This window comes from Canis lupus, chromosome Y (assembly GCF_048164855.1).
Source record: "Canis lupus baileyi chromosome Y, mCanLup2.hap1, whole genome shotgun sequence".
NCBI lineage: Eukaryota > Metazoa > Chordata > Mammalia > Carnivora > Canidae > Canis > Canis lupus.
The window spans coordinates 11,338,888-11,483,066 of NC_132877.1; positions in this window are offsets into that span (position 1 = coordinate 11,338,888).

A 144,179-nucleotide genomic window follows, 5' to 3' on the forward strand; every position below is an offset into this window, starting at 1 on the left:
ATTCACTAAAAAGTAAAGGGCTCAATTTTTCTAAGATTTAACAACAAACCAATTCTCAAATGATGGCTGCAAAATATCTATCATGAAATGAGATCAAATATGAGTTGGAAGTTAAATGTACTAGTGTGGTTATAAACTAACGAATCATCAGAAAATTAAAATGTACACATATGAAACAAAAATAAGATGCCTTGTTCTGTTGCTCTTAAGTATGTCATACTGAGTAAACTAGGATAATAATTCATTTTATTATGTTTAAGACAGGAAGAGAGAGCAGGAGGAGAGGAAGGGCAGAAGGGAAAAGAGAACATCTTAGCAGCTGCCATAGCCAATACAGAGTCCGACATAGGACCGGATTTCAAGACCGGTAGATCATGACCTGAATAAAAATCAATAAATACTTAACTAACAAAGCCATCCAGGTACCCCTTGAATAATTAATCTTGAATCAAGTAAATGAATGAATCGCCACGGTATCTTCAATTGAATCATTTGTATAGTATGTCCTTTGTTATCACAAGATACAGAATTCCTTGGCCCACATCCCCAAGGAGATAACAGATCTATTTGAACTTTAGGAATGTTGTCCCCAAAAGTGGAGTTTCACTTACAATCTGTCAAGTATCCTGTGGGGTCTTAAGTAGCTAAACTGGGAACAGAGCATGATGCATCCTAAGTGGTCTTTTTTGACCCTTTCAACTTGCAGTTGTCACCATATTTCAAACATCTCTGGTAAATATTGTGTTTTACATACACAGTCTGGAAAATTTGGGACTGACCAGATCGCTTCTCTGTCTCATCCACACTAGGAACCTAAATATCAAAAATGATGTTTGACCTTCTTATCATCCATCTCTTGCTCTCCTTCCCTCTCCTTCCACCACTCACCCCAATTCCAACTCGTCTTTTTTCTTAATGCCTCATCTTTTCAGTTCCTCTCCCCTGTATCATGGGAGTATGGTGCCACTTCTCAGCTCCCCAGTGTAAAGATTATTGTCCACCCTTTCTTCAGGGAATCCCATGCCATAGTTTGGGCTGTTTTAATGGTGGTTGTTTGTTGCTAAGATAGAACAATCAAGGACTCTCTCAGGGACAAATAATGCTCTGACTAGGAACATAATGAGAGGAGTTATTGGTTGCCTCTCTGGGATGTTTGCTCAAGATACTGTTGTGAATTCCTACAAGTAGGAAACTCTAGATTATCTGCTGGTATCCTTGGAGGGTTGCTGATAACTTCACAACAGAGTCCAAGTTTATCTGTAGTCAGTCCATTGCCAATTTGTGACTTCCATTCACAGTCCCTGATGGTCCTTTTCTCACTTGCAAGGGGTTGACATATTCAGAGAAAACAAGAGATCCCATGTTTTGCTGCTGCACATGGTCTAGTCATCTTCATATTCAACTGAAGTATAAGATCTTCTTGACCATTCATGTCATGTGAGAACATCTCTATCAAAACTGTTAAGTCTCCATATAGAAGACAAAGGATCAGGGCTATGACCATTATGAAAGTAAACAAACAAAAAGAAAGGTTAAGAATGAAGAAAATTTACCTCATACTGGGGAACTGCATTTTCTCAACCTAGACCAGTATATTTGTTCCTGGAAGCCATGAAAATCAGCCTGAAAAAAAATCAACCTGAAAGTAGACAGGTTATTCCTATGGCACTGCACATCCTGTTCTGCCCTGTGATTTTATTGGTCCCAGAAGAGAAGGTGTTAACAATGATAGATATGACACTACGCACCCATTGAGAAATCTAGGGCAATGTGACAGTCTGTCACTATTCATGACAATAGGATTTGATGAATCCATATTCCATGTTGGACATACATTGTATCATCAGTAACATGCGACCAATTACCAAAATTGGAGGTCGCTGGTATACAGGCTTTCTGATTTGTGCAATCTCCACCCATGGGAATATTTTTCTAATCTTTGGCATAATGGGTAATTCCCCTGAGTACTGTGCCTTAAAGACAAATGTGGTCTTATTTGGGAACTCACATATAAGTTGGAAATTCCAGCGTTGGTGATTCATTTCATTAGATGAAATCCACACTTCCCCGAGCAATTTACTACGAGCTTCATAGGTGGATGACATGTCCAGCAGTCCGAAAGACAGGGAGTCATGGCATCTATTTGGCTATGTTCTGACCTAACAAATTATAATTAGCATAAAAAGTATAAGAAGAAGATAAGGGGTGAAAGGGGTGATCTGGGTGAAGGGCCTAAAGGTATCTGTGGAAAGAGAAGAATTATTTTTACTGAGTGGATAGAAAATGTAGAAAGATTTAGATAAGAATCTTGGTCCATTATCTTGGGTAGAAGCTGCCCACTATCTATCATCATTTGCCTATCTTAGAAGTCTTGTATCAACTGCTTTTCCAAAGACTGACTGTTTCAAAAGATCTCTGAGGAGGTTGTTTGAGAACCTTATTATTTTCTCCAATTCTGAATTTTTTAAAAATGTAATTAAAGGTGGAATTTCCAAGAATTTTATTGCTTTGTTTTAAATAGGCATGACAAGTTCCCTTTCAGTGATGTGCCAGGGTAGTTTTTGATATTTGCCTCTTCCTTCAGAAACATCTGTTGAAAAGCAGGAAGAGGCTGCTAGGACTATTTGCAGGACATTTGCCTACACTTGGTGGTGAAAAACGTGGGTAATATCCTAAGAGTTCTTTAAAATGATACCATATTTGCATGTAGTAAGGTAGTGTCCTCAAGTCTGGGTGCTGAAATATCTAGACTTATGTACCTTCCAACTCCTAATTTACAATAAAAGAACCACCATGGGACAGCCCAGATGGTTCAGTGGGTTAGTGCCACCTTCAGTCCAGGGTGCAATCCTGGACACCTGGGATACCTGAGTCTTGCATTGGGTTCCTGGCATGAAGCCCACTACTCCCACTGCCTGTGTTTCTGACTCTCTCTCTCTATCTCACCCTGTGACTGTCATAATAAAAAATAAACTCTTTTAGAAAAAGAACCAGTATGTACTGAAGTGAATGTACTGGATAGCTGTCCTTGCTACTGTCAGTTTGCACGAAGGGAACTCACAGGTTTCTGAAATTTTGCCTATTTTAATGGGTGGATAAAAATAATTTCCTCTCTTTAAATAAGCTATGTCATGAATAATGAATTATATAGCAAAACTGTAATTTCCTTTGAATGTCTATATTTCTTTCTGTGTTGTTTGGGAGCAAATATGTGGATCCTTATTACTTTTTTTTCTTGTTCTCTGGACAAAGCAGGTGAAGGTCCACTTATTGTATAAGAAAAGAATTACAGGAATGCCTGGGTGGCTTAGTAGTTCACTGGTTGAGTATCTGCCTTTAGCTTAGTTTATGATCACGGGGTCCCACATTAGGCTCCCTAGAGGGACCCAGCCTCTCCTTTTGCCTATGTCGATGTCTTTGTCTCTCTCATGGATAAATAAATAAGATATTTAAACATGAAAAGAACTGAATTACAAGAGAACCTTAAATTATTTTAAGTCTTGACTAGGCCCAGGGGAAAACCAAAGGGGCCTTTGGTAAACTCCTAGGCCATGATTGTCCAGGAACACCTTTGTGCTGTTCTGGAGAGAGGGAAATGGATTAACCGTCTGATCCAAAGACAATGGAGAAAGGAGACCAAATATTCAGTATAGTAAAGCAAGTAGCTTTGGAAGAATTGATAACAGTTCAGCATCCTGGTGAGGACCTACCAGGAAAAATAAATAAATTGTTGATGACCCTGAGGTCTTGAACAAACCAGTATGTTTCTCCATTTGGTGCCTTTGCTGACAATACAAAATGGTACTAGCACAAGTAGAAGGTATATGAAACCTTATTTAAAAGGCTTTTAATTACAAGTCTGATCCTTATTTTCCACCTCATAAGTTATTGGGGAAGTTTAGGTAATTTTTATGCTGGATGGCTTTTATCATTACTAGGGTGTGCTTTGTGCTCTGATTCCTTTACCTATGTCGATGAGATTTGTAGCCTGGGAATGTCAGGTACACTGCCAAATCCTTGTGAAAGTTATGTGTTCCCTTCAATGGAGGAGGCAAAATCATATGCAGAGCAGATACATATCAGTTATGAATAGACCCATGGGACCTCAAGTCGTTGTCCTCATGGTGTACATTCAATAATACAATTAAATTTGCAAAGTCTCTCTAAAGTAAATCTGCAGGGCAGGGGACACACAGAAGCATAGAATAGTTGTTTCAGTCCAGGGGTCAGAGGTTGTGGTGACCCTTAGGGGGGATTCAAGGAAAATCTGTGTGCTATTTGATACCCACTACTTACAGGATATATCTACTCCAAAGATGAGCATGAGAAACATGGATAGCATTCAGAAACAACTAGGAGTACCAGGATTTACCAGAAATTGGATGAGAATGACTGTTTATTTCTAGATAAGTAATTTTAAATCCATAAGACAACAGAAGAATCTGAGTGCTTCCTCTTTCCTTGTAACACCTTCATTTCTTTGAAATGGAGGATTTTTCTAAGTGGTGTTCTTTTGCCAGGAAGACATATCTTTTCTTCAGTATTTATTTTGTTTTCACTGTTACAGATGACCTGGATACTTCAATTGGGGTGTGGTACACCAAGATGTGTCACCTGCAGGCCCTTCCAATGCTCTTCTTGTCTCCTTTTTGTAATAAAGACCTTTGCAAATGTTCTATGAGTGTCTTGTGGCCTACGTAAGGGCTCCATTTCCATTTTTATGTATGTTTATGAGTAAGGTCTGCAGTTTTGGGTTTAGCTCAGTTGACTGCAGGAGATGAAAGAATTGCTATTTCAAGAGCACCTCTCTTTACTCATGAATGAAATGGAAAGCCATTTCCTAGTCTGCCTAGAACTTTTATGCCTGATTAATTAGTTTGCTTTGTATTTATTTAATTTTGCATGACTGTAGTAAGATACTGCCTTTCTGGAAGTAGTGCATTTTCATGATATATCCACGTATAAATTAAAAAGGTGGTTTTATAATCTAATGGAGTTTATAAGAAATTCTGACCCCTTCCTCTATGTCTTCTTCTTTCTTTATATAAGAACCTAATTTTGTTTTAGGAAAGCAATGTGGTCACATGAAATACAAACCAACACATGAGTACATTTACTAAGTGGCATGGTTTATTTGGTCTTTAGATGATGGCAAGAGGGAATTCTTTGCTTGGGTTTGCGATCTGCTTAAACATGGCCCAATATGAGTGGGCACTTCTATTCCTAATCATGTGTGGGTCCAATACAGGACTGGATTCCAGAACCCGAGTTGATGTGCTGAGACAGGGTCAGATGTTAAATTTCCTGAGACACCCAGGCCTCCAGGAAGGGTCCTGTTCAAAGAATTGGACTTAGAACCCTGACACAGTAGGGTCTAAAGAAGAATGAGAAGTCTGTAGAGACTGGAATAGGAGAGAAAAGGAAGGAACAGGAAAGGGGCCTACTCAGAGTAAGCGCAGCCAATGGCCACTGCCTGGAAGTCCTTATACCTAACTGCTTACAAAGATACTGAGACCCACAGTCAGTGGAACCTTGTGTGGCTTATATTTGATCCATTAAACCACCCAAACTACAGCCAAGTAACCACTTTCCTAATTAATTTATGGTAAGTGCTCATCAAGCATTCATCATTTGAAGGGAAGCCAACTGCAGGCAGAGCTGCCATGTGACAAATCGTTTGGAATGTCATGGATTCTGAAGCAGGCTGGAAGATGGGAAGACCACTCACTGGTCTTGGTCACTGAGAGGGGTCAGCTGGTCCCCAGGAGAACTCTATGGGAGAAAGCTGGTAGTGTGAATGCTGGGGAGGCTGGCAACTGTTGGGCTTGTCTGGTTATTCTAAGAGGCTTTAATTGGGTAGGTGCATGGTGGTTGTGATCAGCATGAGAGGTGGAGCCTGAGTTAGATTTCGCTTTCTTTTTTGCTCAGGGACTCCCCCAGGATATTGATATTTCCCACAGTGAACCTAGTGCAGGAGGATTTGATGGAGAGACTGACAGAGATCAAGGCTCAGGGATATTTGGTGTGAACTCAGGTGCCTTTGAGACATGTCAGGTGTTACAAGAACCTTCTCCAAACTGAAACACTTCCATTCTTCCTCTGGACCCACCAGCCATCAGTTTGTTAACACTTGGTAAGTCACCCACATCATGATCTTAATGAATCTGTTTTCACATCATTCTCTATTGTATCAGCTAATAGACGGTTTTGCTCACACAGTATCTGCTAGAGCTGCTATTCTTCTTCAATTTAGGCACCACACCTTTGGAAATATTATCCCAATGACTTTCAGAAATACTGTGAGCCCTTGTTTAATCAAGAGATCTATGTGGTAAAGAGGCCTTCCTGAACATGTTTAATTTCCAACTTTTTCTCTATATTTCGTTCCCCCAGAGACTGTTTGAAATTCTCCTTCTTTGTCTTTGAGTATTTGAGATTCCAAATTCCAAATTTGATGTCCAAATGTGACATCATGCAGTATTTGTCATACAATTCCAAATACACGTGACATCACGTAGTAGTTGTCATACAATTTGTGATACAGTTTTATTTGTCATACAACTCCAGTATTTTATTTAATTTAACAATGTGGCTTCCAGGGCCATCCATGTTGTCCACAATGTTAAGATTTCCTTCCATGAAGCAGAATAATATCCCACTGGATGCATAGACTCCACTTTCTTTATCCATATGATCATCAGTAGACATGAGTTTCTTTCTCTAATATTAGCTTTGTGATTAGCATAGAGGAACATGCACAGATATTTGTCTTTTGTTCAGATTTCAATTTTGGGACGTGTTTACCAAAAGTCATTATATTGATGTATATTGAAGTTGATTTTTTAACTTTTTTTGAGGGAATTCCATATTTTATGTCCTAGTAACATCAATTTACATTCTCACTTGGATATTTTAGGTATAGTGCAATTCTGTGTCCTATGTAAAGTCCCAGGGAATCAGATTCCCTGAATCAGGTGGCTCTGCTTGGCAAACAATTAGGAATGGGATCAAACTTTGGAGCTCAGTAAGGTTATAACTCCTTCTTTTGGTGTTCTGACATTAAGATGTCAACATATCATTCTATTTCAGTCCATTTCAATGAATCTATATTCAAGAGCCTCCAAAAGAAACACATGATAAGCGCTGTAAATCTGTGTACCTACTCAGGTGACCCAGAACATTCCATCTGGTGAAAGCACAAAGACATTGAATAAATGACCCAATTGAAGGTATTATGGAAACTCAATCATGGATTCAAATATCTCTCTTCTAGGGACACCTGGTTGAGTCAGTCATGTAAGTGTCCAACTATTTATTTTGCACTAGATCATATTCCCATGTCCATGAGAAGTAGCTTTGGCCATAGATTTGTGTTGCATATGGAATCTGTTAAGATTATCTTCACCCTTTCCTCTCCTCCTCCAGTTATCACACTCTCTCTTTCTCTGTGGCTCAAAAAAAGCATTATTCAAGTTTACTCAGTTTCTCATTCTTAGGAGAAAATTATTAAGCCATATTCATTTTGTTTTATATGAGAATAATTCAAATTAACTACTGAGACGTTGTCTAAAACAAGAATAGTCATTTTGCCTTCTCAAATCAAGGTAGGTAAATTTTGTAAAGAATTTAATATTAATTTATTTATCTATTTATTTAAGGGAGAGAAAAGAAAAGGGATGGAAAGAGAGAGAGCATGAGTGCAGAGAAGGTTAGAAGTAGAAATAGGCTACCCATGAGAAAGGAGTAAAACAGGACGAATCCTAAACATGCCTTGTCTCCATGGTGTACAATTAAGTGACTGTCTCCAGTAATACTTTACAATGTGATTCATCATATCAGCAGAGAAAAAAAACAAGAAACCTCTGAATAGATGCAGAGAAAGAATTTGACAAAATACAGCATCCATTCCTGATCAAAATTGTTCACAGTGTAGGAATACAGGGAACATTCCTCAACATATTAAAAGCCATCTACAAAAAGCCCACAGCAAATATCATTCTCAATGGGGAAGCACTGGGAGCTGGTCCCCTAAGATCAGGAACAAGACAGGATGGTCAACTCTCACCACTGCTATTCAACTTAGTAATAGAAGTCCCAGCCTCAGCAATCAGACAACAAAAATAAATAAAAGGCATTCAAATTGTCAAAGAAGAAGTCAAACTCTCCCTCTTCGCTGATGACATGATATTGTACTTAAAAAACCGAAAAGACTCCACCCCAAGATTCCTAGAACTCATACAGCAATTTGGCAGTGTGGCAATATACAAAATCAAGGTCCAGAAGTCAGTGGCATTTCTATGCACTAACATTGAGACAGAAGAAAGAGAAATTAAAGAGTCAATCCCATTTACAACTGCACCCAAAAGCATAAGATACCTAGAAATAAACCTAACCAAAGAGGTAAATGATCTATACCCTCAACTACAGAACACTTCTGAAAGAAATTGAGGAAGACACAAAGAGATGGAAAAGTATTCCATGCTCATGGATTGACAGAATTAATATTGTGAAAATGTCACTGTTGCCCATGTCAATTTATGGGTTTAATGCAATCCGTATCAAAATACCATGGACTTTCTTCAGAGAGTTGGAACAAATTATTTTAAGATTTGTGTGGAATCGGAAAAGACACCAAATAGCCAAGGGAATATTCAAAAAGAAAACCATAGCTGGGGACATCACAATGCCAGATTTCAGGTTGTACTACTGTGGTCATCAATACAGTGTAGTATTGGCACAAAAACAGACACATAGATCAATGGTACAGAATAGAGAATCCATAAGAGGACCCTCAACTTTATGGTCAACTAATATTCGACAAAGGAGGAAACACTATCGAGTGGAAAAAAGTCTCTTCAACAAATGGTTGCGGGAAAATTGGACATCCACATGCAAAGGAATGAAACTAGACCACTCTCTTGCACCATACACAAAGATAAACTCAAAATGGATGAAAGATCTAAATGTGAGACAAGAGTCCATCAAAATCCTAGAGAAGAACACTGGCAACACCCTTTTTGACCTCAGCCACAGTAACTTCTTGCAAGATACATCCACAAAAGCAACAGAATCAAAAGCAAAAATGAACTATTGGGATTTCATCAAGATAAAAAGTTTTTGCACAGTAAAGGATACAGTTAACAAAACTGGAAGACAACCTACAGAATGGGAGGAAATATTTGCAAATGATGTATCAGATAAAGGGCTAGTTTCCAAGATCTATAAAGAACTTATTAAACTCAATAGCAAGGAAACAAACAGTCCAGTCATTAAATGGGCAAAAGAAATGAACAGAAATCTCACAAAAGAAGACATAGACATGGTGAACAAGCACATGAGGAAATGCTCCACATCACTTGCCATCAGGGAAATACAAATCAAATCACAATGAGATACCAACTCACACCGGTGAGAATAAGGAAAATTAACAAAGCAGAAAACCACAAATGTTGGAGAAGATGTGGAGAAAGCGGAACCCTCCTGCACTCTTGGTGGGTATGTGAACTGGTGCCGCCACTCTGGAAAACTGTGTGGGGTTCCCCAAAGAATTAAAAATAGATCTTCCCTACCACCCAGCAATTGCACTGCTGGGTATTTGTCCCAAAGATAAAGATGCAATGAAACACCTGGACACCTGCACCCCGATGTTTATAGCAGCAATGTCCACAATAGGGAAACTGTGGAAGGACCCTCGGTGTCCACTGAAAGATGAATGGATAAAGAAGATGTGGTTTATGTATACAAAGGAATATTACTCAGCCATTAGAAATGACAAATACCCACACATTTGCTTCAACGTGGATGGAACTGGAGGCTATTATGCTGAGTGAGATAAGTCAATCAGAGAAGGACAAACATTATAAGGTCTCATTCATTTGGGGAATATTAAAAATAGTGAAAGGAAATATAGGGGAAATGAGAAAGAATGAGTGGGAACTATCAGGGAGGGAGACAGAACATGAGAGACTCCTAACTGGGAAATGAACTAGGGGTGGTGAAAGGGGAGGTGGTCGGGGGTTGGGGGTGACTGGGTGTCAGACGCTGAGGGGAGCACTTGATGGGATAAGCACTGGGTTTTATTCTATATGTTGGCAAATTGAGCACCAGTAAAAAGTAAATTTATAATAAAAATACCTTACAAATGAAATGTGATCATTAAAAATAGTTATTTTGAAACTAATATTTGGATGTTAATCTAGTGTAAAACACTAGCATATATGTCTCTTATTGTTTTTAATCAATAGACAGTATTACCTAGAATAGAAGTGATCTTTACTACTCTGAATGACTTTATTTTTTTTATTTATTTTATTTTTTTTATTTATTTATGATAGTCACAGAGAGAGAGAGAGAGAGGCAGAGACATAGGCAGAGGGAGAAGCAGGCTCCATGCACCGGGAGCCCGACGTGGGACTCGATCCCGGGTCTCCAGGATCGCGCCCTGGGCCAAAGTCAGGCGCCAAACCGCTGCGCCACCCAGGGATCCCTTTTTTAAAATTTTTATTTATTTATGATATCCACAGAGAGAGAAAGAGGCAGAGACACAGGCAGAGGGAGAAGCAGGCTCCATGCACTGGGAGCCCAACGTGGGATTCGATCCTGGGTCTCCAGGATCACACCCTGGGCCAAAGGGAGGCGCCAAACCGCTGTGCCACCCAGGGATCCCTCTGAATGACTTTAAGAAGCCAGATGGAACACAATGTTTGAGATAATGATGCCAAAGTAAGTGAAAGGATATCTCAACAATAATTAATCTCATAACACAGGATGTTTTATAGCCTTAACACCATGAGTGACCCAACAGTGCAGTTCATCCCATGCTTGGTAACAAAATACCGTCATGTTCAGTAGCCCTCTATTCATAGTGATGCACGGTCCCAGAATTATTTTATTTTATTAAAATTCTTCTTTATGTATTTGGGAGAGAGTGAGTAGGAGAGGTGAGTGGGAGACTTAGAGGAAAAAAAACCCTCACTGATAAAAGATAACCCATGCTAGGCTTGATTTCAGGTCTCAGAAAGTCTGACCCGAAACAAAGGCAATTTGATCAATTAATTAATTATTAATCAATTAATTAATAATTGATTATATAATTATTTATGATAATGATCATACATTAATTAATTGTTAATTAATAATTAATTGGCTGAGCAACTCAGACACCCTACTTGAGTTATTACTGCGTAACATGACCAGCATGCTGATGGGTACTCTGTGTCCTTCTAGAAGCACCATATGATCCCTTCTGAATAAAAGTGTTCATCAAGTACCTCACAGAAGAATATCAAATAAATATTGTCAAAGTGAGCTTCAGTATCTTTGACTGAGGTACAAATGTCGCTTTCTTGATTGCTTTCCACAGAAATTCTGATGAAATTCAGACAGTGTCCATTTGACATGAAATACATCATCTTCCTGCTATGAGGAGGGCTGAGTGGTTGCCTCTTGCCAACCATTTACCTTATTTGAGAGGTTGCTAAAATTGGCAACACCGAAGCTGGTTATAAAGAATGTGATGGAGTACTTTCCTTCAACAACAGTTTCTCCTGCTTGGTTGAGAAATGTTGTAGTCACTATCCTGAGTGGACCAGAGAGACACATCCTTCGGGACCATCAACTTCCTCCAGGTGTTCTTTCACTTTCTTTGGCACATTATCTCAAACACTATGTTCCACCTGGCTTCCTAAAGTCATTCATAGTAGTAAAGATCAGATTTATTATTACATATAATAAATGTAAATGTAAATAAATGGTATTACATATACCATCTACTGATTAAAAACAATAAGAGACTTACCTTTGCTGTTTTTCATTAGAATAACATCCAAATACTAGTTTCAAAATAACTACTATTTTTGATTATCGCTTTGGATTTGTAAGGTACTAGTGGAAACAGTCACTTAATTGCTGTGGGGACAAGGCATGATCCCATGTTTGAGATTTGCTCCATGTTGTGCTCCCTTCTCAAGGGTAGTCTATTACTCCTTCTAATCATCTCCCAGATCTTGTTCTCTCTTTCCATACCTTTCCCTTTCTCTTAAATAATAAATAAATAAAAATAAATAATAAATAAATAAATAAATAAATAAATAAATAAATAAATAAATAAACAAAACAAATAAAGAAAATCCTTACTAAAATGAACTGAAGTAGTTTGGAAAATGCAAATTAACTATTTTGGTTATAGAACCATGTTTCACCAGTTAATTTGAATCATTCACATGTAAAACAAAAAGAATATGGCTCAGTACTTTTCTCCTAAGAAAGAGATACTGAGTAAAATAGAATAATACTTCTTTTTTTTTTTTGAGTGACAGAGAGAAAGAGAGTGAATTCTGGAAGAGAGGAAAAGGCAAAGAGAAACTTAAGAGATTACATATGCAACACAAAGCTATGCCCAAAGCTACCTCTCATGAACATTAGAATATGACCTAGGGCAAAATCAAGAGTTGGACACTTACATGAGTGAGTCAACCAGGTGTCCCTAGAATAGTGATATTTATATCCATGAATGAATTTCCATAGTACCTTCAATAGGGCCATTTATATGAGGTCTTTGTACTTTCACCAGATGAAATATTCTGGCTCATTTTAACAAGTACACAGATTTACAGCCCTTGCTATGTGTTTCTTTTGGAGGCTGTTGAATATAGACTCTTCAAAATGCACTGAAATAGAATGATATGTTGACACCTTACTGAGAGAACATGAAAAGTATGACTGATAACTTTCCAGAGCTCAAAATTTTGATCCCATTCCTAATTGTTTGCCTAGCAGAGCCACATGATTCAGGGTATCTGATTCACTGAGGCTTTACATAGGACATGGAATTGCTCTGTACATAAAAGACCCAAGAGAGAATGTAAAATAAGGTAGTCACTAAGACACAATATGGAATTCCCTCAAAAATTTTAAAAAAATCAAACTTCAAAAAAATAAAAAATAATCAAACTTCAATATATATCAATATAATGACTTTTGGTAAACACTTTGAGACCAAAACAGAACCAAAAAACTTTGAGACCAAAGTTTGAAATCTGAAATTCATACAGATATCTGTGCTTGTTCTGCACTAATCACAAAATACAAGATTATAGAAACAAACTCATGTCTACTCAAGATAAAATGGATAAAGAAAATGGAGCCTATTCATGGGATATTATTTTGCTTCCAGAAGAAAATCATAACATTGTTGACAAAATGGGTGGCCCAGGAAGCTATTATGTTAAGTGAAATAAACCAGTAGTTGTAAGACAAATACTTCATGATGTCACATATATTTGGAATCTCAAATAGCCAAAGACAAAGAAGGAGAAAGTCAAACAGTCCCTGAGGGACAGATATAGAGAAAATTTGGTGATAGGAAATTAAATATGTTCAGGAAGGCCTCTTTAAAACATAGAGCCCTTGATTAAGCAAGGGCTTGATTAAACTTTTGAAAGTCATGGGATATTTTTTCCAAGATGTGGTGTCTAAATTGAAGAAGAAGAGGAGCTCTAGCAGACACTGTGGGCATATCCTTCTATTAGGTGACACAATAGAGAATGATGGAACAACACATTCATCAAGAGCATGATGTTGGTGACTTACGAAGAGTTAACAAACTGCTGAGTGGTGGGTTCAGAGGAAGAATGGAAGTGTCTTGGTTTGGAGAAGTACTCATAACAGCTGAGATGTCCCTAAGAACCTGAGTTCACATGAAATACCCCTGAGTTTGAGTTGTCAGTCTCTCCCTCAAATCCTCCTGCAGTAGGTTCACATCGGGGCACTTTCAATACCCTGTGGGAGGTCCCTGAGCAAAAACGAAGGGCAAATCTAACTCAGCTTCCCACCTCCCATGCTGAACCCAATCACAATGCATTTCCCCAAGTAAAGCCTCTTAGAATGGCCAGAGATGTCCAAATGTGGCCATCATCCCAGTATTCACACTACCAGCTGTCTCCCATAGTGTCCTCCCCAGGACCAGCTGACCACTCTCAGTGACCAGTGAGCACGACTCAGAATCCATGACCTTCCAAACCATCTGTCAAATGACAACTTTGCCTGCAGTTGGCTTCCTTTCAACTGAACAATGCTTGATGAGCACTTACTATGAATTAACTAGGAAAGTGGTTATTTGGGCTGTAGATTGGGTGGCTTAATGGATGAAATCTAAGACACACAAGGTTCCGCTGACTGTGTGTCTCAGTATCAGCTTGGAATAAGGTCTTCCAGGCAATGGCCATTCGCTGCACTTGCTCTGCGTGGACCCCCCCATTCCTGCTCCTTTGAGTTTCTTGAGGTCTCTACAGATGTCTCATCCTTCTTTAGACCATACTGTGGCAGGGTTCTCAGTCCCATTTCTTTGCATAGGACCCTTCCTGGAGGCCTGGGTGTCTCAGGAAATTAAGCATCTGACCCTGACTCAGTACATCAACTCAGGTTCTGGGATCCAGTCCTGTATTGGAGCCACACACAATTAGGAATAGAAGTGCCCAGTCATATTGGGACATGTTTAAGCAGAGGGCAAATCCAACTAGAGAATTCTCTCTTGCCATCATCTAAAGACTAAATTAACCCTGGCACTTAGTAAATATACTCATGTGTCAGTCTGTATTTTAGGTGACCACATTGCTTTCCTAAAACAAAATTAGGATCTTATATACAGGAATAAGAAGACATAGAGGAAGGAGTAAGAATTGGTTATAAACTCCACCATTAGATTATAAAACACTTTTTTTATTTACATGTGGATATATCCTGAAAATGCACTACTTAGCGAAACACAGTATCATAATACAGTCATGAATAATGAAATAAGTACAAAGCAAACTAATTAAATAACCAGGCATAAAAGTTCGAGGCAGACTAGGATGACTCTCCATTTCATTCATAAGTAAAGAAGGGTGCTTTTGAAATAGTAATTTTTTCATCTCCTGCAGCAAACCGAGCTAAACCCAAAACTGCAGACCTTACTCATCAACATACATGAAAACAGAAATGAAGACCTCACGTGGACCACAACACTTTTAAAACATAAAATATATGACTTTATTTATTCATAGAGATGCAGAGAGAGAGAGAGACAGAGGCACAGGCAGAGGGAGAAGCAGACTCCATGCAGAGAGCCTGACATGGGACTCAATCCCGCGACTCCAGGATCATTCCCTGGGCTGCAGGTGGCACTAAACCGCTGCACCACCGGGGCTGGCCTCTTTCCAGTTTTTGGATGGATGCTTGTATTGCGAGGTATTTCCCCCTCAAGCCTGCTTTTGCTGTATCCCAAAGATTTTGAACAATTGTATCTTCATTCTCATTAGTTCCATGAATCTTTTTAATTCTTCCTTCATTTCCTGGTTGACCCTTTCATCTTTTAGCAGGATGGTCCTTAACCTCCACGTGTTTGAAGTCCTTCCAAACTTGTGATTTAGTTCTAATTTCAAGGCATTATGGTCTGAGAATATGCGTTGTGATTTAGTTCTAATTTCAAGGCATTATGGTCTGAGAATATGCAGGGGACTATCCCAATTTTTTGGTATCAGTTCAGACGTAATATGTGGCCCAGTATGTGGTCTATTCTGGAGAAAGTTCTATGTGCACTTGAAAAGAATGTGTAGTCAGTTGATTTTGGACATAAAGTTCTGTAGATCTGTGAAATCCATCTTGTCCAGTGTATCATTTAAAGCTGTGTCTTTGGACATGTTGTGCTTAGAAGACCTATCAAGTGTAGAAAGCACTAGATTCAAGTCACCAAGTATAAGTGTGTTATTATGTAAGTATGATTTTAACTTTTCTTATTACTTGATTAATATATTTGGTAGCTCCCAGATTCAGGGCATATATATTGAGGATTGTTAAGTCCTCTTGTTTGATAGATCCTTTATGTATGTTATAGTGTCCCTCTACATCTCTCACTACAGTCTTCGTGGTAAATTTTAGTGTATCTGATATAAGTATGGCTACCCCTGCTTTCTTTTGAGGACCATTTGAATGGTAAATGGTTCTCCAATCTTCTATTTTCAGGCTGTTAGTGTCTTTATGTCTAAAATCTGTCTCTTGTAGATAGCAAATAGATGGGTATTTCTTTTTTATCGAATCTAAATCCCTGCGCCTTTTGATGAGGTCATTAAGCCCGTTCATGTTCAGATAACTCTTGAAAGATATGAGTTTAGTGTCATCATGATACCTATTCAGTCCCTATTTTTGTGGTTTGTTCCATTGGATTTCTTCTGAAAGAGGAGTTTTAAGGGTCCCCCTTATAATTTCTTGCAGAGACAGTTTGGTGGTCACATATTCTTTCTATTCCTGCTTATCTTGCAAGCTCTTTATCTCTCCTTCTATTCTGAATGAGAGCCTTGTTGGATAAAGTATTCTTGGCTATAGGTTCTTCTCATCTAGGACCCTGAATATATCCTGCCAGTCCTTTCTGGCCTGCCAGATCTGTGGAGCGGTCTGCTCTTAATCTAATATTTCTCCCCATAAAAGTTAGAGATTTTTTTCTCTTGCTGTCTTAAGTATCTTCTCTTTATCTTTGGAGTTTGCAAGCTCACTATTAATTGTTGAAGTGTTGAGCGGTTTTTATTGATTTTAGGGGGGGAATCTCTCTATTTCCTTGATCTGAATGCCTGTTTCCCTTCCCAGATTAGGAAAGTTTTCAGCTACGTATTCTTGACCTCTGTCCCTTTTGGCGCCCTCGGGAAACCCAATTAAATGTAGATTTTTCTTCTTCAGGCTTTCATTTATTTCCCTTAATCTATCCTCATGATATTTTAATTGTTTGTCTCCTTTTACTCAGTTTCCCTCTTTGCCATCAACTAGTCTTCTAGGTCACTCACTCGTTCATCCATCTCATTAACCCTTATCATTAGGACCTCTAGTTTGGATTGCATCTCATTTAATTTATAATTAACTTCTGCCTGATTAGATCTAAATTCTGCAGTCTTGAAGTCTCTTGAGTCCTTTATGCTTTTTTCTAGAGCCACCAGTAGCTTTTTAATCATGTTTCTTTTTTTTAATTTTATTTATTTATTTACGATAGTCACAGAGAGAGAGAGAGAGGCAGAGACACAGGCAGAGAGAGAAGCAGACCCCATGCACCGGGAGCCCGACGTGGGACTCGACCCGGGTCTCCAGGATCGCGCCCTGAGCCAAAGGCAGGCGCCAAACCGCTGCGCCACCCAGAGATCCCTTAATCATGTTTCTTAATTGGCCTTCTGACATACAATTGTAATCCAGATTTTGTAACTCTGTGGGAGACAGGACTGCTTTTGATTCTTTCTTTTGAGGTGAGGTTTTCCTTCTATTCATTTTGTTCAGTGCAGAACAAGAAAAAAAATGTAAAAAGGATCCACATATTTGCTCTCAAATATCGCAGAGTGTCCAAAAACAAGTTTTATTGGGAAAAGTAGAAAAATAGAAAAGAGAAAGAAGAAAAGAAAAAGAAAAAAAGAAAAAAGAAAAAAAGATTTAAAAAAGAGAGAAGAAATGAAAAAAGGAAAAAAAGAAAAAAAAGGGGGGAAGTAAACAGAAATCAAAAAAACAAAAACAAGGGGGAGTATACTCTGATTCTGTATACTGTAAATCCCTCGACTTTCCCTGGAACTTTCTAGTGCTGCTTGGTCAATAATTTGTTTTTCCCTGTTTGTCTAGCTGGTCTTGGGAGAGGATGCTGTGCTGATTTTCAGGTGTTAGCACTTGGGGGGAGCTGCTAAGCCCCCTGTCTGGTGCAGGGCTCAGTGAAAGATGATTATCCTGTTTATCAAGCGAGGCCACTGTGAGGCTCAGTCGGGGTTGTTTATTCTGTGAGGCTCCAGGAGGAACAACAGTGGCTGTGGCCAGCTCCGGAACCCTGGATTATCTCCTGCAGTAACTACAGAGCTCTCAGTCTGCAGGGGCCCAGATCCTCCGGGGTCGTGGGCCACTGATCTGCTCAGCTCAGGCCACCTGGAGGCTGGAGCGCCTTTGCTATCCTGTGCCCTCCCAGCCTCTGCCTGTCCCAGGGGGAGCATTGGATCCTGGGCTGTGTCCCCAGCCTGCACTGTTGGAATCATGCTCCAGGCTGCACAGCTCCCTCTGTGTGGAGAGTCTGCCAGAGATGCTTCTGAGCTGCTCCCGGGTCCAACCGTGAGTTCACTGCAGCCCTTTAGGGAACTCAGCCATGGGGTTTAGTGTGCTCTCCCCAGGGAACAGGTGCTCTGTTGTATCCCAGGGAGCCTGAGGTCATCCCTGCCTCTCCTAGGATCCTGCTCCAACACCCTGGGAGCATCTTTCCATCTGGGAAGATTGGTGATGCCCCTGCTTCTCCAGGCGGGGCTCTCCTGTCCTGGGGACACCGGCCAATGCCTTAGTCCGGCTCCTCTCAGGGGCCCTCCCCCTTGGATGCCTTTTGTTTCTTTATTCCTTTTTCCCCCATCCTCCAATCTTGATATAAGCATGAACTCTTCTCACTGTAGAATTCCAGCTGTTCTCTCTTTGAATCTCAGGCTGAATTCTTAGATTTTCAGGATGATTTGAAGGTTATCTAGGTAATTTGGTGGGGACAGGTGACTTGGGGACCCTACTCTTCTGCCATCTTGCCCCACCCTCCTTTAAAATCCATTTAAATAACACTTCATATACCTTACACTTGTGGTAGTACCATCCTTGTACTGTAAGGAAAGGCTCAAAATGAAGAAATATACTGATTTGTTGAAGACCTCTGGGTCATCAACAAAATTGTTTTTTGTTCTACTTCATGGGAAGACCTTGCCTGGATGCAAGATTTGAACTGTTGTCAAATCTTCCAAAGCTACTTCCTAAGCTATACTGAATATTTAGTCTCCTTTTTCAGGGTGCCTCTGGATCAGAGGGTTAAACAATTTCCCTCTCTCCAGAACAGTACAAAGGTATTCTTCAACAATCATGACATGGGAGTTCACCAAAGGCCCCTTTGGTTTTTCCCTGTGCCTAACCAAGACTTAAATAATCTAAGATTCCTTTGTAATTCAGTTCTTTTCATTTTTCATAGATTTTATTTATTTATCCATAAGAGAGACAGACACATAGACATAGGCAAAAGGAGAGGCTGGGTCCCTGTAGGGAGCCTGATGTGGGACCACGTGATCATGAACTGAGACAAAGGCAGATGCTCAACCAGTGAGGTACTGAACCACCCAGGTGTTCCTATAATTCTTTCTTATATAATAAGTGGACGATCATCAGCGTTGTCCAGAGAACAAGAAAAAAATGTAAAAAGGATCCACATATTTGCTCTCATATATTGCAGAAAGAAATATAGACATTGAAAGGAAATTACAGTTTTGCTCAAGAATTCTTTATTCATGATATAACTTATTTAAGGAGGGGAAATTATTTTCATTTGCCCATTAAAATAGGCAAAACTTTCAGAAACCTGAGATTCCCTCGATGAAATAGACACTAGCAAGAATGGCTATCCATTCCATTCCCTTTGGTACATTCTGGTACTTTTTTTAAAAAAAGATTTTATTTTTTTATTAATCAGTGTCAAAGAACAATAGAGAGAGGGAGAGATACAGGCAGAGGGAGAAGCAGACTCCATGCCAACAGCCCAATGCGAGACTCCATCCCAGGTCTTTGATCACACCGTGGTCTGAAGGTGGCGCTAAACTGCTAAGCCACCTGGACTGCCCTGTAATGGTTCTTTCACTGTAAATTAGGAGGAGGATGATACGTAAGTTTAAGAATTTCAGCACCCAGACAAAAAGGCACTACCTTAATACATGCAGATATGGTATCACCTTAAAGAACTCTTAGAATATTACCCATGTTCTTCACCAACAAGTTAAGGCAAAAGTTCCACAAATATTCCTAGAAGTTTCTTCCTGAACTTCAACAGGAGATGTTTTTGAAGGAAGAGGCAAATGTGAAAAACTACCCTGACACATCACTGAAAGGGAACTTATCATGCCTATTTAAAACAAAGCAATGAAATTCTAGGAAATTCAACACTTATATTTTTTAAATTTTTTAAAAATTCAGAATTTGACCAAATAAGAAGGCTCTCATAAAGCCTCCTCAGAGACCTTCTGGAAGCAATCAGTCTTAGGAAAAGGTAGTTGACCCAAGACTTTTCAAACTGGTAAATGATGATAGATAGTGGAAGTGGAAAATGGCAAGCATTTGCATTTGGAAGGTCATTGGAAAACAGGAGAAGACTTCATTAGAGTGGTTTTCATATAATGTATTAGTTCTCCATAACTGCCCTCCAGAACTCTGTTCAAACCAATGCTATGGATTATTCTAGGACATGCCAAGGTCTCAGGCACAGTTTTGAAGGAAGTATATATATGTGAGGAATAAATAATGCACAATGACATTGTTTCACACGTTTTGAAACATGACTTGATACTAGTGAGTCTACTTTCCTGCAATTACTATTCATCACATTTGATGTGCTGATCATGACTCAAGCATTGGAACGCTGTAGAGGACAGTCATGTATCTTTTTGATCAAGGGTCCCAACAGTATATCCGGGGAAGTAGCAAACAGTTTTCTTTTCTCTTTTTTTTCCTTTCCTTTTCTTCCTTTTTTTTTTTTTTGGAGACCCTTAATTTTGTCAGTAATACATTGTTTAAGGTAAAACACTTGTATTTAGGCAAAGCCAGTTCACATAAAAGACAGTAGTCTGGGAAGTCATATTCAGACCTGGAACTTGTGAAATGTGCGATCTCAGACACGATATTTATCTTCTACTTAAACTCCCTGATCATTATCCATACATTTATTCATTTAATGCTCATCAAACACATATGTGATGTTATATTGACTCTCCGTCCTCCTTCAGTGGAGAGATAGAGGCACAGAGATGAGGTTCATGAACTCTGAATTCAGGAACTAGGATATGAATCCAAGCTTATAGTTCAAAATCTCATACTCTTATTATTGAATTACACTGCAGTGATTCCTCAGGCATGAGATCATTGGTTACTGTGTAAAGGAGCTTTAGCTTCTGTGTGTGTGTCAGGAATGACCTGTGCCTAGGGAAATACCCATATTGTCTACCATTATGAGGTCACCTCAGTGGTTAAATACCCTGGGAAGCTCTTGAGCCATACTGGAAATATCTTGCCATAGTCACTAATAGGAACACAGAAGCCTGTTCCGTCCTAAGTCATAGATTGGGTCAGTTCAAAGCGTGATTATGGCCAACTTAAAGCTATGATAGTGGTCAACTCAAGCCATGGTTGTGGTCAGTTTGCAGATTCTAAGGGTTTTGAGGCACCATTAGCCAACGTGATCGAATTCTATCAGTGTCAAACTGTTCCTCAGCACGTGACCTCAATCTGCCCATAATCGAGGAATTTCTTTCATGATGGGTTTGTCTGGATGGTGAGCGCTAATAATGCTGAAGTCCTGTGAACCTAATCCTGGGACACTCAAATATCAGACTCAAGGACCGGTTTATGATTAGCTTGGTATCCATGCCCCATTTTTATTCACTTGTAAAGCTGAGATACAGAGCTGTTCAATGTCTGTATCAGTGTCATGATGTACATCACCACAGCTGTACACTGATGCAAATCAGTGTCATGGCATGGTCTGACCTCAGAACATGGCACAAATACATGGCACAAGAATTGGAAGCAGAGTGACGAGTGCCTAGATGACTCATTGATGAAGAATGCCACTCTTGATCTAGAGTCATGTACCCTCATCTATGCTGGGCATGAAGCCTTCTAAAAAAATAGTATCAGACATGTGGTAATATGTCTGATAACACATTAACCCTGAGACCTAAAACATGCTTGAGTGTCATGAATTCACAATAACTTCATCATGGTTGGCTAGTTGAAAAGAAGCTACTTCTTGCCAGAGAAGTATTCAAGGCACAGTATTCTTGGGAGGTCCTGGGTTATAAATCAGGTTGGGAGCAGTCCACTTGTAATTTATGGTGGTCCACTGGTGCCCTGGATATCTCTGTGTGAGACTGCTGGCAGTGTGAATGCTGAGGGAGGTTAACCACAGTTAGGGTTCCCATTGTCATTACAGAGCTTGACTTAGTGGCAACTGTTTTGTGTTTCAGTCAGGGATTGAAACCAGGATTGGATGGTTTAGATAGGATGTATACTATTTGCTCAGACATTCTCCATGTTATGAAATGTCATGCACAGGGAACTTAGGGCAGGAGGATTTGAGAAAGAGACTGAGGCAGCCCTTGTTTCAGGGGTGCAGAGCATGATCTTTGGGACCTTAGGCAATTCACAGGTGTTCAGGGACCTCTCTCCACTGGGATCCAACTCAGATCATGTCTCAGTCTCCTTCCTCATCAGTTTTCTAACTCTTGGCAAGTCACCAACACCATGTCTTGTGCTCTCAATGACTGTGTTGTTCTGTGTTTCTATATTGTCTCCCCTAAAGAAAGGTATGCCCCACACAATGTCTGCTAGCTATTTCCTTGTTCTCTGACAGTAAGTGAATTTGATACCATCTAATCTTTTCATGATTTAAAAACATATAATACATTGTTGCTTATCACAGGCCCTAGGCTGCACATAGAATTCCAGAGCAGATTGAAGCTTTGTGCCCAGAGCAGATTGAAGCTTTGTACCCAACATTTCCCCCTTTGTCCCTCCTTCTGGCTCCTATTCTATCCTCTGATGCTGTGTATTGACTATTCTAGGTTCCACACATAAGTATCATCATGCAGTATTTGTCTTACACTACCTGCTTATTTCTTAACATAATGGCCTCCTGGACCATGCATGTCATCACAATTGTTGTGATTACCTTCCTCTTAAAGTGGGATAATGTTTCATTCAAAGATAGACTATATTTTTATTCTTTTTCTCATCAATGGATGTAAAGTCCTTTTTTTTTCCCTTGGGTCTTGTGAGTGATGCTGCAGATCAGGCACAGATAACTCTGTGAGATTCAGAATTCAAATCTTTTTTTTATCTATTTCCCAAAACTATGATTGCCAGATTATGTGACAGATTTTTTAAATATTGCAGGGGACTCCATGTTTTCTTCATGACTTTGTTTAGATTCTTATTTGGGTACTTTAAGAATATAGCTTCTCCAAGGCCTTTCTGCACCCCACTCTGACTCAGGTTTGTCTGCAAGGCAAATGACCAGTAACTAAATCAAATTTTGAGCTCTGATAACCTTATCACTCATTTTGAATCATCTTCTAACATAAAGAGATCCACAGCTCTTTCTATAGTCATCCACTTCTCAGGATTTATAGTCACCCCCCCAAAAAAAAAACTATTTATGCAACCAGCTGGGTACACCTAAACTGAGAAGTGAGCGAAAATATTTCAAATTTTCAGAAACAGAAAAAGTCACCCATCGAAGGAGTCAAAGGAAGGTACAATGAAAATTCATTCATTAGATTAACTCAAGAAATATTATTGTAGGGACACCTGGGTGTTTCTGTCAGTTAAGTTTCCTCCTCCCGGTTTTCAGCTCTGGTCATGATCTCAAGGCCATCAGATTCACCCATACTTAGCATTGATCCTGCTTACTATTCTCTCTTCCTTTCCCACTGCCCCTCTCCTAACAATTTCTGTTTTGCTTTCTCTACCAAATAAGAGCCATTATTCAATTTTGCTCAGGGTGCCATTCTAAAGACAAATATTCTAAGCCATACCCTTTATATTTCATGCTTGAAAATCTTAATTTAAATGGTCAGTCCTAATTTTATGCCCAAAATAAGAAAATGGCATTCAGAACTCTAACTTATTGTAGGAATTTTGAAGCTAACATTTAGACATATTAGTCCATGTTAAATATCAGCAAATAAAATTCATATTATGTTTTAATAAATAGACCATGTTACTGAAATTGGGGTTACACTGATGTCATAATGCATCATATAATACAAAAATTTCCCTTTCACCCTATCCCTTGGCACTCAATGTCCACAATTATTCACACCTACATCAATGTGTAACATTTATAACAAGAAAAAACTTGTGTAAAGTTATTATCAACATTGACGTTGACTACTTATGTTAAGGACTGCTCCACATTAGGGAGTGTTTTCATATATCCATAATATTATGTAAACCAGGACCCTGGGACTGTGACCTGAGGCAAAGGGAGTTGCTGATCCAAAGTAGCCACCCTGGTGACCACATTTTACTGATTTTAATTCAGGCCCAAAGGACCCACAAGGTTACATTAAGTTGCAGGTTTACCACCTATGATTGTCACTTATGTTTATTGAAACTGCACTCACCCCAAACATAGATACCATGTGTCCCCATAGACCACTATTACAATTCCATTGATCATATTCCCTATGCCATAAATTTCACTCTCTGACTTTTAATGGATATGTGGAAGCCTGTCTCCTCTGCTCTTCTTCACAACTGTGGCTATTTGTAAATGGTATACATTCAGTTATTAAATCTCTCCTATACTGGATGACTTTGTAACAACAGTTGAGACTAAATATAATAGAGTAATAGACTAAATAGAACAGAAGATAACAATTGTCCAATGTTGGACTCAATACCAGGACTCCAGAATCACACCCTGAGTCAAAGAGAGATGCTCACAGCTGAGCAACCCAGGCATCCTTTGCTCTGTATTTTTATTTATAGTTTTATAAAGCTTATATCTGAGGCTACAGTGTAGATAAGTACCGCCTTACTATTTCAACACAGCAGTCCTTTCTAGCTTTCCTGTCTGGGCCCTCAGTTTTCCAGTTTTGTACACACTCACTGATGTGATACAAGATGTGGAAATCTACCAACTACTCTCACAGTGATCACTTGTGCCTCACATGGACCTTGTGAGGTAAACATGACCATCAGCATGTTTCCCATTCTGCACACAAGGAAACTGAGGTCCATGAAATGGAGTAAGAACAGACTCTTCTGAGGTCACAAGGCAGGGAGGACACAAAAGCATGAGGAAGAACACATGAGGGGCTCAGAGGACACCACCAGCAAGATGCATTTGGGGAACTGCATGTTATTGAGGAAAGACTTGAATACTGGGATGTGGGGTACTGGGGTAGCTTAGGGAGATGAGGGGTCCACAAAGAAAGGCAGCACCATGTGGTGGTTAAGACCACAGTCTCTGGTCTAACATACAAATACCTGAATGTCATCCCTGCTACTTCTTCACTGTATAGCCTTCATCTCAAACTTTAAACTTCCTGGCCTTGTTTTTCATCTATAAAATGGGGACAAGAATGATCAATCTAAACTGCTGTGAGCAGCAAGTTACTTGGCATCATTCCAAAAACTTAGGAAATTCTCTGGAAATAAGAGCCTCTAGGTTTCAGATGTCACAATTCTGAATGGCTTAGCCTGGCCAACGAGTTGAGGCTGCTCTGGGCTACATGACCACATCTGCTCCAATCACCTGCAGCCAGAGGGCAGAAGTTACCTGCTTCTGTGGTCATTGCTTTTTCTAGGACTGATGGAGGTACCCCCAAGAGTGAGTCCAGATCTCTGGGGGTGTGCTTACACGGAGGCCAAGAGAGCATGGAAAAACATATTTTCATTATTATAAAATAATAATAATCTGTGTGAGCCCCAGGTGTCCTTGCTGATATGTCCTGCTTTCTGTTCCATTGTCATGGCCTTCTGAACAGAACAGCCTTCCTTACCTAACTCCATGCCTGATTTTTGCATCTGCAAAATGGAAGGGATGGTAATTCTCCTGATCTGTCATCTAGTGCACCTGTTAGGATGGGGATCTAGTGGCATCGTGTGTAGGAGGATTCCCAGTGTAAACACCATCTGAGTGGGTAGGATTGTTCTTTGACTGAAGAAGTGATGAAACTTCAATCGGACAGCTACACACGGATCATAATCTAGTCTGCAGGGATATAAAAGTCATTACCTCTGAATCTATAACTCGATGCCAAAATATGGGAAGATCTGATAGAAAAAAAACAGGTCAGACAGCATCCTGCTGCTTCTCTCTGGGCTGCGTGAGGGCAGTTTATGTTTTCTCTAGCTGTACACATATTGCTTTTTTCCACTTTGTCAGTAGGTCTAGTGAGTGGGAGGGAGACTTAACTACAAACTCTTCAGTAGCATTTTTTACACTTGTTTGAAAACTATTTGTTCTCTAAGGAGAACACAAGTAGGGGGATGGGCAGAGGGTGATGGAGAAGCAGTCTCACCACTGGGCAGGGAGCACAATATAGGGCTCAATCTCAGGACTCTGGGATCATGACCTGAGCAAAGGCAGATGCTTAACCAACTAAGCTTCCCAGGCATCACTGGTAGTTTGCTTTTTTTTTTTAGTTTGCTTTTTTAATGTTATAAAGACTGTGACCTTTTCTCAAAATATAAAGAAGTAATGATAATACAGATTATTCATGGGGTATCAGAAGGAGTTTATGTACTGACTTGTTTTTTGGTCTTGTCTCCTTGTGAAACATTGGTTTCTTGGGAAGCCCTTGTTTCTTATTTTGGAAAGTGATTTCAGAAACCATACCTGGGCATTAGGTGCAGTTGTGCTGCTGGGGCGTTGTTGTCTCTAGGTAGGGTCAGCAATAAGTGTGTGTATGTTCACCTGTGTATCTTCATTAAACTAAATATGAGTTCACCCTGGCATTTCTAATCCTTCACCACATGGATCAATCCAGCCTCTTCCCTTTGCTCAAACCTTAGCTTCAAAGAACCTTGTTACACCCTTCTGATGCACATTTACTTGATAGGAGTGGATACTCTCTCCACACTGGATTATATGCAAGGACATTCTTGTGGAATATGGGAAGGAAAAAGAACAGAGGCTTTGTTTATGAGACATGTAGAAGACAGACGAAGGTTACAGGAGGAAAACAGGGGCAAGCAGAAGAACCATAGGTGGAAGGGGGCATTCACCATCTCCAAGTCTGCAGGGAAATGGGCCCAGGGCCTCCTTCTCTTGTTACATTAGATCACTCAGATCTCAAAGTAGCCAAACATAAGGCAAAACCTCAGGGAAGGCAGTCTGAATGGAATGCTGTGCTCTGACTCTACGTGGTGGGAGGAGTGGGGCTGTAGGAGGAGCACCCTTGGCTCCCCAAGGAGTGTCCTCAGGGCTACACTGTACATTGAGCATCTTCCCTGATGTTCCACCAATGACCTGGTGAGGAATATACACCTGAAACTGAGGAACCGGGGGTGGGGGTGGGGCTCAAAGGATGGAGACCTTCTCTATATGAGGTAAATCTATGCAGAAATTTAGAGAGATTCACTCCAGAGCTGGCCACTGCCACTGTGGTTGTCCTCCTGGGACCTCACAGGATAAAAAACCCCCACTGAGCCTCACAGTTGCCTCACCAGATAAGCTTAAACATCACTCACTGAGCCCTGCACCGGAAAGGGGGCTGAGCAACTCCCCCAAGTAATAACACCTGAAAATCAGCACAACAGGCTCCTTTACCAGAAGACCAGATAGACGGACATGGGAAAAACAAATTATTAACAAAGCAGCACTGGAAAGTTTCAGGGGAAGTAAGGGACTTACATTATACAGTATCACAGGATACACCCTCTTTTTTTTTTTTTTTTTTGCTTTTTGTTTTCTCTTTGTTGCCCACCCATTCTTCTTTTTTCTTTTCATTTTCTTTCTTTTTTCACTTTTGTTCTTCTTCTTTTTTTTCTTTCCTCTTTCTCTTCCCTCTTTTTCTCCTTTAAGCAATACAATATATTTTTGGTCACTCTGCACTGAGCAAGATGACTAGAAGGAAAACCTCACCTCACAAGAAAGAATTAGAAACAGTACTCTCTCCCACAGAGTTACAAAATCTGGATTAGCAATGTCAGAAAACCAATTCAGAAGCAATATTATAAAGGTACTGGTGGCTCTTGAAAAAGCATAAAAGACTCAAGAGACTTCACGACTGCAGAATTTAGATCTAATTAGGCAGAAATTAAAAATCAATTGAATGAGATGCAATCCAAACAAGAAGTCCTAAGGATGAGGTTAACAAGGTGGAAGAACAAGTGAGTGACATAGAATACAAGTTGATGGCAAAGAGGGAAACTGAGAAAAAAGGAGACAGACATTTAAAATATCATGAGGATAGATTAAGGGAAAAAAAGTGACAGCATGAGGAAGAAAAACCTATGTGTAATTGGGGTCCTGATAGTGTGGATAGGAACAGAGATCCAGAATATGTATTTGAACAAATCATAGCTGAAAACTTTCCTAATCTGGGAAGCAAAACAGGCATTCAGATCCAGGAAATAGAGAGATCCCCCCTAAAATCAATGAAAACCATTCAACACCTCGACATTTAATAGTTAAGCTTGCAAATTCCGTGATAAAGAGAAGATCCTTAAATCAGCAAGAGACAAGAAATCCCTAACTTTTATGGGGAACATATTAGGGTAACAGCAGACTTCTGCACAGAGATCAGGCAGACCAGGAAGTGCTGGCAGGATGTATTCAAGGTCCGAAATGAGAAAAACATGCAACCAAGAATAATTTATCCAGCAAAGCTCTCATTCAGTATAGAAGGAAAGATAAAGAGCTTCCAAGACAGGCAGGAACTGAAAGAATATGTGACCTCTGAACCAGCTTTGCAAGAAATTTTAAGGGGGACTCTTAAAATTCCCCTTTAAGAAGAACTCCAGTGGAACAATCCACAAAAAAAGGGACTGAATAGGTACCATGATGACACTAAAGTCATATCTTTCAATAGTAACTCTGAACATGAATGGGCTTAATTACCCCCATCAAAAGGCTCAGCGTGTCAGACTGGATAAAAAAGCAGGACCCATCTATTTGCTGTCTATAAGAGACTCATCTTAGACATAACGACACTTACAGCCTGAAAATAAAACGTTTGAGTACCATTTACCATTCAAATGGTCCTCAAAAGAAAGCAGAGGTAGCCATCTTTATGTCAGATAAACTAAAGTTTATCCCGAAGACTGTAGTGAGAGATGAAGAGGGACACTATATCATACTTAAAGGATCTATCCAACAAGAGGACTTAACAATCCTCAATATATATGCCCCAAATGGGGGAGTAGGACCAGATGGCTTCCCTGGGAATTTGATCAAATATAAAGAAGAAACCATACCTATTTTACTAAAGCTGTTTGGAAAAATAGAAAGAGATGGAGTACTTCCAAATTCCTTCTGTGAGGCCAGCATCACCTTAATTCCAAAACCAGACAAAGACCCCTCCAAAAAGGAGAATTATAGACCAATATCCCTGATGAAAATTCTCAACAATATACTAGCCAATTGGATCCAACAGTACAATAAGAAAATTATTCACCATGACCAAGTAGAATTTATTCCCAGGATACAAGGCTGGTTCAACAGTTGTAAAACAATCAATGTGATTCTCATATCAGCAAGTGAAAAACCAAGAAACATATGAACCTCTCAATAGATGCAGAGAAAGCATTTGACAAAATACAGCATCCATTCCTGATCAAAACTCTTCAGAGTGTAGGGATAGAGGGAACATTCCTCAACATCTTAAAAGCCATCTACGGAAAGCCCACAGCAAATATAATTCTCAATACGGAAGCACTGGGAGCCTTTCCCCTAAGATCAGGAATAAGACAGGGATGTCCACTCTCACCACTGCTATTCAACATAGCATGAAATCCATCTTGTCCAGTGTATCATTTAAACATAGACATATGGATGTCAGATATCTGACTAGGATTTCCTAGTCTCAGCAATGAGACAACAAAAAGACATTAAAGGCATTGAAATCGGCAAAGAAGAAGTCAAACCCTCCCTCTTTGCTGATGACATGATACTCTACATGGAACCCAAAAGACTCCACCCCAAGATTGCTAGAACTCATACAGCAATTTGGCAGTGTGGCAGTATAAAATTCAATGCCCAGAAATCAGTGGCGTTTCTATACACTAACAATGATACTGAAGAAAGATAAATTAAGGAGTCAATCCCATTTACAATTGCACCCAAAAGCATAAGATACCTAGGAATAAACCTAACCAAAGATGTAAAAGATCTATACCCTAAAAACTATAGAATGCTTCTGAAAGAAATTGAGGAAGACACAAAGAGATGGAAAAATATTCCATGCCCATGGATTGGCAGAATTAATATTGTGAAAATGTCAATCTTACCCAGGGCAATTTATACGTTTAATGCAATCCTTATCAAAATACCATGGAGTATTTTCAGAGTTAGAACAAATTATTTTAAGATTTGAATGGAAACAGAAAAGACCCCGAGAAGCCAGGGGAATTTTAAACATCAATACTATAGCTGGGGGCATCACAATGCCAGATTTGAGGTTGGACTACAAAGCTGTGGTCATCCAGACAGTGTGGTGCTGACACAAAAACAGATACATAGATCAATGAAACAGAATAAGAATCCAGAATCGGACCCTCAACTTTATGGTCAACTAATATTTGACAAAGTAGGAAAGACTATCCACTGGGAAAAAGAAAGTCTCTTCAATCAATGGTGCCGGAAAAATTGGACATCCACATGTATAAGAATGAAACTAGACCACTGTCTTGCACCATTCACAAAGATAAACTCAAAATGGATGAAATATCTAAATGTGAGACAAGATTCCATCAAAATCCTAGAGGAGAACACAGGCAACACCGTTTTTGAACTCGGCCTCAATAACTTCTTGCAAGATACATCCATGAAATCAAAAGAAACAAAAGCAAAAATGAACTATTGAGACTCCATCTAGGTAAGAAGCTTTTGCACAGCAAAGGATACAGTCAACAAAACTAAAAGACAACAGAATGGGAGAAGATATTTGCAAATGACGTATCTGATAAAGGGCTAGTTTCCAAGATCTATAAAGAACTTAATAAAATCACCAGCAAAGAAACAAACAATCCAATCATGAAATGGGTAAAAGACATGAACCTAAATCTCATAGAGGAAGACATAGACATGGCCAACATGCACATGAGAAAATGCTCTGCATCATTTGCCTTCAGGGAAATACAAATCAAAACCACAATGAGATACCATCTCACACCAGTGAGAGTGGGGAAAATTAACAAGGCAGGAAACCACAAACGTTGGATAGGATGTGGAGAAAAGGGAACTCTCTTGTACTGTTGGGAATATGAAGTGGTACAGCCACTCTGGAAAACTGTGTGCAGGTTCCTCAAAGAGTTAAAAATAGACCTGCCCTATGACCCAGCATGGAAGACTCCTAACTCTGGGAAACAACTAAGAGTGGTGGAAGCAGAGGAGGGCGGGGTGGAGGTGACTGGGTGGTGGGCACTGAGGGCGGTACTTGAGGGGATGAGCACTGCATGTTGTTCTGTATGTTGGCAAATTGAACACCAATAAAAAATAAATTTATTATTAAAAAAATAGAGAGATTTATGCCCTCATTACAATGATGCAAGGCAAACAATGTTCTCCCTCCTGTTCTATGAACAGGACGGCCTTGAAGGACGACCAGGAAACGATGCTCTGGCTGGTTCCCATGGAAGTTAGGATAATCCTGGCAGGATAACCGGGGTGACAATACAGACTGGTCGCTCGGCAGACTGCATGGTGCAATTCAAAATTCAAAGGGTGGACATCTATCCGGCTCATTTGCCTACCCCTCCTCCCTCTCCCTCAGGGGGCTTGGGTGTCCAGTATTCTGGAGAAATGTAGACCTGAGAGATGAGTTGTGCTAGGAACCTATACAAAGCATAAATGCAGTACAGCTTGCAGAAAACTGGACAAAAGCTACTTTTCAAACAATCTGCCCTTTTCTTTGTTTTATTAATTTCTTAATTTACTCATAAGAGACACAGAGAGAGGTGGAGACATAAGCAGAGGGAGAAGTTCTAAGTAAAAGGCATTATGGTTTGAGGATACGTAGGAGATGATCCCAATATTTTGGTATCATTTCAGACCCGATTTGTGACCCAGCATGTGGTCTGTTCTGGAGAAAGTTCCATGTGCACTTGAGAAGAATGTGTATTCAGTTGACTTTGATATGAAGTTCTGTAGATATCTGTGAAATCCATCTTGTCCAGTGTATCATTTAAAGCTCTTGTTTCTCTGGAGATGTTGTGTTTAGAAGACTTATCAAGTGTAGAAAGCACTAGATTGAACTCACCATGTATAAGAGTATTATTATCTAAGTATGTCTTAACTTTGGTTATTAATTAATATATTTGGCAGCTCCCACATTCGGGGCATATATATTGAGGATTGTTAAGTCCTCTTGTTGGATAGATCCTTTAAGTATGATATAGTGTCCCTCTTCATCTCTCACTACAGTGTTCAGGATAAATTTTAGGTTATCAGATATAAGGATGGCTACCCCTGCTTTCTTTTGAGGACCATTTAAATGGTAAATGGTTCTCCAACCTTTTATTTTCGGGATGTAGGTGTCCTTCTGTCTAAATGAGTCTCTTGTAGACAGCAAATATATGGGTCCTGCTTTTTTATCCAGTCTGACACCCTGTGCCTTTTGATGGGGTTATTAAGCCCCTTCACATTCAGAGTTACTATTGAAAGATTTGAGTTTAGTGTCATCATGATACCTATTCAGTCCTTGTTTTTGTAGATTGTTCCACTGGACTTCTTAAAGAGGAATTTTAAGATTCCCCTTAAAATTTCTTGCAGAGCTGGTTTGGAGGTCACATATTCTTTCAGTTCCTGCCTGTCTTGGAAGCTCTTTATCTCTCCTTCCATTTTTAGTGAGAGCCTTGCTGGATAAAGTATTCTTGGTTGCCTGTTCTTCTCATTTACGACCCTGAATATATCCTGCCAGCCCTTTCTGGCCTGCCAGGTCTCTGTGGAGAGGTCAGCTGTTACCCTAATATTTTCCCCATAAAAGTCAGGGATTTCTTGTCTCTTGCTCCCTTAAGGATCTTCTCTTTATCTTTGGAATTTGCAAGCTTCACTATTAAATGTCAAGGTGTTGAATGGTTTTTATTGATTTTAGGGGGGGATCTCTCTATTTCCTGGATCTGAATGCCTGTTTTGCTTCCCAGATTAGGAAAGTTTTCAGCTATGATTTGTTCAAATACATATTCTGTACCTCTGTCCGTATTGGCGCCCCTGGGAACTCCAATTAAATGTAGGTTTTTATTCCTCAGGCTGTCACTTAATTCCCTTAATCTATCCTCATGGTATTTTAATTGTCTCTTTTTTCCTCAGTTTCCATCCTTGCCATCAACTTGTCTTCTATGTCACTCACTTGTTCTTCCACCTCATTAAGCCTTGTCCTTAGGACTTCTTGTTTGGATTGCATCTCTTTCAATTGATTTTTAATTTCTGCTTGATTAGATTTATTTTTATTTTTTTTTAAAGATTTTATTTATTTATTCATAGACACAGAGAGAGAAAGGCAGAGACACAGGCAGAGGGAGAAGCAGGCTCCATGCAGGGAGCCTGAAGTGGGACTCGATCCCGGGTCTCCAGGATCACGCCCCAGGCTGCAGGCGGCGCCAAACCGCTGTGCCACCAGGGCTGCCCATCTGCTTGATTAGATTTAAATTCTGCAGTCATGAAGTCTCTTGAGTCCTTTATGCTTTTTTTCTAGAGTCACTAGTAGCTGTATAATAGTGCTTCTGAATTGGCTTTCTGACATTGAATTTTAATCCAGATTTGTAACTGTGGGAGAGAGGACTATTTCTGATTCTTTCTTTCGAGGTGAGGTTTTCCTTTTAGTCATTTTGCTCAGTGCAGAGTGGCCAAAAACAAGTTGTGTTGGGAAAAGGAGAAAAAGAGAGGAGAGAAAGAAGGAAAGAAAAGAGAAAAAGAAAAAAAGGAAGAAAAAAGAGAAGATAAAGTGAAAGAAAAAGAAAGAAAGGAAAAAAGGGTGGGGGAAGCAAACAGAAATCAAAAAGAAAAAATCATGGGAGAGTATCTTCTGATTCTGTATACTTTAAGTCCCTCGACTTCCCTTGGAACTTCTCCGTCTAGCTGTTCTTCTGGTGGAGCAGACTGTTGTGCTGATTTTCAGGTGTTAGCACTTGGGGGAACTGCTCTGCCCCCTGCTTAGTTCAGGGCTCAGTAGGTGTTGTTTACCCCGTGAGGCCCCAGGAGGAACAACCGCAGTGGTGGTGACCAGCTCTGCAGCCTTGAATTCAGCTTCCGCTCTAACTACAGTGCTCTCCCTCTGCAGGGGCCTGGATTCCCTGGAGGCGGGGCCACTCATCTGCTCAGCTAGGGTCAGGAGTGTTCTTGCTGTCCAGCGCCCTCCTGGCCTCTGTCTGTCCCACCCAGAGGTCGGATCCTGGGCTGCCTCCCTGGCGCCCTTTGCTCCCAGGGCCTGCGCTGTTGGATTCACGCTCCTGGCTGGGCAGCCCCCTCTCTGTGTATCTGCCCTCTGAACCCCTCAGAGTTGCTCCCAGGGCCACGCAGCCCCCTCTCTGCAGAGACACCACCCGAGCCCCTCTGAGCTGCTCCCGGGTCCAGCTGTGTGCACGCTGTAGCCCTTTAGGAAGCTCCGGGCACTCTCCCTGGGGTTCAGGTGTCTGTTAGTGTCCCAGGGAGCCTGAGGGTATCCCCGCCTCTCCTGGGGTCCTGCTCTAAGTCCCTACAAATGCCTTTCCACCCGGGGAGATTGGTGAAGTTCCTGCTTCTCATGGACGGTGCTTTCCTGTCCTGGGAGCACTCACCCCAGCCTTATCCCGGCTCCTTGTGGGGCCTTTCCCCCTTGGATTCCTTTTATTTCTTTATTTCTTTTTCCCCCATCTTTGTATCTTGATAGAAGCATGAACTTAAAAAAAAAAAAAGAAGCATGAACTCTTCTCACTGTAGCATTCCAGCTATTCTCTCTTTAAATCTCAGGCCAAATTCGTAGATTTTCAGGGTGATTTGAAGTTTATCTAGATAATTTGGTGGGAACAGGTGACTTGGGGGCACTACTCTTCCACCATCTTGCCCCCCCATTTCTTTTTTAAAAGACTTTACTTATTTATTTCATGGAGAGAACACTGAGTGCACAATTGCAGCCTGTGGGGGTATGGTAGGGGCAGAGTTGGAGGGAAGAGGAGTGGGAAAGAATTTCCAGCTGACTTCTTGCTGTGCAGGGAGCCTGACTCAGGGTACAATTTCAGGACCCTGATATTCTGACCTGAGCTGAAAGCTAGAGTCCAACACTCAACCAGCAGAGCCACCCAGGATCTCCTTAGCCGGTTAGTTTCTTAACCACCCCAAGGACCCTTGAAGTTAGTTCTCACCTGACTTGCTGGGAAATTGAATATCAGGGAGATGATGTGACCTATTCAGAGTCACAGAGCCCATAGGGAGAAAAGTTATGATTCTAGTGAGGTCCCCAGATTCCAAATGCCACAGTCTTAACAATGCTTCTGTCCCGTTGCCTAAGGCAGTTGCTAATTATTGAGTTTATAGGATGTGCTGGAGAATACAGAGATAAATAAGACAGACTCACTCTCTAAATGGTTTGCCCTGTGTCCACTCTCCTGGGAAACCTGTCCCCATTTCTCTCTAGTATCTAGCACACAGCTTGGCACAGAGTAATGCCTCAGTTATTATGGAATAAATCAATTGCACTTATGTCAGAGACTTTCCTCTTTTTTTATAAGATTTTATTTATTTTTTCATGCAAGACACACAGAAAGAGACATACGGAGAAACAGTCTTCCTGGGGGAAGACTGATGTGGGACTGGACCACAGGACTCCCAGGATCATGACCATAACTGAAGGCAAATGTTCAATCAGTGAGCCACTCAGGTGTCTCTGGCAGAAGATTTTCTGTGGTCCATTCCAGGGACGGTAGATCACAGATGATGTCCTGGAACATCATATTTGTCCTCTCCAGGCATCTTTTTGAGTCCTTTACTTTGGGTTTGTTGACTCAATACCACAAGGCCATCCCAAGAGTCACTTCGGGTCCTGGATTACTGCTCTTTAAAAAAACCCTGGTTTAGGGTGATTTTTCCAGTGGTACATGCTTCTTCATTTTCTCCATGTTCTTAGGTTTCTTTGGAACCTTCATCCCTGTGCAGAATATAGTAAGTTCTCTAGGTGCCTTCCCCTGAAATACATATTTAAACCTACTTTTTGCCTCCAGTTTCCAGGCCTTCTTAGACCTGAATATAAGTGTCTCTGCTGCAGAGGATTCTTGGAGGCCACAGATATCTTAAGCCAACAGATTCACTTCTTAAAGGGAGGAAAAGGGTTATTCAATCAGCAAATTCTTATTAATTACCGCCATGTGCTCTGCTTCCTGCTAGGTGCTGGTAACCACAGGGGACAGCTGCAGCATCCAGGTGGGTCAGAAGGCCACTCGGGGAAGCAGGGCTCAGCAGTCCCTGGGTTCTCAGCCCACAGACTCAGACTGGGCTCTCGGGCGTCTGTAGATTTTCACCTCTCCGTGGTGCCTGGGCTTTTCTTCTCCTGGCCTCTCATATTAGTCTTCTGGAGCAGGCTTATCCAAGATAAGCATGGATGAGTGCTAGTCAGGTTCCTTAGTGCTTCTGCTCTAGAGTATATCCTACAGGCATGCAAAAAATTCAGCTGCTGTTAATGTTACAAGTTCAAAGCAACCCTCATCCTAACTTCCTCAGCAGAATGTCAGAAACCTCTTCCTCTCCTTTTTGTTGCTAATAATAATAATAACCAATACTAACAAAAGGTTTAGTCATTCATTGAGCACATATGTATGGAGCACTGTGGGGACCCTGGGGCTGTCGGGTGAACAAGACCACATGTTTGGCTGAGACATGGTGAGCATGGATGACATGATGCTTGGCTGTGAAGTGCCAATCCTCATTTTGCAGGGTCTGAATCTTCCCCATAATTTTAGACTACTTTATGGAAAAAATGAAAACTTCAAAAACAAGTTTTGGTTCCAAAGTGGCAATCTGCAGATTTAAGAAAACTTTGAAATAATGATGGCACCATAAAACCCAGGAAATAACATATTCGTGTATTTATTATCATATGTACCACTTTTTCTGATTTATTCATTTACATATTTTGCTGGCATGGTCTTTGATCAGTTCTCCATAGGACATAAATGTTTTATTTATTTAACAGAGAACAGTGTCTGGGTAGGTGTGCTAGGGAGCAGAAGAGGGGAAGGGAGGGGGACAACTACACTCCCCCCTGACAGAAAGCCTATCAAAGAGCTTGAACCCATGATCCTGAGATTATGACCTGAGCATAAATCAAGAGTCAGATGCTTAACCTATCCAAGCACCCCAGGGTAGTGCTTTTTCTAATATAATCCTTTTTTAAAAAAATGATATTTATTTATTCATGGAGACACAGAGAGAGAGAGGCAGAGACACAGGCAGAGGGAGAAGCAGTATCCTCCCAGGGCCTCTGATGCAGAATATGATCCTGGATCCTGGGCTTATGTGTTAACCTGAAGGCAGAAGCCCAACCACCGAGCGCCCCCCAGGCGTCCCTCTAAAAAGTTCTATAGAACAAGAAAAATGATAGTCTTCCTTCTAACACAGAAGAGAGAAATTAATGCTTTCTTAGCCATAGTTTAGAAAGGGATGTGTCATTTGTCATCAGTGGTGAGACTATCTAAATTTTTGAGATTGTTGTCATATGTGAGACACACTTTACTGAACTATCAGCATGTGAGAATACCCATAATATGTGTATTTTGAGTTTTCTTTGTGAACTGATTAAATTTTAATACTCTGTAGGAAGATCAGTCATTAAGTAGTTTTTCAATGTAAAGAGATCTGTAAAGAGTTTTCCATTTTCTTGATTTCATGATAAACCAGTGAGAAACTTTATCTATTCTTCAATATGCTTAAAACTTACCACTCTTTTTAAATTTAATTTTCAAATAACCTGAATGCCCAATCTTTGATTTTATTTGCAATTTAACTCTTCCTCTTCATGTATGATTGCTTTTACTAAGAAAAAAAACCTTTTTGTTATAATTGTCATTGTTTGGTGCATTTATAACTATATAATTGTCATTGTTTTGTGCATTTATAACTATATAACTATAACTATAATGTATTATTGAGTGTATTCCTGTAGGAATGGATTAATAGCATAATTCTCTTGGCCTGAAGCTGAATGTCCTGAGTACTCCAGTTTGTTAATTAATGGAAGGGGCCCTAGATCTTGCATATTTATGGCCTGAAAATTAGAGGAAAAAAGTATTGGACACCAAATGTTTTCTTTGGGGATTAAGGATGCAATGTACTCCCACAAAAGCACTATATATCAATTTTCTTCATAAGTTCTAAAAGGAAGACCATCTTATCATGTAAAGAGTTGGAAAGATGTAACTTCAGAGAATAATAACCATAGCCTTTTCCAGGCAGGGTCAAGTGGTAACTTCTGTCACTAGTTTATAGATTTGAGTCTTGTCCATTACCTCCCAGCTATGTGATCCTAGGTAAGCCACCTGTCCTCTCTGTGCCTCCCTCCTCCTTATCAGGTTGGTTGGGAATATTAGGCCATCTAACTTGTCCAAAGCCCTCCCTTGGCTGGCTCCAGCAGCTGGCAAAGCAATCTTTCATTATTCATGAGGCAACAGTGCCAGAAAAAGGCTCTCATTCCAGGTACAGACAAGCTGCTGCTGTGCAGCAAGGAGGAATGGAGGATCTGAAGACTGGCAGTGGGTGGGCACCTGGTGAGCTGGCCAATGTGGGGCAAAACCAGGGAGAAAAGCCATAAATATTCATGGCATCACGACTTAATTGTACCCTTACCTGACACTATATGCGAAAGTTAATTCAAAATTGACTAAATGCCAAAACATAAGGCAAACCCATAAAACAGAACAAAAGCTGCATGACCTTGGATTTGGCAATGATTTCTGTATATGACAACAAAAGTCCAGGCAACAGAATAAAAACAGATAAATATAGGATGTCAAGGTGGCTCAGCAATTTAGACTGCCTTGGGCCCAGAGTGTGATCCTGGAGTCCTGTGATCAAGTCCCACATCTGGCCCCCTGTATGGACCCTGCTTCTCCCTTTGCCTGTGTCTCTGCCTCTCTCTCTGTTCCTCTCATGAATAAATACATAAAACCTTTTAAAGAAATAGATAAATGGAGGCATCAAGGTTCTTCTTCTGGATCCAAAGACCAATCTGAGTTTTCCTTGATATTTTACACTTTTAAGGATGTTTTTTTTATTCTTTTTTTTAAATTTATGATAGTCACAGAGAGAGAGAGAGAGAGGCGCAGAGACACAGGCAGAGGGAGAAGCAGGCTCCACGCACCAGGAGCCCGATGTGGGATTCGATCCCGGATCTCCAGGATCGCGCCCTGGGCCAAAGGCAGGCGCCAAACCGCTGCGCCACCCAGGGATCCCCAAGGATGTTTTTTAAATTCTTGGAGAGAGGGAAAGATAATAAGCAGGGGGGTGGAGGGGCAAGATGGTGGAAGAGTAGGATCCTCAATTCACCTATCCCTTCCAAATTACCTAGATAACTTTCAAATCAGTCTGAAAACCTAGGAATTTGGTCTGAGATTTAAAGAGAGAACAGCCAGAATGATACAGTGAGAAGAGTTTGTGCTTCTATCATGGTAGGAAGACAGAAAAATATATAAAGAAATAAAAAAGCATCCAAGGTCGAGGGGCCCAATGAGGAGCCAGGCTAAGGCCATGTGGCAAGTACCCCCAGGACAAGGAACTCCAGCCTCAGAGTAACAGGAGCTTCACCAATCATTCCGGATGGAAAGGTGCCTTCAGGGAGTTGGAACAAGATCCCAGGAGGGGCGGGGATGCTCTCAGCCTCCCAGGGACACTAACAGAGGACCTGCACCTCAGGGACGAGCGCAACACACACTGTGGGTCAAGCTCCTTAAAGGGCTGCAGCGTGCCCTGCTGAGGCCCAGAAGCAGCTCAGCAGCATCTCAGGCGGCCGCTACACAGAGGGGCTCCTCAGCCCCAGGAGCACAATTACAGTGGCGCAGTCCCCAGAGCCCAGGGTGCTCAGGGACACAGCCCACAATCCTGCACTCCCCCCAGGACAGGCAGAGGGCAGAAGTGCTCAAGACAGCAAGGATGCTCCTGCCACTGAGCAGCCCCCATGCTGTGCAGATCTGTGGCCCCGACCCCTGGAGTACCCAGGTCCCTGTGGACTGAAAGCTGACATAGTTACTGCAGGAGCTGAATCCAGATTTGGAGAGTGGGCCACTGCCACTATTGCTGTTACTCCTGGGGCCTCACAGGATAAACAACCCCACTGAGCTTCACAGTGGCCTCACTGTGAGAGCTTAGAACTTACAGGTTATTCACAATAATGTCATATTAGTCTGTTATCGGGAAAAAAAGATGTTTCATAAAAGTGAATTTTCTGGATAATGGAATTTTTAAAAATATAACTACCAAACTATTAGCACTGTTATGAAATCTTTCTAAAACACTACATATTTTTATGATTTTTTAAAAAAGTACCATGAAAATGCAAAAGAAACAGGATAAACAACTCCCAGTGTACCCTGCTCCAGTAAGGGGGATGAGCAGCTCCCCCATGTGCTCACACCTGAGAATCATCAAAGCAGGCCCCTCCCCAAGAAGTCCAGCTTGAAGGACAAGGGAAAAAAAGTTATTGACCAAGCAGCACTGGTAAGTTCCAAGGAAGTCCAGATATTTAGAGTATATAGATTCAAAGTCTACTCCCCCCCCTTTTTTTTGTTTTCTATTTGCTTCCCCCACATTTTTCCCTTTTTTTCTTCTTTTTTTTCCTGTTTTCTCTCCTCTCTTTTTCTCGTTTTCCCAGTACAGCTGTTTTTGGCTACTCTGCACTGAACAAAATGACTAGAAGGAAAAACTCACCTCAAAAAAAAAAAAAAGAAAGAATCAGAAACAGTCCTCTCTCCCACAGAGTTACAGTGTTTGGATTACTATGCAATGTCTGAAAGCCAATTCAGAAGCACAATTATAAAGCTACTGGTGGATCAAGAAAAAAGCATCAAGGACTCAAGAGATGTCATGACTGCAGAATTTAGATCTAATCAGGTAGAAATTAGAAATCAATTAAAGGAGATGCAATCCAAACTAGAGTTCCTAACGATGAAGTTTAACGAGGTAGAAGAATGAGTGACAGAGAAGACAAGTTGATGGCAAGAAGGAAACTGAGGAAAAAAGAGAAAAACAAAAGATCATGAGGATAGGTTAACGGAAAGAAATGACAGACTGACAGACTCAGAAGGAAAACTCTATGTTTAATTGGGGTTGTTGAGGGCACTGAAAGGGACAGAGGTCCAAAATATGTATTTGAACAAATCATAGCTGAGAACTTTCCTAAAGTGGGAAAGGAAACAGACATTCGGATCCAGGAAATACACAGATTCCCATCTGTAATCAATAAAAACCACTTAGCAACTTAACATTTAATAGTGAGGGCAACCGTGGTGGTGCAGCAGTTTGTAGCCAGCCTGCAGCACAGGGCATGATCCTTGAGGACACTAGAGTGTGTCCCATGTCAGGCACTCTGCGTGGAGCCTGCTTCTCAGTCAGCCTGTGTCTCTGCCTCTCTCTCACTCTCTGTGTCTCTATGAATAAATAAACTCTTTTAAATAATAATAAATAAATAATAAATACATTTAATAGTGAAACTTGTAAATTCCAAAGATAAAGAGAAGATACTTAGAACAGCAAGAGACAAGGAAGAAATATTAACAGTAGACCTCTCCACAGAGACCTGGCAGGCCAAAAAGGGCTGGCAGGATATATAAAGCGTCCTAAATGAGAAGAACGTGCAGCTGAGAATACTTTATCCAGCAAGGCTCTCATTCAGAATAGATTGAGAGATAAACAGCTTCCAAGACATATAGAAACTGAAAGAATATGTGACCACCAAGCCGGCTCTACAAGAAATACTAAGGGGGACTCTGCAATAGAAAGAGGAAGTCCAAGGAAACAATCCATCAAAAGATGGTTGAATAGATATCTTGATGACACTAAATTCATATCTTTCAATAGCATCTCTGAACGTCAATGGGCTTAATGACCCCATCAAAACGCACATGGTTTCAGGCTGGATAAAAAAGCAAGACCCATCTATTTGCTGTCTATAAGAGAGTCATTTTAGACATAAGGACACATACAACCTGAAAATAAAAGGTTGGAGGACCATGTACCATTCAAATGGTCCTCAATAGAAAGCAGGAGTAGCCATTCTGATATCAGATAAATTAAAGTATATCCCAAAGACTGTAGTGAGAGATGAATGAGACACTATATCATATTTAAATGATCTATCCAACAAGAGGACCTAACACTCATGAATATTTATGCCCCAAATATGGGAATGTCAAGTATATCAATCAATTATTAACGAAGTTAAGATATACATAGATAATAATATACTAATATTTCGTGACTTGAATGTAGCACTTTCTACAACTGACAAAACTTCTAAGCGCAATATCTCAAAAGAAATGAGAACTTTAAATGACACACTGGACCAGATGGATTTCACAGATATTTACAGAACTTTATGTCCAAACGCAATTAAATACATATTCTTCTCAAGTGCACATGGTACTTTATCCAGAATAGACCTCATACTGGGTCACAAATCAGTTCTTAACCAATACCAAAAGATTGGGATGGTCCCCTGCATATTCTCAGACCATAATGCCGTGAAATTAGAATTAAATCAGAATTAAATTAGAAGAAGTTTGGAAGGGTTTCAAACATGTGGAGGTTAGGGACCATCCTGCTAAAAGATGAAAGGGTCAACCAGGAAATTAGAGATGAATTTAAAAGATACATGGAAACTAATGAGAATGAAGTTACAACCTTTAAAAATCTTTGGGATACAGCAAAAGCAGTCCTGAGGGGGAAATACATCACTATACAAGACATCCACTCAAAAACAGGAATGAAGTAAAAAAAAAAAAAAAGCTAACTTTGCACCCCAAGGAGCAGAAGAAAGAATATCAAATAGATCCTACACCCAGCAGAAGAAGAGAGTTGATAAAGATTCGACCAGAACTCAATGAAATGGAGACCAGAAATGTGGAACAGATCCACAAAACCAGGAGTTGGTTCTTGGAAAGAATTAACAAGATAGATAATCAATTAACCAGCCTTATTAAAAAGAAAAGAGAAAAGACTCAAATTAATGAAATCATGAATGAAAAAGGAGAGATCACCAACAATACCAAGGAAATACTAATGATCTTAAAAACATATTATGAGCAATTTACACCAATAAATTAGTCAATATAGAAGAAATGGATGCATTTCTGGAAAACCACAAACTACCATAACTGGATTAGGAAGATAGAAAACCTGAACAGGCCAATAACCAGGGAGGAAACTGAAGCAGTCATTGAAAACCTCCCAAGACACAAAAGCCCAGGGTCAGATGGCTTCCCTGAGGAACTGTACCAAACGTTTAAAGAAGAAACCATACCTATTCTACTAAAGCTGTTCAGAAAGATAGAAAGAGATGGAATACTTCCAAACTCGTTCTATGCATACTGGTTGTATGATCTTATTTGGATAAGATTTTAAACTAAGTCGTGAGTATAGATCACAAGGAGTCATGAGGCAAAACGTCTGGGATGATGAAATTTATACCTTAATTAGGTACTGATTACACTAAGGATGTCTTTGCCAAGAGTCATCACATTTTATAAGTAAGAACTGTGCATTTTTTTGTAGGGTAATCTTAATTCAATAAGAACTAAACTAAGCAAACAAAATTTGTTAGGGAAGGAAATGAGATATTAAGGATATAGAATTAGAAATTTGCGGTTTTAGATTCCATAATTTGGACATCTATTCTATAAATTCAGTCCATTCCTCCTAATTTACAAACCTTGAGAACTAGGCTAATGATTTTTTCTTTTTTTGTAAAATCACTAGGGAGTGTCAGGAATTCTTAAAAGGTTGTGAGATAAGGCACTGATCTTGAAAAAAATGTACTTGGAATTAATGTAAACCTTGCATGCTAGGGGACATGACACACTACTATAAGTAGAAATGAAGCTCATTATCTTTGCTATTAATTTCCTTTAAAATATGAATGCCTTTGCTCTATTGGACTTATTTTTTCTATACCCATCCTATTTTTAAATGACTTTAGTACTCAATCAGAGAATGACAGTTATCATATGGTTTCACTCAGGTGGAAATAGTACTGATGATCATAGGGGTAGGGGAGAGAACAAAAACATACTACTTCTAAATGCAAAAGTCTATAAAAATCAAGATAAAATCAGACCAAGTTTGATATTTTCCATGAAATCATAAAAGGGGCTACTTTCTGATCCATCCTATGAGAACTCTGTGATCATAATACCAAAATCAGACAATTGCTGATATAAAATATGAAAAGGAGGAAAAGGCATTGACTCTCTTTAAATCAAATAAGCCAACCCAACCCAACCTAATCCAAACAAGTTAGCATAAAAGACTTTGAAAATATTAGATAGGGTGCCTGGGTGTCTCAGTGGTGGCTATTCTGTCATTGGCTCAGCAAGTGATCCTGGGCTCCTGGGATGGAGTCCTGCATTGGGCTCCTGCATGGAGCCAGTTTCTCCCTCTATCTGTCTCTGACTCTTTCTCAGTGTTTCTCATGAATAAATAAATAAAATCTCTGAGAATAAAATTAACATTAAAATATTAGATAAATGGGATGCTGTTGGAAAATTTGTCATGAAGGAAGTGAACTGAAAAGTAAATGTTTTAGAAATAACTCCCCTTTTCTGGCTATAAGTAAAGACTTATTTCTAAAGCATAAGGGAAGCAGGGGAATCTGGGGGAAAATCAGAGATGAAGACAAACCATGAATGACCCTTTATGTTTTTTTTAATTTTATTTATTTATGATAGGCACACAGTGAGAGAGAGAGAGAGAGAGAGAGAGAGACATAGGCAGAGGGAGAAGCAGGCTCCATGCATCGGGAGCCTGACGTGGGATTCGAACCCGGGTCTCCAGGATCGCGCCCTGGGCCAAAGGCAGGCGCTAAACCACTGCACCACCCAGGGATCCCATGAATGACCCTTTAAGTCAAGGAAGAAACTGATGGTTGTTGGAGGGGTGTTGGGTGGGGGGAAGAGTAACTGGGTGATGGGCATTAAGGAGGGTACGTCATGTCATGAGTGTCAGGTTTAATCTGATCGGTAGTAAAATGAAATAGAGAGGCCAGGCGAAAGTTGGTTTAAACAGGCTTCTAATGGGATGGATTCTGGGACCAGGTTGTGGCCTGCAGGGGAGGGAGAGAGTGGGGAAGTAATGGGCCAGGAAGTTGTTTAGAGAGGAGTGCAAGCGGGCTTTTTAAGAGGGGATGGGTAAGGGGTGGTGTGTGTCTACTGAGTGATAGGTGTTAGGCACATTACTGGTGAAGTCAGTGTGGGGCAATAACTGCCCATGCCCTTATATGGGGTCTGCATAAAATATGGTTTTATATGACAAGTTGCCATGATGGCAACAAAGTCATGAGTCTGCCGCCATTTTGTTGGTGCCTCCCCATCACCCTGTATAGAACATCCAGGGCTCATTGTTGGGCAAGGATGAGGTACAGTTGTATGTATGTCTGACCAGAGACTGTGTTTTTAACTGCAACATGGTGATGCCTTTCTTAGTGGACCCCACATAACCCTAGGCCACCCCAGTAGCCCACACCCCTATATTCAACTCTTTCCTCAACAACATGCATTCCCGAAATGCATGATGTGATGGTCACCGCTGAGTGCCTCATGTGTTCTTCCTCCTGCTTTCGTGTCCTCCCTGGCTCTGTGGCCTCAGAGTAGTCTGTCCTTACTCCATGTCCTGGACCTCAGTTTCCTTGTGTACAGAATGAGAAAACAGCTGATTGTCATGCTTACCTCACTAGGTCCACGTGAAGTGCAAGTGATGACTGTAAGAGCAATTTGTAGACTTTTAGGTCCAGTGGCACATCAGTGAGTGCAGCATGAAACAGTGGACAACTGAGGGCCCAGACAGGATAGATAGAAAGGCCTCAGTGTTGAACAATTAGGGCAGAACTGATCTATAGTGTAGCCTCAGAAATAATCTTTATAAAATTACAAATAAAAATACAGAGCAAGGGATGCCTGGTTGCACAGTGCTTGAGCGTCTGTATTTGACTTGGGGTGTTATCCCAGAGTCCCGATATTGAGTCCCACATTGGACTTTCTGCATGGAGCCTGCTTCTCCCTCTACCAATGTTTCTGCCTCTGTGTGTATAACTAAGGAATAAATAAATAAATTAAATAAACAAATAAATAAAATCTTTAAAAAAAAACAAATATAGAACAAAATAAGGATAGGGACTGTGAAAGAAGCAACATGGGAAGAAGAGGCCCAGATAGGGCTGATCCTCTGTACTCCAGGGTGAGAAAAGAGATCCATAGGTGTAAGAACTGACCCTATGTGTTTCAATGTGGGGAAGAAGAAAGGAAACTCACTTTTCTTCAAGAGTTTATTTATTTATGTATTCATGAGACAGACAGAGAAAGAGAGAGAGAAAGAGAGAGAGGCAGAGTCATAGGCAAAGAGAGAAGCCGACTCCCTGATGGAAGCTTGATGTGGGACTTGATCCCAGTATCACCGGGATTACACAATTGGCAGAAGCTCATCCACTGAGCCACTCAGGCTTCTTGGAAACTCACTTTAGTAGGTGGTTGTGGTGGTCCCAGCAAGTGACTAGAGAGTGCAAGGAGTTTAAAAGAGGATAGAGAGTGGACAGATTCAAGGACCCCGAGGATTACAGAATAATGATCAATGATGGGCTGAAGGCTTTCCCTTAAGGTCAAGAACACGACAAAGATGCCTCTTTTCACCACTTCTGTTTTGCAATGACCTGGAAGTTTTAGTTCACCCATACTAAATACTAGTTTTGGGACTGTTGCTTACTATGAATGGAGCGCTACAGAGTATGGAGACACTTGGTTACCAGCATGGGTTGAACTGCTCTGTTGACTACCCATGGTCTTAGGACTCTAAAATGTACTGTGTGAGGACTTTTTTTAGTTGTTTTTGTTCTTTTGAGAATGTTGACTGAGTCCATCTTGTGGTGTCAGTGGGACATATCTCCTGGGGAGTCTACCTCACTCTATCTCGTTCTCACTTTCTCTGTATTTCTATGTTCCTCTGTCTCTACTCCCTCTCTCTGTCTCTCTGTCTTGCTTTCCCTCTGTTTTTCTGTATCACACACTGCAGAGTCAACTAGTAACCTCCCCCAAGCCTGTTGCATTCATACTCACTTCATGCACAGAGAATATGTTGGTCTCCTAGGAATGTAATAACATGGACCTATTTTCTTACCTGGGAGAGCTACCTATCTCATACACTTCAAAGCTTCAGGAACATGGAATCTGGGTGTCTATTCAGACTGAGGACAACATGCTGCCCCATTTGCCTTACAATTAATAGATTTTCCTAAGTAAGACACTGATTTCAGAATACATACCAGTTTCAGTGCTTCCTTAGATGACCTGCATTCACACAAAAGAGGATAAGATGGGGGTCAGTTCATGTGTGTACTTTGTCATTGGTTCTCCTGGTGACTATTTAACACCAAAGGGGCAAAAATAGTAGTGTCAAAGACCACAAGAGGAAGCACAGATTGCACGGATGGAGAAAGCCTGAGCATTTCCTGGGGGATAGATATCTCTATTTGATTGAAACTGTCAATTCTAAATTTAGATTCAAGGCAAGAAACTGCTTCGTAGTAAATGTCCCCACTGCAGTTAATATCCTCCCCTTCCAACACACCAACAAAATGGTCCTTGCACCGAAAAAATACCCTTTCATTATCTTACATGTATTCAATTCAAAAAGAAGAAAACCAAGAGACCAGCATTTCAAATTCACGCAAAACTGGGCAGGCTTATCGAAGAAGTGCATGGAAAGTCATTGATATTTGGTGGACAAAATCTGGCATCACAGCCTTGGCAACATGTAGGACACAGAATTTACTGCATTGGTGGTGCTGCTCAGGTATTAGTGATATCAGTGTTTATATGGATCCAGGGGATGACTGCATGGTAATGACTGGGTAATAAGCATAAAGGGAGCTACTGCTAGGCCATCCTCATTGGTGGATGAGGAAAGACTTTCAGCTCAGGCCAAGATCCCAGGTCCTGGAATCCATCTTCTCTTTGGGCACCCTGCTCAGCAGGGTTGTGGTCCTCACCTTTCCTCTGGTCTTCTCCAGTGTGTATGGTCTCTCTTGCTGTATCTCTGTCTTGAATAAAGAAATAAAACTTTTTTTAAAAAGGCAATGAAAGGGATCCTTGGGTGGCTCAGCAGTTTCATGCCTGCCTTTGGCCCAGGACGTGATCCTGGAGTCCTGGGATCAAGTCCCGCATCAGGCTCCTAGCATGGAGCCTGCTTCTCCCTCTGCCTGTGTCTCTCCCATGCTCTCTCTCTCTCTCTCTTTATGTCTATCAGAAATAATTAAAAATAAACCTATAAAAAATGCAATCACAACTTTAAGTAACATGAAATAACTAATGTAAAATAGAACTGATGTACACATCAATTGTAATGATGAGGTCCCTTTGCTCACAGAGCTTACTGTGAAGCACAGCTAAATGTTCCTACCTTCTTGACATCTTTGAAAACCATTTATGCCTCTGTAGATTGACATATGTTGTCATCTCTTTTGTCCCATTTTGCACTTGATTTTAAACATCTTTTGGTGATCTTGAGCAATGTTTGGCAATCGTTCAATCTGTTCTATTTAGTCTATTCTCTTTTATTTATTCTCTAACCTGTTGTTATAAAAATCATCCATTATGGGAGAGATTTAAAGATTTAATATATACCATTTACAAATATCCATAGTTGTGAAAAGGAGGGGAGAGGGTCAGCTTCCACATATCCATTAAAAAAGTCATAGGGTGAAAAGTAAAGCAGAGGGAAAGTGATCAATGTAATGGTAATAGTACTCTATGGAGACACATGGTATCTAACTTGGGGTGAGTGCAATTTCAATAAACAAGTGTCAATCATAGATGATACACCTTAAATAATGTAGCTTTGTGGGTCATCTTACCACGAATTAAAAGCAGTAATAATCTAGTCACCAGGGTGGCTCTTTTGGTTGAACATCACCCTTTGGCTTAGGTCATGTTCCCAGGTTCCTGGGTTACATAATATTATGTAAATGTCAAAACAATCCCTAATGCAGAACAGTACTTAATATAAGTGGTCAATATCAATGATAATAATATTTCTACACCAGTTTGTTCTTTGTGATAACTGTTCCAAACTGATGTAGGTGTGAATAAGTGTGGACATTGTGTGCCAAAGGATAGTGTGATAGGGTAATTTTTATATTATATGCTGCATTTTTATTTTTATTTTTTTTATTTTTTTTTCCCAAAGATTTTTATTTATTCATGTATGCTGCATTTTTAGATCAACCTGACCCGAATGTCAGTAATATGGTCTATTTATTAAAACATTATAAGAGTTTATTTGCTAATATTTAACAAGGACTAATATGTCCAAATGATAGCAATATCTACCATTAAGTCAGACCAAATAAGAGTTCTGAATGCCATTTTACTATTTTGGCTATAAATAAATGACTGAAGTTTTCCTTATTTTTTTATGGCAGACCATTTAAATTAAGATTTTCTTTTTTAAAATTTTTTATAATAAATTTATTTTTTATTGGTGTTCAATTTACCAACATACAGAATAACACCCAGTGCTCATCCCATCACGTGCCCCACTCAGTACCCATCACCCATTCACCCCCACCCCCCACCCTCCACCCCTTCCACCACCCCTAGTTCATTTCCCAGAGTTAGGAGTCTTTATGTTCTGTCTCCCTTTCTGATATTTCTCACACATTTCTTCTCCCTTCCCTTATATTCCCTTTCACTATTATTTATATTCCCCAAATGAATATATAATCTTAGTCCTTCTCCAATTGACTCACTTCACTCAGCATAATACCCTCCAGTTCCATCCATATTGAAGCAAATGGTGGGTATTTGTCATTTCTAATGGCTGAGTAATATTCCATTGTATACATAAACCACATCTTCTTTATCCATTCATCTTTCGATGGACACTGAGGCTCCTTCCACAGTTTGGCTATTGTGGACATTGCTGCTAAAAAAATCAGGGTGCAGGTGTCCCGGCATTTCATTGCATCTGTATCTTTGGGGTAAATTCCCAACAGTGCAATTGCTGGTTTATACGGCAGGTCTATTTTTAACTCTTTGAGGAACCTTCACACAGTTTTCCAGAGTGGCTGTACCATTTCACATTCCCACCAACAGTGTAAGAGGGTTCCCTTTTCTCCACATCCTCTCGAACATTTGTGGTTTCCTGCCTTGCTAATTTTCCTCATTCTCACTGGTGTGAGTTGATATCTCAATGTGGTTTTGATTTGTATTCCCCTGATGGCAAGTGATGCAGAGCATTTTCTCATGTGCATGTTGGCCATGTCTATGTCTTCCTCTGTGAGATTTCTGTTCATGTCTTTTGCTCATTTCATGATTGGATTATTTTCATACATGAAACATAAAGAATGTGGCTTATTATACATGCCTTAGTATATTTGTCTTCAGTATGGCACCCTGAGAAAAATTGAATAATGGTTATTTTTTTTTTTGTAGAGAGGGCAAAAGAGAAAGTGTAAGGAAGAGGCAGAGGGAAAGGAAGAGAATACTAAACAGGTTCCATGTTGAATATTGGTGGATCTGATGATTTTTAGATCATGACCAGAGCTGAAAACCAGGAAGTAGAAACTTAGATGACAGAGACACCCAGGTGCCCCTACAAAAATATTTCTTGAGTCAATTTAATGGATGAATTTTCATGTTACCTTCCATTGGCTCCTTTGATTGGTGACTTTCTGTTTCTACAAACTTGAAAATTTTTGCTCACTTTTCAGGCCAGGTGTAAGCAGGAGGTTTCATCAATCTTTTTTGTTTTGAGTTTTGACAGTGGAATCTGGGAAATGAGTGACCATAAAAAGAACTGCTGATATCTTTATCTTATAAGGCCATCTAAAATGAATAATCACATTATCAGAGTTCCAAATTTGATCCCATTACTGGTCATTTGCCTTGCAGAGAAACCTTAATCAGAGTGGAGTGCTGAAAGGCTTTGGAGAAGCCACATTCTTAAAGTACCCAACAGAGAATATAAACTGATAAAGACACGATGAAAAACAACATGGACTCCCCACCAATATTTCAAAAGATCTGTCATATAAATTACCAATCTGAAATTTGGAAAATTGGTTGCAAAGTGTTGAAATATTAACTTCACAAAGATATCTGTGCATGATATGCAGCATCATGCACAACACATAAGAAAAAAGGAAAGGGTGTCACATCCATTGATGAACAAAAGGATAGTAAAATTAGTCAACCTGTACAATGAAATATTGTGCCACATTAAGAGTAAGGACATCACAACGGTGTTGTGACATGATGACCAGGGAGGCCAGTAGGTTCAGAGAAATAAGGAAGCAGTGTAGACAAATAGTGCATAATGGAACTTATATGTGGAACCTAGAATATTAAATACACAGCATCAGAAAATAGAAGAGGAGCCAAAAGGAGGAACAAAGGGGCAAATGATGCAGTTAGGGTACAAAGCTTCAATAATACAAATTCAATGTGTTCTGGAATTCTATCTGCACCCAAGGGACTATGATAAGCAACACTCTATTATATGCTTGAAAATCATGACGAGATTAGATGATATCAAATGCACTTAATGTCAAAGAACAACAAGAAAATTGCTAGCAGACACTGTGTGGAGACATACCTTTCTTTACATGAGACAATATACAAAGACAGGATAACAAAGTCATTGGAGAGCACAATGTATGGTATTGATGATTATTTTTAAAATTGTTCTTATTGGAGTTCAATTGGCCAACATATATCATAACAGCCAATGCACATCACGCCAAGTGTCACCCTCATTGCCCAACACACAGATACCCCAAACCCCTGCTGAATTCCCCTTCCACTACCCATTGTTTATTTTCCACAGTTAGGTGTCTCTCATGTTTTGTCAACCTCACTGAGATTTTCACTTATTTTCTCTCCTTTCCCTTTCACCAATTTTTATATTCCACAAATGAATGAGACTATATAATGTTTGTCTTTTTCAGATTGACTTATTTCACTCAGCATAATACCCTCCAGATCCCTCCATGTTGAAACAAATAGTGGGTATTTGTAGTTTCTAAAGGCTGAGCAATATTCCATTTTATACATATACCACATCTTCTTTATCCATTCATCTTTCAATGGACACTGAGGCTCCTTCCACACTTTGGCTACTGTGGACATTGCTGCTATAAACATTGGGTTGCAGGTGTCTCAGGGTTTCATTGCATCATATCCTTGGGGTAAATACCCAGCCGGGCAAATACTGGGTTTAGGGCAGATCTCTTTATAACTCTTTGAGGAACCTCCACACAGTTTTCTGCAGTGGCTGTAGCAGTCCACATTCCCACCAAAAATGCAATAGTGTTCCCTTTTGTCCACATCCTCTCCAACATTTGTTGTTTCTTGCCTTGTTAATTTTCCCCCATTCTCACTGGTGTGAGGTGGTGTCTCAAATGGGTTTTGGTTTGTATTTCCCTAATGGCCAGTGATGTGGAGCATTTACTCATGCCCTTTTTGGCCATGTCTATATCTTCCTCTCTGAAATGTCTGTTCATGTCTTTTGCCCAATTCATGATTGGATTATTTGTTTCTTTGCTGTTGAGTTTAATAAGTTCTTTATAGATCTTGGATACTACCCTTTATCTGATACGTCATTTGGAAATATCTTCTCTCATTCTATAGATTGTCTTTGAGTTTTGTTAACTGTTTCTTTTGTGGTACAGAAACTTCTTATGTTGACAAAGTCCCAATAATTCATTTTTGCTTTTGTTTCCTTTGCCTTCATGGATGTATCTTGCAAGAATTTACTGTGGCCAAGTTCAAAAAGGGTATTGCCTGGGTTATCCTCTAGGATTTTGATGGAATCTTGTCTCACATTTAGAAATTTCATCCATTTTGAGTTTATATTTGTGTACAGAGTAAGAGAATGGTCTAGGTTCATTCTTCTGCACGTGGCTATCCAATTTTCCCAGCACCATTTATTGAAGAGACAGAGGATAGTCTTTCCTGCTTTGTGGAATATTAGTTTACCATAAAGTTGAGCGTCCATTTCTGGATTCTATATTCTGTTCCATTGATCTATGTGTTTCTGTGTCAGTACCACACTACCTTGATGACCACAGTTTTGTAGTACAACCTGAAATCTGGCATTGTGATGCCCCCAGCTATGGTTTTCTTTCTTTTTTCTTTTTCTTTTTCTTTTTTATTTATTTATGATAGGCACACAGTGAGAGAGAGAGAGGCAGAGACATAGGCAGAGTGAGAAGCAGGCTCCATGCACCGGGAGCCTGATGTGGGACTCGATCCCGGGTCTCCAGGATCGCGCCCTGGGCCAAAGGCAGGCACTAAACCGCTGTGCCACCCAGCGATCCCGGTTTTCTTTTTTAACATTCCCTGTCTACTCAGTATTTTCTGATTCCACAAAAATCTTAGCACGGTTTGTTCTAGTGCTCTGAAGAAAGTCCATGATATTTTGAAAGGGATTGCATTAAATGTGTAAATTGTCCTGGTAGCACGAACATTTTCACAATATTAATTCTTCTGATCCACAAGCAGGGAATATCTTTCCATCTTATTGTGTCTTCCTCAATTTCTTTTAGAAGTGTTCTGTAGTTTTAGTATAGATCCTTTGGTTAGGTTTATTCCTAGGTATCTTATGCTTTGGGGTGCAATTGTAAATGGGATTTACACCTTAATTTCTCTTTCTTCAGTCTCATTGCTAGTGTATAGAAATGCACTGATTTCTTAGCATTGATTTTCTATCCTACGACACTTCTCAATTGCTGTATGAGTTCTAGTAATCTTGGGTAGAGCCTTTTGTGTTTTTTACATACAGTGTCATGTCATCTGCAAACAGGGAGAGTTTGACTTCTTCTTTGACTGTTCCAATGAATTTTATGTCTTTTTATTGTCTGATTGCTGAGACTAGGACTTCTAGTACTCTGTTGAATAGCAGTGGTGTCTTTGGACATCCCTGTCTTGTTTCTGATCCTAGGAGAAAGAGTCCCAGTGTTTCCTCTTTGAAAATGATATTTGCTGTGGGTTTTTCATAGACGGCTTTTAAGATGCTGAGGAATGTTCCCTTTATTCCTACAATCTGAGGAGTTTTTTTTTTAATTTTTTTTATTTATTTATGATAGTCACACAGAGAGAAAGAGAGGCAGAGACACAGGCAGAGAGAAGCAGGCTCCATGCACCGGGAGCCCGACGTGGGAATCGATCCTGGGTCTCCAGGATCGCGCCCTGGGCCAAAGGCAGGCGCCAAATTGCTGCACCACCCAGGGATCCCAATCTGAGGAGTTTTGATCAGGAGTGGATACTATATATTGTCAAAGGCTTGATCTGCATATATTGAGAGGATCATATGGGTTTTTTTTTTTTTTTTGCTCTTGCTGACATGATCAAACACATTGATTGTTTTGAGTATTGAACCAGCTTTGGCTATTATCGTCTTAAGAATTTTTGCAACTGTGTTCATCAGGGATATTGGTCTATAATTATCCTTTATGATGGGGTCTTTGTCTGCCTTTGGAATTAAGGTGATGCTGGTCTCATAGAAAGAGATTGGAAGTACTCCATTACTTTCTATGTTTCCAAACAGCTTTAGTAGAATAGGTATGGTTTCCTCTTTAAACCTTTGATAGAATTCCCCTTGGAAGCCATCAGGTCCTGGACTTTTGTGTCTTGGGAGGTTTTGGATGACCGCTTCAATTTCCTTCCTGGTTATCGCCCAGTTCAGGTTTTCTATTTCTTCCTGTTCTAGTTTTGGTTGTTTGTGGTTTTCCAGTAATGCATCCATTTCTTCTAGATTGCCTAATTTATTAGCATTACCTGCTCATAATAAATTTTTAAAATCATTTGTATTTCCTTGATGTTGGTGGTGATCTCTTCTTTCTCTTTCATGATTTTATTAATTTGACTTTTCTATCTTCTTTTAATAAGGCTCGATAATGGCTTATCTATCTTATTAATTCTTTCAAAGAACCAAATCCTGGTTTTGTTTATCTGTTCCACACTCCTTCTGGTATCTATTTCACTGTTTTCTGGTTGAATCTTTATTAATTCTCTTCTCCAGGGTGTAGAATGTATTTGCTGTTTTTTATCCATCTCCTTTAGGTCCAAGGTTAGCTTTTGTATTCAGGTTCCTTCCAGGTTTTGGATGAATGTTTTCGTTGCAATGTATTTTCCCCTCAGGACTGCTTTTGCTGTATTACAAAGATTTTGAACAGTTGTATCTTCATTCTCATTAGTTTCCATGAAACTTTTAATTCTTCCCTTATTTCCTAGTTGACTCTTTCATGTTTCAACAGGATGGTCCTTAACCTCCACATGTTTGAAATCCTTCCAAACTTCTTCTTGTGTTATGTTCTAGGTTCAAAGCATTATGGTCTGAAAATATGCAGGGCACAATCCCAATCTTTTGGATTTGGTGAAGACCTGATTTGTGACCCAGTATATGGTCTGTTCTGGAGAAAGTTCCATGTGCACTTAAGAAGAATGTCTTCAGTTGCGTTTGGACGTAAAGACCTATAGATATCTGAAATCCATGTGGTCCAGTTTCTTTGGAGATGTTGGGCTTAGAAGACATGTTGATTGCAAAAAAAGTTGTATTCAAGTCACCAAGTATAAGTGTATTATTATTATCTAAGTATGTCTTAACTTTGATATTATTTTATTGATACACTTGGCAGCTCCCACATTCAGGACATAAATATTGATGATTGTTAGTTCCTCTTGTTGCATGGATCTTTAAATTATGATATCATGTCTGGAGGAGGAGGGGCAAGATGGCAGAAGAGTAGGGTCTCTAAATCACCTGTCCCCACCAAATTACCTAGATAACGTTCAAATTATCCTGAAAATCTATGAATTCAGCCTGAGATTTAAAGAGAGAACAGCTGGAATGCTACAGTGAGAAGAGTTCACACATCTATCAAGGTAGGAAGACAGGGAAAAAGAAATAAAGAAAAGGCCTCCAAGGGGAGGAGCCCCGTGAGGAGCTGGGCTAAGGCCAGGGTGAGTTTCCCCAGGACAGGAGAGCTCCGTCCCAGAGAAGCAGGAGCTTCACCAATCTTCCTGGGCGAAACGGTGCTTGCAGGAGATGGAGCAGGACCCCAGGAGGGTGCGGATGCCCTCAGGCTCCCTGGGACACTAACAGAGCAACTGCACCCCGGGGAGAGTGTGCCAAGCTCCCTGAAGGGCTGTAGCGTGCACTCAGCTGGACCTGGGAGCAGCTCAGCGGGGCTCAGTCGGTGGCTCCGCAGAGAGGGGGCTGTGCAGCCCGGGAGCATCTCAGAGGAGATCGGGCAGAGGAAGAGGCTCCATGTGGAGGGGGCTGCATGGCTCGGGGAGCAGCTCTGAGAGGCTTGGGCGCGGCTCTGTAGAGGGGGCTGCGCGGCCTTAGGGCGAATCCAACAGTGCAGGCCCGGGAGCACTGGGCACCAGGACACAGCCCAGGATCCAACCTCCCCCCCCAGGACAGGCAGATGCCAGGAGGGCCCAGGATAGCAAGGAGGCTCCTGACCCGAGCTAAACAGATCAGCAACCCCGCCCCAGAGACTCCAGGCCCTGCAGACTGAAGCTCTGGAGTTATTGTGAGAATTGAATCCAGGGCTCCAGAGCTGTCCCCAACACTGGGGTTTTTCATCATGGGGCCTCACGGGGTAAACAACTGTCACTGAGCCCTACACCAGGCAGAAGGCAGAGCAGCACACCCAAGTGCTAACACCTGAAAATCAGCACAACAGGCCCCTCCCACCAAAGGCCAGCTAGAGGGACAAGTTCCAGGGGAAGTCAAGGGACTTAAAGTATACAGAATCAGAAGATACTCCCCCGTGTTTTTTCTTTCTTTTTTTTTTTTTTTTGCTTTTTGATTTGTTTGCTTCCCCAACTCCTTTTTTCCCTTTCTTTCTTTTTCTTTCTCTTTTTCTTCTCTTTTTTCCTTTTTTTCTTCCTTTTTTCATTTTTCCTTTTCTCTTTTCTTTCCTTTTTCCTCTCTCTCTTTTTCTCCTTTTCCCAATGCAACTTGTTTTTGGCCACTATGCACTGAGAAGAATGACTAGAAGGAAAACCTCACCTCAAAAGAAAGAATCAGAAACAGTTTTCTCTCCCACAGAGTTACAAAATATGGATTACAATTCAATGACAGAAAGCCAATTCAGAAGCACTATTATACAGCTACTGGTGGCTCTAGAAAAAAAGCATAAAGGACTCAAGGGACTTCATGACTGCAGAATTTAGATCCAATCAGGCAGAAAGTAAAAATCAATTGAATGAGATGCAATCCATAATAGAAGCCCTAATGATGAGGGTTAATGAGGTGGAAGAATGAATGAGTGACATAGAAGACAAGTTGATGGCAAAGAGGGAAACTGAGGACAAAAGAGACAAACAATTAAAAGACCATTAAGATAGATTATGGGAAATAAACGACAGCCTGAGGAAGAAAAACCTACCTTTAATTGGGGTTCCCAAGGGCGCCGAAAGGGCCAGAGGGCCAGAATATGTATTTGAACAAATCCTAGCTGAAAACTTTCCTAATCTGGGAAGGGAAACAGGCATTCAGATCCAGGAAATAGAGAGATCCCTCCTAAAATCAATAAAAACCATCCACACCTTGACATTTAATAGTGAAGTTTGCATATTCCAAAGATATAGAGAAGATCCTTAAAGCAGCAGGAGACAAGAAATCCCTGACTTTTATGGGGAGGAGTATTAGGGTAACAGCCGACCTCTCCACAGAGGCCTGGCAAGCCAGAAAGGGCTGGCAGGATATATTCAGGGTCTGAAATGAGAAAAACATGCAACAAAGAATACTTTATCCAGCACGGCTTTCATTCAAAATGGAAGGAGAAATAAAGAGTTTCCAAGACAGGCAGGAACTGAAAGAATATGTGACCTCCAAACCAGCTCTGTAAGAAATTTTAAGAGGGACTCTTAAAATTCCCCATTAAGAAGTTCATTGGATCAATCCACAAAAACAAGGACTGAAGAGATATCATGATGACACTAAACTCATATCTGTCATTAGTAACTCTGAACGTGAATGGGCTTAATAACCCCATCAAAAGGCGCAGGGTTTCAGACTGAATAAAAAAGCAGGACCCATCTTTTTGCTGTCTACAAGAGACTCATTTTAGACTGAAGGACACCTACAGAATGAAAATAAAAGGTTGGAAAACCGTTTACCATTCAAATGGTCCTCAAAAGAAAGCAGGGGTAGCCATCCTTATATCATATAAACTAAAATTTACCTCAAAGACTGTATGAGAGATGAAGAGGAACACTATATCATACTTAAAGGGTCTATCCAACAGGAGGACTTAACAATCCTCAATATATATGCCCTGAATGTGGGAGCTGCCAAATATATCAATTAATTAATAACCAAAGTTAAGATATAGTTAGATAATAATACGCTTACCCTTGGTGACTTCAATCTAGCACTTTCTACACTTGATAGGTCTTCTAAACATAACATCCCCAAAGAGCTTTAAATGATACACTGGACCAGATGGATGTCACAGATATTTACAGAGCTTTATATCCAAATTCACCTGAATACACATTCTTCTCAAGTGCACATGGAAATTTCTCCAGAATAGACCACATCCTGGGTCACAAATTGGGTCGGAACTGATGCCAAAAGTTGGGATCATCCCCTGCATATTCTCAGACCATAATGCCTTGAAATTAGAACCAAAACACAACAAGTTTGGAAGTACTTCAAACACGTGGAGGTTAAGGATCATCCTGCCAAAAGATGAAAGCGTCAACCAGGAAATTAAGGAAGAATTCAAAGATTATGGGAAACTAATGAGAATGAAGATACAACCGTTCAAAATCTTTGGGATGCAGCAAAAGCAGTCCTAAGGGGGAAATACATCGCAACATGCATCCATCCAAAAACTGGAAAGAACTCAAATACAAAGGCTAACCTTACACATAAAGGAGCTAGAGAAAAAACAGCAAATAGATCCTACACCCAGCAGAAGAAGAGAGTTAATAAAGATTTGAGCAGAACTCAATTAAATCAAGACCAGAAGAACTGTGGAACAGATCACCAAAACCAGGATTTGGTTTTTTGAAAGAATTAAGATAGATAAACTGTTAGCCAGCCTTATTAAAAAGAAGAGACAGACTCAAATTAATAAAAAGAATTAATAAGATAGATAAACTGTTAGCCAGCCTTATTAAAAAGAAGAGACAGACTCAAATTAATAAAATCATGAATGAGAAAGGAGAGATCACTACCAACACCAAGGAAACACAAATGATTTAAAAAACATATTATGAACACTTTTACGCTAGTAAATTAGGCAATCTAGAAGAAATGGATGCATTTCTGTAAAGCCACAAGCCACCAAAACTGGAACAAAAAGAAAGAGAAAACCTGAACAGGCCAATAACCAGGGAGGAAATTGAATCAGTCCTCAAAAATCTTCCAAGACACAAATGTCCAGGACCAGATGGCTTCCCTGGGAAATTCAATCAAACGTTTAAAGAAGAAACCATACCTATTCTAATAAAGCTGTTTGGAAAGATAGAAAGAGATGGCGTACTTCCAAATTCGTTCTATGAGGCCATCATCACCTTAATTCCAAAACCAAAGACCTCACCAAAAAGAATTACAGACCAATTTCCCTGATGAACATGGATGCAAAAATTCTCAACAAGATACTGGCCAATAGGATCCAACAGTACATTATGAAAATTACTCACCATACCAAGTAGGATTTATTCCTGGGACACAAGGCTTGTTCAACACTCGTAAAACAAACAATGTGATTCATCATATCAGCAAGAGAAAAACCAAGAACCATATGATCCTCTCATTAGATGCTGAGAAAGCATTTGACAAAATACAGCATCCATTCCTGATCAAAACTCTTCAGAGTGTATGGATACAGCGAACATTTCTCAACAGCTTAAAAGCCATCTACGAAAAAAGCACACAGCAAATATAATTCTCAATGGGGAAGTACTGGGAGCCTTCCCCCTACAATCAGGAATAAGACAGGGATGTCCACTCTCACCACTGTTATTCAACATAGTACTGGAAGTCCTAGCCTCAGCAATCAGACAACAAAAAGATATTAATATCATTCAAATTGGGAAAGAAGAAGTCAACCTCTCCGTCTTCGCTGATGACATGATACTCTACATAGAAAACACAAAAGCCTCCACCCCAAGATTGCTAGAACTCATACATGAATTTGGCAGTGTGGCAGGATACAAAATCAATGCCCAGAAATCAGTGGCATTTCTATACATTAACAATGATATTGACGACAGAGAAATTAAGGAGTCAATCCCATTCACATGCACCTAAAAGCATAAGATACCTAGGAATCAACCTAACCAAAGACGTAAAGAGCTATACCCTAAAAACTACAGAACACTTCTGAAAGAAATTGAGGAAGACACAAAGAGTTGGAAAAAATATTCAGTGCTCATTGATTGTAGGAAATAATATTGTGTCATTGTCAACATTACCCAGGGTAATTTACACATTTAATGCAATCCCTATCAAAATACCATGGACTCTCTTCAGATAGTTGGAACAAATTATTTTAATATTTGCGTGGAATCAGAAAAGACCCTGAATATCCAGCCTAATATTAAAAAAGAAAACTATAGCTGGGGGCATCACAATGCCAGATTTCAGGTTGTACTACAAAGCTGTGTCCATGAAAACTGTTACTGGCACAAAAACAAACACGTTGATCAATGGAACAGAATAGAAAATCCAGAAGTGGACCCTCAACTTATGGTCAACTAATATTTGACAAAGGAGAAAAGACTACCCACCGGAAAAAAAGTCTATTCAATAAATGGTGCTGGAAAAATTGAACATCCACATGCAGAAAATGAACGTAAACTACTCTCTTTCACCATACACAAAGATAAACTCAAAATGGATGAAAGATCTAAATGTGAGACAAGATTCCATCAAAATCCTTGAAAAGGACACAGGAAACAACGTTTTTGAACTTAGCCACAGTAACTTCTTGCAAGAATCATCCACGGAGGCAAACGAAACAAAAGCAAAAATGAACTATTGGGACTTCATCAATATAAGAAGCTTTTGAACAGCAAAAGATACCATAAAAAAAAGACAACCTACAGAATGGGAGAAGATATTTGCAATGACGTATCAGGTAAAGACTTAATTTCCAAGATCTATTACACCATGTCTGAGGTCTTGTGAGGGCTTAAGTAGCTATTCTAGAAACAGAGCATGATACATGATAAGTGCTAATCTTTTGACTTACTGTTGACACCACATATCACAGATCTCTGGTAAATATTCTGTACTATAGTGCTTGGAAAATGTGGGACTGGCCAGATTGCCTCTCTGTCTCATCCACACCAGGAACCTCAATAGGAAAAAATGGTGGTTGACCTTCTTATCCTCCATCTTTTGCTTTCACTCCCTCTCCTTCCACCTTGCTCTTCAATACCAACTCCTCTCTCCTCTCACTGTCTCATCTCAACTCCCCTCCCATGTGTCATGGGAAGAAACTGTCAGATGCCCAGTGTAAAAATTCTTTCCACCCTTCCTGCAGGGCATTCCATATCATGGTTTGGACTCTTTCATCTAATGGTGGTTTGTTGCCAAGGTAGAACAATCAGGGACCATATCAGCAGCAAATCAGTCCCAACTATTTGGGATCAATTAGAACAGGGGTTATTGGTAGGTCCTTGAGCTACTTTCCCATGATACTGTTCTGACTTCCTACAAGCAGGAAAGCCTAGATAATGATTAGCATCCTTGGTATGTTCCTGATGACTTCACGCCAGAGTCCAAGTTTATCTATGGTCACGCCATGGCTCATTTGTGTTTTCCATTCACAATCCTTCATTTTGATCCTTATCTCACTTGTGAGAGGTTGAGCTGCTCAAGGAAACGGAGATCCCATGCTGTGCTGCTGCACATGGTCTAGTCATCTTCGTATTCAACTGAATTGGAACATCTTCTTGACCATCCATGTCATACAAGAACATCTCTATAGAAGTACTTAAGATTCCAGATGGGTGATCCCTGGGTGGCTCAGCGGTTGAGTGCCTGCCTTCAGCCCAGGATTTGATGCTGGAGTCCCAGGATCAAATCCCACATCAGGCTCCCTGCATGGACGCTGTTTCTCCCTCTGCCTGTGTCTCTGCCTCTCTCTCTCTCTGTGTGTCTCTGTCTATCATGAATAAATAAATAAAATCTTAAAAAAGACTTCAGATGGAAAGCAATGGAACAGGACTATGAGCACTATGAAACCAAACAAGAAAAGAACAAGTTAAGAGTCCATAAAAAGTACCACAAAATGGAGAACTCCATTTGCCCAACCCAGATGAAGAAATCAAATCCTGGAAGCAATGAAAATCCACCTGAATGCCAGACAGGTTATTCCTTCAGGCACCTCACAGCTAGTTTGCCCTACATGACTTTATTGATTCAAGGACAGAAGGTCTTAACAATAACACAAATGCCTCCACACCTAGCCAACAAGAGAAGTAAGGCAATGTGACAGTCCATCACTATTCAAGCCAATAGAATTTCACTGATCCGTATTCCATCTAGGACATACATTGTATCAATAACATTTGCCAAAATTAGAGGTCACTGTTTTTCCAGCTTTTTGATTTGTGCATTTTCCACCCGTGGGAATAGTTTTCTAATATTTGGCATAAAGATAAATTCCTCCTCCTACTGTGCCTGAATAAACAAAAGTGGTCTTATTTAGGAACTCACATATAATTTGGAATACCAGCCTTGGTGATTCATTTAATTGGATTAAATTTCGCAGTGGGATTTACCATGAGCTTCAGTGATGGATGGCATATCCAGTAGTCAGAGAGACAGAATCATGGCATATTTTTTACTATATTCTGACCTAACGATTACAATTACTATAACAAGCATAAGGAGAAAGGGGTCATTCTGTGTGAAGGGCCACAAGGGGTCTCAGGAAAGTGAGAAGACATTTAACTGAGTGAATTGAAAGAGAAAATTAATTAGATGAAAATCTTGGCCCATTATCTTGGGTGGAAGCTGCCCATCTATCATCATTTGCCTGTTCTGAAAGTCCTGGTTCAATGCCCTATTCCAATGACTGCCTGCTTCCAGATGATGTCTGAGGAGCCATTTTGAGTAGCCTTCTTATTTTGTCCAATACTGAATTTTTTCAGTTAGTTAAATGTTGAACTTCCTAGAGTTTCATTGATGTTTTTTACATAGACCTGACAAGTTTCCTTTCGGTGATTTTTCAGGGCAGTTTTTCACATTTGTCCTTCCTTCAGAAACATCTCCAGTTAAATATCATGAAAAGGCTGCTCCAAAAATTTGAGGAACAGTTGCCTTAACTTGATGGTGAAAACTTGGATAATATCGATGAGTTCTTTAACATGTTATCATATCTGCAGGTAGTGCCCTCTAGTCAGCAGGCTGAAATACTTAGACTTATGGATATTCCAGGTCCTAATTTTCAGTAGAAGAAATGTATGTACCAAAGGGAATGGACTGGAGAAAGTTTTTCTTAGTTTAGTGATCAGATAAAAATATTTCCCCCACTTTAAATAAGTTATAAGTTAAATAATGAACAGGGTTCTAGCAAAATTTGATTTATTGTGAACTGTATATTACTTTTTGTGAAGTTTGAGAGCAAATACATGGATCCCTTTTACATTCCACCCTTTTTATTAAATTTCGTCGTTTGGAATCATGAACCATTTTGGTTTTTCAGACTCACTTCTTACACTTTGATGAATACACATACCATTCACTGAGGTTTTTTGGATGGCATGAAAGCTCCATTATTTTTATTGTATTCTTCTTGACAGGCGGAATGTGTGTAAGTATGGATGGGGTGGGGGTAGATGAGGAGAAAGAGAGAATCTTTATCTTAAAATATTTTATTTATTTATTTATTAATGATAGGCACAGAGAGAGCAGGGGAGAGAGAGGCAGAGACACGAATCAAGTGAAAAAACAGCCTCCATGCAGGGAGCCCAATGTGGGACAAAATCCCAGGTCTCCATTATCAGCCCCTCAGCTGAAGCTGGCACTAAATGGCTGAGCCAACAAGGCTGCCCTTCCTGTATGTTTCTTGACTGTTCATTTACTGTAGAAAAGGGGCTATTGTAGGTGTCTTTCCAGATCAGTCCAATCAGCTTTGCTAGTCAAAATTGATCATCTGAGTGTTCAAACCATGTGTGTGTATAAACTGATATTAGTCTGTTAACACCGGGTCATATGTGCACCTAAAAGAATTCTAAATGGTGTAGAAATACATCTTGGCATGCTTTGGGTTGGGAAAAATATTAAGTGCATCTCTTCATTAAGCTCAGGCTCAAGGGATGTGTCACACTTTGATACGGGAGGCATGGATTTTTAGAGGCAAGTGGCTCTTTGTTGCCTCAGGTGAATTGTTGGGGGGGAAATGAGGTATCTGGAGAAGAGGAGGAATAGGAAGCTAGTGAAGGATGGAGAAACACCAGGACTCTAAGAATAGAAGTGGAGACAGACAAACAGCTGGAGAAACAGGAGAGAGAACATTTACTAAAGATGTGTGTGTAGTTTATCCTTGCCTAGTGTTATCAAATTGTTCATTAACTTGATCCAAAGAACTTGTTAATGAAACAGATCTCTATGCTGATTTCCTTTGGGAGGACTCAGTGTGTCAACCAGCGGTGCTGCCCATTCATCTTCCTTTTTCTTCGGTAGGCATATACGTCAAAATTTGTTGAGTTGTAAACCTTAATTAAGTGCTCTATTCTGTCTACCAGGTCCACCCAGTAATCCAAGGAAGAGAACACTGTCACATCTTAGGAATATGTTCACTGAGTTATAAATGGGTGAGGTTGAGTCTCACAATCCCTTATCAGAAACGGAAATAGAAGAGCTGGTTATTTTACAATGAAAAGGGGTAGAATCAGAACTAGTAGAGGAATTGCAGCTAGGAACAGGGACGCAATGACAGATTATGGACAAGCAGAGAGAAAGGAGAAGAAGATCTCTCCCTTATGAAGTGGGGGCATGGGCTAGGCAGGCTGTTGGAAACAAAAACCCACTGGAATGACCTGGGGGTGTCAAGTGCAGTGGCCTTTCATTGACTCAGTCGTGACAGTGCCCAAATTGCTGCTCTACTGCCATGGTAGGAAAACATGTATCTTCATAGTGCTAGACTTCCTTCTCTTCTTCCTGGGTCTGTAAAATGGTGCAAGGAGAGCTTCCTCCTCTGACCCACCAATTCCATCTCAAGTGAGGATTCCTTTTGTCACATACTCATGTTCTTACTGTGTCAGTAAGCACTTCATTGGATAATAAAACTCAAGGCTGAATCAGCCCTTATAGTCACCATGGGACATTTTGTTTAATTACATTACAACAAAAACATAGGCTTTATTTATAGGATTTATGAGAAAAGTAGGCTTGCGAATGGTGGGGAATCATGCAGAGGTGCTCGACCAGCAGATGAGAAGTAAGTCTCTGGGATGAGGGTATTTAACCACAATCCAATGCACATTGTCCACATCTCCACTTTCTGTGTGGGAGACTCTAAATTTCTACATTATGTTTGGTATCAGTAATACTTTTAGGCCTTGTTCCTGATCCTCCACATGTGGGACTCTGCACACTGGAGACTACACTGGTCCCAAAATCTTTGCTTCATCAGTTCCTTCAGGATGAAAGGGATATTTCCCCTCTGATACTTCCCTCTTGCCCCTCCTCTTGTTCCCATAACTTTTTGATTAAAGGATCCTGAGAAAGAAGCCTCTCCCTTAGCCAGAAGGCTGTTGCACGTGTAGCCCCAGGTGCAGCTACATACCATAGCTATCTCTGGCATGATCCAAAGAGAAGGAAGGATATCCAGATGGAGTTGTTGCAATTTCTGTCTATATTTCACCCACTATGGTCCAATATTTTGCTTCAGAAAATGGTGCCAAACATCAGAAATGGCTTTCCCCATGGAAAAACTGCCTGTCTTCACCAAGCCAGTTGTGGTTTCTGGGTGATGGGACAAGAAACACTCTGTCAGATGAAGCAAAGCACAAGGTCTTGTCCATGGTCTGAGTTTCAGTGTAGAGAGTTGGGTCCCCGCCTTGGAGGACAGATGGAAGGCAGTATGTTGCAAGCCCAAAGACACTCAATACATGATGGCAGAATAGCCATTCACATCCCTGGAAGACCTACGGAATGAATCGGATTCTTGGTTTGTCCAGGAGACCATTACAGGGAAACAACTCAGGATAGTTGTTTTAGGAATCATTACAATCAAGTAATAATGATTAATAATAATATCAATTAAGTGTGATTCGAGGATCCTTTTGTAATTTGACTCCCGCAGGAAAAACACATACTCTTCAAATTGAACTGAATTGCACTACAGATGTTGATATTTCCACCATGGAGAAAGAGATGGGCTCCTTCATTGAAAATGGCAATTATTTTCCTTGGAATCATATTTCTTCTCAACAGAGATCCTTAATATCTATGGCTCAGTTCCCCAATGGTGCTTTCTGGAGATCTAGGCTCCATGTGACTGTTAAAATGAGTGATACAAGAGGGAGAGTTCTAAGGATCCAGAGATAGCTGCCCCATGGATTCCATAGGAGATCAAAGAGTTCAGAGTCATGAGCTGAAGCTTAAGAGGAAAAAGACAGAGAGGGTCAAAAGGAGGCCAAAGAGAGCAAGCAGGGCACATGAGTATAGAGGGTGAGCAATTCCAAAGTTTTAAGGTCAAGAGGACAGCATTCTCACTCAAGGCCAGCCATGGTGGTCTGTAGAAGGATACAGGCACATGTCTAAGAGAGGGTAGGTTCTGTAGAGACTAACATAATAAATAAAATGTACCCATACAGTGAATCAAATGAGTTTTTGGTTTGTTTTCAGTGCATACAAGAGTTATATTTGCACAACACTATCGGCTTTTAAGTATATGGTAGTTTTACATCTTTCTACACAGACCCAATTGTAGCCTCTCATGGTCCTTCATGGCCTGAGAATTCCACAGGCCAGTGTGACCCTGTTCCTATGGCCATAAACACTCTCTCTTATGTTCCCACAAAACTGGTCTCCTAGGATCCAACATTGAGAACTGAGGCTCTTGGGCAAAGGGCCAGGTTCTCTGATTCCCTGTGATTCTTCTAGTCTAGCTACTGAGTGACAGGTCTGTTCCCAACATCAGGATGATGGCCGACCCTGCGACCTTCCCTTCAGCCTGCTAGTGTCTCTCCAATCCTTTCAATGCCCAGGCCAAAAGCTGGTATGCCTCCCAGGGGTAGGAGAAAATTCTTTGCATTTCCTTCACTTCACCTATAGACTGGGGGTCTTTGAACAAGATATATTACTTCTAATATCGTATTCATCTTTCTATATGGCCATAGGTGCCATGGGGAAAAAGGGGTTGGGAGAAGCTCTCTTGCTTCCCGAGATACTGAGTGTAGAGAAGGTACATGCTACTAAGAAGTTCTCCAAGGAGACTTGCAAATCATGAAAGTGCCCCTGGATTTGGCAGGATTCATTCATTAATCGATTGTTTGGTAAGGGAGTGTGATAACATACCCATGAGCACTCCTCTGCTCTTCTGATATTGAAGAGAAACATAAAGGCATAGGCCAACTCGGAGAAGAGAAATGGGCATGAAACACATGACAGGAATTTGTTTGTGGAGGGTGGGGGTTGAATATGGAAGCAGTTGACAGGACCAAATTAATGTCATGGGGATAGTGACTATTCTTGGAGGGACAAGTTGACTCAGGTCCTGTTGGCTGACCTCAGTTTTACAATCTGAGAGAGAAAAGGATCCTGACATATGGATCCCCTCCTCCCCTCCCCCTCCCCCTTGGGAGAACAGATCCTGGTCCCTGAAAGAATGTAGTGCCAAGGACAGAATGGTGCACCAGTGTCAGGGCCACAATCTCAGGAGTAGTGATCCAAGTTATCTCACCATCTGTGACTCCATTCTCTATTTTCCAAGGTCTTGACACAGCCCCAATGTACATAGAAGCCTGTCTTACAAATCCTGAGTACTAGGACACAGGACACAGCCATATACATGACGCATCTCTATTCTAGCAATACTTTCTTCTCTTTCTTGCTTAACCATTAGTTCCCTCTCTGCCTCTAGTGCCTAGTGCAAGGACTAGGGATCAAGTCCTACATCGGCCTACTTTCACAGAGTATGCTTCTCCCTCTTCCTGTATCTATGCCTCTCTCTGTGTGTTTCTCATGGATAGTTACCATTCTGGAGAACACAGCCCCAACCTGGCGCTGGTGCACCTTGCATCTCCAGTTTCTATAGTATATCTGACACTGCTCATCTCACCCAATGTACTGGAGTCACCCTGACTCCTGATCTCGCTTTGGACAACTGAAAATCATTGATCAGCCATGAGCACATAGCAGTAATCAGGCTTGGAATCTGGAGGGCCTGAGCACCACCACCCCCACACATACATGGCCAGTCCTCCAAAGTCAGGCTCTGTCCGGCTCTCTCCAGTGGAGGGCTTTCTTTCCCTTGTGGGGTCTGGAATGTCTCATTCTTCATTTCTTTCTTGGTATCAAGAATTCCCCTAGTACACTATTCAAGAGAAGGATCAGAAAATTCAGATTGAAGCAAAAACTACCTAGAAGAGGAAATGTGAAGAGTTTGGGATGAAAGGGTAAGGCAACCAAGGGTACATGTGGGAGGATTTATACAGTCCACAGATGGATGGAAGATGGTGGACTAGAGGTCTTCATGTCAGCTAGTTCCCTAAATTTAGCCAAATAACTCTCAAGCCATTCTGAACACCAGTAAATTCAGGCTGAAATAAGCAAGAATGGCTGGCTCTACAAATAGAAAAGTGAAAAACTTTTGCCCGGTGGATATGGAAATACAAAATGGAAGCTATTTATCAAAGGATAATTGGTGAGGTGGAGGAGGTAGCATGTGTAAGCCAGTTACTTGAAAGTTAAAGATCTCTGAATTTCAAAATTGGGATATTTAGAAATGTGCTTCTCCAGAAAATTCCCTGCCCTGCATAGGTGAAAGGGTGCAGAACCACAGGTAGGTGAGTGGGGTCTCAAAATTTATAAAGACCAGAAACAAATTAGTGCCTGAGCCAGCAGAGTTCCCATGTATTGGTTCAGGAAAATGGGTTTAGATCAGCAAGACTAGGAGAATGTTCAGCTTGAGATACCATCATTCATGGTCTCAGGCTTGGCCAGGAGTACATGGTCCATTTTGGGTCCACACAAGGGAATGGAACACATCCTTCCCCTTCCTCTGGTAGGCAGATTGTGTGACCATTGGACAGGTTGAACATTCTCCTTGTGGGGGACCAGCCACCACAGAAAGGAACAAACTTCCCTTTTCTTTTTTCTTTTTTTTTAAGTGTTTTTTTTTTATTTTTATTTATTTATGATAGTCACACAGAGAGAGAGAGAGGCAGAGACATAGAGGGAGAAGCAGGCTCCATGCTCTGGGAGCCTGATGTGGGATTTGATCCTGGGTCCCCAGGATCGTGTCCTGGGCCAAAGGCAGGTGCTAAACCGCTGCGTCACCCAGGGATCCCAAACTTCCCTTTTCTACAGGAAGATTGGGTGAGAGCAAGAGCAGCAAAGACTCTCCCTGAGGAAACCTAAACACTGCACATTTGAGTGTCCTCCCACATCTTCTAGGGGAGAATTGCAGGAGGCAGGCACCACTGGAGTCTGCAGATTTGTCAATCACCACTTTACTCATCTCCAGGGCTGGAGATCAAGGCGTGGTCTCATTTTTCTCTCACCCCAAAAAGGGGTATGAAAGGTTTCATGGAACAAAACGCTCACAGAGCAAACAGTTTACTGTGGGCCTGACCCCCTGACAATATCAGTGCAACACTACCCAGGCAGAGCCTCCTGAGAATCTGTGCAGCAGGCAATTCCTGGGAGGATTACTTGGAAGAACAGGTGACCAGTACATTTCCTGACCAAACAGAATTGGAACCTCCAGCACTGGGGGAAAGTAAAGCAATTCATGGTTTTCCTTTTATGATTTTTCTTTCAAGATAAAATTGTCCTCTTTTTTGTTTATTCTTATCTAACCCAGTTCCTTGTTTTATCGCCTCTTCTTTTTGAAATCATTTGTTTTTTAATTATTATAATTTAAAGCCATATTTTAATAGCTCTTGAAAATGTGCACAACATTGGAGAAGAAATTTCTCTAAAGAGGACCTACACATGCCCAAAAGGCAAAAGACACATGAAAGAATGCTCCATATTACTTATGAATAAAAAATACAAATAAAAACCACAATGAGATACCAAATTACACTGGTGTGAATGGCTAAATTTAAAAACTATCATTGGTGAGGATGTTGAGAAAAGGGGAACCCTCTGACACTGATGGTGGGAATGAAACTTGGAATAGTCACTATGGAAAATGGTGTGGAGAGTCCTCAGAAAGCTCAACACAGTTTCTGATACAAAGTGTTTCCTCTCAAATACTACCCTTGAATCCCCAGATACATCCCCATATAGACAGCAGAAGTTGGTTGCTGTGCATTTTCATTCACTTTGAAAGCACTATGATGTCACATGTTGCCATGGTGATGAGAAATGTACCTCTGCCTCTCTTCACAACTGTCATTCTTTGAGGGGAGCAGTCCAAAGTTGATATTGCCTGAGATTTCAGCTCTCTACCTAGCGTCTTTGAAGTTGGGCAATCTCAATTGATGCTGCTGCGATTGTATGTTCCTAAATATCTACTGAATGCTCTTTTCTACCAACTGGATAGCTAACTCTTTCTCAAACTATTTTTCTCATTGTTTAAAACTTCCTTTTCCAAAATTCTCATGCGGAGTTATACCAACATGTTTTCATTTCTTCTAGTCTTCCAGTTCTATTTTTCGTTATTCTACCAAAATAGCTGCCTTGGATATTGTGCATCTATTCAGAAAAATGTATATCTTGCACCCTCATTTGTCACCACAAATGTCCTCATAGGGGGAAGTATGACCACGTTTGTTTTCAGGTTTTTTTTTTAAACTTTTATTTATTTATGATAGGCACACAGTGAGAGAGAGAGAGAGAGAGAGGCAGAGACACAGGCAGAGGGAGAAGCAGGGTCCATGCACCGGGAGCCTGACGTGGGATTCGATCCCGGCTATCCAGGACCGCGCCCTGGGTCAAAGGCAGGCACCAAACCGCTGCGCCACCCAGGGATCCCTGTTTTCAGGTTTTTTAGGGTCCAAAATATATATTCAAATTATTCATTTCAGAAATTGTGAATCCAGAAAGTATGATATGGGGGATAATTGTCATTGTTTTATCAATGCTTAATATGTTTCCTCATTGTTTTTCCCAAAATGGGTATGGAGTTCTGTATTTGTGGGGGACATGTTACTATCCTCATCTTTTTTTTAATTTTTTTTTTATTTATGATAGTCACAGAGAGAGAGAGAGAGGCAGAGACACAGGCAGAGGGAGAAGCAGGCTCCATGCACCGGGAGCCCAACGTGGGATTCGATCCCGGGTCTCCAGGATCGCGCCCTGGGCCAAAGGCAGGCGCCAAACCGCTGCGCCACCCAGGGATCCCACTATCCTCATCTTAATGTTTGCCCAAACTCACCCTGTGAATATGAGTGTCTATGTTTCAATTTATGTCCGAAACACACATTTCCTTTGACACATCAGGCATTTTCCCAAAACTACACTTTATAGAGAGATCAATTTTATACTATCCCTCATCCAATTCCTCCTCATGTAAGGTGTAAGCAAGGTGAAATATGATTATATTTGGTCTCAGGCACTATTTTGAGGGAAGTGTATTTGTGTGAGGAATAAGTAATACCCAATTACATTGTTTCACACTTTTTAAAACACAAGACTTGATACTAATGACTCTACTTTCCTGTACACTACTATTCATCTCATTTGATATATTGATCATAATTCAGGGAATGGAAAGTTGTAGAGGACAGTCATGTATAATTTTGTTTAAGGGTCTCAAGACTATATTCAGGGTGGGAGCAATTAGCTTTTTTTTTTCCAATGCCCTTTATTCTGTCAATGCTAAACTGTGTAAAGATAAAATACTTGTATTTAGGCAAAGCTGCTTTGTGTTACTGAGTAATGGTCTGGGAACTCAGACTGCCCAGTTTCTTTTTTTCTTTTTTTTTTAATAAATTTTTATTTATTTATGATAGTCACAGAGAGAGAGAGAGAGAGGGGGGGGGCAGAGACACAGGCAGAGGGAGAAGCAGGCTCCATGCACCGGGAGCCCGACGTGGGATTCGATCCCGGGTCTCCAGAATCGTGCCCTGGGCCAAAGGCAGGCGCCAAACCTCTGCACCACCCAGGGATCCTGACTGCCCAGTTTCAATTCAGCTCTGGAACTTGTGAAAATGTGAGATCTCAGACAGGATATTTAGCTTCTATTTAAACTTCCTGATCACTATCCATACATTTATTCATTCAATGCTCAACAAACACATATGTGATGATTTGTTGATTCTCCCTCCTCCACAGGTGTACAAACAGAGGCAGTGATAACTTTAAGAACTCCGAATTAAGGAGCCAGGATATGAATTGAAGCTTGTAGTCCCAAATCTCAGACTCTAAGTATTGAACTAAACTTCAGTGATTACTCAGGCATGGGATCATTGGTTAATGTATAAAGGAGCTTTAGCATCTGTGTGTATATCAGGAACCACCTGTGCTGAGGGAAATCCCAACACTGTATATCATTATGAGGTCATCTCAGTGGTTACATACCCAAGGATACTCTTGAGCCATACTGGTACAGATCTTGCTGTAGTTACTAACAGGAAAAGGACAAAGAGGCCTGGTCAATCCCAAGTCATAAATCTGGTCAGTTCAAAGCAATATTACCATCATCTTAAAGCTATGATAGTGGTCAATTTAAGCCATGATTGTTGTCGGTTTGCAGATTCTGAGAGTTTGGGGGCACAATTAGATTACCTGGTCTAAGTCTGTCAGTGCTAAGCTGTTCCTCAGCACGTGATTTGATCTTCTCAGTATTGTGCAGATTCTTTCATGGTAATTGAGGACATTGTCTGTATGATAAGCGCTAGTAATGCTGATCCTGTGACCAACCCCTGGGACAAGGAAAGATCAGGCTCAAGGGCCAGTTTGTGTTTAGCTTGGTATCCACCACCTCCTTATTGCTATTTGTTTGTACAGCTGAGATACAGAGATGATCAGTGTCTGATCAATCAGTATCAAGACATGGTCTGACTTCAGGACATGGTGCAAATATACTAAGAATTTATAGCAGAGCGGAGAGTGCCTGCCTGGCTCATTGGTGAAGAATATGACTCTTGATCTAGGGTCATGTGTCTAGTCTATGTTGGGTATGGAGCCTTCTTATGGAAAAAAATTATGAGACACACGTGGTAATATGTCTGATAACACATTCACCCTGAGGTCTAAAACATGCTTGAACGTCGCTAATTCACAAGAACTATTCATCATATTTGATCAGTTGAAGGGAAGCTCCTTCTTCACAGAGCCCTCATGGAACACTAAACTTGGAAGGACCTGGGTTCTGAGTCAGCTTGGGAGCAGTGCACTTGTAATTGAGGGTGGTCCACTGGTTCCCAAGATGGCTCCGATTGATATAGCTGACAGTGTGAACACTGGAGGAGGATGACCAGTCTGTGGATCTACAGAGGCAGAAATGATTTTGGAAGATGTCACGAAGGTTGGAACATTTATCTGGGCTTCACAACAGCACTTTGAGTAAAGGGAACCTGTCTTTGGATTCGATGCACACATTAGTTCTATTTTAGATTATTTCATGTTACATAAAGTTGCCAATGCCTTTTTTAAAAAGTTTTTATTTATTTGAGAGTGAGAGACAGAGAGACAGAAAGAGAGACCATGTGCAAGGAGAAGTCAGAGGGAAGGGGAGAAACATCCCCACTGAGCTGGGTGCCCAAAGAGGATATGATCCCAGGCCCTTGGCCTTTGGCCTAAGCTGAAGGTTTCCTCATCCACCAATGAGGATGGCCTAGAAGTAGAGCTCACTTCATGCTTATTACCTAGTTATTACCAACCAGTCTTCTCCTGTATCTATATAAACAATAATTTCACAAATACCTGAGCACCACCACAAATGCACTGAAATTCTGTGTTCTCCTAGATGTCCAAAGGCTGTGGTGCTGGATATTGTGTACCAAACTCCATGAATGACTCTCCACCCACGTCTTGGTAAGTCTGCCTCATTTGCCTGATATAGAAATGCTGCTCAGTAGTTTTCTAATTTTTGAAGTGAATACACATATGATAAGGAACAGTGTATTTTTTTGGAGTATGGACCACGTTGGTGGGGTGTTGGAAGGGGAAGATGTTAAATGTACAGTAGGGGGTATTTGATCAGCTTTCTTTGCCTGGAATACTGAATTTGGAATTGCTGCTTTAGTCAATTTGAGAGATCTATATGAGTACATTTCTATACAATGTGTTAACGCTCCAGGTAGAAGGCAAAGAACCAGAACTATGACAATGAAAGCAAACAAAGCAAACAAAGAGCAAGTTAAAAGCCCAGAAAAAGTGCCTCAAACTTAGCAACCCCATTTGCCCAACCCAGACCAAGAAACCAAATCCTGAAAGCTATGAGAATCAACCTGAAAGCCAGAGAAGTTTTTCATTATGACACCTCACATCCTGTTGTGCCCTCATGATTTTATTGGTCCTAGGGAAGAAGGTGCTAATAATGACACACATGGTACTACAACCACCAGTTAAGAAATCTAGGGCAATGTGACTGTCCATCACTATTCATGCCAATAGGATTTGATGGAGTCCATATTCCATGTAGGACATACATTTTATCATCAGTGATATGTGACCAGTTACCAAAAATGAAAGTTGTGTTATACTGGCTTTCTGATTTGCTCAATTTCCACTCATTGGAAGAGTTTTCTAATATTTGGAGTAAATTGTAAATACTCTGAGTGCTGTGTCTGAACAACGGAAGTGGTCCTATGTGGGAACTCACATATAAGTTGGAAATTCCAGCCTTGGTGTTTCATTTCATTGGATGCAATCCACTTTTCCCAGAGGGATTTACCACGAGCTACAGTGATGGATGGCATATTCAGCAATCAGAAAGAAAGGGAGCCATGGAACCTGCTTGGCTATCTTCTGACCTAATAATGATTATATTTAGTATAAAAAGTATAGAAAAAAAGAGGTTAAAAGGGATTATTCTGGGTGAAGAGCTATGGAGGTCTGTGGAAAGTAAGAAAAATTATTTTAGCTGAGTGGATAAAAAAACAAGAAAGATTTAGATGAAAATCTTGTCCCATTATCTTGGGGGGAAGTTGCCCACTATCTATCATCATTTGCCTATTCTGAAAGGATTAGTCAACTGACTTTTCCTAAGACTGACTGCTTCCAGAAGATCTCTGAGGAGACTGAGAGCCTTTTTATTTTGTCCAATTCTGAATTTTTTAAAAATGTAACTAAAGGTTGAACTTCCTAGAGATTCACTGTTTTGTTTTTAAATAGGCCAATAGGTTCCCTTTCCATGATGTGTCAGGGCAGCTTTTCATATTTGGTCTTCCTTCAGAAATATCTCCTGTTGAAGAGCAGGAAAAGGCTGCTAGGAAAATTTGAGGAACATTTGCCTTTACTTGGTGCTGAAAATTTTGAGCAATATCCTAAGCGTTCTTTAAGATTTTACCATATCTGCATATAGTACAGTAGTGTCCTCTAGTCAAGGTGCTGAAATTCCTAGACCTGTGAAACTCCCAGCTCCTAATTTACATGAAAGAATCAGTATGTACTGAAGGGAATGGACTGGATAGCCCTCCTTGCTGGTGTCTATTTGCACCAAGGGTACTGACAGGATTTTGAAAGTTCTGCCTATCTTAATGGACAGATGAAAATAATTTCCCCTCTTTAAATGGGTTATATATAGAATAATGAAATTATTTAGTAAAACTGTAATTTCCTCTGAATCTTTATAATTCTTACATGTTTGGGAGCAAATATGTGGAACATTTTATTTTATTTTATTATTTTATTTTATTTTATTTTATTTATTTATGATAGTCACACAGAGAGAGAGAGAGAGAGGCAGAGACACAGGCAGAGGGAGAAGCAGGCTCCATGCACCAGGAGCCCGATGTGGGATTAGATCCTGGGTCTCCAGGATCGCACCCTGGGCCAAAGGCAGGCGCCAAACCACTGCGCCATCCAGGGATCCCATGTGGAACATTTTTACTTGTATTTTGTTGTTGTTGTTCTCTGTACAAAGTGGAATATAGTCCACTCATTGTATAAGAAAGGAATTACAAGAACACCTGGGTGACTCAATAATTACTCAATAATTAAACATCTGCCTTTGGCTCAGTTAATGATCATGGAGTCCCCACATCAGGCTCTCTAAGGGACCCAGTCCTTCCTTTTACCTTTGTCTCTGCCTCTCTCTTTCTCTCTCTCTCTTATGGATAAATAAAATCTTCAAAAAATTAAAAGAACTGAATGACAAGGGAATCTGATTAATTAAGTCTTGATTAGGCACAAAACTTTAGTTTTCCAAAGGGGCCTTTGGTGAACTCTTAGGCCATGAGTGTCCAGGAATACCATTGTACTGTTCTGCAGAGATGGAAATGGGTTAACTCTCTGATCTAGAGGCACACTGAGAAATGAGACCAAATATTCAGTAGAACACCGCAGGTAACTTTGGAAGAATTGATAACAGTTCAGCATTTGGGCGAGGTCCTACCAGAAAGAAGAAAAATCAACTTTGTTGATTTTGTGGTCTTGAACAAATCAGTATCTTTCTTTTTTTGGTGCCTTTCCTGGCAGTACAATGATGGTACTAGCACAAATGGAGGGTATATGAAGTCTTATGTAAAAGGCTTTCAATCAGGAGTGTGATCCTTACTTTCCACTTCCTAATTTATTGGGGAAGTTTAGGTTATGGTTTTGTTGGCTCCCTCTTCTGATTTATAAGTTGTGCTGTGATTATTTTATCTGTGTCAATGGGATTTGTAGCCTGGGAATGTCACATACACAATCAAATTCCTTGTGGAAAGTTGTTTCCCTCCAATGGAGGAGGTAAAATAATATCCAGAGCAGATATATCTCAGATATAAATAGACCTATGGGACCTCAAGTCATTGTCATTGTGGTATACATTCAACATTACAGTTAAATTTGCAAAGTCTCTCCCAAGTAAATCCGCAATGCTGGAATCACACAGAAGCAAACACAGAAGTGTTTTCAGATAAGGGGTCACAGGTTGTGATGACCCTTAAGTGGGGGGTCAAGGAAAATTTGTATGCTACTTGAGACCTACAGCATACAGGATATATCTCCTCCAAGGATGAGCAGGACCTACATGGGTAGCCATTATGAAACAAGTAGGAGCACCAGGATGTACCAGGAGTTCATGAGGATGAATGTGTATATTTCTAGATAATTCACCTTAAATCCATAAGCTTACAGAGGTATCTGAGTGCTTTCTCTTTCCTTATAACACCTTCCGTTTTTTTAACTGAGAATTTTTTAAGTGTTTGTCATTTTTTGCAATGTAAATGTATCTTTTCTGCTGTTTTTATTTGTTCTACTGTTTACAGATGTCCTAGGTACTTCATTACGGTACATTACACCAAAGTGTGTCTCTACAGGCCCTTCCATTGCTCCTCTCATCTATTTTTTTGTATTAAAGCCCTTTGCAAAACACCTACCAGTATATTGTAGTACACATAAGGGGTTCATGTCCCTTTTCATGTATGTTTTTTGAGTGAGGTCTCCAGTTTTGAGTTTAGCTCAGTTGACAGCAGTAGATGAAAGAGTTACTATTCCAACAGCACCCCTTTCAACTAATGAGTGAAATGGAAAGGTACTTCTTATTCTGCCTGGAACTTTTAGTTTCCTGATTATTTAATTACTTTGCTGTGTAGTTATTTCATTAATGATAGTGGATTTGCAGGATATCCCCATGTATTGGGGAAAAAAGTTGGTTTTAGAATATAATGGTGGAGTTCAAAACAAATTTTGATCACTTCCTTTATGTCTTCTTCTTCCTTTATATAAGATCCTAATTTTGTGTTAAGGAAGCCATGTGGTCACCTAAAATAATGACCGATACAAGAGAACATTTTCTAAGTGCCATGGTTAATTTAGTCTTTTGATGATGCCAAGAGTGAATACTTTCCTTGGGTTCAACCTCTGCTTAAACCTGTCCCAATATGAAGGGGCACATCTATTCCTAATTGTGTGTGGGCCCAACTGAGTATCCCATATCCCGAATTAATGTACTGAAACAGAGTCAGATGCTTGATTTCCTTAGATACCCAAGCCTCCAGGAAGGGCCCTGCACAAAGGAATGGGACATAGTACACTTCTATTATAGGGGCTACAGAAGGATGAGTAGTCTGTGTAGAGTGGATCTGAGGGATCATGGAAGGAGCAGGAAAGGGGCCCACTAATATCTAGGGCAGCCAAAGCCCACTGCCTGCCAGACATTATCCCCAACTGCTCACACTGTTACTGAGACCCACAGTCAGTGGAACCTTGTGTGGCTTCTATGTCATCGATTAAGCCACCTGTCTATAGCCTAAGTAACCACTTTCCTTGTGAATTCATTAATAGGTGTTCCTCAAGGTTTGGTCGATTGATGGAAATCCAACTTCTGTCAGAGCTATTTGACTTTGTTTTGGAATGTCATGGATTCTGAGTGAGTTTGGCAGATGGGCAGACCACTCACTGGTCACTGAGGGTGGTCAGCTAGTACCTGGGAGACCTCTATGTGGTACAGCTGGTAGTGTCAATGCTGGGGATGATGGCCACATTTGGTCTTCTCTGGCCATTTAAGAGACTTAAGTGCATTGTGGTGGGGGCAGGGTGGGAGGAGGAGGCTGGTTTAGTATTTGCACCTTTCTCTTTGCTCAGGAACCTCCCCAAGGGTATGTAGTATCACCTGCAGTAAACCTAGTGTAGGAGAAATTGAAGATGAGACTAATAAAGATCCAGGTTTAAGGGTATTTTCTGTGAACTCAAGTAAATCAGGGACATTTCAGGTGTTAAGAAAAACTTCTTCAAACCGAAGCAACTCCATTCTTCTTCTGGACTCATGACTATTCAGTTTGGTAGTTCTTGGTAAGTCACCAACATTATGCTCCCAATTAATGTGTTGTTCCATCATTCTCTATTGTATCACAGAATAGAAGGATTTGCCCACACAGTACCTGCTAGAGCTCATATTTTTCATTACTTTAGGCCCTGCCTTTAGAAATATCCCAGTGACTTTCAGAAATATAATACAACTTATTAATCAAGGGTTCTATGTTGTAAAGAGCCCTTCCCAAATATATTTATTTCCTATCACCTCCTTTTTCCTCATTTGTCCTTTCCCCCAGCCACTATTTTACTTTCGTAAATTGTCTTTGACTATTTGAGATTCAAAATATGTGACATCATTCGGTGTTTGTCTTAAAAATTCTGACTCATTCCGCTTACCATAATGGCTTCCAGCGCTATCCATGTTGTCAACAATGTTAAGGTTTCCTTCCATAAAGGCGGGATAATATCCTATTTCCTGTATAGACTCCATTTTCTTTATCCATTTGCTCATCAGTAGACACAAATTTGTTTCTATAATCTTATCTGTTGTGTTTAGTGCAGAACATTCAAAAATATCTCTCTGAAGCTCAGTTTTCAATCTTTGAGATGTGTTTCTGAAAGTAATTATGCTGCTGTATATTGTAGTTTTTAAACTTTTTTGAGGAATTTCCATATTGTTTGTCATAGTGACTGCATCATTTTACATTCTCTCTTGGGTCTTTTAAGTATAGAGCAATTATATATCCTATTTAAAACCCCAATGAATCAAAACCTCTGATTCAGGTGGCTCCTCTAAACAAACAATGAAGAATGGGGCCAAAGTTTTGAACTCTAGAAAGTTTATCAGTCACTCCTTATGATCTTCTGAAAACAAGATATTAACATGTCATTCTATTTCATTAAATTTAGAAGGGTCTAAGTTCAAGAGCCTCTAAAATAATATATAGCAAACGTTGTAAACCTGTGTGCCTCTTCAAGTGAGTCAGAACATTCTTTCTGTTGAGAAAACAAAGGACATCATATAAATGACTCATTTGAAGTTACCATGGAAATTCAATCATGGATTTAAATATAAGTATGCTAGTGACACCTGGTTGTCTCATTCATGTAAGTGTCCAACTTTTGATTTTCCCTAGATCATATTCTCATGTTCATGAGAGGTAGCTTTGGGAATAGCTTTGTGCTGCATATGGAATCTGTTAAGATTCCCTTGGTCTTTTCCTCTCTCTCTCCAGTGCTCACACTAGTTGTATCACTCTGTCACTCCAAAAAAAAAAAAGAATCATTATTTTAGTTGTCCATTGTCCCATTATTAGGAGAGAAGTACTGATCCACATTTTTATTGTTTTACATGTAAATGAATCAACTTAACTGGTGAGACATTAATCTATAACCAGAATAGTCAATATTCATTTTCAAATCAGGTTTAGTCATTTTTACTTAGGATTTATAAATTAATTAATTTATTGGAGAGAAAGACAAAGGGATGGAAATAGAGAGAGAATATGAGTCGGGACATGTTTAGAAGGAGAATTTGGCTACCCACAAGGGGGAGGCACAACATGGAGCTGAATCCTGAATATGGGATCATGTACTGTTCCCAGGGTGAACAATCAAGTGACTGCTTCAACTAGGACCCTACAACTCAAATGTGATCATCATTTATGTTACTTATTTTGAATCTAGTATTTGGATATTAATCTGTAAAACATTAGCAAATATGTCTCTTTTTGTTTTTAATCAATAGGTGATATTGCATAGAATAAAACTTATCTTTACTACTCCGAATGAATTTAGGAAGCCAGATGGAATAGAGTGTTTAAGATAATGGCACCAAAGTAAGTGAAAGGACACCTGGAGGATGTTGTTTGTTCTGAAGGATATGTCTCTCCAGTCCACTCAGCATGGTGACTACATTTCTCAATGAGGCAGGAGAAACTGTTGTTGAGGGAAAATACCCCATCACACAATATATAACAGCTTCAGTGTCGCCAATGGTAAGCATCCTCTCAAATAAGGTAATGCTTGGCAAGAGACAACGACTCAGCACTCTTTCCACCAGGAAGATTATGTATTTCATCTCATATGGAAAATGTCTGATTTTCATCAGAATTTCTGTGGAAAGCAGCAAGAATGCGACATTAGATCCTCGTTCAAAGATACTGAGGCTCATTTTGACAATATTTATTTGATCTTCTATGAAGTTTGAGATGAACACTCTCATTCAGATAATAGGGTGCTTCTAGCAGGACACATAGTACCCATGAGCATGTTGGTTATCATACTCAGGAATAACTCAGGTAGGGGTGGCTTAGTCAGCCAGCTAAGAGTCTTCCTTTGATTCAGATCAGGTTGTCTTAGATCTGAAATCAGCCTAGCGTGGGTCTCCTTTATCAGTAACGGGTTTGCCTTTCTGTCCAACTACCCCTCTCACTTCTCCTCCTCGCTCTTTCTCTCAGATACATAACGAAGAATTTTACTAAGCTAAAAGAATAATTCTTGGACAGTGGATCACTATGATTAGATGGCTACTGAACATGATGGCTTTGTTTACGAAGCTTAGGATGAACTACCACTGTTGGGGCACTAATGGTGTTAGGGCTGTAAAATATGCTGTGTTATGGGATTTTTTATTTTTTAGAATGATGAGAGAGGCCATCGTGCAGTGTCAGTGGGACATACATCCTGGAGAACTCTCTTATTCTTTATCTCTCCTTCTCTTTCTCTGGATTTCTGTGTCTATATCTGTGTCTCATTCTGTGAATTAAGTGTCTCTGTGTCACACACACACACTCATACACAACTCTGTTGCACTGCACAGTGTTAAAGAAGTCAGTCAAACCTAAGCTTCATGCAATCACAACCACACCCACCAAAGAGTGAATATAGTAGCTTCCAAGAATGGTAGAATTATGGATATATTTTCTAACCTAGAAAAGTTGCCTATCTCTCTGCCAAGCCCTGGGAAGATGGAACAAGGTGGCTGTCCTGAGAACAGTAAGGTTACCCCATCTGGTATATTATTTAGAGGTTTTCTTCAGCAAGAGACTGATTCCAGAATACAAACCACTTTCGCTGGTTTCTGAGATGACCTGAACTTACACCAAACAGGATACCATGTGAAACAGGTCATGTGTGTATTTGTAACTGGTTCTCCTGGAGACTATTCAACAGCACATGAGCAACAGTTGTAAAGCAAAAGACTTCCAAAGGAAGCCTATTTTGCACCTATAAAAAAGAACAAGTTATTCCTGGGGGGATATATCTCTCCAGTTCACTGAAGGAGCAACATGAAATTCTTAACTCAAGAAGGAAAAACTCTATGTGAGAAACAGGTCCCCTCCTACACTGTTTATAACCTCCCCTTCTGTCACCCGATGGAAATGGTCCTTACAACCAAAAAGATACACTGTTCCTGGTCATATCCGAATTAATTCCAAAGAAAGAAAAAAGTCCCATTTCTAATTCAGAATAGACAAGAATTCCATAGAAGAAACTGGAGACTCCTTCATTGACTTCCTGTGGAAAAATTCCTGCACTACACACTGTGGTATTTAGAAGGACAAAGAGTAACTGCCAATGCATTGGGTGTGGTTCTCAGGAATTACTGAGAGATCACTGTTTATATGGATACAGGGCAAGACTGTATTGTAGCTAGTGATTAATAAGCATCATATTAGGTTCTGGTGGGGGGGCATCCTCCTTGGGGAATAGGGAAAAAGGCTTCAGCTCAGGCCAAGTTCCCAGTGTCCTGGAATCCATACACTATTTGGGTCCTTGCTCAGTTCAAAATGTTATTCTCCCCTTCCCTCTGTCCTTCTCTTTTCTTATAGTCTCTCAAATAAATAATAAATAAATAAAAAATAAAAAATAAATAATAAATAAATAAAATCTTCAAAAAAAAGTCAATGGCAACCTCAAATAGCCTGACATACTCAATGCATGAACAGAACTGATCTGCACATCGATTCCAATGATAAGTCCCCATGGCTCATCTAGCTTGTTGTGAAACCCAGCTAAAATCTCCTACCTTCTGGTCTTCTGGAAATATCATTTCTGTCCTTGTTGATCCACATGCTCTCTCTTTTGTAAGTTTTCTCACTTGATTTTACCCATAATCTTCATAGGTTTGATTTAGTGGTACCAATTATTCTCTTTTTTCCTATTTAGCATAGTTGTCTCTTGTATTTTTTGCTAATCAGGTTTTTTTAAAAATATTTTTTCATTTATTTATGATAGACAAGAAGAGATAGATAGATAGATGATAGATGATAGATAGATAGATAGATAGATAGATAGATAGATAGATAGATAGAGGCAGAGACACAGGCAGAGGGATAAGCAGGCTACATGCCAGGAACCCGATGCGTAACTTGATCCTGGGACTCCAGAATTGCACCATGGGCCAAAGGAAGACACTAAACTGCTGAGCCACCCAGGGTTTCCCCTAGTCAGTTTTTTTTAAGTTTTTATTATTATTTATTTATTTATTTATTTATTATTTATTTATTTATTTATTTAATTTATTCATGAGCGACACACAGAGAAAGGCGGAGACATAGGCAGAGGGTGAAGCAATGTAACCGTGGAGAGTTTGATGTGGGACTTGATCGCACACCCATGAGACCATGACATGAGCCAAAGGAAGACAATCAACCATTGAACCACCCAAGTGTACCGCTATTCAGATTTGATGAAAATATTCCATCCTGGAGAGATTTAAATACTGGAAATATATCATTTACCAAGAGCGATAGCAGTGAAACAGAGTGGGAGGTACAGGCTCTCCATTATCCATTAAAGATGTCACAGAGATCAAAAGTACAGCATGGGAATATGATCAATGGAAATGTAATAGTGCTCTATGGTGACACATATATCTACACTCGTGGTGAGCACAGTATTAACCTATATAAGTTTCAAATCTTTGTTTAGTACACCTGATACAAATATATCCTTGTGTGCCATCTCGACTTCAATTAAAATAACAGTAATAATGTGGGCACCAGGCTGGTTCCTTGGGTTGGGTGTCTACTTTGGGCTCATATCATGATCCCATGGCCCTTGGATACATAATATTATACATTTGTCAAAACACACATGAATTCACAACACGGAGGAGTCCTTAATATCTGTAGTCAACTTAATTGATAATGTCTCCATACTTGTTTGCTTTTTGTGATAAAATTTCCACACTAAAGTAAGCATGTATGATCATGGGAATTGTGTTCCAAGGGATAAGGTAATATGGAAATTTATAAATTATATGCTGCATTATGACACCATTTTAACCCTAATCTCAGTAATAAAGTCTGTTTTTAAAAACATAATCAGAGATTTTATGTTGTTAATATTTTACAGACACTAGTGTCCAAATATTAGCTTCAAAACACCGACCTTTTAATCTGACCAAATTTGAGTGCTAAAAGCAGTTTTACCCTTTTGGCTATAAACTAGTGACTGTCCATTTAAATTACAAATTTCACATGTGAAACATAAATAATATCGCTTAGTATTTTTTGTCTTCTTTATGGTATTTTCAGTCCAGTAGAAGAATGATTCTTCTTCTTCTTCTTCTTCTTCTTCTTCTTCGAGAGAGAGAGAGAGAGAGAGAGAGAGACAGACAGAGAGACAGAGACAGAGACAGAGAGAGTAAAAGAGAAAGTGTAAGGAGTAGAGGAGTACAGGAAAAAGGAAATTGAATATTACGGAGGCTCCACCCTCAACATGTAGAAGAAACTAGGATAATCGGATGACCTAGGTCATGACTTTAGATGAATTAAGGAGGCAGACACATATGTGAATAAACAAACTTAATGCCCTGGAACACCTTTCCTTGAATCACCTTAGGAAATTAATATCCTAGTTACTTTCAATTTTTTCATTTATGGGTTGTATTTTGGTTTTCCCCAACCATGAAGTACTATGGTCCAGGTTTGTATCCACAGAGACCCAATCAGTTTCATAAACATTTGTTGCCTTAGCATTTGGATTGTAGACCATGGGAAATTCGTTACAATAGAAAGAACTATGGATATCTTCTTGTCAGAAGACCAGGTGGAAATTGTAAAACCTGACATGCACTATCCAGTTTGAAAATTCACTGGATTAGGCACAGGAATATGACAAAGAAACAAAGTAGACAGTAAACATTGAAACAGATCAGGAGATATTGTATTATCTCAAGAGGAATAGGAAAACAAAAGATGAACAAAAATTGATAGCAACTTGAAAGTGCATGCCTCGTATACCTTAAAAATGTTAAGTTCCACAGCATGGAGTTCCTACAGGAATAAGAAGGTAGTGTTACTGAAGGTATGGGGGCAAAATTGTTGAAAATCTCACATTATGTGGCAGCAGATGGGGAGGAAGTCTCTGGGACAAGGCCATTTAAACAAAATCCAATGCACATTGTCCACATCTCTACATTGTGTGGGGGACTCTAAACTTATATATTATGTTTGGTATCAGTAATACATTTAAGCCTTGCTCCTGATCCTCCATATGTGGGACTCTCTGCACACTGGAAACTACTCTGATCCCAGGATCCTTGCTTCACCAGTTCCTTCAGAATGAAAGCGACATTTCCCCACTGATACTTCCCTCCTGCTCTTCCTGTTGTTCCCAAACTCTTTGATTAAAGTATCCTGAGAAAAAATCCTCTCCCTCACCCAGAGTGCTGCTGGGTGCAGCCCCAGTTGCAGTTACATTCTAATCCCATCTCTGGAAGGATCTGAAGAGGAGGAAGACTATCTAGACAGATTAGGAGCAATTTTGTCCACATTTCACCCAGTAAGGTCTAATATTTAGCTTCAGAAAAGGCTACCAAATTTCATAAATGGCTTCCCTTGAGGAAAGGCTGCCCGATAGCCAGTCGTGGTTTGTGGGTGATGCGAGAAGGGAGTGTTTGGCATATGGGATTCCATATGCCATTATTTAATATATTATGAACCCAAATATGACAAGGGTTTTTTGTTAGCTCCTTTGGCTGCTTACTCAAGATACTGTTCTGACTTACTCTAGGTAGGAAAGCCTAGAGAATAGGTTGATTTTCTTGGTGGATTGCTGATGAGTTCACGCCAGTATCCAATATTATCTATGGTCATGCCACCGCCCATTTTTGTCTTCTTTTTGCAGTCCCCCAGTTTGGAGGTGCAGGAGGGAGAGTGACAAGGACAATAAGAACAGAATTGGAGATAGAAAAACAGCTGGAGGAATGGGGGAGGGTGGTTCTAGTTTATTCTAGCCTTGCCTTGTCAAACTGTTCTTTAGCTTTGGCCAAAAAATGGTTAATAAAACAACTTTTGATACATAAATCCTTTGTGAGGCCTCAGTGTATCAACTGATGGTTCTGCCCATCTATCTTACTTCTTTTCTAAGAGATTTCTTTAGAGAAATTTCGATCAGTTCCAGTGATCCAGAGTTAGCCCTGAAGACCCAAAACATCATTGGTGAAGTTGTGAGGATCAAGGAGTAGGATATGAGAAGCAGATACAGCTTCTCAATGTCTTCCTTACTGTTTCTTCCAAATTGGGTATCGAATTCTGTATTTGTGGGGACATGTTGCTACCTTCATCTGAATGGTTGCCCAAAGTCACCCTGTGATTATGACTATCTATTTCAATGTATGTTCCCAAATACACAATTCCTTTTACACTTTGGGCATTATCCAAAATTACACTTTATAGAGATATCAATTTTATGCTAACCCTCATCTAATTCCTATCCTGTTAAGGTGTAAGCATGTAAGTATGATGATAGTTTTCTCAATTATGTGAGAAATTATGTTCTACTTACATTGAAGCATGGATAACTGGCTAATAAATTAATCAGTGAGTGAGAGATAAGCATGTAAACACTTATTAGTCATACTCAAAGAAAGTAGGTGATGTACACATATGAGTAGATAAAGAAAATTTTACAGAAGTAGAGAATGGCAAGCATTTGCATTTGGAAGATCAGTAGAAAACAGAAGGAGACTTTATTAGAGTGGTTTTCATATAACGTGTTACTCAGTTTTCCTGAACTGCCTTCCAGAACTCAGTCCAAAGTTAAGCTATAGTTTATTCTAGGACATGCCAAGGTCTCAGGCACAGTTTTGAGGCACATATTTGTGAGTGAGGAATAAATAATGCACAATGACATTGTTTTACCCATTTAAATACACAAGACTTTTTACTAGTGAGTCTAGTTTCCTGCAACTACGATTCATCACATTTGATGTGCTGATGATGACTCAAGAATTGGAACATTGAACAGGACAGTCATGTATCTTTTAGATCAGGGGTACCAAGAGTATATTCAGGGAGGTAACAAACAATTTTCCTTTCCTTTTCTTTTCTTTCTTCTTTTTTTTTCTTTTTTCTTGTTTTTTCATTTCTTTCCTTTTTTCTTGTCTTTTCTTTCCTTCTTTTCTTTTTTTTCTTTTTTAAGGCCCTTAATATTGTCAGTAATACATTGTTTTAAGGTGTATTTAGACAAAGCCATTTTACATAAAAGACAATAGTCTGGGAAGTCATATTCCTAGGTTTCAGTCAAGCTCTGGAACTTGTGAAATGTGAAATCTCAGACCCGATATTTCGCTTCTACTTAAACTTCCTGACCACTATCCATACATTTATTCATTTAATGCTCATCAAATGCATATGTTATGTATCGTTCACTCTCCATCCTCCTCAGGTGGAGAAATAGAGGCACAGTGAAGAGGTTCATGAACTCTGAATTCAGGAGCTAGGATATGAATCCAAGCTTGTAGTCCAAAATTTCATAGTCTTATTATTGAATTACACTGAAGTGATTATTCAGGCATAGGATGGATCATTGGTTACTGTGTAAAGGAGCTCTAGCTTCTGTGTGTGTCAGGAACAACATATTCCTAAGGAAATCCCAACATTGTCTACCATTATGAGGTCACCTCAGTGATTACATAACCAGGGAAGTTCTTGAGCCATAGTGGGAGAGATCTTGCCATAGTCACTAATTGGAACGTGTGAGGCCAAGAAAAATTAAGGCAATTCCACCTCAAGTTTAGCATTAGCACGAGTACAGCCATCTTAAGCCCCTGGGAATAAGAGATGAACTTTACAGGAAAACTGCAGAATGTCCTAGACAGGGAATCCCATATCAGAAAGACAATAAAGCTCAGAAAGTTCTCAGCAGAGAATACCATACCAGATCTTAAGAAACTCCCCCACCCTTTTCCCCAATTGGAATGGAAAAAATTCCTCCAACCCTTCTGAAGATCCCCTAGACCAGCCCATAAAAAACCCAACTGTAACCGTTTTGGGGTCCAAAACATGCTCTGCTTTATGGAGCATACTTGGACCCAAGCTCGAGCATCTAAATAAACCCTCATGTGTTTGCATTGGTGTTGGCTCCTTGGTGGTTTCTCGGATTCACAATCTTGGGTACAACATTTGGGGGTTCGTCTGGGATCTGAGAGACCTCCAGGACCTTATCAGGAGGGTCCCACACGTGGTAAGTGCACTCAACTTTTTCCACGTTTTGCATGCATATTCTCTCAGAGCTCTGTACTGTACTTTTACCTGTAGGAATTCCAATATGTATTGGGTAGGCACTGGCTTAGGTAGAGGTGCTGGTGAGCTGTCAACCAGGGTCTTGAGGAGATGACCCTTGCCCGCAATGGTAGGAGAAGGTCCTCATCTGAAATGAGGATGGGGTCCTCATTTGTAAGGAGGTCAAGGTCCTCATCTGTAAGGAAGGCCGGCTGCTAGCCTTTCGGGTTACTTTTTTGTCTCCATGGCCACACTGGAACGGTTGGCTGTTACTATGTTCTTGTTAACCATTTTGCATACTGGTCTGTGTTACTGTGTTCTTTTTAACTGCTTGTGCATTTGACTGTGTTGTTTGTTAACTGTCATAACTGTCTGTGTCTTAGTGTGGATGGGGAACATAATGGGGCAGACACAAAAAACCTCCCCCTTCCCTTATGCTCTCCTACTTGTACATTAAGGAAAGAGCTCACAAACTGAGCACAGATATAAGAAAAGGGAAATTTTGAACTTACTGCATGTCTGAATGGCCAATCTTTGATGTGCGATGGCCCCGAGAATGAACTTTCCACCTACCTATTATCTTACATGTTAAGGTCTTGATCTTCAGGGACAAACCGATGGCCACCCTGACCAGGTGCCCTATATCCTGGCCTGGCAGGATATGATCAAGAATCCTCCTCCTTAGCTAAAATTATTTTTACACCCCCCCAAAGCAGGACCTACCAAGACTAGCCCTGCAGAAACCCCAAGAAGGAGAATGACTCTAAGATAAAAGCGCCTCTTTATCCAGTTTTACAGGATTCCTCTGCAGAGGACCTGATCCTCCCATCACCCTATTGGGTAACCCTCTCCCCACCCCCATCAGAGGTACTGGGGGCTGCAGGAGGGGAGTTCCCCTCCCAGATGAGGGAAATCCTGTGCACAGACCAGTGGTGGGGATGCATGGATGGACCCAATGGGCACCCCTAATGCAGGGCCAGCCAACTCCACCACCCTTCCCCTCCATGGCATGGGGTCCCCAAATAAGACTGGTAGACAGCTAATGCTATTTTGGCTGTTCTTCACCAGTGACTTATATAATTGGAAAACCCAAAATGCAAAGTCCTCTGATAATCCAAGAGATCTAATGGGGCTTTTAGATACTGTTCTCTTTACCCACCAGGCTACTTGGGATGTTACAGGTTCTCTTCATCACCTTGCAGGTTCTCTTTACCACCAAAGAGAGGGAACAAATTCAGGTGGAAGCCCGGAAGTCTGTCCTGTGAAAGAACAGACAGCCAACTCAAAACCCAGTCCTATAAATGCTGCCTTCCCCTTATTCCACCCCACCTGGGAACACAACTTGGCTGAAGGTAAGGAGACACTCCGGGTCCACCGCCAGACTCTAATGGCAGGTATCCAGGCTGCCGCGTGCAAGCCTACCAATCTGACCAAGGTATATGGTGTAAGACAGGACAAGGATGAGAGTCCAGCAGCCTTCGTAGAGTGAATCATAAAGGCTTTTAGGCAAAAAAACCCTATGAACCCAGAAGCCTGGAAACAAAGGCTGCAAATATCATGGCCTTTGTTAACCAGGCTGCTCTGAACATTAAAAAGAAATTGCAGTGTAGGGAGACTAGGATAGAAGAGCTTGCAGGACTTAGTAAGAGTAGCAGAAAGTCTATAATAATAGAGAAAGTTTGGAAGAGCAGTAAACCAAACTAAGTGACTGGCAGACCTGAAACCTGGCCAAGATCCTGCTGGCACAACCATGGATGACCCATGGGAAAGACGGAGGAACCTTAAGAAGCTAGCTTCAGGGACAGGAAAGGAGCATGGCACTGGTCCCTATCAGGAGTGCCCTAAACTGAACAAAAACCAATGTGCCTATTGCAAGGAAAAGGGCCACTGGGTGAAAGACTGTCTTAACAAAAGACCTATATGGCTCCTGCCAAGATCTTGGAGATGGAGGAGAATGACTAGGGGAGCTGGGGTTCAGCACCCCTCCCCAAGCCCAAGGTCACTCTCAGAGTGGAGGGGAAAGCCATTGAATTCCTAGTGGATACTAGGGCACAACACTCGGTTTTATTACAACCCCACAGGAAATTGGCAAGCAAAACTCAAAACTTCATGGATGCAAGGGGTCATGGGGACTAAACAGTACTGATAAACTACCCGAAGAACTGTAGATCTCAGCATGGGCCAAGTATCCCACTCCTTCATGGTCATCCCTGAGTGTCCCTACCCATTTTTAGGTCGGGATTTTCTCACCAAGATAGGGGCACAAATTTGCTTCCACCCTGAAGAAGCTAAAGTTCTAAACAAGGAGGGGCACCCAACTCAGGTGCTTGTCCTGAGTTTAGAAGATGAATAGCAAGAAAACCACCAATTACTTAACACTGCCCCCTCCAGATTCCCCCACCAGTGTCTCAGATAAAAATTAATTGTGGGGAGTAAATTGATTGACTTTAAATGGATCCAGGTGGGACATAATAAATAGGTCCTGAAAATTATCACTAAACCTGAAACTTTTCTTCTATTGAGGTTTAGTGAAGGTCACATAAGCTCCGATATCTTTTTGCAATCTGTTAGTTTAAAAAAGGCTAAAATGATGTTTAATTGTCTGTTTCAAAGTTTTCATAAGTAATTGTTAAGCTAACTTTCAAAACCCTTGGTAACCTGAAACCTTAGTTACACTTTGATGATAAATGGAATTTTTTTAACTTTATTTTTTTTAATTTTTATTTATTTATGATAGTCACACACAGAGAGAGAGAGAGAGAGAGAGAGGCAGAGACACAGGCAGAGGGAGAAGCAGGCTCCATGCACCGGGAGCCCAATGTGGGATTCGATCCCGGGTCTCCAGGATCGCGCCCTGGGCCAAAGGCAGGCGCTAAACCGCTACGCCACCCAGGGATCCCAATAAATGGAATTAAGTTCATCAGACATCTAGGTCTTTTTCAAACAGGAAAAAGTGCTGAAAAGTTTATTTGAATCTGTTGGTGTACATGCTTTGTACTTAACTGTTTCAAAAATTTGCCGTCTATGGAGTTCTGGTGTTCAAAAATCAGTTACTCCTTAGTGTTCACTGGAGATGAAGGTCCCTAAGAATGGAAAAACTGCTAAAATAAGATTGATGACTGGTAAAGAAAGCAACTCTGTATGTAGAAAAGGCAATAGGCAAAAATATATATATATAAAGAATGGGAATATATTTCTGTTCAAGGTAAAAGAAAGTGATTTTGTCCTAAATGAGACTGACTGGAAAGAAACAGCTTGGGACAAATTCTGAATGCAAAGGAAGGTGTAAACGGGTTGTGAAGGGAAATCCTTGGAAAGGAATTTTAGATGTAGTCAAGACAGACTAAGATCAAAGTAAATGGATTTTAAAGTACAAGAGTATAAGATTAAAAGTCTACTTTCTGTTCAAATGTTTCCTTGATTTGTCGGTCTTCTCTTGATAAGAGCAGCAGTTTTGTCCAAGAAGGAGTCAGATAAGCAGGGGCAGCCATAACCTGGAAAACGGAGACCATTTGGGCAGAGCCATTGACAGCTGGAACATCTTATCAATGGGCAGAATGATTGTACTGGCCAAGGCGCTGACCATGGGAGAAGGTAAACGAATAAACATCTACACCGACAGCAGGTATGCCTTTGCCACCACTCACAACCATGGAGCTCTTTACAAAGAGAGAGGATTTCTGACAGTAAAGGGAAAAACTCTTAAAAACAAACCAGTGATTCTTGAACTCCTGAGGGCCCTCTGGCTGCTCAAGGCACTAGCTATCATCCATTGTCCAAGACACCAAAGAGCAGACACACCAGTAATCAGGGGAAACCGGCTAGCTGACTCAGAAGCTAAGGAGCCAGCCCTTATGGTGACCCACGTTTTAACAACCACACTACCCTATCCGGGGGCACCAACCCTGCCTAGCACCCCCTACTATACTGACAATGACTTACAATGGATAAAACACTTGCATATGACCTAGTGCTTGCGGGGCTGGTGGAGGGCCACAGATTCCAGCATCATCCTGCCAGAGGAACTAGGATGATGATTCCTATCCAAAATGCATTGGAGTACTCATATGGGAAGAAGAAAGATGGGAGGCCTCATACGACATGCAAAGATCACTATTAAAGACTCTTGAACAAAGATGGAGCAGACTGTGGAAAGCTGCCATGCAGTGTCAGTTAACTAATGCCATCATCTATGGATCTAACCCAGGCACCTGGCTCTGGGAAGACCACCCAGGAGCCCACTGGGAAGTGGACTTCACTGAGGTAAAACCTGGAATATATGGATACAGGTATTTACTAGTGTTTGTAGATACTTTTTCAGGATGGACAGAGGCATTTCCCACCAAACATGAAACAGCACAGACCATGAACAAGAGACTGCTGGAAGACATCTTACCGAGGTATGGTTTTCCTGTTAGAATTGGATCAGACAACAGACCAGGATTCATTTCTAAGGTAATATGGGGACTGGCACTAGTACTTGGTGCAGATTGGAAATTACATTGTGCATATAGGCCCCAGAGCTCAGGACACGTAGAGAGGATGAAAAGGAGACCTTAACTAAATTAGCCCTGGAGACTGGCAGGGACTGGGTGACTCTCCTCCCCTTTGCCCTATATAGGGTAAGGAACTCCCCACATAAAATCGGACTGACTCCCTACGAAATCATGTTAGGTCTTCCTCCACCTATTATCCCCAATTTAAAACCTGAGGTGCTTGCTGAATTTGATGATCATCAACTCCTTTTCTCCCTCCAAACGTTACAATGAACCCATGAGCAGGTATGGCCCAAGCTGAGGCCCTCTAGAAGACTGGGACAACCCTGGGCCCCCATCAATATCGGCCAGGTAACTAGGTGTACGTGTGGGGATACCAACATCAGACACTTCATCCTCTCTCGAAGGGACCCTACTTTGGGATCCTGATCACTCCCACCACTCTCAAGGTCAATGGGATTACTCCCTTGGTCCACTACACACACATCCGGTAAGCTGACCAAACTGCCATTCTCAAGAACTTTGTTCCAGAATGAAAAGGCCAACCAGACAAGGACAGTCCCTTAAAGCTAAGACTGCACCATTCTCACTTATCCCATTAATGTTGCTTATGCTTTGTCCTCTTCATGCCAGAACTAATCCCCATTAGCCATTTTAAAATGTGCACCAGGTGGAGGGGCAAGATGGCAGAAGAGTAGGGTCCCCAAGTGACCCGTCCCCACCAAATTACGTAGATAACCTTCAAGTCATCCTGAAAATCTATGAATTCGGCCTCAATTTAAAGAGAGAACACCTGGAATGCTACAGTGAGAAGAGTTCATGCTTCTATCAAAGTAGGAGGACGGGGGAAACCAGAAATAAAGAAACAAAAGGCATCCAAGGGGGAGGGGCTCCACGAGGAGCCAGGCTAAGACAAGGACAAGTGCCTCCAGGACAGGAAAGCAACGTTCCAGAGAAACAGGAGCTTCACCAACCTTCCCAGAGAGAAAGGGGCTCCCAAAGAGTTAGAGCAAGACCCCAGGAGGGTGGGGATGCCATCAGGCTCCCTGGGACACTAACAGATAGCTGCACCACAGGGAGAGTGCACGGAGCTCCCTTAAGGGCTGCAGAGAGCACACGGATTGACGCAGGAGCAGCTTGCCTTGACGCGGGAGCAGCTCTGAGGGACTCAAGCAGCAGCTCTTCGGAGAGGGGGCTGCATGGCCCCGGGAGCAGCTCTGAGAGGCTCAGCTGGCAGGTCCGTGGAGAGCGGGTTGCATGGCTGGGAGTGTGTATCCAACAACACAGGCCTGGGAGCACATGGCGCCAGGGATACAGCCCAGGATCTGAACTCCCCCCAGGACAGACAGAGGCCAGAAGGGCCAAGGACAACAAGGGCCTTCACTACCTGAGCAGAGCAGATAAGCAGCCCTGCCCCCAGAGCATCAAGGCCCCTACAGAGAACTCTGTAGTTACTGTTGGAGATGAATCCAGGGCTCCATAGCTGGCTAACGCCACTGTGGTTGATCCTCCTGGGGCCTCTTGGGGTAAACAACCTCCACTGAGCCCTGCACCAGGGAGAGGGCAGAGCAGCTCCCCCAACTGCTAACACCAGAAAATCAGCACAATAGGCCCCTCCACCGGAAGACCAGCTAGACAGACAAGTTCCAGGGGAAGTCAAGGGACTTAAAGTATACTGAATCAGAAGACACTCCCCTGTGTATGTTTGTTTGTTTGTTTGTTTGTTTGTTTGTTTGTTTGTTTATTTATTTATTTATTTATTTATTTATTTATTTATTTTTGCTTTTGGATTTCTGTATGCTTTCCCCACCCTTTCATTCCTTTTTTTTTCTTTCTCTTTTTCTTCTTTCTTTCTTCATTTTTTCTTTTTCTCTTTCCTTTCCTTCTTTCTCTCCTCTCTTTTATTTCTTTTCCCAATACAACTTGTTTGTGGCCACTCTGCACTGATCAAAATGACTAGAACGAAAACCTCACCTCAAAAGAAAGAATCAGACACGTTCCTCTCTCTCACAGAGTTACAAATTTTGGATTACAATTCAATGTCAGAAAGCCAATCCAGAAGTACTATTTTTTTTAAATTTTATTTCTTTATTTACGATAGTCACAGAGAGAGAGAGAGAGGCAGAGACACAGGCAGAGAGAGAAGCAGGCTCCATGCACCGGGAGCCCACATGGGATTCGACCCGGGGCTCCAGGATCACGCCCTGAGCCAAAGGCAGGCACCAAACCACTGCGCCACCCAGGGATCCCCTAGAAGCACTACTATACAGCTACTGGTGGCTCTAGAAAAAAGCATAAAGGACTCAAGACATTTCATGACTGTGGAATTTAGATCTAATCAGACAGAAATTAAAAATCAATTGAATGAGATGCAATCCAAACTAGAAGTCCTAATGACGAGGGATAATAAGGTGGAAGAACAAGTGAGTGAAATAGAGGGCAAGTTGATGGCAAAGAGAGAAACTGATGAAAAAAGAGACAAACAAAAGACCATGAGGATAGATTAATGGAAATAAATGACAGCCTGAGGAAGAAAAACCTACGTTTAATCGGGGCTCTCGAGGGAGCAGAAAGAGACAGAGGTCCAGAATATGTATTTGAACAAATCCTAGCTGAAAACTCTCCTAATCTGGGAGGGGAAACAGGCATTCAGATCCAAGAAATAGAGAGATCCCGCCCTAAAATCAATAAAAACTGTTGAACACCTCGACATTTAATAATGAAGCTTGCAAATTCCAAAGATAAAGAGAAGATCCTTAAGGGAGCAAGAGACAAGAAATCCCTGACTTTTATGGGGAGGAGTATTAGGGTAACAGCAGACCTCTCCACAGAGACCTGGCAGGCCAGAAAGGGCTGGCAGGATATATTCAGGGTCCTAAATGAGAAATACATGCAGCCAAGAATACGTTATCCAGCAAGGCTCTCATTCAGAATGGAAGGAGAGAGAAAGAGCTTCCAAGACAGGAACTGAAAGAATATGTGGCCTCCAAGCCAGCTCTGCAAAAAATTTTAAGAGGACTCTTAAAATTCCCCTTTTAGAAGAAGTTCAATGGAACAATCCACAAAAAAAAGGACTGAATAGATATCATGATGACACTAAACTCATATCTGTCATTAGTAACTCTGAAAGTGAAGGGGCATAATGCCCCATCAAAAAGCTCAGGGTTTCAGACTGGATATAAAAACAGGACCCATCATTTGCTGTCTATAAGAGACTCATTTTACACAGAAGGACACTTACATCCTGAAAATAAAAGGTTGGAGAATCATGTACCATTCAAATGGTCCTCAAAAGAAAGGGGTAGCCATCCTTTTGTCAGATAAACTAAAATTTACCTGGAAGACTGTAGTGAGAGATGAAGAGGTAGACTATATCATACTTACAGGATCTGTCCAATAAGACTACATAACAATCCTCAATATATATGCCCTGAATGTAGGAGCTGCCAAGTATATCAATCAATTAATAACCAATACAGTTAAGACATACTTAGATATTAATACACTTATATTTGGAGACTTCAATCTAGTGCTTTCTACACTCAATAAGTCTTCTAAGCACAACGTCTCCGAAGGAAAAAAAAAAACAGCTTTAAATGATACACTGGACCAGATGGATTTCACAGATATCTACAGAACTTTACATCCAAACTCAACTGAATACACATTCTTCTCAAGTGCACATGGAACTTTCTCCAGAATAGACCACATAGGTCACAAATCGGGTCTGAACCAATACCAAAAGATTGGGATCATCTACTGCATAGTCTCAGACGATAATGCCATGAAATTAGAACTAAATGACAAGAAGTTTGGGAGGACTTCAAACCCATGAAGGTTAAGGACCATCCTGCTAAAAGATGAAAGGGTCAACCAGGAAATTAAGGAAGAATTAAAAAGTTTCATGGAAACTGATCAGACTGAAGATGCAAGCATTCAAAATCTTTGGGATGCAGCAAAAGGAGTCCTGAGAGATAAATACATTGCAATACAAACATCCATTCAAAAACTGGAAATAACTCAAATACAAAAGCTAACCTGACACCAAAAGGAGCTATAGAAAAAAAAACAGTAAATAGATCTTTCACCCAGGAGAGGAAGAGACTTAATAAAGATTCGAGCAGAACTCAACGAAATCAAGACCAGAAGACTGTGGAACATCTCCACAAAACCAGGAGTTGGTTCTTTGAAAGAATTAATAAGATAGATATACCATTATACAGCCTTATTAAAAAGAAGAGAGAGAGGACTCAGATTAATAAAATAATGAATGAGAAGGGAGACATCACTATCAACACCAAAGAAATACAAACGATTTTAAAAACATATTATGAACAGCTATACGCCAATAAATTAGGCAATCTAGAGGAAATGGACACATTTCTGGAAAACCACAAATTACCAAACTGGACCTGGAAGAAATAGAAAACATGAACAGGCCAATAACCAGGGAGGAAATCGAAGCAGTCATAAAAAACCTCCCAATAAAAATTAAAAAAAAATATATTTTATTTTAAAAAAATAAAAAAATAAAAAAAAATAAAATAAAAAACCTCCCAAGACACAAGAGTCCAGGGCCATATGGCTTTCCAGGGGAATTCTATCAAATGTTTAAAGAAGAAATCATGCCTATTCTAATAAAGCTGTTTGGAAAGATAGAAAGAGATAGAGTATTTCCAAACTCATTCTATGAGACCAGCATCACCTTAATTCCAAAACCAGACAAAGACCTAACCAAAAAGGAGAATTACAGAGCAATATCCCTGATGAACATGGATGCAAAAATTCTCAACAAGATTGAGATCCAATAGGATCCAACAACACATTAAGAAAATTATTCATCAGACCAAGTAAGATTTATCCCTGGGACACAAGACTGGTTCAACACTCATAAAAACAATCAATGTTATTCATCATATCAGCAAGAGAAAAACCAAGAACCATATGATCCTCTCATTAGATGCAGAAAAAGAATTTGACAAAATACAGCATCCATTCTTGATCAAAACTCTTCAGAGTGTAGGGATAGAGGGAACTTTCCTTGACATCTTAAAAGCCATCTAAGAAAAGCCCACAGCAAATATCATTCTCAATGGGGAAGCACTTGGAGCCTTTCCCCTAAGATCAGGAACAAGACAGGGATGTCCACTCTCACCACTGCTATTCAACTTAGTACTGGACGTCCTAGCCTCTACAATCAGACAACAAACAGACATAAAAGGCATTCAAAATAGGCAAAGAAGAAGTCAAATTCTCCCTCTTCACTGATGACATGATACTGTACATCGACAACCCAAAAGACTCCACTCCAAGATTACTAGAAAGCACAGCAGTTTGGTAGTGTGACAGGATACAAAATAAGTGCCCAGAAGTAGCATTTCTATACACTAAGAATGAGACTGAACATAGTGAAAATAAGGAGTCAATTACATTGACAATTGCACCCAAAAGCATAAGATACCTAGGAATAAACCTAACTAAAGAGGTAAAGGATCTATACCCTAAAAATTATAGGACACTTGTGAAAGAAATTAAGGAAGACAAAAAGGGATGGAAAAATATTCCATGCTCATGGATTGGAAGAATTAATAATGAGAAAATGTCAATGTTTCCCAGGGCAATTTACACATTTAAATCAATCCCTATCAAAATACCATGGACTTTCTTCAGAGAGTTAGAACAAATTATTCTAAGATTTGTGTGAAATCAGATATGACTCCAGAATCCAGGGGAATTTTAAAAAAGAAAACCATATCTGGGGTCATCACAGTGCCAGATTTCAGGTTGTACTACAAAGCTGTGGTCATCAAGACCGTGTGGTACTGGCACAAAAACAGACACATGGAACAATGGGACAGAATCCAGAATCCAGAAGTGGACCCTTACTTTATGGTCAACTAATATTTGACAAAGGAGGAAAGACTGTCCACTGGAAGAAAGACTGTCTCTTCAATCAATGGTGCTGGGAAAATTGGACATCAACATGCAGAAGAATGAAACTAGACCACTTTTTTCAACATACACAAAGATAAGCTAAAAATGGATGAAAGATCTAAATGTGAGAAAAGATTCCATCCACATCCTAGAGGAGAACCCAGACAACACCCTTTTTGAAATCAGTCACAGTAACTTCTTGCAATATACACCCACAATGGCAAAAGAAACAAAAGCCAAAATGAACTATTTGGACTTCATCAAGATAAGAAGTTTTTGCACAGCAAAGGATACAGTTAACAAAATGAAAACACAACCTATGAAATGGGAGAAGATATTTGCAAATGACGTATGAGATAAAGGCATAGTTTCCAAGATCTATAAAGAACTTATTAAACACAACAGCAAAGAAACAAACAATCCAATCATTAAATGGGCAAAAGACATGAACAGAAATCTCACAGAGGAAGACATCGACATGACCCACAAGCACTTGAGAAAATGGTCTGCATCAGTTCCCATCAGGGAAATACAAATCAAAACCACAATGAGATAGCACCTCACACCAGTGAGAATGAGGATAATTAACAAGACAGGAAACCACAAATGTTGGAGAGGATGCAGAGAACAGGAAACCCTCTTACACTGTTGGTGGGAATGTGAAATGTTGCAGCCACTCTGGAAAACTGTGTGGACATTCCTCAAAGAGTTAAAAATAGATCTGCTCTACAACCCAACAATTACTGTGTTGGGGATTTACCCCAATGTTAGAGATGCAATGAAATGCCAGGACAGCTGCACAACAATGTTTATAGCAGCAATGTCCACAATAGCCAAACTGTTGAAGGTACTACAGTGTCTAGGTGTCCATCAAAAGATGAGTCTTTCAGGATCCCTGGGTGGCTCAGCGTTTTAGTGCCTGCCCTTGGCCCAGGGCGCGATTCTGGCATCATAAGATTGAGTCTCACGTTGGGTTCCCGGCATGGAGCCAGCTTTGCCTCCTGTGTTCTGCCTCTTTCTCTCTCTTTCTCTCTATCTGTCTATCATGAATAAATACAGAAATAATAATAAAACTTTAAAACAAAGAAAAAAAAAGATGAATGGATAAAGAAGATGTGGTTTATGTATACTATGGAATATTACTCAGCCATTAGAAAGGACAGATACCAACATTTGCTTCGATGTGGATGGACTGGAGGGTACTATGCTGAGTGAAATAAGTCAATTGGAGAAGGACCTACATTATATGGTCTCATTCACTTGGGGAATATAAATAATAGTGAAAGGGAATAAAGGGGAAAGGAGAAAAAATAAGTGGGAAATATCAGAAAGGGAGACAGAACTTGGAAGACTCCTAACTCTGAGAAATTAACTAGTGATGGTGAAATAGGAGGACGGGCGGTGGGGATGACTGGGTGGCAGGCACTGAGGTGAGCACTTGATGGCATAAGCACTATGTGTTATTCTGTATGTCGGCAATTTGAACAGCAATAAAAAATAAATTTATAAAAAAAATAAAAAATAAAATAAAAGTCTGCCTGGACAGCTGCAATTAAAAAAGGGAATTTTTTCTCAAATAATCCTAACCCTGCCTGCTGCATTGAAGTCCTATCATAATTCTACATAAACCTGGATGTTCCCTTAGCCATAATTCCAGACTCAGTTCCTCATTATATGATGAGCCTATAACACAATGTTTGGTTTGCTCTATCTTGAAAATATTCTAAAGACTAGAAAACTAAATGATGAAACACTTGAAAATGCATGGCTATTTTTTCAAATCAAATTTATGGTCTTTGCTTTAAGTTCCAGAATATAATAAATTCTATTGACCTGTTACTTTGCTTTTGGATTCAATTTAGACAATGATTTACTTCTTCTGAGTTGTAGAGCCCTCCCGAAAATTTTCCAGGAAAATCCTTGTACTGATAAGTGATTCCAAAAGAAGATGTTTGAGGGTGTCCATGTTGCTGTGTAGATAGCACCATAGAAACTGGCCAATTGCCCTCTGAATAGGGGCCGTAAGTAGTGCATATTATGGTTTCTTTAAGATTTCGATTTCTTGGGATATCTCGGTGGCTCATTTGTTGAGAGCCTCCCTTCTGCCCGGAGCATGATCCTTGAGTCCTGGTATCAAATCCAGCATCGGGTTCCCTGCATGGTACATGCTTCTCTCTGCCTGAGTCTCTGTTTCTCTCTCTCTCTCTCTCTCTCTTTCTTTCTCTCATGGATTGAGAGATAGAATGTTTTTTATTTTTATTTTTATTTTTTAGATCATTACATAATTTTTTATTTGTTTTGAGACTGGAGGAGTTAAAGGAAATGGGTGCCAGTGTTCTAACAAAACCTCTTTTGCTTCTATCTACTTATTTGTGTTGGTTAATGTATTTAGTATTTCAAATTATAAAAAGAAAAATAGACATGAATCCATTTGTAATCTTATTTACAAATTGCTGAACTAATTGGGAAAAAATAGCCCCATTCAGCTTATTAATATCTATACTTTTTAATAAAATGTTTAAATTTAATGGCTATTTAGTAAAATTTATAATATGTATTCTTTTGATTAATTATGAATTAATAATAGTTGTAACAGTAACTCAAAAGCCAGAATCATTTTTAAAAAAATATTTTTGTTTGTCTGGTGAGATGGTTTAGGAAGAAGAGAAGGAGATCGCAGGAGAATCCTCTAGAAAACTGAACGAGTTGAGTCATTCTGAGACATCACTTGTGGACTTGTTGCATGTCCTGACCTGAGTCTAGCCCAGTCTTTGGATATAGCAGTCTCTTTGTAAAGATTTCCTGAACCCGCATTAAGCACACCTGGAATGTGTGGGAAATATCAGAAAGGGAGACAGAACATAAAGACTCCTAACTCTGGGAAATGAACTAGGTGTGGTGGAAGGGAAGGAGAGCAGAGGGTGGGGATGAATGGGTGATGAGCACTGAGAGGGGCACTTGACGGGATGAGCACTGGGTTTTATTCTGTGTGTTGGCAAATTGAACACCAAGAACAAATAAATTTATTATTAAAAAAATAAACACACCTGGAATGCATCTTTTTGTTAACACCTATCCCTTCATGGCACTTGGGACTATTTCTGGTAGGTCTTTCATGCCTTGTAAAAAGAAGTTTTACCACTTCCTGCCCACTAATGTTAAAGGTCACACAACGGATTTGTTCCTGAATGTCTTAGAGTCTACATCACTGCTTATGCTTGGTGTTGACCAGCAGAATGTAAGGGCCTTAAGTAAAGGAATTTGGGTCTGTTCTTTCCCTGCTCTTTCTCCAGTATATAGGATAGTGTCTGGTCAAAACTATGTGCTCAATTCACATTTCAAAAGAGAATAGATGGATGCATGAATGGTTCAATTTGATGATGAATACAATGGGAAATGTGACTAATTTATAACTCTTATAAACACCCCAAAATGCCAGAGCGGATCTGATTATCATGAGGTTCCTGATGACTTATAGGAATATCCCAGTGTTTTCTCCTGGCAAAAAAAAAAAAAAAAAAGACAGAAGGCACACCAATATGGCTCTTGGTTTTGGGCCCACGGGACTGAGTGCTGCACCAGACTCTGATCTCACTATGGAGTCCTTTGAGATTCCCTCTCCTTCTCTCTTTTCCCCTGCCCCTACCCTGCTCTCACTCTCTCTCTTTAAGATAAATAAATAATGATTTTTAAGAAAACAAGGGGAATACAGTTGGAGAGAAGGTGGTATTTATAGCTGGAAAATTAGGGATACACAGGCAAAACGTGGTAGATAGCTAAATATAATTTGGAAAATAATTTGTAAATATCTTGGATCTACACACATATTTATATACATTTATGTATGTATGTATGTATTTACACTTGCATTGAGCAAACACACATACCAAAATGAACCTATTGGAAGCCAACAAATGGAAGTGATCAATGAATCCAAAGGTGAACACAATACAGATTAAATAAAGAGGTGGTTCTTTAAGAAACCGAGGTAATTGGTTTCTTGCCAAACTATATGGCAGGCTAACTAAGACATAAAGAAAATGTTAAGAATCTTTGAAAAGAGAATGAAGAAATGATCACAGAGAGGAAAAGGATGATGAGAACATAGCATGCCTTTGCACATTAATAGAGAAACCTGGGTAAAAGGAATGGTATTCTACACCATCCTGAGTAAAATCACCCTGACTACTCGCTCTCTCCCTCCTGCCTTCATGTATCCTTCACTGAACTTGCCCCCACAACTCTGCTTCCAGGAGGGTAGGTCTCATGCTAGATGCTCCGACCCAAATAAATAAGTAAATCACCACAAAAGAACACAAGGATATTTCTGGAGATGATGGATATTTTTAGTACATTGGATATAGTGATGGTATCACAGGTATGTAGGTATGTACATAGGACCAATCCATCAGGATCACGATGTATATAGTAAATGTGTGCAATTTGTTGTAAAAATGGATAGAGAATATAAAGTTAATGCATTTCAGTGGAAAATATACAAGGATGCTTTTGCTGTGCTAGAATTTTCCCCGTAAATTTCAAAATATATCAAAATTAAGTTGCTTAAAATGTATGAAGGGCATAGGGGTGGCCCCTTGTATATATATCCTATCCACTCAGAGAAGAGGCAAAGCCAAAATAAAATCACAATCATATTTGGGGTCTCAGAAATGCAGCTCCCAGAGTAGAGATTTGGGCAGCAACCCAAATAGTGTGGATGAGAACAAAAGGCAAAAGAAATGTAGTCTAAATGAAATCTCCTTACAGCTTGCAACCCACTGATACATACCTGCGACATGCAGAACATAACATTCCTCAAGGAGTTCATGGTGCCTTAATGATTTATGTTTATATTTCATTAAACACTAGAAGTGACCTTATCTTGACAATAGCCAAATCTTCAATGTCCCATAAGACCCTGCTTTCAGCCTGCAGAACTTCCTTAGAAACCTACATTATATCTACCACCTCACCCTCCACAACAGGTAAAATATGATATCAGCCACCTGGCATACTTCCAGGTGCAGCTCTTCTGCCCCAAGGATATTGTCCCTGTTGTATAATAAAATTACCATTTTGCCCAAAAATAACTCCACAAGAATTCTTTCTAAGCCATTCATTCAAGAACCTAAAACTTCAAATCATATCTCAGGTAGTAGTAGAACAACCTGAGGACCTACCTCCTTTGTAGAGCCCAATGTTCTGGACCCTGTATATTTCCCCAACTGAAGAAAAGAAATACACTTAGCACTTAGTTGTCATAGGACAGGACCTGATCTCAAAGTTTACTGCTATTTGCACTGTGGATGGTGAGACTATCTGATGTACATAAGGATAAGTCTGTGCAATGGGCAAGGCCAGAGCAGTATATATGGTAGTAAAAGAAGAACACAGTTCTCACCCACAGGGTAACATTTGGGTAATCAAAGATTCCTCAGTCCAAAGTAAGGACCATACCACGTGGTCAAACAACCTATTGATAAATGTACAGCTAAAAATACTTTGGGGCAACCCAGGTGGCTCAGTGGTTTGGTGTCGCCTCTGGCCCAGGGTGTGATTGATTCTGGAGACCTGAGATCGAGTGCCAAGTTGGACTCCCTGCATAGACCCTGCTTCTCTCTCTGCCTGTGTCTCTGCCTTTCTATCTCTCTGTCTCTGTCTCTCTCTGTCTCTCTCTGTGTGTCCCATGGATAAATAAATAAAACCTTTAAAAAATATTCTGGGGGATCCCTGGGTGGCGCAGCGGTTTAGCGCCTGCCTTTGGCCCAGGGCGCGATCCTGGAGACCCGGGATCGAATCCCATGTCGGGCTCCCGGTGCATGGAGCCTGCTTCTCCCTCTGCCTGTGTCTCTGCCTCTCTCTCTCTCTCTCTCTCTCCTCTGTGACTATCATGAATAAATAAATAAAATCTTAAAAAAAAATATTCTGGTATAGGGACACCTGTGTGGGTCAGCGGTTAAGCGGCTGCCTTCGGTGCAGGGTGTGATCTCGTAGTCCTGGGATCAAGTCCCACATTAGGCTTCTGTAGAGGCCGAGAGAGATAAGACCTCTGGCAGCCATCTTAAGCCCCTAGATAAGGCCTGTAGCCCAAGTCAGTTAAAAAAAAAAACAAAAAAACAAAAACAAACAAAAAAGAAACACTGCAAAACGTCCGTGACAGAAAGTCCCTTATTGGAATGAAAAGATAGCTTAAGAAACTCCCCCCATGGGATCCCTGGGTGGCGCAGCGGTTTGCGGCCTGCCTTTGGCCCAGGGCGCGATCCTGGAGACCCGGGATCGAGTCCCGCGTCGGGCTCCCGGTGCATGGAGGCTGCTTCTCCCTCTGCCTGTGTCTCTGCCTCTCTCTCTCTGTGACTATCATGAATAAATAAATAAAATCTTAAAAAAAAAAAGAAACTCCCCCCACGCTTTCTCCCATATCGGAATGAAAAAAATTCCTCCACCCCTTCTGGAAATCCCCTAGACCAGCCCATTAATACCCAGTTGTAACCCACCTCGGTGTCCACGTCCCTGCTCTGCTGTGTCGGACATACTTGGACACAAGCTCCAGCTTGCTAATAATCCCTCGTGTCCTTGCATCAGTGTCGGTTCCTTGATGGTTTCTTGGATTCGCAATCTCATCATGGCCTTGACTTTCTACAGCCTTAGAATCTGATTCTGAGGAGGAGGCTCACCTTAGGGGTGTCCTTCATCTGCAATCAACAATCAACTGAACTCTGTGTAAACACTGTAGAAATTAGCCTAAGAGCCTCCTCTGCATGAGGTCATGTGACCACAGACCTTGACTCTTTAGACATCTTGAGTGGTGATGTCCCAAGACAAAAGAAACAGGGAGGGCAGCCCCGGTGGCGCAGCGGTTTGGCGCCGCCTGCAGCCTGGGGTGTGATCCTGGAGACCCGGGATCGAGTCCCACGTCAGGCTCCTTGCATGAAGCCTGCTTCTCCCTCTGCCTGTGTCTCTGCCTCTCTCTTTCTCTCTGGGTCTCTATGAATAAATAAATAAAATCTTTAAAAAAAAGAAACAGGGAAATTGTCTAATGTATGGAAGTGCTGAATCACTATGCTGTATACCTGGAACTCATACAACATTGTATGTTGACAATAGTTCAATTAAAAAATAATTTAAAGGGATCCCTGGGTGGCGCAGCGGTTTGGCGCCTGCCTTTGGCCCAGGGCGTGATCCTGGAGACCCGGCATCGAATCCCACGTCGGGCTCCCGGTACATGGAGCCTGCTTCTCCCTCTGCCTGTGTCTCTGCCTCTCTCTCTGTGTGTGTGTGTGTGACTATCATAAATAAATAAAAATTAAAAAATAAATAAATAAAAATAAAAAATAATTTAAAAAAAAACAAAGGTCAATTGAGTAAATTTGGAGACCTAAGTGAGTATATTAAGCATCCCACAAATCAGACAGCATCCCAGCTAGCAAGTATAGAGATACGCCAAGGAGTCCTACAAAATGGAAGGTTTGTATAAGAAGGAGGGTGGGGAAGAAGAAAAGATGATTATAGTCCAGGACATCTTCTTTTGGGGATGAAGCAATGGCAAGTTTATATCACATATTACCTCACTAACACTCATCAGGAAATTTTAGATTGACATTTATAAGATCACATGGTAGAAATGTGAACATTTGCCCATCAACCATGGACTTGACTGTGGTATCTAAGCAACCATATTGCTTATGCTGGGTGAGATATTCAGGACAGTTCAGAGAAACAAATCAATTTAGATGCAGAAGAGAAAAGACAGGAATAAGCTGATGATGGTCTTGAAGGAAATAATATCTAGTTTACATTTGGTTTTCATGTAAGGAATGTGTGTGTCTGATGTGGATTTCTAACTTTCAAAGTCATTACTTTGAAAAATTTGTTAGACTTATGGTTATCTGAAAATAAACAGTTCCATTTTAAACAACCTGGAGAATTTGTTACATGTAAAATCCATCCCTTCTGCGTGTCTGTCTATCCATTCATGGATGGGTGCATCCATAAAACTCTGTGTCAGCTACTGACTTACAGTTCCAAACCCTCCTTCCCTAGCCACGACTGTATTCAACAAATAGATCTTGGTTGCCTGTGATTAAGCAATCCTACCCTCCCCCCATCTATTTATTAATTTTATGTTTTATTTATTATTTATTTATTTATCATTATTATTTTTTAATAATAAATTTACTTTTTATTGGTGTTCAATTTACCAACATACAGAATAACACTCAGTGCTCATCCGGTCAAGTACCCCCTTCAGTGCCCATCACCCATTCACCCCCATACTTGCCCTCCTCCCCTTCCATTCAAAATCTTTGGAATGGAGGAGGGGCAAGATGGCGGAAGAGTAGGGTCCCCAAATCACCTGTCCCCATCAAATTACCTAGATAACCTTCAAATCATTCTGAAAATCTATGAATTTGGCCTGAGGTTTAAAGAGAGAACAGCTGGAATGCTACAGTGAGAAGAGTTTGCGCTTCTATCAAGGGAGGAAGACAGGGAAAAAGAAATATTGAAACAAAAGGCATCCAAAGGGGAGGGGCCCCGCGAAGAGCCAGGCTAAGGTCGGGGTGAGTGCCCCCAGGAGTGCCCCCTATTTCTCCGTCCCAGAGAAATAGGAGCTGCACCAACCTTCCTGGCAAAAAGGCACCCACAGGGAGTTAGAGCAGGACCCCAGGAGGGCGGGGATGCACTCTGGCTCCCTGGGACACTAACAGACACCTATGGCGAGCACAGGAGACTGCTCCCTGAGGGCTGCAGAGTGCTCAGCGGGACCTAGAGCAGCTCGGCGGTGGTTCTGCTCGGAGAGGGCTGCGTGGCTTGTTTCCAGGATCTATAAAGAACTTCTTAAACTCAACATCAAAGAAATAAACAGTCCAATCATGAAATGGGCAAATGACATGAAGAGAAATCTCACAGAGGAAGACAGACATGGCCACCACCCACATGAGAAAATGCTCTGCATCACTTGCTATCAGGGAAATACAAATCAAAACCTCAATGAGATACCACCTCACACCAGTGATAATGGGGAAAATTAACAACGCAGGAAACAACAAATGTTGGAGAAGATGCAGAGAAAAGGGAAACCTCTTACACTCTTGGTGGGAATGTGAACTGGTGCAGCCACTTTGGAAAACTGTGTGGAGGTTCCTCAAAGAGTTAAAAATACATCTGCCCTATGACCCAGCAGTGGCATTGTTGGGGATTTACCCCAAAGGTACAGATGCAATGAAATTCCAGGACACCCGCACCCTGATGTTTATAGCAGCAATGTCCACAATAGTCAAACTGTGGAAGAAGCCTCGGTGTCCATCAAAAGATGAATGGATAAAGAAGATGTGGTTTATGTATACAATGGAATATTACTCAGCCATTAGAAATGACAAATACCCACCATTTGCTTCAACATGGATGGAACTGGAGGGTATTATGCTGAGTGAAGTAAGTCAATCAGAGAAGGACAAACCGTGTATGTTTTCATTCATTTGGGGAATATAAATAACAGTGACAGGGAATATAAGGGAAGGGAGAAGAAAAATACTCCTAACTCGGGGAAATGAACCAGGGGTGGTGGAAGGGGAGGAGGGCGGGGGGGGGGTAATTGGTGATGGGCACTGAGGGGGGCACTTGACGGGATGAGCCCTGGGTGTTATTCTGTATGTTGGTAAATTGAACACCAAAAAGTTAATTTATTTAAAAAAAATCTTTGGGATGCTGCAAAAGCAGCCCTAATGGGAAAATACATTGCAATACAAGCATCCATTCAAAAACTGGAAAAAACTGGGGATCCCTAGGTGGCGCAGCGGTTTGGCGCCTGCCTTTGGCCCAGGGCGTGATCCTGGAGACCCGGGATCGAATCCCACATCGGGCTCCAGGTGCATGGAGCCTGCTTCTCCCTCTGCCTGTGTCTCTACCTCTCTCTCTCTCTGTGACTGTCATGAATAAATAAATAAAATCTCAAAAAAAAAACTGGAAAAAACTGAAATACAAAAGCTACCCTTACACATAAAGGAGCTAGAGAAAAAACAGCAAATAGATCCTACACCCAGCAGAAGAAGAGAGTTAATTAAGATTAGAGCAGAACACAACGAAATTGAGACCATAATAACTGGAACTGATCCACAAAATGAGGAGTTTGTTCTTTGAAAGAATTAATAAGATAGATAAACCATTAGCCAGCCTTATTAAAAAGATGAGAGAGAAGACTGAAATTAATAAAATCATGAATGAGAAAGGAGAGATCACTACCAACACCAAGGAAATACAAATGATTTTTTAAAATTTATTTATGATAGTCACACACAGAGAGAGAGAGAGAGAGGCAGAGACACAGGCAGAGGGAGAAGCAGGCTCCATGCACCGGGAGCCCGACATGGGATTCGATCCTGGGTCTCCAGGATTGCACCCTGGGCCAAAGGCAGGCGCCAAACCACTGCACCACCCAGGGATCCCCCTCATCCCTAACTTGTCTGTATTTTCCCTCAAAACATCCTCTGTTCCAGGGACCCAAATTTCTTCACTTTTGCCCACATATACCAAGCTCCCCACTCATGCAGTACCATAATTCTACCTCCTTGTGGACAGAACAGAAAGTTGCTTTTAGAGACTTCTTTGTTTTTTATTTAATTTCCCAACATATAATACATCATTATTTCAGATACAGTTTTTCATGATTCATCATGTATAGAATATCCAGGTATCATTGTTGGGCCAGCGGAATCAAGGGTGATGGGGAGACACCAACAAAATGGCGGCGGACTCCTGACCTTGTTGCCCCCACCTCAGAACTTTCCCATCACCAGCAGATCACCTAAGGGCATGTCATCAGTTGGAGACTGGACTTATGCAGGAAACCTGAACCATACTTTATGCAGAGAACATATAAGGGCATGGGCAGTTATTGCTCCATGCTGACTTCACCAGTAATATGCCTAACACATATCACCCAGTACAGACACACAACACCTTACCCATCCCCTCTTAAAAAGTCCGCTTGCAATCCCCTCTGAGAGACTTCCTGGCCCACTACTTCCTCACTCTCTTCCTCCCCTTGCAGGTCCCAAGCTGGCCCAGGCTACCTGACCCCAGAGCCCTTCCCATTAAAATACTGTTTTGGCTCACTTTGGCCTGCCCTCTTTATTTCATTTCACTACCAATCAGATTAAACCTGACAGTCATGAATGACATGTCCTCCTTAATTCCCATCACCCAGTTACTCATTCGCCACCCACCACCCCTCCACCAACCCTCAGTTTGTTCCTAGACTTAAAGAGTCATTCATAGTTTGTCTTCATCTCTGATTTTTCCCCAGGTTCACCTGCCTCCCTTATGTTTTAGAAATGTCTTTACTTATAGCCAGAAAAGGAGAGTTATTTCTAAAACATTTACTTTTTAGTTCACTTCCTTCATGACAATTTCTCCAATAGTATCTCATTTATCTAATATTTTAATGTTATTTTTTTTCTTAGAGATTTTTTTTATTCACAAGAGACACTGAGAAAGAGGCAAAGACAGATAGAGGGAGAAACTGGCTCCCTGCAGGGGCCCAATGCATGACTTCATCCCAGGAGCCCAGGATCACTCGCTGAGCCAATGGCAGGGTATCCATCACTGAGCCACCCAGGCACCCTATCTAATATTTTCAGTCATTCACACTAATTTGTTTGGATTAGGTTGCATTGGGTTGGCTTCTTTGACTTAAGGACAGGGTTAATGCTTTTTCTCTTCCTATTTTATATCAGCATTTGTTTGATTTTGTTATTAAGATCACAGAGGTCTCAGAGAATGGATTGGAAATTAACCCTTTTTACTATTCATGGAAAATGTCAAACTTTGATTTTATTATGATTTGTATAGACATTTGAGTTTAGAATTAGTATATTTTAGTTTTCTCCCCTCCCCCTATGATCATCAGTGCTGTTTCCACCTATGAGTGAAACCATATGATAACTGTCCTTCTCTGATTGAGTACTAAAGTCATTTAAAAATAGCATGGGTATAGAAAAAATAAGTCCAATGGAGCAAAGGCATTCACATTTTAAAGGAAATTAATAGCAAAGGTAATGAGCTTCATTTCTACTTATAGTTGTGATGTCTGCCACCTAGAGGCTCATGTCCCCCAGCATGCAAAGTTTACATTAAATCCATTACAATTTTTTCAAGATCAGTGCCATATCTCACATCCTTTTAAGAATTCCTGACACTTCCTAGGGATTTTAGGGGGAAAAAAGCATTATTGGCCTACTGTTAAAAGTTGTAAATTAGGAGGAATGGACGGAATTTATGGAATATGTGTCCAAATTATGGATTCCAAACCACAAATTTCTAACTCTATATCCTCAATATCTCATTTCCTTCCCTAACAAATTTTGTTTGCTTAGTTTAGTTCTTATTGAATTAAGATTGACCAACAAAAAATGTGCAGTTCTTACTTATAAAATGTGATGACCCTTGGAAAAAGCATCCTTAGTGTAATCAATATCTGGATTAAGGTAGAAGTTTCAACATCCCAGATGTTTCCCTCATGGCTCCTTGTGATCTATACCCAACCCTCATTTTAGAATCTTATCCAAATAAGATCATGCAATCAGTATGCACTCTGTTTTTCGGGTTAATTTCATTCAACACAATGTGTCATTAATCCATACTGCTATATGCTGTTATAATTTATTTTTTATTACTAAGTACTTTTCAATTGTATAAATACACCATAATTTGTTTCACAATTCTTCTGCTCATAGATATTTAAATTTATTCCAGTTTTGTTTAAAATGAATAAAGCGTCATTAACATGTCTTATGAAGTATATTTTAAATTTCCCACACTGAGAAAATGATCATATAAAAATCCTTCCATATCTTTGCTAGTGTGTCTGTGGGATACATACTGAGAAGACTGTTGAATCAAAGGGTTCCTGGTCAGCTTTCCTAGATACTGCCAAATTCCCCTCCAATTGGGGCTAAATGATGCTTTCTGAGCAGTAATGTATGGGAGACTCTATTTCTGCACAGCCACACTAACATCGTACATTATGAAATTTTGAATTTCTGATAGAAGAGTAGTGTCTCATTGTAATTTGCATTTGAAAGAGAATAAGAGGCATTTGTCTTCTTTTTCTCTGAATTGTTTATTCATGTTTCTAGCATGGTTTATTTAATTGTTGGTTGTCTGTAAATTTTTTTTTTCATCAGAGACAGAAAGAAACTGGGATAGAGGCCGAGGGAGAAGGCTACCTGTGGGGAGCCTAATGTGGACTTGATCTGAGGACCGTGGAACCATGCCGTGAGACAAAGGCACATGCACAACCACTGAGCCACCCAGATGCCTGTTGGTAGTCTCTTCTTCCTTACATTGAGGAACTTATTTATAACTTAGACCTTTGCAGTAGAAGATACATTTTTTCCCATTTGTTCTCTTTTTTGTTTATTGAATATTATGTTACGCAAATTTTTTCTACTTTTATATAATCAAATTCATCTGTATGTTCTCCGGGGTTCTTCCAACATTTACACACGGTAATAGTCATTCTTCATAGTGATGTTTCCTGCATTGACAGGGACCAGCCAGCTCTCAGTTGAAATAAGATTCTATTTCCCATGTTTCAGAGCAACTTGTTTATTTCCCTTTGTTTTGCATGAGGCTGAGGCACCTTGGGGATGTCTCAAAGGAGATTAGTCCTTATTCTGCACTTTGAAAAGAAAGGCCCCACACTCAGCAAAGAGGAGGAAACAGCACAAGAGGAAACTGGTGCACCTGAGAAAACCTTGTGTGGGACCCAGTGAATGCCAAACCATAGTCCTCCTGGCAGTGCCTACCTTATCAATGCCTCTGTGGCCTTATCTCTTAACTGAGATTCCAAGAATAATTCTTCTTTTTTTAATAAATTTATTTTTTATTGGTGTTCAATTTACCAACATACAGAATAACGCCCACTGCTCATCCCATCAAGTGACCCCCTCAGTGCCCATCACAGAGTCACCCCCACCACACACCTTCCTCCACTTCCACCACCCCTGGTTCATTTCACAGAGTTAGGAGTCTTTATGTTCTGTCTCCATTTCTGATATTTCCCACACATTTCTTCTCCCTTCTCTGATATTCCCTTTCACTATTATTTATATTCTCCAAATGAATGAGAACATACACTGTTTGTCCTTCTCCAATTGACTTACTTCACTCAACATAATACCCTCCAGTTCCATCCACATTGAAGCAAATGGTGGGTATTTGTCATTTCTAATAGCTGAGTAATAGTCCATTGTATATATGGACCACATCTTCTTTATCCATTCATCATTTGATGGACACCGAGGCTCCTTCCACAGTTTGCTATTGTGGACATTGCTGTTATAAACATCGGGGTGTGGGTGTCATGGGGTTTCATTGCATCTGTATCTTTGGGGTAAATCCCCAACAATGCCATTGCTGGGTCATAGGGAAGATCTATTTTTAACTCTTTGAGGAACCTCCACACTGTTTTCTTGTGGCTGCACAGTTCACATTCCCACCAAGAGTGTAAGAGGTTTCCCTTTTCTCTGCATTGTCTCCAACATTTGTAGTTTCCTATCTTGCCTTGATGTGAGGTTGTTTCTCATTGTGGTTTTGATTTGTCTTTCCCTGATGGAAAGTGATGCAGAGCATTTTCTCATGTGGGTGGTACCAATGTCTATGTCTCCCTCTGTGAGATTTCTCTTCATGTCTTTTTGCCCATTTCATGATTGGATTGTTTGTTTCTTTGGTGTTGAGTTTATGAAGTTCTTTATAGATCTTGGAAACTAGCCCTTTATCTGATATGTCATTTGACAATATCTTCTCCTATTCTGTAGGTTGTCTTCTAGTTTTGTTAACTGTATCCTTTGCTGTGCAAAAGCTTCTTGTCTTGATGAAGTCCCAAGAGTTCATTTTTGCTTTTGTTTCTTTAGCCTTCATGGATGTATCTTGCAAGAAGTTACTGTGGCTGAGTGCAAAAAGGGTGTTTCCTATGTTCTCCTCTGGGATTTTTTTTCCCTCTGGGATTTTGATGGAATACTGTCTCACATTTAAATCTTTCATCCATTTTGAGTTTATCTTTGTGTGTGGTGAAAGAGAGTGGTCTAGTTTCATTGTTATGCATGTGGATGTCCAATTTTCCCAGCACCATTTATTGAAGAGATTTTCCTTCTTCCAGGGGATAGTTCTTCCTCCTTTATCAAATATTAGTTGGCCATAAAGTTGAGGGTCCACTTCTGGATTCTCTATTCTGTTTCATTGATCTATGTGTCTATTTTTGTGCCAATACCACACTGTGTTGATGACCACAGCTTTGTAGTACAAACTGAAATCTGGCATTGTGATGCACCCAGCTATGGTTTTCTTTTTTAACATTCCCCTGGGTATTCAGGGTCTTTTCTGATTCCACACAAATCTTAAGATGTTTTGTTCTAACTCTCTGAAGAAAGTCCATGGTATTTTGATAGGGATTGCATTAAACGTGTAATTGCCCTAGGTAACATTGACACTTTCACAATATTAATTCTTCCAATGCATGAGCATGGAATATTTTTCCATCTCTTTGTGTCTTCCTCAATTACTTTCAGATGTGTTCTATTGTTTTTAGGGTATAGATCCTTTACTTCTTTGGTTAGGTTTATTCCTAGGTATCTTTTTTTAATGTTTTTTTTTTATTTTTATTTATTCATGATAGTCACAGAGAGAGAGAGAGAGGCAGAGACATAGGCAGAGGGAGAAGCAGGCTCCATGCACCGGGAGCCTGACGTGGGATTTGATCCCAGCTCTCCAGGATCACGCCCTGGACCAAAGGCAGGCGCTAAACCGCTGCGCCACCCAGGGATCCCTATTCCTAGGTATCTTATGCTTTTGGGTGCAATTATCAATGGGATTGACTCCTTAATTTCTCTTTCTACAGGCTCATGGTTAGTGTATAGAAATACCTCTGACTTCTGAGCATTGATTTTGTATCCTTGCATGCTGCCAAATTGCTGTATGAGTTCTAGCCATCTTGGGGTGGAGGCTTTTGGGTTTTCTATGTAGAGTATCATGTCATCAGCGATGAGGGAGAGTTTGACTTCTCCTTTGCCATTTCGAATGCCTTTAATGTCTTTTGGTTGTCTGATTGCTAAGGCAAGGGCCTCCAGTCTATGCTGAATAGCAGTGGTGAGAGTGGACATCCCTGTCTTGTTCCTGATCTTAGGGGAAAGGCTCCCAGTGCTTCCCCATTAAGAATGATATTTGCTGTGGGCTTTTCGTAGACAGCTTTTAAGGTGTTGAGGAATGTTCCCTTTATCCCTACGCTGCAAAGAGTTTTGATCAGGAAGGGATACTGTATTTTGTCAAATGATTTCTCTGCTTCTAATGAGAGGATCATATGATTCATGGTTTTTCTCTTGCTGATGGATGAATCACATTGATTGTTTTATGAGTGTTGAACCAACCTTGTGTCCCAGGAATAAATCCTATTTCGTCATTGTGAATAATTTTCTTAATGTACTGTTGGATCCTATTGGCTAGTATCTTGTTGAGAATTTTTGCATCCCCATGTTCATCAGGGATATTGGTCTGTAATTCTCCTTTTTGTGTGGGTTTTGTCTGGTTTTCGAATTAAGGTGATGGCCTCATAGAATGAATTTGGAAGTATTCCATCTCTTTCTATCTTTCCAAACAGCTTTAGTAGAGTAGGTATGGTTTCTTCTTTAAACGTTTGGTAGAATTCCCCTGGGAAGCCATCTGGCCCTGGAATTTTTTGTTTCTTGGGAGGTTTTATATGACTGCTTCGATTTCCTCTCTGGTTAGTGGCATGTTCAGGTTTTCTTCCTGTTCCAGTTTTGTTAGTTTGTGGCTTTCCAGAAATGCATCCATTTCCTCTAGATTGCCTAGTTTATTGTTGTACAGCTGCTCATGATATGTTTTAAAAATTGTTTGTATTTGCTTGTTGTTGGTAGTGATCTAACCATTCTCATTCATGATTTTATTAATTTGAGTCTTCTCTCTTCTTTTTTTTTAATTTTTTATTTATTTATGATAGTCACACACAGAGAGAGAGAGAGAGAGGCAGAGACACAGGCAGAGGGAGAAGCACGCTCCATGCACTGGGAGCCCGACGTGGGATTCGATCCCGTGTCTCCAGGATCACGCCCTGGGCCAAAGGCAGGCGCCAAACTGCTGCGCCACCCAGGGATCCCTTCTCTCTTCTTTTTAATAAGGCTGGCTAATAGTTTATCTATCTTATTAATTCTTTCAATGAACCAACTCTTGGTTTTCTTGATCTGTTCCACAGTTCTTCTGGTCTCAATTTCATTGAGTTCTGCTCAAATATTAACTCTCTTCTGCTGGATTTAGGATCTATGTGCTATTTTTTCTCTAGCTCCTTTGGGTGTAAGGTTAGCTTTTGTATTTGAGTTCTTTCCAGTTCAAAGATTTTGAACGGTTCTATCTTCATTCTCATTAGTTTCCATGAATTTTTAAATTCTTTCTTAATTTCCTGGTTGACCCTTTTATCTTTTAGCATGATGGTCCTTAACCTCTACGTGTTTGAAGTCCTCGAAACTTCTTGTTGTGATTTATTTCTAATTTTAAGGCATTATGGTCTGAAAATATGCAGGGGATGATCCCAATCTTTTGGTATTGGTTCAGACCTGATTTGTGACCCAGTATGTGGTCTATTCTGGAGAATGTTCCATGTGCACTTGAGAAGAATATATATTCAGTTGAGTTTGGATTTAAAGTTCTGTATATATCTGTGACATCCATATGGTCCAGTGTATCATTTTAAGCTCTCGTTTCTTTGGGGATGTTGTGTTTAGAAGACCTATCGAGGGATCCCTTGGTGGCGCAGCAGTTTGGTGCCTTCCCTTGGCCCAGGGCGCGATCCTGGTAGACCCGGGATCAAATCCCATGTCGGGCTCCCAGTGCATGGAGCCTGCTTCTCCCTCTTCCTGTGTCTCTGTGCCTCTCTCTCTCTCTCTGACTATCATAAATAAATAAAAATCAAAAAAACAAAAAAAAATAGAAGACCTATCGAGTTTAGAAAGAGCTAGATTGAAGTCACCATGTATGTGTATTATTATCTAAGTATGTCTTAACTTTGGTTATTAATTGATTGATATATTTGGCAGCTCCCACATTTGGGGCATATATATTGAGGATTGTCAAGTCCTCTTGTTGGATAGATCCTTTAAGTATGATATCGTGTCCCTCTTCATCTCTCACTACAGTCTTCGGGGTGAATTTTAGTTTATCTGATGTATGGATGGCTACTCCTGCTTTCTTTTGAGGACCATTTGAATGGTAAATGGTTCTCCAACCTTTTATTTTCAGGCTTTATGTGTCCTTCAGTCTACAATGAGTCTCTTGTAGACAGCAAATAGATGGGTCCTGCTTTTTTATCCATTCTGAGAGCCTGCGCCTTTTGATGGGGTCATTAAGCCCGTTCACATTGAGATTTACTATTGAAAGATATGAGTTTAGTGTCATCATGATATCTATTCAGTCCCTGTTTTTGTGGATTGTTCCACTGGACTTCTTTTTTTTAACTTTTTTTTTATTTATGATAGGCACACAGTGAGAGAGAGAGAGAGAGGCAGAGACACAGGCAGAGGGAGAAGCAGGTTCCATGCACCGGGAGCCTGACATGGGATTTGATCCCGGATATCCAGGACCGCGCCCTGGGCCAAAGGCAGGCACCAAACCGCTGTGCCACCCAAGGATCCCTGGACTTCTTCTTAAACGGGAATTTTAAGAGTTCCCCTTAAAATTTCTTGCAGAGCCAGTTTGGAGGTCACATATTCTTTCAGTTCCTGCCTGTCTGGGAAGCTCTTTATCTCTCCTTCAATTCTGAATGGAGCTTTGCTGGATAAAGTATTTTTGGTAGCATGTTTTTCCCATTTAGAACCCTGAATATTTCCTGCCATCCCTTTCTGGCCAGCCTGGTCTCTGTGGAGAGGTCTGCTGTTACCCTAATACTCCTCCCCATAAAAGTCAGAGATTTCTTATCTCTTGCTGCTTTAAGGGTCTTCTGTTTATCTTTGGAATTTGCAAGCTGAACATTAAATGTCGAGGTGATCAGTTTTTATTGATATTAGGGGGGATCTCTCTATTTCCTGGATCTGAATGCCTGTTTCCCTTCTCAGTTTAGGAAAGTTTTCAGCTATGATTTGTTCAAATAAATATTCTGGTCCTCTGTCCCTTTCAGAACACTTGGGAATGCCAAATAAAAGTAGGTTTTTCTTCCTCAGGCTGTCGTTTATTTCCCGTAATCTATCTTCGTGGTCTTTTAATTGTTTGTCTCTTTTTTCTGAGTTTCTCTCTTTGCCATCAATTTGTCTTCTATGTCACTCACTTGTTCTTCCACCTCGTTAACCCTCTTCATTAACGTTTGGATTGCTTCTCATTCAATTGATTTTTAATGTCTGCCTGATTGGATCTAAATTCTGCAATCATGAAATCTCTTGAGTCCTTTATGCTTTTTTTCTAGAGCCACCAGTAGCTGTATAATAGTGCTTCTGAATTGGTTTTCTGACATTGAACTGTAATCCAGATTTTGCAACTCTGTGGGAGAGGGGACTGTATCTGATTATTTGTTTTGAGGTGAGGTTTTCCTTCTAGTCATTTTGTTCAGTGCAGAGTGGCCAAAATATGTTGTATTGGGAAAAAAGAGGAGATAAAGTAGGAAAGAAAAGAGGAAAAGATAAAAGAAGAAAGGAAGAAAAAAAGAAAATAAGAGAAGAAAAAGAGAAAGAAAAAGAAAGAAATGAAAGAAAGGGGTGGAGACAGCAAACAAATCAAACCAAAAAAAAAAAAAAAAACAATCAAAACACGGGGGAGTATCTTCTGATTCTGTATACTTTAAGTCCCTTGACTTCCCCTGGAAGTTTCCATCTTGCTAGTCTTTTGGGGGAGTAGCCTTTTGTGCTGATTTTCAGGTGTTAGCACTTGGGGGAGTTTCTCAGGCCCTGCCTGTTGCAGGGCTCAGGCCCTGCCTGTTGCAGGGTTGTTTACCCCGTGAGGCCCCAGAAGGAACAATCGCAGTGGTGGAGGCCAGCTCTGGAGCCCTGGATTCAGCTCCCGCATTAACTACAGAGTTCTCAGTCTGCAGGGCCTGGTGACTCTGGGGGCAGGGCCGCTGATCTGCTCAGCTCGGAGCAGGAGCGTCTTTGCTGTCCTGTGCCCTCCTGGCCTCTGCCTGTCCCGGGGGGAGTCCGGATCCTGGGCTGTGTTGAGGCGCCCAGTGCTCCTGGGTCTGTGCTGTTGGATTCGCACTTCTGGTGGTGAAGCCTCCTCCATGGAGCCGCTGCCCAAGAATCTCTGAGCTGCTCCTAGAGCCACGCATCCCCCCCCCACAGGGATCCTCTTCTGCTGCCCGAGCACCTCTGAGCTGCTCCCAGGACTGTGCAGTCCTCTCTACACAGAGCCACCACCTGAGCCTCTCCAAGCTGCTCCTCGGCCCTGCAGCACCCTCTCCACAGAGCCACTGCCCGAGATCCTCTGAGCTGCTCCCAGGTCAATGCATGTACATGCTGCAGCCCTTCAGGGAGCTCTGTGCACTCTCCCTGGGGCTCAGTTGCTCTGTTAGTGTCCCAGGGAGCCTGAGCGCATCCCTGCCCACTTGGGGTCCTGCTCCAACTCCCTGTGAGTGCCTTTCCACTCGGGAAGATTGGTGAAGCTCCTCCTTCTCCGGGAGGGAGCTCTCCTGTCCTTGGGACACTCACCCCGGCCTTAGCCTGGCTCCTCCCAGGGCCCCTCCCCCTTGGATGACTTTTGTTTCTTTATTTCTTTTTCCCCCTGTCTTCTTACCTTGATAGAAGCATGAACTCTTCTCACTGTAGCATTCCAGCTCTTCTCTAAATCTCAGGCCGAATTCATAGATTTTCAGGATAATTTGAAGGTTATCTAGGTAATTTGGTGGGGACAGGTGATTGGGGACCCTACTCTTTCACCATCTTGCCCCTCCTCCCCCAAGAATACTTCTTAAGTGAATCAATTTTATAGATTTTTGCATTCATAGATTTCTTTTGTTTTGCTCATATTGCCACTAGGAGATGAGCAGCTGGACATTTTGTTTGATGAGATGACCACAGGCTAGAACTTTTGCCTTTATTGTTGCTTTGTGTCAATAAAGTGTACAATTTAGAAAACCAGTGGAATGGAGTCAAGTCAGTGTACAAAGAGCCTGGGGTCTAAATACATTTTGATCCCCTCTGATTTCTCCATGAAGGGTACCCTACTTTGCACTTGCTTGCTGCAGTTTCCATTGATTTCCATTTAGAAGGCTTGCCTCTCTCAGCTCTGCCTCACCTAGTAACCTCCTTATCTATAAAATACTGATCTTCTCTGATTTCAAAACTTTGGAATATAAATGATTGGTCCTAGAAATACAACATTAAGAAAATTGTATGGATATTTAATATTTAGTATACAGACAATATCAACAGCCCTCACACAACCCAGAGAGAAGCTGCAGGATGCTGTCTGACCTGTGTTTTTCTATCAGATCCCTCCATATGTTGGCATCGACTTTCAGATTCAGAGGAACTGATTTTATTGTCCCTAGGGACTTGATTATGATCCGTGTGTAGATGCCCAATGGAAGTTTCACTGCTTCTTCAGTCAATGACAGTCCTACCCACTCACATGGCATTTACACTGGGAAGCCTACTACACATGATGCCAGTAGATGCCCATTTTAACAGGTGCACTGGAAGATAGATCAGCAGAATTATTATCGCTCCAATTTTGCAGATACAAAAACCAAGGCATGGAATTAGGTAAGCAAGGCTGTCAGAGGGCAATGACAATGGAAGAGAAACCAGGAGTACATCAGCAAAAATACCTGGTGCTTGCACGAATCCCTCAGGAAGAAATCTTTTTCTCACATGCGCTCTCTCAGCCTCCATGTAAGCACACAACTGGAGCTCTGGACTCACTCCGGGGGGGACCTTCCATCAGTACTAGAAAGAGCAATGTCCACAGAAGCAGGTAAATTCTGTCCTCTGGCTGCAGCTGATTGGAGCAGATGTGGTCATGTGACCCAGGGCAACCTAAACACATTGGCTTGGCTAGGCCATTCAGAATCGTGATGTCCGCAACCTAGAGGCTCTTATTTTCAGGGCATTTTCTAAGTTTTGTGAAAGACACCAAGTAATTTGGTGTCCATCTTGTGCTCACAGCAGCTTAGATTGATCATTCTTGTCCCCATTTTATTGACAACCAACAAGGCCAGGAAGGATAAAGGTCGAGATGAAAGTTATACAGCGAGTAAGTAGCAGAGATGAGGTTCAGTTGTTTGTATTTCTGACCAGAGACTGTGGTCATAACCACCACTTGGTGCTGCCTTTCTTAGTGGACACCTCATCTCCCTAAGCCACACCAGAATCCCACACCCCAATATTCAAGTCTTACCTCAACAACATGCACTTCCACAAATGCATAATGCTGATGGTCATCTCTGAGCCCCTCATGTGTTCTTCCTCATGCTACTGTGTCCTCCTTGCTTTGTGACCTCAGAGTGTTCTGTCCTTACCTCATTTCATGGACCTCAGTCTCCTTGTTTGCAGAATAAGAAACAGGCTGATTATCATGCTTACATCACAAGGTCCACGTGAGGCACAGGTGCTAACTCTGAGAGCAGTTGTAGAATTTCATGTCTTGTAGCACATCAGTGAGTGCAGTACTAAACTGGAAAATTGAGGGCCCAGACACGAAAGATAGAAAGGACTGCTGTGTTGAACTAGTAGGGCGGTACTTATTTACAGTGTAGATAATAATGTGTAGCCACAAATATAAGCTTTATAAAACTACAAATAAAAATACACAGCAAGTGATGCCTGGGCTGCTCAGCGGTGAGCATCTGTCTTTGACTCAGGGTGTGATCCTGGAGTCCCGGTATCGAGTCCCACATTGGGCAATTGTTATTTTCTGTTCTATTTAGTGTTATCTTCTGTTCTATTTGGGAGGGAGGGGTAAGATGGCAGAAGAGTAGAGTCCCCAAGTCACCTGTGCCCACCAAATTACCTAGATAACCTTTAAATCATCCTGAAAATCTATGAATTTGGCCTGAGATATAAGACAGAAGAGTTGGAATGCTACAGTGAAGAGAGTTAACGCTTCTATCAAGGTAGGAAGATGGGGAAAAAAGAAATAAAGAAACAAAAGGCATCCAAGGGGGAGGGGCTCAGCGAGGAGCAGGGCTAAGGCCGGGGCAAGTGTCCGCAGAACAGTAGAGCCCCATCCTGGATAAGCAGGAGCTTCACCAATCTTCTGGGACAGGACAGAAAGGGGCTCCAAAGGAGTTAGAGCATGACCCCAGTAGGGGCGGGGATGCCCTCAGGCTCCCTGGGTCACTAACAGACACCTGGGCCCCGGGGAGAGTGTGCCACACCCGCCACTGGGCTCCCTAAAGGGCTGCAGCTCACACATGGCTGGACCCGGGAGCCGCTCAGAGCGACTCTGGAGGTGGCTCCACATGGAGGGTGCTGTGCGGCTCCGGGAAAAGCTTGGAGGGGCACAGGAAGTGGCTCCACAGAGAGGGGGCTGCACGGCAAGGAGCAGTTCATAGGCAGCTCCAGCAGAGGAAGAGGCTCCACGTGGAGAGAGCTGTGCGGTCCCAGGAGCAGCTCCGAGGGGTTCGGGCGGCGGCTCCATGGGGCTTGGGTGGCGGCTCCATGGAAAGGGGACTGCATGGTCCCTGGACCGTGAATCCAGGACCCAGGGGGCCAGAGACACAGCCCAGGATTTGGCGCTTTCCCTGGGACAGGCAGAGACCAGGAGGGCAGAGGACAGCAAGGACTCTCCTGCCCTGAGCTGAGCAGATCAGTGACCCCGCCCCCAGAGCATCCAGGTCCCTGCAGACTGAGAGCTCCATAGTTATTGTGGGAGCTGAATCCAAGGCTCCAGAGCTCGTCGCTGCCACTGTGGTTGTTCCTCCTGGGGTCTCGGGGTAAACAACTCCCACTGAGCCCTAAACCAGGCAGGGGACCGAGCAGTTCCCCCAAGTGCTAACACCTGAAAATCAGCACAACAGGCCCCTCTCCCAGAAAACCAGCTAGACCGACAAGTTCCAGGAGAAGTCAAGGGACTTAAAGTATACAGAATCAGAAGATACTTCCCCGTGTTTTTTTTTCTTTTTGATTTCTGTTTGCTTCCTCCACCCTTTTTTCTTTCTCTTTTTTCTTTTTCTCTTTTCTTTCCTTCTTTCTCTCCTCTCTTTTTCTTCTTTTCCCAATACAACTTGTTTTTGGCCACTCTGCACTGAGCAATATTTAGTGTATTGCTCTATTGTATTTAGTCTCTAATCTGTTTACAAAATCCAGTATGGGAGAGATTTAAAAACTGAATGTGTACCATTTATAAATCGCCATTGTTTTTGAAGAAGAGCTGAGGGGACAGGCTTCCACATATCCATTTAAAAAGTCAGACAGCAAAAGGTACAGTATAGGGAATATAATCAATGTAATGGTAATAGTGTTCTATGGGGTCACATGGTATCTATGTTTGGGGTGAGTGGAGTTTCAATAAATATAAGTGACAATCATAGGTGGTACACCTGAAACTTATGTAACCTTGTGGGTGTCTTGACCTGACTTTAAACAGTAAAATGTGGTCACCAGGGTGGCTCCTTTGGGTCAGCAACTCCTTTTGGTTCAGGGCACATTTCCAGGGTCCTGGGTTACATGATATTATGCATATATCAAAACACTCCCTAATGCAGAGCACTCCTTAATATAACTGTTCAACGTCAATGTTGATAATAATCTTACACCAGTTTGTTCTTTGTTATAAATGTTCCACACTGATGAAGGTGTGAATAATTATGGAGACTGTATGCCAAGGGATAGGGTGATAGGGTAATTTTTATATTATATGTTGCATTATGACATCAACCTAATCCCAATTTCAGCAACATGGTCTACTTATTAACACATAATAGTTTTATTTGCTAATATTTAACATGGACTAATATGTCCAAATGTTAGCTTCGCAATGCCTACCATTGTCTGACTGATTTATTTCTGAATGCCATTTTACAATTTTGGGTATAAACTAATGATTGATCATTTAAATTAATATTTTCAAAAAAATTTAAAAAATACATTAATATTTTCAAACATGAAATGTTAGGACATGGATTAGGATATTTGTTTTTAGAATGACACCCTGAGCAAAATTGAATATGGTTCTTTTTTTTGTAGGAGAAAAGTGTAAGGAGGAGAGAGGCAGAGGGAGAGGGAGAGAGAATACTAAGCAGGCTCTATGCTGAATATTGGTGAATCTGATGACCTTGAGATCATGACCAGAGTTGAAAACCAGGAGGTGGAAACTTAACTGACAAAAACACCCAGGTGCCCCTACAACAATATTTCTTGAGTCAATTTAATGAATGAATTTCATTGTACCTTCCTTTGACTACTTTGATGGGTGACTTTTTCTGTTTCTAAAAACTTGAAATAGTTTTGCTCGCCTCTCAGTTCAGGTGTACCCAGCTGGTTTCATAAATAGGCTCTATGTTGGGTTTTTGACAGTAGATCCTGGGAAATGGATGACCATAGAAAGAGTGTTGACATCTTTATGTTAGAAGACCATAAAAAATGAGTGATAAGATTATCAGAGTTCAAAATTTGATTTTGAATAGTGAAAGGGAATATAACGGAAGGAAGAAGTGTGTGGGAGATATCAGAAAGGGAGACAGAACATAAAGACTTCTAACTTTGGGAAATGAACTAGGGGTGATGTAAGGGGAGGAGAGTGGGGGGTGGGGGTGAATGGGTGATGGGTACTGAGGGGGGCACTTGACAGGATGAGCACTGGGTGTTATTCTGTATGTTAGCAAATTGAAAACCAATAAAAATAAATTTATTATTAAAAATTGATTTTGTTATTGGTCATTTGTCTTGTAGACAAACCTGAGTCAGAGTGAGGTGTAGAAAGGCCTTGGAGAAGCTACATTCTTAAAATACCCAAATGAGAATCTAAACAAATAATGTAATGGTGAAAAAAACATGGAGTCCCCCCAATATTAAAAAATGTCAGATAATCCAGCAATCTGAGTTTTGGCAAATAGGCCACAAAGAGTTGAAATCTGAATCTCACAGAGATATCTGTGTATGATCTGCAGCACCATTAACAACACCCAAGAAAAAAAGAAGGGACTTCACATCCATTGATGAACAAAAGCATAAAAAATTTAGTTTATCTCTGCAATTAAATATTATCCCCATATGAGAGGAAAGAAATCACAATAATTGTGATGACATGCATGGGCTTGGAGGCCCTTATAATAAAGGAAATAAGCAGGCAGTGTAAGACAAATACTGTATGATGACACTTACGTGTGGAACCTAGAATAGGCAATACACAGCATCAGAGAATAGAATAGGATCCAGAAGGAGGGACAAAAGGGGAAATGTTGCAAGTAGGGTACAAAGCTTCAATGATACAAATTCAATCTGTTCTGGAATATTATGTGCAGCCAAGGGCCTGTGATAAGCAGCAATGTATTATATGTTTGAAATTTATAAAGAGAATAGATGATATCAAATGCACTTGCTGTGAGAGAACAAGAAAATAGCTAGCAGACACTGTGGGGGACATACATTTCTTTAGGTGAAACAATATAGAGAGACAGAACAACACAGTTATTTAGAGCACAATACATGGTGATGATTTGCCAAGAGTTACAAAACTGATTAGGAAGGGGTCAAGGGGGGCATCCCTGGGTGGCTCAGCGGTTTGGTGCCTGCCTTTGGCCCAGGGCGCAATCCTGGAGTCCAGGGATCGAGTCCCGGGTCAGGCTCCCAGCATGGAGCCTGCTTCTCCCTCCTCCTGTGTCTCTGCCTCTCTCTCTCTCTCTCTTATAAATAAATAAAATAAATCTTTAAAAAAAAGAAGGGGTCAAGAAAAGGACCTGAGTTGTATCCCATTTGAGAGAGGTCTCTGAACACCTGAGAATTGCCTAAGGTCCCAGAGATCATGCTCTGAACCCCTGAACCAAGCCTACCTCAGTCTCTTTCTCAAATTCCCCTTCCATTAAGTCCCTGTGTATTACATTTCATACCCTGGAGACTGCCTGAGTGAATAGTAAAGTACACATCCTATCTAAATCATCCAATCCTGGTTTCAATCCCTGACCAAAAATACAAAGTAGTTGTCCCCAAGTCAAGCTCTGGAATGACAATGGGAACACCAACTGTGGACAACCTCATCCAGCATTCACAGTGCCAGTTGTTTCACAAGAAGCCATCCTGGGCACCAGTGGACCACCCTCAATTACAAGTGGACTGCTCCCAAGCTGTTTCTGAACCCAGGAGCTCCCAAGCATACTGTCCCATGAGGGTTCTGCCAAGAAGTAGCTTCCCTTCTATTGACCAACTATGATGAACAGTTATTGTAACTTCATGACATTCAAACATGTTTTAGACCTCAGAGTGAACGTGTTATCAGACAGATTATCACATGTGTCTGAACTATTTTTTTTCTCAAGAAGACTCCAAGCCCAGCATAGACAAGAGCACATGACTCTAGATCAAGAGTCATATTCTTCATAATGAGCCACCTGGGCACCTGCCATTCTGCTTCCAATTCTTAGTATTTTTGTGCCATGTCCTAAAGTCAGACCATGCCATAACACTGATTAGCCAGGCATTGATCACCTCTGTATCTCACCTGTACAAGTGAATAGCAATGAGGTGTGGATACCAAGCTAACCATAAACCGGTCCTTGAGTCTGATCATTCATTGTGCCAGAGGTAGGTTCACAGCATTTCAGCATTACTAGTGCTCACCATACAGACGAAGCCATCATGAAAGAAACTCCTCGATTATGAGCAGACTGAGGTCACGTGCTGAAAAACAGCTCAACACTGAGAGACTTGACCATGTTATCTAATGGTGTCTCCAAACCCTTAGAATATGCAAACCGACAACAACCATGGCTTGAATTCACCACTATCATAGCTATAAGCTGACCATAATCATGCTTTGAACTGACCAGATGTGACTTAGGACTGACCAGCGTTTTGGATGGGTTCCTATGAGTGACTATGGCAAGATCTCTCCCAGTACAGCTCAAGAGCTTCCCAGGGTATGTAACCACTGAGGTGACCTCATAATGGCAGACAATGTTAGGATTTCCCTAGGCACAGGTCATTCCTGACACATATACAGAAGGTAAAGCTCCTTTACACAGTAACCAATAATCCCATGCCTGAGGAATTACTGCAGTGTAATTCAATAATAAGAGTATGTGGACTACAAGCTTGGATTCATATCCTAGTTACCGAATTTGGAGTTCATGAACCTTACACTGTGCCACTATTTCTCCACCTAAGGATGACGGAGAGTAAGCAAAACATCACATGTGTGTTTGATGAGCAATAAATGAATAAATGTATGGATAGTGATCAGGAAGTTTAAGTAGAAGATAAATATGTCTGAGTTCTCACATTTCACAAGTTCCAGGGCTGGATTAAAACCTAGGAATATGACTTCCTGGAATGCTGTCTTTCATGCAAACCGGCTTTGCCTAAATACAAGTTTTTTTTTTTACCATAAAACAATGTATTACTGACAAAATTAAGGGCTTCCAAAAACAAACAAACAAACAAAAAAAGCAAAAAGAAAACTTTGCTACCTCCCCAAATATACTCTTGGGACCCTTGATCAAAAAGATACATCGGTGTCCTCTACAATATTTCAATTCTTAAGTCATGATCAGCACATCAGATGTGATGTATATGGAGATTCCTAGGTGGCTCAGTGGTTTAGCGCCTGCCTTTGGCCCAGGGTGTGGTCTTGGAGTCCCAGGATCAAGCCCATTGGGGTTCCTACATGGAGCCTTGTATCTCCCTCCGCCTGTATCTCTGCCTCTCTCTCTCTTTCTTTCTCTCTCTCTCTCTGTCTCTCATGAATAATTAAATGAAATATTTTTAAAAATGTTATGAATAGTAGACGCAGGTAAGTGGACTAACTAGTATCAAGTCTTGTGTTTCAAAACGTGTGAAACAATGTAATTGTATATTATTTATACCTCAGGCACATATACTTGCTTCAGAACTGTGCCTCAGACCTTGGCATTTCCTAGAACAAACCATAGCATTGCTTTTGACAGAGTTCTGGAGGGCAGTTCTGGAGAATTGAGTAACACGTTATATGAAATCCACTCTAATGAAGGCTCCTTCTTTTTCCTTTTTAAAAAAATATTTTATTTCATTTTTTAAAGTTTTTATGTATTTATTCATAGAGATGCAGAGAGAGAGGCAGACATAGGCAGAGGGAGAAGCAGGCTCCATGCAGAGAGCCTGACGTGGAACTCAATCCAGGGTCTCCAGATCACACCCTGGGCTGCAGGCGGTGTTAAACCTCTGTGCCGCCAGGGCTGCCCATAAAAAAGTTTTTATTTGTTCATAGACATACACGCAGACACACACACAGAAACACACACACACACAGAGAAGCAAAAAGGGAGAAGCAGACTCTATCCAGGGAGCCTGACATGGGACTTAATCCCGGGTCTCCAGGATCACACCCCAGGCTTCAGGTGCACTAAACCACTGCACCATGGGGGCTGCTCTCCTACTGTTTTCTAATTACCTTCCAAAGGCACATGTTTGCTATTCTCCACTTATGTAGAATTTACTTTCTCTATTCATGTGTGTACATCACTTATTTTTCTGATTATGACTAATGAGTGTTTACATGGTTATCTCTCAGTCATTAAATATTAACCAATTATCCATGCTTCAATGCAAGTAGAAAGACTGGAATTTGTCGCTTAATTGAGAAAACTATCATCTTATTTTCACCAGGCTTACACGTTAAGAGAGGAGGAATTAGATGAAGGTTAGCATGAAATTGATATATCTATAAAGTGTAATTTTGGATAACGCCTAAAGTGTAAAAGGAAATGTGTATTTGGGGACACACATTGAAACATATTCACTCATATTCACAGGGTGACTTTTGGGCAATCATTGAGATGAAGGTAGCAACATGTCCCCGCAAATACAGAATTTGATTCCCAATTTGAGAGAAACAGTAAGGAAGATATTGTGAACCATTGCTAAAACAATGACAAATATTCTATCAACCTTTCCAGATTCACAATTGTTGGAATGAATAATGTGAATATATAACATTGGACACTAAAAAAACCTGAAAACATACGTGGCCATATTTCCCCCAGTGAGTATCTTTGTGGTGACAAATGAGGAGTGCAGGATATAATAGTGAGTAAGACATTTTTTTTAATGGAGGCAAAATATTCAAGGCAGCTAGTTGGGAGAATAATCAAAAATAAAATTAGGAATGAGAACAAATGAACACACATAGGTATAACTCCCCATGACAATATGGGGAGACAAATATTTAAACAATGAGAAAAATAGTTTGAGAAACAGTTAACTATCCAGTTGGTTACAAATAGCATTCAAAGGATCTTTATGAACATACCTTCGCAGCAGAACAATAGAGGTGCCCATTTTGAAAGACGCTAGGTAGAGAGCTGGCAACTCCATCAATATCAACTTTGAGCTACTCAGCTCAAAGAGTGACATTTGGGAAGAGAGGCAGAGGTATATTTCTTGTCACCATGGCAAGGTGTGACATCATAGTCCTATCATAGTGAATCAGCTGCAAAGCAACCAACTTCTGCTGTCTAGATGGGGATGTATCTGAGGAGACCAAAGAGGTATTTTTTAATTTAAAAAATTTTATTGCAGTTCAATTTGTCAATATATAGCATAACACCCAGTGCTCATCCCACCAATTCCCCCCCACAGTGCCCATCACCCAGCCACCCAAAACCCCGCCCACTTCTCCTTCCACTTCCCCTTGTTCATTTCCCAGAGTTAGGTGTCTCTCATGTTTTGTCAACCTCACTGACATTTTCACTAATTTTTTCTCCTTTCCCTTTATTCCCTTTCCATAATTTTTATATTCCCCAAATGACTGAGACCAGATAATGTTTGTCTTTTTCTGATTGACTTATTTCACTCAACTTAATACCCTCCAGGTTCCTCCATGTCAAAGCAAATAGTGGGTATTTGTCATTTATATTTTTTAATTTTTTTATTTATTTATGATAGGTACACAGTGAGAGAGAGAGAGGCAGAGATACAGGCAGAAGGAGAAGCAGGCTCCATGCAACGGGAGCCCGATGTGGGACTCAGACCTGGGTCTTTAGGATCGCACCCTGGGCCAAAGGCAGGCGCTAAACTGCTGTGCCACCCAGGGATCCCCCAGTATTTGTCATTTCTAATGGCTACGTAATATTCCATTGTATACATATATGACATCTTTATCCATTCATGTTTTAATGGACACTGATGCTCCTTCCAGTTTCGCCATTGTGGACATTACTGCCAATAAACAAAGGGGTACAGATATCCCAGTGTATCACTGCATCTGTATGCTTGTGGTAAATCCCAGCAATGCAATTGTTGGGATGTAAGGCGGATATATTTTTAACTGACAAAGGAGGTATTTGACAGGAATCATTTTGTTTCAGAAGCTTTTGTAGGACCCTCCACATTGTTTTCTAGAGTGACTGTTCCAAGTTTCATTGCCATCATCAGTGTCAGAGAGTTCATCCTCCATCCTTATCATCATTAGTTGTTAAATTTAGCAATTCTCACCAGGTGAGAATTGGTGTCACATTGTATTTTATTTTAAAGATTTTATTATTTATTTATTTATTTATTTATTTATTTATTTATTTATTTGAAACACACACACACACAGAGAAGGCATGGAACCGACACAGGCGGAGGGAGAAGCAGGCTCCACACAGGGAGCCCGATTTGGGACTGGATCCCAGGTTTCCACGATTACACCCTTATCCTAAGATAGTGCTAAGACTCTGAGTCACTGAGGCTGCCCTCATTGTGGTCTAGAATTGGATTTTACTGTTTGTAAGTAATGGGGAACATTCTTTCACATGTCTTTTGACCACATCCTCTTTAGAGAAATGTCTGTTCCTATGCTCTGCTCATTTCTCATGTGATATTAAAATATGTCATTAAAGTATAGAAAACAATTGATAAAAGAAAATAGGTGAGATTGGAATAAATGAAGAAATAGAGGACAATTTAGTCTTCACAAAAAAAAAAAATGAATCATAAAAGGAAAACCTTGAGTTGCTATGCAATGTTCCCGTAGTGCTGGAAGTTCCTTTCTTTTTCTTTTTTTTTTTAATTTTTTTTATTTATTTATGATAGTCACAGAGAGAGAGAGAGAGAGGCAGAGACACAGGCAGAGGGAGAAGCAGGCTCCATGCACTGGGAGCCTGATGTGGGATTCGATCCCGGGTCTCCAGGATCGCGCCCTGGGCCAAAGGCAGGCGCCAAACCACTGTGCCACCCAGGGATCCTGGTTCCTTTCTTTTTCAACAGGATATGTGCTGGTCACTTCTTCCAGGCAATCCCTCTAGGAAGGTTCTGCTGCACAGATTCTCAGGTGTCTGTGTCTCTGTGGTGTTGCACCATGCCTTGTCAGGAGGCCATGCTCATTATAAGCTGTTTGTTCCCTAGAATCCATTATGCCTTTTTGGGGGCTGAGTGGAAAAAAAGAACACACCTTGATCTCAAGCCCTGGAAATGAGAGATGTGGTGATTGATTAATCTGAAGACTCCATTCCTGCATGTCTACTCCAATTCTCCCCTAGGCGACCTGGATGGACACTGAAATGAGCAAATTTAGGTTTCCTCGGACAGAGTCTTTGCCGCTCTTGTTATAACCCCCTCTTCCTGGATGAAGAGAAGGTTTGTTCCTATCTGTGGTTGCTGGGACCCGCAAGGAGAACATTCAATTGGTCCAATGGTCACCTACCTTGCCTCTCTCAGAGGAACGTGGAAACTGTTCCAGTCCCTTGTATGGATCTAACATGGACTGCATTTCAGGCCCAGCCTGAGACCGTGGTTGATGGCACCATAAGCTGGACATTCTCCAAGCCTTGCACATCTAAACCCATTTCCCTGAACTAATACATGGGAACTCTGCTGGCTCAGTCACATGCATAATTTCTGGCCCCCAGAAATATTGAGACCTCAGTCACTTACCTGAGTTTCTTTACCCTTTTGCCAGTGAGCCTCTATCAAGCAGGGAAGTCTCATGTAGAGCAAATTTCTAAACGTTCATATTTTGAACTTCAGGGGTTTTCACTTTCCTGCATCTGGCTTACACATGCTCCCACCCCCACACTGCCCATTATCTTCTGACATATCCTTTCTGTTTTTCTTCTTATAATTCACCATGAATGTTTTTCAACTTTTTTTTCAACTTTTTATTTGTAGAGTCAGCCGTTTTTGCTTACATCTCAGCTTGAAATCAGTGGTGTTCAGAATGGCTTGATAGTTATGTAGCTAAATTTAGGGGACCAGCTGACCTGTGCAATTCTACTCCACAATTTTACATCCATTTGAAATTAGATTTTTCATGGGCCTTATCCAATCTGATTCAGGAGGTTAGTCCATGAAAGCTGTCTTTTCCTCAAGGTATTCATTTGTTGTTCAAATAAATTCAGCTTTTTTTTTTAGGATTGTGAAAATGAGAGACAACTAGGAGTCACTTTATTTTTTTTCAAGTGTTTATTTATTATTATTTGTTTATTTTCAAGTTTTTTTATTCTTTATTTTTAATATAGATATATTTTTATTGCTGTTCAATTTTCCAACATAGAGAATAACTCCCAGTGCTCATCCCATTAAGTGCCCCTGTCAGTGCCCATAACCCAGTTACCCCCACCCCCTGCGCCCCTCCCCTTCCAGTCCCCCTAGTTTGTTTCCCAGAGTTAGGAGTCTCTCATGTTCTGTCTCCCTTTCTGATATTTCCCATTTATTTTTTCTCCTTTCCCCTTTATTCCCTTTCACTCTTTTTTGTATTCCCCAAATGAATGAGACCATATAATGTTTGTCCTCCAATTGACTTACTTCTCTCAGCATAATACCCTTTTATCTGGAAGGGTATTATCCAAATCGAAGAAAATGGTGGGTATTTGTCATTTCCAATGGCTGAATAATATTCCATTGTATACATAGGCCACATCTTTATCCATCATCTTTCAATGGGCACCAAGGCTGCTTCCACTGCTTGGCTATTGTGGACATGCGGCTATAAGCATTGGGGTGCAGGTGTCCCAGTGTTTCACTGCATCTGTATCCTTGGGGTCAATCCCCAGCAGTGCAATTGCTGGGTCATAGGTCAGATCTATTTTTAACTCTTTGAGGAACCTCCACACTGGTTTCCAGAATGACTGCGACAGTTCACATTCCCACCAAGAGTGCAAGAGGACTCCCCTCTCTCCACATCCTCTCCAACATTTGTGGTTTCCTGCCTTATTAATTTTCCCCATTCTCACTAGTGTGAGGTGGTATCTCATTGTGGTTTTGATTTGTATTTCCTTGATGGCAAGTGATGCAGAGCATTTTCTCATGTGTGTGTTGGCCATGTTGATGTCTTCCTCTGTGAGATTTCTCTTCATGTCTTTTGCCCATTTCATGATTGGATTGTCTATTTCTTTGCTGTTGAATGTAATGAGTTCTTTATAGATCTTGGAAACTAGCCCTTTATCTGATACATCATTTGCAAATATCTTCTCCTATTCTGTAGGTTACCTTTTAGTTTTGTTGACTGTTTCTCTTGCTGGGCAAAAGCTTCTTATCTTGATGAAGTCCCAATAGTTCATTTTTGCTGTGACTCTTTAAATGAATGAAAAAGAAGCTTCAAATTAAACCATAGAAGGGATTACCAATCTGTAATAAAAATCAACTGAGTTCCTAGGGAGGCTGTGTGTTTCAGTGGATTGAATCTGACTCTTGACTTTGCCACAGATCATGACCTTAGGTTCATGACAGGCCTCGTGACAGCCACGTGCTGTACCTGGAGGCTGATTAAGATCCTCTCTCCTTCTTCCTCTGGCCTTTCCCCCTACACTTGCTCTCTATCTCTCTAAAAAGTATTAATATAAAATATTTGAGGTATTAAGCCACAAAAAGTCATGCATGAATGTTAAATAATAGTTAAAAGATAATAATGTAGGGACATCCAAAACAGCGACACATTTTATGGCTCCAATTCTGAAAAAAAGATCTTTACATATGACAAAAGCTCAATGGTTGCTAAGATTCTTATAGAAAGTGCAAAAAACATGAATAGTTGAATCATGGGAATTAAAGGCAGTGAAACTACACAGCATATAGTATATGCATGATCTGCATTTCTCAAAACCCACACTATTTCACAACACAGAGTAGACCTTCATAGAAATGGTAGATTTTAATGAATAACAATATCACTCCACTGATTTTTTCTTCATGACAAGTGTTCCACAATGATTCAAGTTTTAATAATTGTGGAAAATCTGTGCTAGGGAAGAGGGACATAGGGAAACTGTTTATACTACTTGTTCAATTATTCTGAGTTATTCTAAATAATAAGTTGTATTCACTAGAAAGTAATGAGCTCAATTTTTGCTAAGACTTAACAACAATCTAATACCCAAATGGTGGCTGCAAAATATGTACTATTGAATAAGATAAAGTTTGAGTTGGAAATCCAATTTTACTAGTGTGGTTGTAACCTAATGACTCACCAGAAAATTAAAATGTAAACATATCAAACGTAAATAATATGCCTTAGTATATTGTTCTTAGGTATGCAATACTGAGTAAACTAGACTAATGGTTCATTTTATTATGTTTAAGACAGGAAGAGAGGAAGGAGAGAGGGAAAACGAGAACATCTTGAGTAGCCGCCATAGACAATGCTGAGCCCAATATGGGACTCCAATTCAGGACCTGGAGATCATGACCTCAGTAAAAATCAAGAGTTAGACACAACTGACAAAACCACCCAGGTGCCACTAGACTAATTAATCTTGAATTAACTCAGTGGATGAATCTCCATGGTATCTTCAATTGAATCATTTGTATATTATGTCTTTTGTTATCTCAAAGATATGGGGCTTGATGGCCCATGACCCTAAGGAGATAACAGATCTGTTTGAACTATAGGAATGTTCTTGTTCCAAAAATTGGAGTTTCACTTACAATCTGTCCAATATCCTGTGGGGTCTTAAGTAGCTAATCTGGGGAAAGAGCACAGCACATACTAACTGCTCCTTTTTTACCTTTGGTCTTTCAGTTGTCACCATATTTCAAACATCTCTGGTAAATATTCTGTTCTACATACACAGTCTGGAAAATTTGGGACTAACCAGACCGCCTCCCAGTCTCATCGACACTAGGAGCCTAACTAGCTAAAATTATGGTTGACCTTCTTATCCTCCATCTCTTGCTCTCCCTCCCTCTCCTTCCACAATGCTCTCTAATTACAACTCCTCTATCTTCTTAGTCTCATCTTTTCAGGTCCTCTCCCCTGTATCATGGGAGGAATGTGTCACCTCTTAGTTGCACAGTGTAAAAATTCTTGTCCAATCTTTCTTCAGGACATCCTATGTCATAGTTTGGGCTCTTTTAACTGTTGGTCATTTGTTGCCAAGATAGAACAATCAAGAACTGTCTCAGGGACAAATCATGCCCCAACTAGGACAATTATGAGAGGAGATATTGGTAGCCTATCTGGGATGCATGCTCAAGATCCTGTTCTGAATTCCTACAAGTAGGTAACTCCAGATTGTCTGTTGGTATCCTTGGTGGGTTTCTGATAACTTCATACCAGAGTCCAAGTTTATTTGTAGTCAGTCCACTGCCAATTTGTATCTTCGATTCACAGTCCCTGTTTTGGTCATTTTCTCACTTGTGTGGGGTTGACCCATTCAGAGAAAACTAGAGATCCCACGCATTGCTGCTGCACATGATCTAGCCATCTTCATATTCACCTGAAGTGGAAGATCTTCTTGACCATTCATGTCAAGTGAGAACATCTCTATAGAAGATGTTAATGCTCCAGATAGAAGGAAAAGAACCAGAACTATGAACACAATGAAAGCAAGCAAGCAAGCAAACAAGGAAACAATAAGTTAAGAGTCAAGAAAATGTACCTCATAATAAGGAACTGCATTTGCCCAACCCAGATCCAGACAACAAATCCTGGAAGCCATGAAAACCAACCGGAAAGCCAGACAGGTTCTTCCATATGGCACCTCACATCCTCTTTTGCCCTGTGGCTGTATTGGCTCCAGCAGAGAAGGTGTTAACAATGATAAATGACACTACACCCACACATTGAGAAATCTAGGGCAATGTGACAGTCTGTCACTATTCATGACAATAGGTTTTGATGGATCCATATTTCATGTCAGAGATACATTTTATCATCAGTAATATGCGACCAATTACCAAACTCGAGGTCACTGTTATACAGGCTTTCTGATTTCTGCAATCTCCACCCATGGGAATATTTTTCTAACCTTTGGCATAAAGAGTAATTCCTCTGAGTACTATGCCTGAAGAAACAAAAGTGGTCATATTTGTAAACTCACATATAAGTTGGAAATTCAGCCTTGATGATTCATTTCATTGGATGAAATTCACATTTCCCAGAGGGATTTACCATGAGCTTCATTGATGGTTGATATATACAACAGTCAGAAAGATAAGGAGTCATGGCACCTGTTTGTCTATGTTCTGACCTATCAATGATTATAATTAGTATAAAAAGTAGAAAAAGAAGAAGGAAAGGGATGAAAGGGGACATTCTGGGTGAAGGGAGACAAGGGGTCTGTGGAAAGTGAGAATAATGATTTTTACTGGGTATATAGAAAATGGAGAAAGATTTTGATGAGAAACTTGGTCCATTAAATTGGGTTGAAACTGAATACTATCTATTATCATTTACCAGTTTTATTTTTTTAAACTTTTTTTATTTTATTTTATTTATGATAGTCATACAGAGAGAGAGAGAGAGAGAGGCAGAGACATAGGCAGAGGGAGAAGCAGGCTCCATGCACCGGGAGCCTGACGTGGGATTCGATCCTGGGTCTCCAGGATCGCGCCCTGGGTCAAAGGCAGGCGCCAAACCGCTGCGCCACCCAGGGATCCCATCATTTACCAGTTTTAAAAGTCTTGGATCAACTGCCTTTTCCTAAGACTGACTGCTTCCAGAAGATCTCTGAGGGGGCTGTTTGAAAGCCTTATTTTGTCCAATTCTGAATTTTTAAAAGTGTAATTAAATGTTGAATTTCCCCCCAAAAAATGTTGAATTTCCTAGAATTCCATTGCTTTGTTTTAAATAGGCATGATAAGTTCCCTTTCAATGATGTGTCAAGGTAGTATTTCATATTTGCCTCTTCCTTCAGAAATATCTCCTGTTGAAGAGGAGGAAGTGTCTGCTAGGTCTATTTGTGGAACATTTGCCTTAACTTCTTGGTGAAAAACATGGGTAATATCCTAAAAGTTCTGTAAGGTGATATAGCATATCTGCATGTAATAAGGTACTGCCGTCTAGTCTGGGTGCTGAAATTCCTAAACTTACATATCTTCCACCTCCTAATTTATAGTGAAAGAACCATTATGGGGCAACCCAGGTGTCTCAGTGGTTTAGCGCTGCCCTCATACCAGGGTGTGATAATGGAGACCTGGGATGGAGTCTCACGTTGGGCTGCTGGCATGGAGTCTGCTTCTCCCTCTGCCTGTGTTTCTGCTTCTCTCTGTTGCTCTTTTACACTGATGACTAAAAAAATAAAACCTTTTTTAAAAAAGTACCAGAATATACCAAAGGGAATAGAATGGATAGCCATCCTTGCTAGTGTCTATTTGCATCGAGGGAATCTCAGGTTTCTGAAAGTTTTGTCTAATTTATTTTATTTTTTTTAGTTTTGTCTATTTTAATAGGCAAATGAAAATAATTTCCCCTCCTTAAATAAGCTATATCATGAATTACGAATTATTGAGCAAAGCTGTAATTTCCTTTGAATGTCTATATTTCTTTCTGTGATATTTGAGTGCAAATATGTGGATCCTTTATAATTTTTTTTCTTGTTCTCTGGACAATGCTGATGATCATCCACTTATTATATACAAAAGAATAATAGGAACACCTGGGTGGTTCAGTAGCTCACTGGTTGAGCATCTGTCTTTGTCTCAGTTCATGATCATGTGGTCCCACATCAGGCTCCCTACAGGGACCCAGCCTCTCCTTTTTCCTATGTCTATGTCTCTGTCTCTCTCACTGATAAATAAAGCCTTTTAAAAATGAAAAGAACTGAATTACAAGGGAACCTTAGATTATTTAAGTCTTGATTAGGCACAGGGGAAAACCAAAGCGGCCTTCGGTGAACTCCTATGCCATGATTGTCTGGGAATACCATTGTAATGTTCTGGAGAGAGGGAAATGGTTTCACCCTCTGATCTAGAGGCACACTGAGAAAGTAGACCAAATATTCAGTATAGCAAAGGAAGTAGCTTTGGAAGAATTGATAACAGTTCACCATCCAGGTGAGGTCCTACGTTGAAAAAGAAAAAAAAATGTTGATGACCCAGAAGTCTTCAACAAATCAGTACATTTCTTCATTTGGTGCCTTTCCTTGCAGTACAAGGATGTCACTACCACAAGTGGAATGTATATGAAGACTTATTTAAAAGCTTTTAATTACAAATTTGATCCTGACTTACCACATCATAAGTTATTGGGGAAGCCAACAAGTTTTGTTGGCTCCCTCTTATTATTACTAGGTTGTACTTCATGCTCTGATTCTTTTACCTGTGTCAATGGGATTTGTTACCTGAGAATGTCAAATACACAACCAAATCCTTGTGGAAGGTATATATTCCCTCCAATGGAGGGGGCAAAATCATATCCAGAGCAGATACATATCAGTTATGAATAGACCCATGGGACCTGAAGTCATTGTCCTTGTGGTGTACATTCAATACAACAGTTAAATGTGCAGTCTCTCCCAAGTAAATCTGTATGGCTGGAATCACACAGAAGCATAGAATGGTGGTATTATTTAAGGGGTCACAGATTGTGGTGACCCTTCGGTGGGAATCAAGGAAAATCTGTGTGCTATTTGATACCTACAGCATACAGGATATATATATTCCAAAGATGAGCAGGAACAACAAAGGTAGCATTTAAGAAACAACTAGGAGCACCAGGATGTACCAAGAAATGTTGAGAATGACTGTGTATATTTCTTGATAATTCATCTTAACTCCACAAGCCTGCAGAGGAATCTGAGTGCTTCCTCTTTCCTTGCAACACCTTCATTCCTTTCAACTGGAGGAATTTTCTGTCTTGGTGTTTTTTTGGCAGGCATACGTATCTTTCCTTCAGTGTTGATTTAGTTTACATTATTTATAGATGTCCTGGGTGCTTCATTTAGGGTGTGGTACACCAAAGTATGTCACCTGCAGGCCGTCCCATTGATCCTCTTGTCTTCTCTTTGTATGAAAGCCCTTCGCAAATATTCTATGAGTGTGTTGTGGTGCACATGAGCTTCATTTCCATTTTCATGTATGTTGATAAATAAGGTCTGTAGTTTTGCGTTTAGCTCGGTTGATTGCAGGAGTTGAAAGGATTAATATTTCAACAGCACCTGTCTTTACTTATGAATGAAATGGAGAGTCATTTCTTAATCTCCCTAGAATATTTTTTAAAGATTTGTTTTTATTTATTTATGATAGACATAGAGAGAGAGAGAGACAGAGAGAGAGAGAGGCAGAGGGAGAAGCAAGCTCCATGCTGGGAGCCCGATGCAGGACTCGATGCTGGGACTCCAGGATCCCGCCCTGGGCTAAAGGCAGGCGCGAAAATGCTGAGACACCCAGGGATCCCCTCCCTAGACCTTTTATGCCTGGTTATTTAATTAGTTAGCTTTGTATTTATTTCATTATGCATGACTGTATTATGATACTGCTTTTACATAAGTAGTGCATTTTCAGGATATCTCCACGTGTAAATAAAAAAGGTGTTTTATAATCAAATGGTGGAGTTTATAACCAATTTTTCCCCTTCCTCTATGTCTTCTTCTTCCTTAATATAAGATCCTAATTTTTTTTTAGGAAAGCAATGTGGTCACCTAAAATACTGACCGACACATGAGTACATTTACTAAGTGCCAGGGTTAATTTAGTCTTTAGATGATGGCAAGAGGGAATACTTTGCTTGAGTTTGCCCTCTGCTTAAACACGTCCCAGTATGAGTGAGCACTTCTATTCCTAATGGTTTGTGGCTCCAGTACAGGACTGGATCCCAGAACCTGAGTTGATGTACTGAGACAGAGTCAGATGCTTAATTTTCTGAGACACCCAGGTCTCCAGGAAGGGTCATTTGCAAAGAAATGGGACTTAGTACCCTGCCAAAGTAGGGTCTTTGCAAAGTAATGGGACTTAGTACCCTGCCACAGCAGGGTCTAAAGAAGGATGAGAAGTCTGTAGAGACTGGAATTGGGGGAGAAAGAAAAAGCAGGGATGGGGCCCACTCAGTGCAAGTGCAGCCAATGGCCACTGCCTGGCAGACCTTATTCCAAACTGTTCACACAGATACTGAGACCCAAAGTCAGTGTAACCTTGTGTGGCTTCGATTTCATCCATTAAGCCACCCAATCTACAGCCCAAGTAACCACTTTCCTAATTAGTTCATAGTAAGTACTTATTACGGGTTGTTCAGTTGAAAGGACGCCAACAGCAGGCAGAGCTGCCATGTGACAAGTGCTTTGAAATATCATGGATTATGGATTGTTCTCACTGGTCACTGAAAGTGGGCAGCTGGTCCCTGGGAGAACACTATGGGAGACAGCTGATTGTGTGAATGCTGGGGAGATTGGCCACCGTTGGGCTTCTCTGGCCATTCTAAGAGTCTTTACTTGAGGAAGTGTATTGTGGTTGGGGCCAGCATGGGAGGTGGGAAACTGAATTAGATCTACTCTTCTTTTTTTTCTCAGGGACTTCCCTCAGGGTATTGAATATGTCCCGCAGTGAACCTAGTGCAGAAGGATTTGAGGGAGAGACTGACAGAGCTCAATGCTCAAGTGTATTTGTTGTGAACTCGGGTGCCTTAGGGACATCTCAGGTGTTACAAGTACTTTCTCCAACCTGAAACACTCCATTCTTCCTCTGGTACCGCCACTCATCAGTTGGTAAGTCACCAACATCCTGCTTTTAATGAATGTTGTTCCATCATTCTCTGTTGTGTCACCTAATAGAAAGATTTACCCACCCAGTGTCTGCCAGAGGTCCTCTTCAATTTAGGCACCACACCCTTGGAAATAATGTCCCTGTGATTTACAGAAATAGTGTGAGCCCTTGTTTAATCAAGGGCTTTATGCGGTAAAGAAGTCTTCCTGAAAATATTTACTTTCCTATCACCAAATTTTCTCTATTTTTCTTTCCCCCAGGGACTGTTTGACTTTCTCCATCTTTGTCTTTGGATATTTGAGATTCCTAATATACATGACATCATGCACTATTTGTCTTACAACTCCTGGTTCATTTCACTTATACTGTCTTCCAGGGGCATCCATTTTGTCAACAATGTTACGATTTTCTTCCCTGAAGCAGAATAATATCCCAAGGATTGACTCCATTTTATTTATCCATTTTATGAAGAGTAGACATGAGTTTGTGTATATAATCTTGGCTTTTGTGATTAGTGAAGAAGAACATGCTCAGCTATGTGTCTGAAGTTCAGATTTCAAATTATGAGACTTGTTTACAAAAGTCATTATATTGATGCATATTGAAGTTTTTAAAAAAATTTTTAGGGAATTCTATATCGTTTGACCTAGTGACTGCATCATTTTACATTCTCTCTTGGGTCTTTTATGTATAGAGCAATTCTATGTCCTATGTAAAGCTCTAGTGAATCAGATTCCCTGAATCAGGTGGCTCTGCTAGGCACGCAATTAGGAATGGGATCAAAATTTTGAGCCCTGGAAAGCTCTCAGTCATTCTTTTCCCGCTCTGACAGTAAGATGTCAATATATCATTGTTTTTCAGTGCATGGTGAAGAGTCTATATTCAACAGTCTCCAAAAGAAACACATATCAAGGGTTGTAAATCTGGGAACCTAGTGAAGTGAACTAGAACATTCCATCTGGTGAAAGTACAAAGACATCCTATAAATGGCCCAATTGAATGTACTATGGAAATTCATTCATGCATATAAATATCACTATTCTAGGGACAACTGGTTGACTCAGACATGTAAGTGTGCAACTCTTGATTTTGCCCTAGATCATATTCTAATGTTCATGAGAGGTAGCGTTGGGCGTAGCTCTGTGTTGCATATATAATCGCTTAAGACTCTCTTCCCCTTTTCCTCTTCTCCAGTGCTCACACACAAACTCTCACTCTGTCAATCAAAAACGACAAAAAAAAAGCGTAGGAGCAGTATTCTATTTTACCCAGTATCTCATTCTTAGGAGAAAATTACTAAGCCACATTCTTTTTGTTTTGCATGTGAATAATACAAATTAACCTGTGAGACATTGTTCTATAATCAGAATAGTCAATTTGCATTTCCAAAACAAGTTCAGTAAATTTTAATAAAGATTTTATTTATTTATTATCTATTTATTCATTCATTTATGTATTTGTTTGTTTGTTTTATTGATTGTTTAAGGTAGAGAAAGGGAAAGGGATGGAAAGAGAAAGAACAAGAGCGGACAGAGGGTTAGAAGGAGAAATAGGCTACCCATGAGGAGGGACCACAACATGGAGTGAATCCTGAACATGGGATCATGCCTTGTCCCCACAGCGGGCAAGTGACTGTTTCCTCTAGTACCCTAAAAATCAAGTGTGATCATCAAAAATAGTGCTTATTTAAAACTAATCTTTGGATGTTAATCTAGTGTAAAACATTAGCAAATGTAAGTCTCTTACTTACATTTTTAATCAATAGATGGTATTACCTAGAATAAAAGTGATCTTTACTACTCTGAATGAACTTAGGAAGTCAGATGGAACATAGTGTTTGAGATAATGGTACCAAAGTAAGTGAAAGGACACCTGGAGGAAGTTGTTTGTCCCAGAGGCTGTGTCTCTCTGGTCCACTCAGGATCATGACTACAACATTTCTCAAACAAACAGGAGAAAATCTTGTTGAGGGAAAGTATACCATCACACTCTTTTTTTTTTCATCACACTCTTTATAACCAGCATCGGTGTCGCCAATGGTTTCATCCTCTCAAATAAGGTAATGGTTGGCAAGAGACAATCAGTCAGGACTCTTCCAGCAGGAAGATGATATATTTCATGTCAAATGGACACTGTCCAAATGTCATTAGAATTTGTGTGGAGGGATCCCTGGGTGGTGCAGCGGTTTGGCGCCTGCCTTTGGCCCAGGGCGCATTCCTGGAGACCCGGGATCGAATCCCACATTGGGCTCCCGGTGCATAGAGCCTGCTTCTCCCTATGCTTGTGTCTCTGCCTCTCTCTCTCTCTCTGTATGACTATCATAAATAAATAAAAAATAAAAAATAAAAAAAGAATTTGTGTGGAAAGCAACATTCTTTTCTCAAAGATACTCAAGCTCACCTTGACAATATTTATTGGATCGACTCTGTGTTGTTCTTGATGAACACTTTGATTTCATTTAAAAGGGATCATAGTGTTCTTCTAGAAGGACATAGAGTTCCTGTCAGTACATTGATCATCCTTCTCAGTAATAACTCAGGTAGGGTAGCTGGAGTTAGACACTCCATTAAGAGTCTGCCTTTGTTTCAAGTCAGGCTTTATGAGTCCTGAAATCAAGACTAGCCTGGGTCTCTTTTATCAGTGAGGGATTTTTTTTCCTGTCCAACTATTCCTCTCACCTCTTCTGCTCACCCTCTCTCAAATACATAAAGAAGGATTTTAATAAAATAAAAGAATAATTCCGGGACTGTGCATTACTATGAATATAGAGATAGTGAACATGATGGCATTTGGTTACCAAGCATGGGCTAAACTGATAATGTTGGGTCACTCAGGGTGTTAGGGCTGTAAAACATCCTGTGTTATGAGATTTTTTTTAGAAAATAATAAGAAAGGCCATCATGCAGTGTCACTGGGATATGTGTCCTGGAGAACTCTCTTATTCTTTCTCTCTCCTTCTCCCTCTCTATTTCTGTGTCTCTGAGTCTCATTTTCCCTATGTCTCACTTCACTGACTCAGTGTCACACACACAAGCATACACAACTCTGTCATACTACATAGGGTTAACAACTCACTCAACCCTAAGCTTCATGCAGTCACAGCCACATGACCCAGTGAATACACTAGCTTCCTAGTATTGTAGCAGCATGGACATATTTTCCCATCTGGGAAAGCTGCCTATCTCACACAATGGGAACACTGGGAACATTGAACATGGTGGATGTCCAGGCTGAGAACAGCAGGATGCTCAAACTCCTTATTGTTCAGAGG